The sequence below is a fragment of the Tachysurus vachellii genome, chromosome 20, assembly GCF_030014155.1.
Source record: "Tachysurus vachellii isolate PV-2020 chromosome 20, HZAU_Pvac_v1, whole genome shotgun sequence".
Lineage (NCBI taxonomy): Eukaryota > Metazoa > Chordata > Actinopteri > Siluriformes > Bagridae > Tachysurus > Tachysurus vachellii.
Window position 1 is genome coordinate 7064148 of NC_083479.1, and position 107159 is coordinate 7171306.

Below are 107159 nucleotides of genomic sequence, written 5' to 3' on the forward strand. Positions count from 1 at the left end.
CATTTCCTGTTTGTATCATATCAGAATGAATGCATGCTACCCTGGCTTAGATTTTTTGTGTAATTATTATTAAGACATTATTTAGAAATTGAATATGTTTCATTTAAAAGGATTTGTCACTTTAATATGATGATTATGCCTGAATAAATGCAATGTAGCAGTAAGGTCATAGCCTAAAATATTATTATTACTACACAATAAAGCAATATTGGTGTATACTGACTGACATCTGTGATGTTCAAATCAAATAGATGTAGAGTAAAAAGCTAGAAATAGGAGCCATAACCAGACTTCAGTAGCCATGACTGTAGACTGTTACTGTGCTGTTAGACTCTATAAGCAGTAAGCAGTCTAGAGCCAAGGTCATGATGTGCTGGCTCACACTGCACAGACTCGCAGCTGGAAAAGATAAACACCAGCTTGAGTGGAGGAAGACTGTGTTAGGTTCACCTGACATTGATCAAACACTAAAAAAAGTTTTGTTTTTTCTTTCTAATAAGTTCGAGACATTTTAAATAACTCCTTACTTGAATGTAGTATAAATAATTCAAGATGTACTATCATTGTATTATAATTATTATAATTATTATTATAATTATTATTATTATTATTATTATTATTATTATTATTATTATTATTATTATTGCTTAACTACTGCATTACCTGGTACAATGTGATCTCAATTCTTCCAAGATGGCATTGAGCTTAAAGCGTTTCAAAGCAGAATGATTGTCATAAAAAAAATGTATTCCTTATATAAAGTCGACATGCACTGTGTCCATATATACTGTGCTCATTAGTTCATTAGTTCTGGTGCAACGATTCAGAACAGAAAACACTTCACAAGGGCTAGTTTTCATTATCCTAATCCATTTTAAGTTTCGTAAAGTTATCATCTTGACTGGTAGACAAAGTTCAAGAGAGATGATTGTTCTACTACTGCTCTGTGATGGTACAGAATATCGTGCAGTTCCACTGTCCATGGTTCTGAAACGCAACCTTTTTTTCTGTTAAACTTGGAAAAGTATTTGCAAACACACCACAGACGTACAATATAGTCTGTGTGGATGATGTATCGAAGTTCCACAAATTTTAACGAGGTCGTTTAAAACTAAGATTTATTCTGACATTAAAAGAATTAATGGTTGATAGATTTACCATTTCCTTTTGTCTGTAATGCTTTTTTCTATTATCTGACATTATCTATGTCAGTTTTAGACTGTTACTATATATTTTAAGCATTTTACGATTCACTTATTAATTATAAACGTCCGACTTTCGTAAAGACTCAATGGCTATACCGCAGTCAGTTTTTTGTGTGTGTTTGGGCGCTGTCTCTTTAAAACCTTACAGTAGGTGACTGCGAATTATCTGCTAAGTGCGCAAGAGTGACGCAGAATTGACTTCAACGCAAAGACGACGTCACCGAGTTTTAATAAGGAAAACGGAAGTGATGGGCAGGAAACTCAAGAGTCAAGTCAAGAAGATTTTAACAGAATGTAAGGGAAGAGGGGTTTCATGAGCTCTTGCGTGTATCTGCAGTAGTCAAAAACACTTTGATCACCGGAAATATGTGTCAGGGATGACAGAAACACACTGACATATGTGGTTATTTATATAAAATTAATTAACTTTTCTGTGCAGTTTAATTAACCATTTGAAAGAGATTTGGTAGGCAGCCTATAAAAATCACATCATTTTCTGATATTTATATCTGGCGCAAAAAACATAATCATAACAGTTTAACTGACATTTATATTTAAACATTCATAGAAAAAAGCTAGTCGAACTAGCTGATGAAAATTGCACAGGGTTCTATCTGCCTACTCTCTGTGCTTTTTACAGACTACATGCTGCCCACGTGCGAGAAAAGTGACTCACACTGCAGTATCTTTCAAGTCGTCCTCAATAAGCCGTAAAGCTCCTAAGACATGCTCATCAAAAAAAATCTGGTTTATATTAAATTATAGTCTACGAGTTTATTAATTAATTAATTCATTTATTTATGAAAAGCCACATAAATATCGTGCAAACAAGCTGTTTTATTTTTAACAGTTTACATGTTTAAGCACCCACTTCATATAAACTCGGAAGGTAAAATTATATTTACTTCGAATACTTAAGCAGCTTGTCATAATGTATTCGAAATTATGAGAGATGCCGGCTCCGGTGCCCTCCAGGACCATTTTGCGCGATTACTTGCTCGGTAATGAGAATGTGCATATAAAATGCAGTACGACGGTTGTCTCTTACCTAAATGTCTCCATATGGGCCGCTGTCCACCCTCGTCTTCTTTTCCTCGTGGAAACTAGAGGCTCTTTTCCGATCTTGCCATCTACTTTGCGCTTTTTATAGAGACCTCATAGTACTAGTAACCGGAGGGGAGGAGGACTCATTCACTAAAAAGCAGCACCTACACAAGTGCGTGTTCGCACCACGTCATTGACGGAGCTTTGCTGTCTTAAAGCGGGCCGGACTCGGACCGGTAAACGGATACCGGTTTTGGCATGTGTGCTTTATGGTCTGTTGTAATGTCAAAAAATCATGGATGGGTACCAAGTACGCGTTTTTTGTATATCATGTAAAACTAAAATCAATGACTTTCACTTCAACTATGCACACTTAAAATGAAAATGTAATGCAGATTTTTTTGTTAGGTAAAAATATGATGCATATATAATCTACATTTAATCTTAAAGTGATTACTCCAAACCAGTACAATTTGTTCGGCACATGCAAACGGCAGTTATTGCGATTGCAATTAGTATTTCAGCTAACCATGAGTTGTTTACACACATCATTTGGAAGAGGTCAGCTCTCAACAAGAACCTGCAGCGAACATGTATTCTTTAGTTATTTAGTGGCCATGAAGGAAGGGGGCGGCACGCACCATTTTTGCGTAATACCAGTAAACCGGTAGTGAGTATCTCAATGCCCATTTCTGGCTGATGACTGAGGGGAACCCAATAACGTAGGAGGGCAAATAGGCGGTCCCTTGTCCTCCGAAACGTGGGATGATTAAAGGAGCAGAAACAGTGTTTTTCCCGAAACAGGCTACTTCTCAGCACTATATTTAATATTCAGGTTGATTATTTGATTTATGTTCTACCAACTAGCAGTGCAGAATATTTCACTAGATAGCCTGGCACTTATGTATACAAAAAGTTCACACCAATCATATTAAAACTGCCTAATATTGTGTTGGTCTCCTTTGTTCCACCACAACACCTCTGACATCTGAAGGTGTACTGTGAGATTTGATACCGAGACATTTGCAGCAGTCTTGTAACTTGCATCAGATCCCACAGAGGCTCAATTGGATTGAGATCTAGGGAATCATCCTCAACACTATGAACAATCTCATCATGTTTAGCAAACCATATCTATGGTTCTATATGGTTTTCACATATAGTAAGTTATACAGTGTTTTAGTGTTTCTTGAGTTGGTTCTTTGAGTAATTAAGTTATTAAGTAAATTCTTAGCTCTTTAAATGCATTCTAGTTTAAAATCCTTTCTAATAGGGAAAAAGATCCTAGTAGTGTTCTAGAACTATAAACTCTATAAACCTTTAAGACAGGAGTTTAAGGAGTCTAAACCATTTTTCTCTTAGAAAGACAATTGAAGAATCCTTAAGGTTAGAGTCTAGATTATACCGTATTTAAAAATAAAGGGAAAACGTGTATTTTGAAACTAACATATATCCATTGTAATGTATGCCTCGACCAGCAAGAGTAATGCTGTAACAATTGTATCTGTCATTAAAAGAAATAAGTGTTAAGCCCGGAAATTTTGTGAGTTGTGAAGACTCTGACTACCTGTTTGTTGGTAGAGGCATATATTCCTCACTATTCTACTTCTCATAGTTCCTTTTCTTAGCAACAGAATAATTCATATTTGTTACTTAAGCCAGCAGTTTAAAAGTCTATAGTTGCCAGGTAGGTATAAATTACAATTCATTCACTAAAATGGTTGTTTCAAGTACGGCACATCATATTCATAATATATATTTTTTAAAATTGTATTTTACAAGACTGCATATTGATAACCTCTCTGTTTATAATTAATATTAAATTTTGCAGTTAAAATTTTGCTTTCAACTTCCAAATGAAATTAAATTTACACATTTTAAATAATAATAATAATAATAATAATAATAATAATAATAATAATAATAATAATAATAATAATAATAATCCTACCAAAGATTGCAACAGAAACTTGTGCCCTGTAAGTTTGAATCCCAAATAGGTTACAATGATCTAAGAGCAAATCTGGCTCTGGATGGGAGAGATGACACACTGTCTGCCCTATGACACCATAACTTGTTGGTAAGATTGGTATAGTTATAGGGTTGTATATTGATATGGGGGTGGGGAGGAGTAGGTCCCTGGTGCACTGAAACTTTATTTAAGCATTATAATTTTATTTAAGAAAGTATGAAAAATCAAAATAACAATTAATAATTAAGAAAAGGCCTTTTAATTAAACTTGAGTCTAAGTATCGTCTATACAAAATACTGTCAATAGACAGTATACTGTCAGTTCTACATGCTTTCCTACTTTTATTGTCCCTCACTAATACACCCACCACCACAGTCACTGACTTCTCCTCCTTCATTTCCTCCCTCCCTTTATCATGCCTCTCCAAATTTTTAATAACTGCATTTCTTCCCTTTACCTGCAATGCTTTCAACTGTATACATTTTGTGCCTGAAATTTTTAAACACATTAAAAATATTATTTTTTAATATGTATTAATATAAAAATATTATCTAATAATATTCTTCTGTACCTCATGATAACTAAAGCCTTCTATCTATTTTATTTGTTTATTTTTTTACATTCTGCATACCATGTGACACTTTTGGTTTATAACAGTAACTACAAAACATATCTTGTTGCGCGTTTTCAAGCCCACCCCACTTGCCTGAATCTTTCTTACATTTTTCTCACTCCACTCTGACTCATGCAGAAATCCCTACATGCCAGAGCCTCATTTGTGATTTCTCACTCTGACGGCCAGGCTGTTTTGGTGGTGGTTGTGGGTTAGATGGGAAGTAAGTGGGTGTTAACTGGAAAAATCCACTCCACCTCTGAATCCCCTGCACGCCACCATTTGCATACATATTTCTCTTCAAATCTGGTACACTAAAAAAAATTATTTGTTGGATTTACATAAAAAAGCAATGTCAAGTGGTTCCATGCAAAGAGGGTGAGTACTTTCTACAATTAATTTAGTTGCGTAAACAAAAGAAATTCAGCTAATGTTGACAAGTTTTTTGCGCAAATCCAAACAATTCAGATTTGCCACTATTACACGTCTTGCAATAGACAACCAGGTCCTTGGAAACAATTAGACCACAACATAATCATTTCAATAGTAAACATTCTTTGCAAGGTCTTTTAAAGTGCAACGGTCTTCAAGAAATTTCAGTGTATTAATATAATTAATATTTCAGATCTTTTAAGCCAACAATTAAGGTAACATTAAAATTGACCTCTATTTTTGAAAACAAACACAAACAGCTTAAATGTCAGTTTGTTTTTAAAAAAAAAAAATCATTCTGTTCAACAGCAAACATTGTCCCCAATGTCTTACAATGTGCAACTGCATTCAAACATTGTAATAAATAATTTTACTTAGAAAAATAAAACAAAAGGAAGTTTGCCACATTTTTGATATTTAAAATGTTTAAAGCCATCAGTAAAAGAAACATTAAACTGGCATCTAATTTTGTGTAAACAACTGCAAACACATTTTAACTTCACAGTGTAAAAATGGTAACATTAAAACTGGCCCCTAATTTTTAAAAGCATAGACAATTTAAATGGCACAGGTCTTGGGAAAGAAACTGCAAGAGAAATGAAGATGTATTGATCAAATCAACAAATTTGTTTTTGAGCACCTGTATTTTGTGTGAAAGTTGCTGTGCATCAAGTCCCAGTAACACTTTCTGAAAGAAATCAAAAGTGTACAACAGATCTGGTGGATAGCTGAGATTCAAGCTGTATATGACTCCCAAATGATGAGCACAAGCCTTGGTGACATTGTCAAGATTCTGAAGAACTTTCACTCCCTCAACAATGAGTCCAACATCTGATGGTGGGTCATAGACTTCAGCATATTCAGGTCTGATGATGTAAAGTCCAATGACTGTATTGGCCATGTTTCTTTCTGCATTCTCAGTGTCTGTGTCCTACAAAAACAGTAACACTTTTCTGTCATTTTAATTGCATCAAAAATGCAGGTTGCAAATTTAACATCACTTAGCAGTACATCCAGAAAAAGCAAATAATCTGAGACTTCTGTATCAATTGTCCATTCCTTAATGTTTCACATTAATGAGTTGCCCAGGAAAAAATAAAAATAAAAATCCCACTAGATTTCAAGGCAATGAATCAATGAAAAAGCACATCTGATGCTCCTGAAACTGCTCCCTACCAAACTATTCAGCTTAGGTTTTTCATTAATAGAGTACTCTAGACTACTCTATTGGTGTTTGTCTTTGTTCTCTCACTGAGTTAAATATACTTTGTGTATTTATATTTCTTGACTTTCTTATGTGAATTTTGCCCATATATGAGCACTTTATTGTCTAGTGATTTTAGGGAGTATTTTTTTTACTTTAAATATGCACAAAAAAGTAAGAAGAGTAGAGACATTAAGAGGCAATGACAAATCACCATGCTAAAGTGGAAATTATTTACAAGCCTCATAAATACTCTCATTCTGATACTATATTGCTATATCACATGACAACTGAATGTGGCTAAGCTAGTTGGTAATTCAGTGTTCACCTTAGCATGGTAACGATTAAGATGGCTGTATATTTTATGAATTTAAATCTACAGGGACAATTGGAATAAGTGCACAGGAAAAGATTACCACGTCCATAACGTTGATGCATTAATCTATAGTGCTTCAACAACTGAGATCTAGTTAAAACTATTCTTTTGCAGTCCTTACTCAGCCACATGCATTCCTTGAGAAATGTGAGTTAGCACAAGTGCCTAAAATAAATTAAAAAAAGAACGCTAAAACGAAATATTACTACAAAATAGACTAATAATGTAAATTAATTAAACTCTGTGGAGACCTAGATCACTTTTTCCTGGCAGTAAAAAGGATGGTAAAGAATTAAAAAATTAAATATTCATACCTGTCAGAATCACCATCTTCTTTTCCTCAAGGTGTTTCGCACTCTACCCCCCCATGAGCTGCTTTGGTACCCAAATTTTCAAACGTCCAATTTTATGGGGTTTTGTGTTTAACTCAACAATGTTAAGTTGACCAAATAAACACTTGTTAAGTGAAACCGACTTTAGTCTAAATAACTTACATTAATGTAGTTACTTGCATTTTTATGTACTGTGAACAAGGATGGTTTTAGTACAACTAACAATACCGGGCCAGAGGATTGTGCATTTATATTAACAAAGCCTGGTGTACAAACTCTGTCATTATTGGGAGACACTGCTCAGTTTACCTTGAATTTCTTATGGTTAAATGTAGACCTTTTTTATCTGCCAAGGGAGTTCACCTCCACTATTGTTACCATAGTATATATCCCCCAGATGCTAATACCAAGCTTGCTATGAACAAACTTTATGCAGCCAATAGCAAACAACAGACTGCTCACCCAGAGGCTGCCTATATATTTGCAGGTGATTTTAATCACTCAAACTTGAAGACAGCGCTCCATTCACCAGCATGTTTCCTGCAATACAAAAGAAAACAAAATGGACCATGTTTACACAAACATCACTGGAGCTTACACTGCTACCCCCTTCCCCACCTTGTACAGTCAGACCACTGTTTTTTTCACCCTAGGTACTCACCACTCATCCAACGTGTAAAGCCAACAATAACAACCATTAAAGTTGGGCAGCGGGGGCAGAATCTGTACTGTACTTCAGGATAGGTTTCAACATACTGACTAGAATTTCTTTGCTTCTCAGTGTACTTGTGGCTCTCACATGAACATTAATATTTATACCTCCTCTGTGCTGGATTATATCAACACCACCGTTGACAGTGTTACAGAAACAGATGACCACATACCCAAATCAGAAGCCATGGATGAACAAGGAGGTACGGCTCCTGCTGCAGGCCAGTAACACTGCCTTCAGATCAAGTAATTCACAGCACATACAGAGCAAAACATAAAGTGGTCTCATGCCTGAACAAGCTACATTACTTTTATGCTCGCATCAACAGTAACAACAGAGAAATGGCCACTAAAACCAGACCCTCTGAAACCCACCAGCCCCTCACACTCACCTCCTCTGACTTCTATGCTGCACTGGATAGGACCGATTAATGAATAGTTAGAGAAACCCTTAGTGTTTAGAATTTACCTGGAAAATGCTTCCTGCCAATTCCACCTCTGTAGAGGTCATCTGTATTCCAAGCCCTTGTTTCGTTATCCTTCTTCTCTGCTGTCAACTGGCATTAGTTTGCCTGCTCCATTGTGAATTAATAGCATATAATTTATTTGCATGACCACTAAATCAGCCCTTATCATAATTTATGTGCACTAATTACTAAGTACTATTTAAAAACATATAGTGCACTAATGTTCACCGTACCAAAGTGTAATGTTCAAAAAATAATTGTGTATGGTCATTTAAGTCAATTCAGGATACTAAAGAGACCTAATTACAAATATGCAAGGACTTCAGGGACTGGGGCCTTTATCTTTATATCTGAGTTACACCAGTTTAAGTTGCTGGTCTCTTGTGTCCTTTAATTCTCATTTCTTCTTTGTTATCTTCCTTTATTCTTCACTATGTCTTTCATGTTGGTCTCTTTTGCTCTCATGGAGCATATAATAACATTCTATAATGTTTATTCAATTTATCTGATTATGTCACCAAAAATAACCGTACAACTCACAGGTGAAAGTGGATAAATAATGATAAATGACCTGTAAACATGATATAAATGAATCACCCTTTAAATACATTACTTGCTACTCTTACTTTAAACAAACCTCTATGGGTGTCAGAGAAGTGCAAAACAAAATAAGGAATCCAGAAACAAAACAACAAATTCAAATAGCACTGAAAGTGGAAAGCGAGCATCCACAATCTCCTTTACCACTACAAAAATGTTGTATACAATTAATAAGTAACAAAATAAATCACACAATTTAAAGTCTAAACATTTTTAGAACCCTTCTCATTTTTATTATTAGGGAAAAGGTTTAAGAGACAAAACCGTATTAAGCCAGAAAAAATATTTTCTTTTTTACTGTAGAATTACGATATTTCTCTTCAAAGTCACCATGTCTGTAATATAATTTATCCAGAAAGTGTTTTATCCAGTGTTTTACTGTGGAATTTTTAAAAAATTTCTCTTAAGTCACAATATCTGGCAATATAATGGTGCCAGGAGGCACTATTTAATCCATTATTAAATGAATATTTCAAAATGTTAATCACACCTTATCAGATCATTTCATACACTGTAAAAAATCCAACTTGCAAATTGTTAACTCAATTTAAAATTATAAGTTAGGTGGACAAATTTTCGAGCACAGTGTTGAGTTTACTCATAAAAAAGATTTAACTGCATGTTTAGTACTATTTTGTCCAATGAAAATAAACAATTGAGTTGGGAAAACGTAATATTTTGATTTCTTAATTCAAGCGTTTAACTTCCTGTCATTGCGCATGCGCAGTCTGTTTCCGTAGCATTTTGCACAGGGTTTCCCCTAATCAACTACATTTTAGAAGGGGCTGGATGTGCTCTGGGTCAGGTAAGCTTTATTTTAGTTTTATTACAGAAATAACCTAAATAAATTAGACAAATGCTTAACGTATAATGTAAAGTTGTGTTTAATGATATTTCCCAACGAGCTCAGACAGCTAACATGCTTCATTTGAAGGTCATGTTCAGGTCACTTTGTAAAATTTGAATGAAATGTATCAAATGACACGATTTTATTGTGTAAGTTATAGTTATTACAATAAACTGTATTTAAATGGATTGTGTGTCGTGGATGGAGTTAATTGAATTTCTAGTATTTAAGTCAGAGAAGCATACGAAAGCCATATGAAACAGTCATACGACTAATGCCAATTACAAATGCTAAATTGAGAATGAATCTTTCTTTTTGGATACATCTTTGCTTGATTTGCGTTAGAGGAAGGTTTTAGGACCCGGCAGAATCCTCTGCCAGCTGGTCAGTTTCATTTCACCGTCCGCGTTTTGCTTTGTTTAAATCAGTTTTGGCTAACGTTAATGCTAAACACGTGATTATTGATCATCCAGCTACGCCACGAAACAGAGCACTACTTACGGGAAAAATGCGATCTACTTGAGTGAATACCGTTACACAATCAACAAGGAAAGGAACTATCTTTAATACACTTATTCATCCTAAACCAGGTTTTTTTTCCCCATAAACTTAAAAAGATGAGTTTTGTGAACAACGCTTTGCAAGTTCATCCAAAAAACAGTTTGCCAACTTATTAATTTGAGTTAAGTCAATCTCATTTAGGAACTTCCCTCCCAGAAAAAAATGCTAATTTTGAAATAAAATGCAACCATTTGTTTATGGGACAGTGAAGAGAAATGGTTGTTTAGTGATTTTTAATGTAACTTAAATGTGCCTAATGTATAACTGTAAAACATTATTGTAAATTGTTATTATTATCATTATCATATAACAAAACATGTATACTTCATATATTGTACAATAGTAATACAATTATTATTATTAGTAGAAGTAGTGTCACTAGTAGTACTAGTGTGCACAACATATATTATGAAACAATTAATTTAGTGGAGGAAAACTTTTACTGTGTAATTTCGTTAACAACGAGTGGGCGCCAATGATCTCATCTCACTAATTTGCAAAATATCCTACAAACAAAACAGAACACGATTAGCGTGTGTGGATTATTAATTTTTATTAACTGAATTGTTTGATTTAAATAAACTATACATTTAAAATAATATATCAGCATTTTCTCTCATGCTAAACCATGCCCTCAGTACGTGACCATTGAGCAATCTTGCTGTGCATCAACGTCTGTTTTGTTTTCAGGAGAAACAACTAGAAGTGTTCAGCAAAGAAGAAGAATCTTTATGAAAGACGATACAGCACATGGGCGATACTAATCCAGAGGAATCTTTATGGTGAGTCTGCTTATTTGGTTTTTGATGATTGTTGTTCGTTACTATTCCTACATTTTTCGTATTAGGAAAAATGAGGGTGTTAACACCATTTCTTATAGTTAATTACTTATTATAGCGGTATTACTTGTATTTCTCATCATTACTGAATGTTTACATCTAGCTGTATTTTTAATCCTGTTACGTTACATGAAATAAGTTTTTGTCTTATGTTGCGATCGATTTTGCTGCACAGTTAAATTGCGTCTGTTACTGTATGTTAATATAGCTGAGAATTCCGACTAATTGCCCTAATATTAGTAGACTGATTTATGGAAATATCTGAGGAGGAAATTATTATTGAAAGGCGTGTGTCATAGCTGTGCAGCTGTTGACGTTCACTAAAAAAAAAGTATACGAATAAAATTTATTCTGTTCCATTGTTCGTTTACCAATTTGCCTTTTATGACCCTAATCATTCACTTTGTTTTTTCTTAAACAGATCTACCTTGAGCACATTTCACTGTAAATACACCTGTGCCAGTCAAAATCTGCTGCTGAGACACTACAGGCTCAAGCACTGGCACCCAGGCCAACGTGTATCACTGTTGTGTCACCCTGAGTGTGTCTGCACTTTCAATACACCAGGTGCGTTGAAAAGTCATCTATATAGGGTCCACACAAATTCTGATAAAAGGACAGTGCAAGCTACATTTAACTGTGACCTATGTGATTATAACAATGTTTGTACTGAAAAAATATTTATCAGACATCTGGGTACACATCTGAAAAGGCATAAGACATTTTTTATTTTAGCACTGTGATTTTAAAACTAATGTCTATTTAACATTTCATGGCCACAAGTCCAAACAAACAAATACTGTGGTAGTCAATGGGGGGTGAGATCTGCTTTGTTACAAACCATCTTCCAAATATCTTTCTACAGCAGAACAAAAAACCTCAACAGAACAAATAAATTTATACAGGTTTAGAACAACTAGAGGGTGAGTAAATGACAGAATTTTCATTTTTGGGTGAACTAACCCTTAAAGGAATCATGCAGAAGTGAATCATAATTAAAATGATACTTCCCTTATACAGACAACAGACATCCTATCACACAGATACACTACGGCTCTACAGGGACTCCCCTTGTACCTAAGGGAACGTGACGTAATATCAAAGACTTGTCTGGTAGGTTTTCAGCTTTTATTCATCTCATATTTTCATTTGATCATAGTTATTTTATTAAATGCAATATTTACTAAAGGTGCTGACATGGTGTAATGAGTCTGTGTTTCTGTGCTGTTTCTGTCTGCTGTCTTTCCCGGTTGTTAATTGTTTGCTCCGCCCACTCTTTGGTTTCCATGGACATTAATTGTACTCCTTCTCTCCTTCAGGTGTGTTGTCTTTGTCTCTAATTAGTTCCGCTTTGTCATTGGTTCCTGTCAGCTATATATACTCTGTTTGTTCACTTCCCTGGTGTTGGTTGTTATTGTATGTTGGTGTTAATGTTCCTGTCTCCTGTGTGCTCTGTATTCTGCTCTGTTTTGCCTGCCTGTTTGTTTGTCTTGGTTTAGTAAAAGTCTAAAACTGCACTTGGATCCTCATTCGCCTTTGTCCAACATCGTGACACATGGTTTCCATGTGGCTTGTTTTCATCAAGTGTTTGTCAAGTTAGCACATAATGTGCCATGTTTTGTTTGCAATAGTTTAAAATTTTATTTTCATATTTATACTTAAGCACCACCACTGAACCATTCATGAAATTTAGGTAATTCTTAGGACACGGATTTAGAGGAGACTTACACAAGAGAAGTGAAACTGGCAATTCTCACAGTCATGGAGGATGATCTCTCACAGGCAACAAAAGGATGTCTAAACTTCGGCATCATCCTGGAGGAAACTGTGGTCATGGAGGACCTACCTGACTTTCCCACTGCTTTCATGGTACTCTTTGGACTTCTCTATGTGCTGAATATTGAATATCCAAAAGGACTAAAATACACATTTGAGGCAGTGCAGAACATCTTTGTGGGATTGGGAGAAAAGTGCACCAACAGAGTTCAGTCCCTGAAGAATAAGCTTTTTACTGTATAGGGAGTTTAAGATGCATTGAGTTTTTTCAGATGCTCTTATTGTTGGTGGGTACCTTTGGTATAGTAATGGTGAATTTTGATTTTTAAGTTTTAAGACTTACAGAGTTAAATTATCTTAAAAATGAAATGTTTATTCATTTAACTGATATTCGTTGATGTAGGCCTACTGTTCATTATTCTAAATGTTTCATTTTAGGTGAGTCAGTGCTTTGTAGATGGATGGACTATTTTTTAGATCCTTAAAATTTTGACCGTTTGTCTTCCTCATACAGTATATGCTGCTGTTTAGTCACATGTTTCATATGTGGCAGTGTTTTGTACAACTCTTTCAACTGCAGTGTTTAATTTTAGTTGTAGAGTTGCAGTATTTTAATTTGAGAAATTGTAATTATCATGATAGCTAATTGAAAATACATTTATTTGCATGCAACGGGCTTGTGAGAAGCGTTTTAAAACAAACTGCTGTTCAGAATAAATGTTTTGTTGTACTGACACACAGTTTTCAGTTTTTGACTTGGGTGATGTTATTCTAGTTTCCAGTCATAACGTATTATTACTTAGTACTAATTTCCAATAGCATTTTTTGGTTCACTCAACTTCACTAGACATTGAGTTCTATAGACTAAAAATGTTGAATTGGTGCAACTTAAAAAGGTGTGTTATAGAACAGTTTTACCTCTCCAGAAAACAATCACAAGTTAACTCAACTAAACATTTTTTGTATAACTGACAACTATATTTGAGTCAGTGTAACTGTTATTTATAAAAGTTGAGTAAACAAGAAAAAGCTAGGGGAAATTAGTACTAAGATTTTTTTAGTTGTACTGGCTTAAAATTTTTTAGTGTAGTTACCTACTCAATGCTCAAAATAAAGGTCATCCAATTTTACTGTGGATTTTTGAAGTACTTGTTTATTAAATAGATGTATTAATTTTTTTATTTTTATTCTTATTTCTTCTTCTTATTATATTTTTTCTTTTCTGTTTCTATACTTCTCTAAAGCTGATTTGAGACAATGTGAATTGTTAAAAGACCTATACAAATAAATTTAATTAGAATTTGAAATGTTTTCTGATTTGTTGTTTTGTTTTTGGATTTGTTATGGCCACCATACAAAACAGATTATAAAACTGTCCTTTTTGGAAATAAATTGTAAAATAAAATGTAAGTCGCTCTGGATAAGGCCGTCTGCCAAATGACGTGAGTGTAAATGTTTACATTACAAATGTTTAAAGTCAGTGATGATAAAGCCAAAAAGGCATATTAAATTCCACTTTCAACTAACAATGCTGCCATCTGGAGGCAATTGAAAGGGGTTGAATTTAATACTTTAACAAACATGCAATGAAACCCTTATGTATTTTAATGTTGTTTCGTATATATTTTATAACTAATTGGATCACATTCAACTAAATTTTTCTAGATTGGGAATTATGGAAATCTACTATCTTGCGTAATAGCAGCAGAAAATCTGAAATCCTGGAAAATAACATGGTGTGCGTTGGCAGAATTGCATTTCTACATTATTCTATTGCAGAGTTTTTATTGTGTGCTAAATTGTTTTTATTGTTTTTAAATGTGTGCTGATGCTTGAGAAGTCCTAAAAGACCATGCATTGTTACTCATATACTCATATCATCTATATCATTATCTATATCCTTATCTGTATAAATGTTCTGCAATTTCTGGAGTCTGCTCCTATATATTTTAAATGTAAATCAAGTTATCCTGATAAGACCTTATGTAGGTAAATATGCTGATAAATCTAGCTTACACCTGACTGGCAGCTGGCAGTGAAAATGCCTAGTTCAGTTAAACAGCATTTATATTTTGGGCATTTGGCAGATACCATTACAAAAATTGATTAGTTGAGTGTTAAGGACCATGCTCAAGAAACTCCTTCTAATCACCTGTTCTAACACAACTCATAAATCTAGGGTCAGGACTATAATACAATACCTTCACAAGTGTGGAAAATCTGAAACAAGGTAAATGTTTTTCATTTATTATTGACAGTTTAAATCTTTTTAATTATTCTTGACAGTTCAGCTTACTACCTTTTTTTGGTTTTTGTTTCATGTTCTGGTTTACATTTCTTTTATTTTGTAACCTGTCTTGTTTCGTTTGTGTATTGCTTCCCTTTCCCCTCATGTTCTCTGGCCTAGAGTGAGTTCCTGTTCTCACTGGTCATTGGTTTCCTGTACATATTTAAGCCTATATGTCAACCATGTTGTTTGTCAGTTGCTGTTCTTTAATGGCTGTTTTGTCACTGCCCTTGCCTGTGTAGCAGAGCGGTGTGTGTGTGTGTGTGTGTGTGTGTGTTTTGGGCGGGGGGGGGTAACAATTCTAAGTTATATAAAGATTTATACAACACTACAAAAAGGCCCGTAGGGGCACCACATTCGACTACGCCACCCCTTATAAGGGGAACAGTCCCACAAGGACACAGGTTCGTTACCCAATGGTGATGAGCAAGAGCCAAGGGCAAGAGAATAACACAATAAGCCGTTATTGTTACAGTTTGTGCAGGATTAAGATTTTCAAAAAAAAAAAAAGAAGAATATAAAATCTTCAGTCACTTATAACAAAATCCAACACTCAAAACATACTTTAAATAACTAGGCCTCTCAAGGAGAAAGAGGAGAACACCGGACCCAGCTGCAGTGCAGTGTCAAACCACGCCACTCACTCGTGTGGAAGGTACACATCAAGCACAGCCCCCAGTGTAAAAGTCACCCTCAATAGGTACAGTAATTAATTACTTCGTCCCTCTCAAAGATGACCCGCCCAACACACGTATATCAAAAATAAACTTAACGCAACAAAAGAATTAAATGCAAAAACAAAACATTACAAGACCAAAACAAAACAGAAATACCTCTCAACTGAAATTAAATATACTCACAATATAAAACAAACAAAATATACAGAGGAGTACTAAGACAAGTAACATCAAGATAAAAAAAAAACTAAGACATCGACTAAGTGACTCGCCGTTGAATGCCTCAGCAGAGGGAAGAGTAAACATAAAACAAACACAGAGCTGCCGACTAAAATACCGGTACACGGCGTGAAGCCCCGTTGTGCCGAGTTGGAGTCAGAGCGACCCGCAACGGTATTCTCAGAGGCAAAACAGCAGCGCAGTTATACCCATGGACTTAACCCTCTCATCCCTCAGGAAGTGGTCGGACGACCAGATCAACCTGCTGAGCATGTAACAGTATGTTATTACAAATAAATAAATAAACCGCCGCAAACAGGGACCAAAATAATACGTACCAGCGATTAGCAGCTATAACTCACAATAAACGTGATCATCTTCACTAGATTGACTTTTCTGGTTCACAAACTGGATGCCAACGCACACTGAGATAGCAGAGTGCCCACGCCAACAACAGCGGGACAATATTGTCCTATAGTGTTAAACAGAGCACCTGAGTAAGCACGCATATAAAGCTTGCCGGACAGGTTACCACGCGGTTACACACGCACATACCTGGGGAAACCATGAATGGGGTCCCACGAGAGGGCGGTGCCAGCAATGACGCATAGGCAGGTAACCCGAAACCTGACTTTATATAATTTGGTCACGTATCACGTGACCGGACAAGCAATTTATCTCGCTCACTCTGCTACACCTGGATTACATTGTGTTTTTGTGTTGGATCCTTGGATCCTTTGCCTCATCTTTCCATACATGTTACAGCACAACTGACCATGCTATGGATCCAGCAGTGATTATTTTACACCACATTTACATTACGTTTTCATCAGGGAAATCGGCCTATAGAGGACTTTTCACTGTTAATACCATCATGTACCCCACACTGGACCCTAGAACAGTACATAGACTTTGCTTTAAGGTTGAGTGGATCTGCTTTCACTGTGGGCCAATGCCCACAGTAAAAGCTGATCCAGAGAAGGAACATGCCCCAATAAAAAAACAATGTCACGTCATGCCTGCTACACCAAAGCCTGCTCACGTCATGCCTGCCATGCCAAAGCCTACTCATGTCATGCCTGCCAGGTCAGTGCCTATTCATAATATGGCCACCAGGTCAGTGCCTATTCATAACATGGCCACCAGGTCAGTGCCTATTCATAATATGGCCACCAGGTCAGTGCCTATTCATAACATGGCCGCCAGATCAGTGCCTATTCATAATATGGCCACCAGGTCAGTGCCTATTCATAACATTGCCGCCAGGTTATTGCCTAATCATAACATTGCCGCCACTCAAGAGCCAGGCCAGAGCTCTCAGCCAAAATGGCTGCCAGGCCAGAGCCCTCAGCCAAGATGGCTGCCCTTCAGTTGTCATAGACATTGTTCTAGAGTCTCCAGCCTTTGAGGGTGTTATCCCAGAGTCTTCAGTCACTATGGACCCCATATCAGTGTCTCCAATTATGAGTGTTGCATATGAAGAATTCAAGGTTTCCCATAGGTGCAAGATGCAACACAGACATTTTATGTTGCTGCTATGGCCATTTGATCTGTTTGGGCTCAAAAGTCTGATTCAAATGTCACTTTCACACAAGGATCTGATTCGGCGGTCATTCCTGAGTTTCAAGTATGCCATGATATGATCTAGCGACCATGGAGGTAGTTCCTGAGTTTCCTGTCTGCCATGATACGAACACGGAGGTCATTCCTGAACTTTTTGCTCTGCCTTGGTCACCTGTTCAGCTAGTGCTCCATAATCTAAGACCACCACTGCACCAGGACCTTCTGCTCCACTGCCCAGGTCTGCAAATGCTTCATGGACCAGGTCATCCAGTACTCCACAGTCTAGGCCTATGATTGCACAAGGACCATTTGCCCAACTGAACGGGTCTGCCAATGCTCCATGGCCCAGGTCCTCCATTGCACCATGATCCATGGCTCCATAGTCCACGCCCGCCATGGTTCCATATCCTAGTTTTACCATTGCCATGGGGTCCAGGACATGGACCATGGGGTCCAGCTCCTTTATCCAAGACTACTATTATTGCAAAGCCCAGGCCCACCATTGCACAGGGTTCCAGCTCCAGTCCCGCTTCATGGGCCTGGCCCTCCATGCCACCCCAAGACTGCCGCCACCTTTCCACCACCCTCCCAGACTTTTTGTTGTTTTGGGTGGAGGATTTTTTATTTGCGTCAGAAGCCACCCTTAGAGGGGGGGAGGACTGACACGTTGATTTTGGCTTTTGTTTCATGTTCTGGTTTTCATGTATTTTATTTTGTAACCTGTCTCGTATAGTTTGTGTCTTGCTTCCCTTGCTGTCATGTTCTCTGGCCTAGTGTATGTCATGTGATTGTTCATGTGGTAGTCATGTGTTCCTGTTCTCATTTGTGATTGGTTCCCTATATGAATTTAACCCAAATGTTGTTTGTCAGTTGTTGTCCTTAATGGCTGTTTGTGTGCTCGTTATTCTCGTCCTGTTTTGTCAGTCATTGCCCTTGCTCTTCCCTTGATTACTCTGTGTTTTTGTGTTAATTAAAATCTTCTACCAGGGGGCACGGTGGCTTAGTGGTTAGCACGTTCGCCTCACACCTCCAGGGTCGGGGTTCGATTCCCGCCTCCACCTTGTGTGTGTGGAGTTTGCATGTTCTCCCCGTGCCTCGGGGGTTTCCTCCGGGTACTCCGGTTTCCTCCCCTGGTCCAAAGACATGCATGGTAGGTTGATTTGGCATCTCTGGAAAATTGTCCGTAGTGTGTGAGTGAATGAGAGTGTGTGTGTGTGCCCTGCGATGGGTTGGCACTCCATCCAGGGTGTATCCTGCCTTGATGCCCAATGACGCCTGAGATAGGCACAGGCTCCCCGTGACCCGATGTAGTTCGGATAAGCGGTAGAAAATGAATGAATGAAAATCTTCTACCTGCACTTGGATCCTCTACCTCATCTTTTGACGCATGTTACACTTGAACGAGGAGAAAAAAGTTAAAGCACCCCCTTGTGTAACTTGATGAAAATGCTAATTTTTTCGTTGATAAAAGACCTCCAAATGGTGGGAAGGCTTGCTTACGTATAAATCACAACTAAAAGGTTCTTTTTCTGTGATCTATAAATGTATTCTGGATTTTTTTGACCAAACTACCTCCAAAACAAAGGCTGCTTGGGAGGGAGAACTGGGACTTCAGCTTGGGGACAGGTGGTGGGATATGGCTTTGGTAATGTCTCGTGCTCGTCTCGCACTTAACCAGTTTAAGGTCATTTATAGGGTGCATTTTTCTAAATATAGATTGTTTCAAATTTACTCAGATGTTGAGGACAAATGTGACAGATGCTCTAACTCACAATGTCACCTGAGTCACATGTTTTTCTGTCCACGACTATATAATTATTGGTCGGGTTATTTCAGTACGATGTCCACTATACTGGGAGTACATTTGCAACCCTGCCCAATGATTGCTATATTTGGACTTCCAGATGGAGCATCTCAGTTAAACGCTATACAAAAAGAAGTTATTAGCCTTTTTCTTCAGTGGAGGTCCTCTGTACCACCATCTCACTCACAATGCTAAAGGATAAAAGCTTAATTTTTTATTAAGCTTGAGAAAATGAAATATACGATGAGGTAATACCTCCAGGTTATTCATATTAGCTTTACATAATAAATGGCAACCGTTTATTTCATATTTCATAGGTCTTCAGGTTTTGCTGGATTAGGTTTTCTTTTCTTTTGTAAAAAGAAAGGGCCAGTTATTATTGTTATTGTTGTCAACATTTCTTTCACTTTTGGCTTTTCCCGTAGGCGGTCGCCACAGCAAACCATCTGTTTCTACTTAGAACTATCCTCGGCATTCTCTACTCTCCAGTGGTGGACAGTAATGAATTAAATGTAATTTGTTACTCTTCTTAGTTAGCTTTTTCATGTATTTGGAAGCATTTCCATTTGGGGAGATTTTTACTTTAAATTCACTACATATAAAAGTCAAATACATTACTTTTTTCAACTATATTTTGCAAAATCATCTTATTTGAGTGGATAAAAACTTAACTGGTCGAGCACACAGCAAGCCACCTATATCAGGCTATACAGCACGCACTCTGATTTGATCTTGTTTTGCTTGTGGTGATATCTACTTAGTGCATACAGATATCCTACTTAGTGAATACAGTTCAGAGTTAGTGCAACAGCATAACATTTTGACAGTGCCAGTGCCTTCATAAATTATGGAAGAAACTCCTGTCTCTAACTTGCCACAACACCTGTGGCCTTAGATGCGCATTTGTTTTAGCCGTTAAAAAAAAGAAAGAGTCCTTCATTTTCAATTGTCTTCTCTGCCTGCCTTAACCATGTAAAATATCTTCTTACAAGAATTCTCATTTTCATTCTGGTGGTCATTTATAACTGATGGTCATTCTGGTGGTCATCTAACAGTAGCTTGCAGAAAACAGTTCTATTGTGTATGTCAAGTTACTTGTTTTACCAAAGTTTGGAGTTTTTGAAGTTGAGTGGTCCGGTATTGTGAAATGACAATCAATCAATGTTAATACTTTATGTTGGAATATAAATTCTATTTTGACCTAGTTTTGCATGCATCATATGATGCTTAAACAGTTGAGTGGAGTACTCCTTATTAACAGATTGATTTTTTTTTTTCAAATGTTCAGCTTCTATAGACTGTGATCTAAGCCTGTGCTAATGTAATGTAATGTAAAACAGAAATACAATGGGGCAATGCTGTTCTTTTGATATTTTAATCTAAAAAAAAATTATGATTAAAGTGAAGTTTGATTCTTAGCATCTGTCATAATGTTTGTTTCAGGCCTGGATTACATCAAGGGCCATCTGGAGGAAGATATTTCAAATCAAACACCAGTTGCTGGTTCAAGTGCCTCTGAGGAAGAGGATTTCTTTGCAAGCATGAAGCCTACTCATGGTCAGGAAGGGATCATGCACTTAGATGTCTACCTTGCCTGCAATGCTGATGACAAAGAAATTCTCAAGTCCTTCCCAGCAGTCTGTAAGTTGTCTATTAAGGTCAACACTACTTTACCCGCTGCATCAGCTTGAGAACATCTTTTAAGCACAGCAGATCTTATTTTCAGTCCAAGGGGGGGCAAGAATAGACTCAAAAAACTTTGAGAATCAGCTCCTTCTCAAGCCGAATAAAAAATATTGCCACTTAAGTTATATTTACATTTACAGCATTTGGCAGATGCCCTTATCCAGAGCAATGTACGAAAGTGCTTTTAAGTCTCTGTCATTGAATACATTAACTCTGGTTCAACTAGGTTACAGACATAAGATACCATGAGCCTAAAACACTGTTCGAACAGGGGACAAAGTGATAGTTCAAGTATGTCATGAAGAGGTAGGTCTTCAATGTTAGATCATCAATGCCATTCTGTACTACCACACAAGAAGCAGAATTAATGGCATGATTATTGATATTTACTGCCACAAACTGTTCATTGCCATTGGAGGGGCTTGTTATTTTAGTACGTCATTTGTGATGAATTGTGTAATTTGTTTTGAGATGTTGAGGTCACCTTAATTTTATATATATAAATATACAACTTATATATATAAGTATCATGATAATTTCAATAAACATAAGTGTCAGACGAATTAATATCATTCAATTAATAGATTGGTGTGCTAAGAGTAACATTAGAGTCTTTTCACATATTGTTGATAAAGCATATTGTGACAAAAATGATAACAGGATATTGCCATAATACATCATAGAACTTTGGATACATTTGATGGCAAATACTTTTGTACTTTTACTCAAGTGAAAGTGTAAAATGAGCAGGTTCACTGGAGTAATATTTTACCAACTCTACTTTAACTCTGCTCTCTCTACTGACTTGTTCACCTTTTCTTTGATTCTTGCTGACACTTTTCTCCACACACTCCAACCGCCTGTACTCTTTTACACACACCCGTCACATTCGTATGTTAACGTTTATTTTATATAATTATTTTTGTACGTTAATTAATTTACTCAGCTGAAGATTCCGTTTTGTATAACTTTCCATGATGTAGTTTTTTATTTTGCTGCCACCATACTGTTCGTTTGTTTTCCTGTTTTTTTTTTCTTCTAATTCGTCAGCCATGCGCGTGAAGGTTTGAACCTGGCAGGACGCCGTAATGTTTGTGTTTGGTAGTGACGAAAATGGCGGACGAACTGGACAGAGTACGAATTTCTGAGGCTGAACTACGAGCTGAGGCGTCGAGTATTGTAACATCTAGATACAACTCCAAAGGTTAGTTTGATTAGGTGTATTGGCGCAATACGGTAAAACAGAGTTAGTTGCAAACTTAGTTAAACAAAACAGACTGGATCAGTTTCGAGTAGCTAAAGCTAATGGTAACGCCATTAAGCTAGCTGTTTGCTAGTTCAATAACTTGTCTTGTTATAAGGATTTTGGCAGCTTGTTGCTTAACAGTGCAACGGGAGTGGATGTGTTCGGGTAAATGTGATTTTTTTTATCATAATAAAAAAAAACATTGGCAGACAAACTTGTTTCAATTGGTTAGCACTCAGCAACCGAGCAGAAACTGGTGTAGCAGAAACATCATGCTGGTGTTTGCCTGAATTACAAAGTAAGGCTTGGCTACTTATGGTCACCTTTGGAAAAAATAGACCGTACTTGATATAGTGTAAAGTTTCATTCAACAACGCTTGGAAGTTATATAGCTAGCTTTCAGCTGATAGGAGCAACAGGTTTTTTTTTTTTCGTATTTAATTTGATATACGACAACAAATTAACGCTTTAACAGTTAACTGAATGAGTTATTGTATCAACAACTTTTTCACTGTCTCTTGTTTCTTTCTTAGATGTGCAAAAGACAAGTAAAAAACAAAGTCAGCGAGATGGGAAAAGGCCAGACATCCAGAGATACAATCCAGGCGCAGCACAGATACGCAAATCTAAGGATAGATGTGAAGAGGATAGATCATATTCAGCGGATTCTGCATACACTTTAGAGGAGTCTGTGTCTGATCCAGCTATTAAATTGCCTGACAGCTCTCTACCAAATCCAAGTGAAATAAAATTCACTAGCAGTGACTGTCAGCTTGAACTGAGCACTGTTAATTTTGACTGCAATGATGCTAGTGCATCTTTCAGTCATCAACATGACAGGAGGAGCACTGTTATAAATAGTGAATTGTCCAGCACTGGAAAACCTAATTCTCCAAAACCTCGGAAAATGCGCAAACCTGATCGTAAAATATACCAGCCTGGCGGGAGAAGGAGTCAAGGTTATAGAGACTATAGCACAAACAGTGAGTTAGAACAGACATCACAAGATGTGGCAAAGGCAGAGGACACTACAAGTAATGGGTTGATAAACATAGTCGATCAAAGGAAGGATATACATCTGGAAGAGGAAAAAAGAAATGTTGGAGAAATCAAGGAAGGCCTGAAAAAACAGGTGCAGGGTAAACAAAAGAAATTAGACTTGTCTTCTGTAGACTATGATCAGCCCTCTGTTAACAATATGACTGATAAAGTAGAGAAACTCAACATTAACAGCCTCACAGCCATAGATACAGAAAAGAAGAGTGAAAATGTTGATAGAAGAAGAAGGTTAAGTGGTGAGGCCTCTAAGAACAGGACAGGAAGAGGAGTGGGAGAAACAGGTAAAGTGAAGGAGAAGAAAAAGGAGCAGGAAAAACGAAGGTCCAGAGGGGGTAAGGACAGAGGGTCCAGTCAAGCGTCACTGAAGAGGGAGGAAGGAGAAGGAGGCGAAAAATGTTTGCTGACACATCATCTAGAGAAAACCAGTGAGCCAAAAGTAGAAAGAATATTTCAGTGGGATGTGAAAGGAAAAGAGGCTCTTCAAGATCAGAATTTAACAAAAGAAAAACACAGAAGCTATCAGCCAATAGAAAGTGATGGCAAGAGGCACAGAATAGCTCATGAAACACAACCGTGCAAAGTCAACTCTTCTTCAAAGCGATATTCCAAATCAGACATCAGACGGACTAGAAACCGTACCTATAGTACGAGTTCTGCCAGCAGTGGCACCAGCATGGATGGACCAACAGAGTCTGAAACATACAGATCTAATGAACAATGTGGGGCAGGATTAAAAGGGCCAATGCCTAAGTCTCATGAAAGGTTGATAAAGGTGATGGACCAGAGCATAGCAGGCATGCCCAGGCAAAGTAGAAGGACAACTAATGATATGTCACCCATAAATTACCATAGAAATCCCATAGAGGAAAATAAGGGAATGGAGAGAAATGGAAGAGGAGTCCTTAAAGCCAAAGCAGATAAGAACGACAGTAGAATATCTAAAGAGAATAATGGAGGATTGAGAGGAGCCTTGATTGGTGGCCAAGGAGGAGTCTTGAGAGTTTCCTTGGACAGACAGACTGGATTGTCCTCAGGAACTAGGGAGGAGAAAAAAAAAAATAGCCACAGGGGCATTTTGGTACTCCCAACACACACTGAACTAACCACATCCTCAGAACCCGGTCCTCAGCTTATATGTGGGACAAGAAGCAGCTTAGGCCTGGATAGAGGAAGAGGAAGTCGTGGTGGAAGTACTAGGCGCTTGTGGGATCCTAATAACCCTGATAAGAAACCAGCTCTTTCAGGCAGCCAGCAATCTCTGCAGTCATCTGTCCGACAGCCACTGTACTTACAGCATCAAGGAGGATACGGACCACTGCATTTTCTGGACACTGATGATGAAGCCACTGGTAGCCCTCCTGTGCACCATGGGGAAGACTTTCAAATGAAACATGCTTCCACCATGGCTTACTACAAATATCAGAATTCTGACAACCCTTACGGTTACCCGTTACCAACAGAGTCTTCAAACACACCTCCATGCTACACCTATTCCTATCATCTCCCATATCAGTTACATGGTTCTAATGGGGTGTTCTCGAATCCAGGCATGGCACCCTTTTATGGAATGTATGGGCACAGTGGCCAAGTTTACCCATCTACAGGCATCACCTTTAGCCCAGAGGACACAGAGTTGCAGACAAGAGGGGAACTCGTTAAACTTCTGCGAATGGCTGACAGCCATGAACTCCAGCTCAGTAACCTGCTGTCCAGGGAGCGACTTAGTCGAGAAGGACTAGACAGGATGACCCAGCTGAGGTAAACAAGGACTGATCACACATGGGAAAATATTAAAAAACTGGTTGTGAAGAGACTATAGTAAAGTGTTGCTAATATATTGACCTAAATTTTGTTCTTTTTTCTCCCAGAGCTGAGCTCCTGGCATTGTATGAGAGTATAATTTTAACAGACATCGAGTTCTCTGACACACAAAATGTGGACCAGTTACTATGGAAGAATGTGTTTTATCAGGTCATTGAGAGATTCAGACACCTACTAAAGAACCAGGATATAGATACAGCTTCCCAGATTAAGACTATGCTTCTCACTATATTGGAGGAGGTACATGGCTTATATTTATTTTTAGGATTATTCCTTGTTAAAATCTTTTTGTTTTGCTTTTTTTTGCTGAGAGCTATAATTTTCTCATATTTAATAGGGGTTCTGATGTTTCTGCTTGTTATTTGTGGCTCATTCGTCCCTACTATTTGTGTTCTAGGGGGCAGTGTTTTTTGATTCACTCCTGTTGAAGTTACAAACTGTATTCCAGTTTAAACTAGAAGACTACATGGATGGAATGGCAATACGTTCAAAACCTCTACGAAAGACTGTAAATATTTCTAACTCCAAATCTAACTCAAAGCTTATACTTCCTCCCTGTTTCTTCAAATTTAACATATATCTGGTTATCAATCTGGTAATATATTTAGCAATATTCATATTTTTTGGTGGTAATATTACTGACTGGGCAGTGATATTTTGAAAAAAAAGCTTATTCAGTCAACAAATGAGAAACGTAACAAATGAGAGATTGTTACAACAGGAATTGCTGTAGTTTCTTGAAAATTGCAATTTGTAATTGAGCATTAAAATTTATAACTCAATTCCAGGACCAAATGTGCATAATCAATTTATATTATGTCATTTATAAAGGGTTATGTTGGATCACAAATTGTAGGAACTTTACTGTTCATTTTAGGTGAAATATGCTTTGATTAGTGCCCAGCGGTGTATGATTTGTCTAGGAGATGTCGCAAGATACAGAGAACAAGCAAATTATTCTGCTAATTATGGCAAAGCACGCAGGTCAGTCATTTTGCATTGTAATCCTAGCTAGTATTTCTTAATAAAAGTACTTTTTCAATTTCTCTAAAATTTTGGTTGTTTTTAACAGTTGGTACCTGAAAGCGCAGCAGATTGCACCAAAAAATGGCCGACCATACAACCAGCTTGCTGTGTTAGCAGTGTACACAGTGAGAACGCATTCACTTCATTTAACCTTTTTTTAATCTGAAATCTTGTATTTTTTGATTATTGTTATATACTAAATTAATACCTATTTTTAAGTCTTTGTGCATGAATGCTTAAATTTAATTGGTAAAAAGGTGTGCATTATATAATTTTTAATATGAATTATGAATCAACGCATAATATTAAAGCACTCTTGTAAATGTTAATGATTCTGTAGGGACAAAAGGGACCAAGATAGAGACCCCACACCTTAGTCTAATAAGGTTGTTTAACAAAGTAATTCTCATAATTGTTGATGAAGTCAGATTTTGTTAGAAGATGTTTATGTAACAAAGCAGCCTTAGTTTTAAACACTCTCAGTCTGTCATGCTTTTTTTTTTCTTCACTGTTTTTTGGTAAAATGAAAACCTCTATACTGTAGTATAGGTGAGAACAAACTAACTTCTCCCTTGAACGTTGGAGAAATTTACATTTTGATATAAACTGTGTATAAATGTGTGGTGTCCACTAATAAATTAAACAATGTAATCTTTGGCAAATTGCTATGGTATAAATGAATGAATTCTCAGATATTTTCCTTCCTATAGCAGAATGCTAGAGCATGATTTATTCATAAAATATTTTGCTTTTCTCTTTCACTCTCTCTCTCTCTCTCTCTCTCTCACACACACACACACACACACACACACACACACACACACACACACACACACTCTGCCTTTCCCAATGGTAGAAGCGGAAGTTGGATGCTGTATATTACTACATGCGCAGCCTAGCTGCCAGCAACCCAATCCTCACAGCCAAGGAGAGCCTGATGAGTTTGTTTGAAGAATCCAAGCGCAAGGTTAATTTTTTACACAATTTATTAAATGTTATATTAAAAATACCTAAAAGCTATTAAATAATTGCCAGCAGTCCTTCAAGCTCTATTTAGTACCCAAACCAGTTCACACATTGTTATTAGGTGCTTAGGGATGCATGATAAATATTTATTTATTACAATGTGGGGTTCTACACTGTTGCAGTAACAATGCTTTAAATAATAGAACTATTCAAATTGCTTTACTCAGGAACAGCACTAGGGCTCTTGTGCTTTTGTTGATACTAGTAATGCAGAATGCACACAGCCAGAAACACTAGCCATTAAGCCAATATTTCATTAGTGCTATACGGCCTAAAGTGCTGTGAGGTGTAATGTGCAATTATTTGTGCAATATGTTATTTTGAATGACTCAATAAATTTTATCTCACTAGGTTGAGCACAGACTGAAGGAGGATATTGAAAGTTGCACACAGGTGCAGGGAACAGTAAGAGGTCAGGATTCCACTCGTGTGGAAATCTGGATACGTCCTGCTAAGCAGCCTGGAGTGGCATCTCGCATTGAAGGCACTGGCAATGACTCTGAACAAGTTGGTGGGCTGAGGGCACTGAGTGCAAGTGATGTGAGCTCTGCATCCCATCAACACACCTTTATTTATATTGTAGCCCATGTGTGCAAATACAGTGTCTGCACACAAACCATTAAATTAAATAAGCCTTGTTTCATTTTTATTTCAAATGTTTTAGTTTGTTTACATTCTGCCCAAACAGATAAGATTTCAAAGCTGTAATTTACCTGACAATAACTTGTATCCACACTATCAAGCAGTGCCAGATGCCAACACAGCACTCAAGGCAGCACATACACAAATGCAGCACAACCAATAACATAACACCACAATCACTACACATATCACAAATATTATAAATCTTCATAAAATATATATTAAAACTTGTATGCGTATAAAATTTCCATTAATTTAATTCTGCTACATATATAGATATGTGCATATGTCATGTGCATATGCATAGTGTAGAATTTAGCCAGAGTTGTCCTGAGCCATGCACTGTAAGAAGTTAAACATTTCTTGCATATGACACATTTTGCACACTGTTACTCAGAACTTAGTCTGACAGTTTGTAACCACAAGATTTCAGGCTGAAACATTTTTGGAGACTGTAAATACACTTGAAATTGTAGAAAAAGGTACACTTGAAATTTTAGAAAGAGAGGTTGGAGAGCATTAAATGACATTGTAAATCAGTTAATTATTTTAATAATTTTTGCATAGGCCATAGTCTTTTGCTAGGAGCACCACTTACTAGTAGGGTTGCAAAAGGGGCGGAAGGTTTCCGGTAAATTTCCGGAAACTTCCAACGGGAACTTAATCTGGGGAATTTTGGAAAATTCCAAATTGGAAACTTTATGGGAATTTATGGAAATTTACGGGAATTTATGGGAATTATTTGGAAATATAGGGAGATTTATATAAACTATATCATATACAAACATAAATAAACATTTTGGTTGGGTAATAAGCAGACATGCATGCAAGGTAATACAAATTTTAAAAATGACGTCTTGACTGATTTAATTGTAAGTAGAACTTTGATTATTTCATTGAGTAACACAAAAGTGTAATAAACATTATGCTTGTAATTAACATAATAAACTTAATAATTGTAATAAACATATTTCCCTATGATTGCTGTAAAATGAAAGCATCCCCCACCCTTTCTAAAAAAAAGTCCCAATCAAAATGTAAAATGAAGCATTTTTTCTCAAGTGAGTGTGTGAGGGAGGGTCATCAAATTATCTGTGCATGTGGTAACACTCCTAATTTACTGCTTATTAAGAGTTAGTACAGTAGTTATTAAGTGTAGGTATTGGTTACAATTAAGAATGTAGAATAAGGCATTAATATGTGCTTAATAAGTACTAATACATAGCCAATATTCTATTAATATTCATGCTAATAAGCAACTAGTTAAATGACCCTAAAATAAAGTGTTACTGTGCATGTTATGGAAGAATGCAAGTACATGCAGGGGGTTTGGCCTCAATGGCTCTCCAGTAAGCAGTATTCTATGTGCAAGTGACCGAGGAATGCAGGGTACAAATTCAACTTAAATAGCATTAAATCTTGTTGTTTTAAACAAAATTATGCTGCAATTTTTAACTACATTTAAGTTCCTTGTTATATTCAACTCTGCATTTTTTTTAAAATTCCCAGTTAATTCCCATATATTCCCGTTAATTCCCATATATTCCCGTTAATTCCCATGGAAAGTTTCTAGCCTTGAAAATTCCCGGAATTTTGCAACCCTACTTACTAGTAATTAAGACTCCTTGTAAAGATTATCCATTTTCACAATTCATTAATTCTACTACTCAAAATAGCATAATGAAAGCATGGAAAATTGTATTAATTGGACTAGTTACATAAGCTTTTTTTATTCTTGCATAAATATTTGGCTACTTCCCAGTGTAAATATTGACAGAACTATTGAACCTTTATTGGCAGCCATGAATAAGTGTGGTTGCCTGTGGGTCTTCAGGGCCTGGCTTAGACAACACTGGACTGTGCAGCAGTTTAAATTTGCACCACTGTCATTGTTTCTATGCATTAGCAAGAATCATTTCATCTTTGAAGTTGCCATTTTTTATGTTTGTACTTTTGAGGGTCAAGGGAAATTCCTTGTGTGTGCAAAACATACTTGGCCTATAAACGTCATTCTGATCCAAGCAATTGCCTTGCAACAGTGCCATGATGGTGACAGTGCCCCCATTTTAATGAACATTATTTTTTCTTCTAGATTAATAAGAGATTTGTCTTCAGTTTTCTTCACACTCATGGAAAGATCTTCACTAAAGTAGGGTAAGTTGCTATCTTTGTCTATATTGGCCATGTTCATTGTATTTCTTTTTTTCCCCTTTTTAATTTCTTTCCCCACCTTTTGCTTTTTGCTGGATTGGGAATGTATTAAAGAATTAAATTTTTACAGTTATGAATTCTTTGTCTGGTAGGATGGAGAGCTTTACAGCTGTGGCAGCTCGTATGTTGGAGGAGTTCCAGGCCCTTCTCCAGCATAGCCCCTCTCCTTTGGGAAGTACACGCATGCTTCAGATCATCACAATCAACATGTTCACCATTCACTATGCCCAGACTAGAGGTATTCCCACTCTAATAACACTCTCCTCACATCAACTTGCTGAAGTGTATATATCTATTTAGATGATTATAAATATGTCCCTTCCCATTATTTTCTCAGAAAAAGGGCACGGAGAGGCTCGTTCAGTATTGGAAGAACAGTCTACTTCTCTAGGTTTGGCCATGTTTGGGGTACTCGTCCAGCGTTGCACTGAACTTCTTAAAGAAACATCTGCAGGTGACCAGTAATCATACATTCTTTAAATTCCACTTAATTTCCAAATCAAAATTTAAACAGTATCCCCTCGAAATTTTAATCAAAATAACTTGTCAAAATGATTACTTATAAGCAGTTTAAATTAAGAGCCATTCTGACCAAAAATTATGAGCAGTCCGAATGAAGTACCCAAGCATAAAAAATGTCTTTTCAGAAAACTTCTGAAAACACAAAGTGTATATGTCCAGTTTTGAATTGGTAAGGCAAAGGAAGAATAATTTGTCTGTGTGTCTCAGAGCCTGTACCTTTGGGGGAGGTTACTGAGGAACTGGATCCAATGGTTCGTGTGTCCACTTTACCGACTGACCTGCGAGAGCTCCTGCCCAGTGTTAAAGTCTGGTCTGACTGGATGCTGGGACACCCAGAGCAGTGGAACCCGCCACCGTGTATTTTTGAGTGTGTTGAACACCCAAACATATTTTAGGCACACAAAATGTTTTCACAGAGACCATGTCAGTTGCTATAAAACAAGGACAGACAGTATTTACTTTTTTTTGCTATATGTGATATAAAACTCTAGTTTTGGCTAAACATGATCATCTTTGCAAAAAAGAACCTGAAATTAACATGTTCATGTATGCCCTCTTCCTGAAGAGATGCTGAACATCCTGAACCATTCTTAATCATACCAGTTAAAAAGTTGACCCTTTATCTCCCATATTTTATAACACTTTTTTTTTAAATTGAAAGCAATACTTTACTAGTACTCAAAGATGGATCCTAATGATAAAGGTGATGGAGGCTGTTGATCCTGACCCTAAACTGTGGCCTTGTGCTTGCTAAAATGGTCATGGAAAAATAGAAATATTACATGAAAAGTAATGGTTTGCAACAGTGCATTATTGTGGCTGTTTAAATTGTGTTGGCAGTCCTAACTTATAATAAGCACTTATAATTCCTTCTATGCATACAGAGGTTTCAGAATACAATACACATTGATGTGTATTGTGTGAAACTGTATAATTTGATACATCTGTCATGTATGAAAATTAATACAATTTGTGACAAATCAGTAGAGGGTGAATTCTCCTGTATTGTGTATGTTTCTGTCTGTGTGTCCGTTCAGTGGCAGTCCAGACGTTTGGCAGTGCCTGGCAGAACTATGTAATTCTTTTGCAACTGTCTATCATGGTGAGATTCCACTCTACAAGGCAGATGCTGATGGAGAGAGTGATGAGTTGCGACTGCTTGTGCTAGAGGAGGACAGGATGCTGGCTGGATTTGTCCCATTGCTGGCTGCTCCACAAGAGCCATGCTATATTGACCCAAAGTCAGATATTGTGAGTCTGAACTGCTTGTAGCATCATGTATATTAATAGCATTTGTCCATCCTTACCATCAGGAATAGTGATACACCTTGAGTGCAAAGGTTGATCTCATATCTCTTAAAAATAAATAAAAAACAAATTTAAAGTAAAATCCACCTTCTTTTAGGGCAAAATCCAAATGATTTGATGATTCCATATAACATAATTGAGCTGAACCAACTACCTAGTGCTCTCTTGCATGTAAACATTTGAGAATGTCAGCCATAGATGCACAGCTCTTTTCTATTTTTTCCATTTTGTTTTTATTCGAAGCATGGATACACTAGCTTTGGATTTGTTGCCGAGCTGGTGTAGTGAGTTGCAATGTTTGCTAAAGAAGTACTTTGAGGTAAACAATCATATGCATTGTATTGAGCATGATCACAAGAGGTAATTTTAATCCCTTGAAGTAACTGTAGCAACTTGGACTTGAATCACAAAAATAATTGTTTACCCCATAGTTGAAGACACACTTTGTCAAAGAACATGTTAAATCTTTTGTCAGAGCTTCTAAGTGTGTGTCAAAAGTAATGTGACATTAACACATTACATTTACACGGCGCTGTTTATATATTTTTTTTTCAGGCCATAGCAGCTGACTGCAAGAGAGTGACTGTACTGAAATACTTCCTTGAGGCTCTTTGTGGTCAAGAGGAACCTCTGCTCGCCTTTAAAGGGGGGAAGTATGTTTCCATAGCTTCACTGGACACTCCCAGCCAATCAACTGAGAACAAGACACAATCGCACATCAGTGAGCAGTGTCAGGTCAGAAAACACTCAACAGCACATATCAGCCATAAGTGTTGACCTATATCTTTTGGTCTGTATATTCACTGAGCACTTTATTGGAAACACCAATTTGTTCACACAGTTATCCAATAAGCTATTCATGTGGCAGCAGTGCAGAAAAACATGCCGATTCAGGCTAGCAGCCTTGGGTAATGTTCACATTTGCAATCAAAAGATGAAATAATGTGATCAGTGATTTTGACTGTCACCGTTTGTGCCAGATGGGCTGGCTTGTGCATTTCTATAACTGATGATCCTGAATTTTCAAGCACACAAGAGAAAGAAAAAACATCCAGTGAGTGGCAGTTCTTAGGACAGAAAAGCCTTGTGGATGAGGGAGGGCAACAGAGAATGGCCAAATTGGTTTGAATTGAATGAAGGCTACAGTAACCTCAGAAAACCTGACTGTACAATTGTGGTGAGCAGAAAAGTATCTCAATGCACAACTTGAACATGGGCAAGTTAGGTTCACATTTGTCTGCCACGAACAAAAAGCGAAGGCTGCAGAGGGCACAAAGTTCACTAAAACTGGAAAGTTCAAGGGAAAAAATAGCCTGGTCTGATGAATCAAGGCACATACAAAAAACAGGTCCAGAAGTCTCACTGAGACCTACAGAAATAGCTTGATTGCAGTGACTGTGGCAAAGGTTTGTGCAAAATATTAAGTTAAGGGTACCAGCATTTTTGTCCAGGCCAGTTTCATTAGTTTGTTTTTTAATGTTTCTGTTGAACCACAATTCAAAAACAATGTCTGATTTTCCTTAGTCAATTTATTATTGAAAGTCATTTTTTTAATTATTATTACTTTTGGCAGTTTGAAGTTATTTCAGTGTTTGAGCAGTCCAGATGTAGATAGAATGGGGAATGTCTATCTGGTAAATATTAGCCCACTAAAGCTAGTCATTGCTTGATGCAGTCAACATCACAGCTTACTTGAGTATTGTTGCTGACCATCTGCATCCCTTCATGGCCATAATTTACCCACCTTCTAATGGCTATGCTTTGTCGAGACTGATACTGCTCCATGTCACAAAATAAGTCATCTCAGTCTAGTTTTGCTACAAGAGTTTTGTCCATTCCATTTATCTCAGCATGGTCAGTCAGAATCATACTGATCAGGCATAACATTATGACCCATTTGGCCCATTCCTTTCTAGTATTTGATTTTCCTTTCTCTTTTGCTGCCAAAAGAGCTTTGACCCATAGAGAGACATGGACTCCCCTAGAACTGAAGGTGAGCTGTGGTATCTGGCACCAAGATGTTAGCAGATCCTTTAAATCCTGTACGTTGTGAGGTGGAGGCTTCGTGGATCGGACTTGTTTGTTTTGTACATCCCACAGGTGCTTGATTGAATTGAGATCTGGGGTATTTAGAGGCTAAGCCAACATCTCAAAAATTGTTTTGCTCTTCAAACCATTCCTAAACTATGTTTGCTTTGTGGAAGGGTGCGTTATTATGCTGAAAGAGGCCACAGTCGTCTGGGAATACCGTTTCCATGAAAGTGTGTACATGGTCTGCAACAATGCTTAGGTTAGGTCAGGGGTCGGCAACCCGCGGCTCCGGAGCCGCAAGTGGCTCTTTCATCCCTCTGCTGCGGCTCCCTGTAGATTTGGAAAATAAATATTTAATTTAAATTTATTTTAGTTAGTTGGTTTTTTAAAAAATGTAATTCTAAATTCTAAGATTATGATGCTCTTGTAACATTAAAATAAACCATGTTTAATTTATTTGTTGCTCAAAATATGCGTCATAACTGCCGACTTGCGAAATCCGACACACAGAAGCAGACACATTTTTGGTTTGCTGCAGCCGGCAAGTTAAAATCTTGATGTCATGCAGGGCTGTCAAGTGTCACGCATTGAGAGTGAAGGTCATGCATTTGGGTCTTTTGTCACGCTCTCCCGCCACACATCGTATTTCTCATGCAGAAAAACTTTTTGACTATTTATCATATATTTAATATGCCGCAGCACCCAAAATGTATCTCTATGGAACCGGGCAGGAATCAAGCGTCTCCCCTGGAGTTCTTAGTTGAGCCTGACACAAAAAAAGAGGCTACACAATAGCCAATCAGAAAATAGCACTATCTGCGAAAGATTTAACGCAACAACCAATGAAAAAAATTGGGGTTGCGGGGGGGTTGGAGATGTCACGCTTGCCTGTCTTCAAAACTTGAGAGCCCTGGCCATGAATACGAAGAGGACTCAATTAGACATTGAACATTTTATTTGAAAGTAACCTTCAACCCAGCGTCTTTTTTAGGTTAAAAGGTTAAAAAACGATATATGCAGTGTTATCTTCATTTTAGTTGTCAAAAGGGTTTTGTGGCTCTCGGTGTTTTTTTTCTGTGGGAAATGGGTCCAAATGGCTCTTTGAGTGTTTACGGTTGCCGACCCCTGGGTTAGGTGGTACATGTGAAAGTAATATGTACATTTATGGGAGGACCTATGGTTTCCCAGCAGAACATTGCTCAAAGCATCACATGGCCTTCGGTTTCCGCCTTCTTATAGTGAATGCTAGTGCCATGTGTTCCCCAGGTGAGTGATGCACATGCATTCGACCATCAACGCGAAGTAAAAGAAAACATGATTCATCAGACTAGGCTACCTTCCTTCATTGCTTTGTGGTCCAGTTCTCCATCCATCCACACATATATACACATACACAATTGCACTCAAAACTCAAAAGTTTGCATACCTTGGGAGAATTTGCAAGATGTTTACTTTTTTATTTATTTATTTATTTTTTTTTTTTGAGTGAGAACATGAGTGAGAAGGCAAAAAAATGTGATTGGCATGCAGTCTTTTCTAATAATTGTGCATGAGGTCTTTAAACTCTTTCTCCAAAGGGGTTAACAAGTAAATTATTTTCAAAAACAAACAGATCTTGAACGTATACACGCATCCATCATAGCAGAAGAATGTGAAGAATCTCTGCTATATGACTACAAACACCATTTCAACCTAAACAAAACACAATTCCAACAAAAGCAGCTAAATTAACAGACCAGAAAAATATGTAAACATTGCATATGTAAGAAAAATGACCCAAGGAATCGGCCATTACACTATACAAACACAAGCTGAGATTCTACAGATTATAATGGTATAAGGATCACTACTCAGTGACCAAAACTCACAGAACTATGTAGAAACAAATGCCACTAGACTTTCATACGGCCATAACACTAAGTTTGCTCTTACCGTTGGTGTTTTGTGATTATAATTCACATTCCAATATAAAACTCCACTCGTTTCTTGTAATCCCATGTGTGTTGCTAATAAAACTAGAGAGGCTTACAAAAAAAAAAAAGAAGAGGCTCACTTTAACCCGGATACACATTCAGCTGTGGCATGACGCATATTACTGTAACTGTATTTACTTAGTGGCGAGATTCCAAAACAAATCATAAATATTTATATACCTCTGAATTTAATGAACAGAATACCTCTGATACACAATAGGTAAATTAAACACTTAATGGGGAGATGTTATAAAATAGATTTCTTGAGTTTTTAGGCTTTCACTACCTGAGTTTAAAGTGATGTACTCTCTAAAATTGAACAATTTTGTCAGACAGAATTTGTTCCATTTTCTCTTACTCTGACCTGATAATATATATTCTTATATTTTATATATATATATATATATATATATATATATATATATATATAGATATATATAGATATATATATATAGATATATATAGATATATAGATATATATAGATATATATATATAGATATAGATATATAGATATAGATATAGATAGATAGATAGATAGATAGATAGATAGATAGATATAAACACAAACACTTCTTGAAGCAATCTCACGTGTTACCTTATGTTAGATGTTATAATGTTATATTATAGGTTTGCTGAGGTTTTAGGCTTTTTTCAGAGAGTTATAATCAAGACTTGGCCCTTGCTCACAGTGCCAAAACTACTCAGAACTGGTTTGCTGACCATGGTATTACTATGCTTGACTGGCCAACCAACTCACCTGACCTGAACCGTATAGAGAATCTATGGGGTATTGTCAAGAGGAAGATGAGAGAGCCCAGACCCCAAAATACAGATGAGCTGAAGGCTGCTATCAAAGCTACCTGTGCTTCCATTACACCTCAGCAGTGCCACAGGCCTTTATATCACGCCACAATTTGTGCAAAATGAGCCCTAACCAAATATTAAGTGCACAAATAAACGTACTTTAATTAGAAGTTTGACTTTTCTGTATTATAAATCATTTCTTTGATTATCTTATGAAATATTCAAATATTTTAGCATACTGGATGTTATCTAAATTTAAAATTCCTCTCAGAAACATGGTCCAATATTTTTGATTGCTTTAAAAAAGGATGGGTTTAAACAAAAGTTGCCATGTTCAGTGGAGTGGATATATCTCATATAATATATGTGCATGTTTATGTTTTCCAGGACAACAGTATGACCATGGAGGAGGCATCACTGTCCACATCAGAAGGAGAGATGGATGAAGGGATGGATGAATATGAAAATCAGAGTGATATCCGAGAGTTGAGAGCACGGCGCTGTGCTTTAGTTCACAAACTAGCAGAACAACAGAAAAGGAGAGACAAAATTAAGGTAATTTGCAATTACACACATACACACAAAATATTTTTTACCCCCTCACTTTAACCCTTGGTAACTGTCTGTATGTCCATTTATATCAGGCTGTTCTACAAACCGGAATCCAGCTAGAGCTGGAGATTAGACCTTTCTACCTTGTCCCTGATACCAACTGCTTTATTGACCACCTGGAGGGATTGAAAAAGCTGTTGGCATGTGGCACATACATACTGGTGGTACCATTAATAGGTCAGCACTTTTTCTTTTCTTTTCTTTCTTTCTTTCTTTCTTTCTTTGTCATATTTTTCCATATACTTTTTTTTTTTCCCATAATTAATAATTATAAAAATTTCCATGGATTTTGTGTTCAATGTATATCTTTTCCCTTTGGCTCAGTGATTACAGAGCTGGATGGCTTGGCTAAAGGGCAAGAATGCCGGGATATGGACTCCATAGGTGAGACAGCACATGCCAGGCAGGTGCAGGAATGTGCTAAAGCAGCCATGACTTTTTTGGAAAAGGGGTTTGAAGCCAGAGAGCCTGGACTGAGAGCACTCACCAGCAGGGGAAACCAGTTAGAGTCAATTGCTTTCCGCAGTGAGGACACTTCCGGACATAAGGTATGTACATATTTTCTGTATTCTTTGAAAACAACCATTATGGTGTATTTGATCGTATTAATTGTTTGTGTTTTGCTGTTTTCCCAGGGTTCCAATTAGAATCACATAGCAGTATGCAATATTAAAAAAAAAAGATAATGACAATCAGACGATATTTTACATAATTCCAAAATGTGTTTAACTAAAACTGTGTAATTTCCTTACATTGTACTAGCTCCCTTTTAAAATAGCAGGAGGATACTGATTAATTTAAACAATATATTGAAGCACAATATTTATTATTATTTATTATTTAAAACCGTCTTATTTTCTCTTGTATATTTAATATTGCTCTTTAATTAAGCAAAAATACATTTGATCAGATTACTCGATTAATCGAAGACATTTTTTTGTAGAATACTTGAATATTGTAGAATACTTGAATACTTTACTAAAATATTCGATAGCTACAGCCCTAATTATAGGTCTACGAAAATATACTTGAATAGTTCAACTTCAAGTATGATTAGAGTAAGAATAAATTGAGTTACTTTTTCATATTTCTGCAGGTTTTATATTTCAAACTATGTTACTGTACTGTATCAGGTTTGTTTTTTATATTACAGATGTATCTCAGTCTACCTCAGTTTTATTTATGTTTAAAAAACACTGCACATATTTTAAAACACCAGAAGGTGAACAGCTAGTGAACATCCTAGCACTAAACTTGCACTAAATTCTCAGGTTTCTATTTATATTCTATTCAGAATTCTATTTCTTTTCAGGTTTATATTTAATACTTTGCACTATTTTATTACACTTTATTAAGCATTTCTTACATTTTCTTTCATTTTGCACCTTAAATGTTGAGATAATTGTTAAGTGTTCATTGTGACTTTAGACTTATGTTTACATTTTAATTATTTGAGTTTTCCTGGTTGTTGACATTTCTGTCTTAATAACTGAAGGGATTACGATAAGAGGAAGGTTTAGCTTAAAATAAAAATGTTTAAATGTAATATAATTTTATCCTGGTCCTTATTTTAAATGGGCCATAAAAAAGTTCAATAATTATCGATATCGACCGATATGAAACACTGATATCGTGATACAGTTTTCGGCCATATCGCCCAGCCCTACTAACCAGTCAATCTGCTAAATTTAAAAACTTTTTCCCCAGACAGTTATATGGGCTGTTATATAAATACTAGCCAAAAACGAAGAAGGGTGCTTGGCTGTCTAATAATATTTACATCATCCTGTAACAAATAACAGCAATAGCTAACAGTAATTTTGTTACATTACTACATGACAAAATTTGGCACAAAAAGGACCTGCATGCCGCTACTTATGCGGAGCAAACTAAGTTTGAAGATATCAGTGTGTCACATTGCTTTGCAATGTTAAGTGCATTGTTTTCTGTGTTCCCTGAGTACAGAACCTCAGTTCACTTTATTAAAGAGCTTTGACTGGAGATCTGGCTGATTGCTTAGTAAACCCTACCTCACTTATTGCCATTACAGAGTTCTGAGTAGACTCACTACAGCAATTCAACCTAGTGTTTTGCCAACTTTAACTCACACACTGATAAATACAGTTGTACTCATGAATCTGTTTTTAGGAGTTATATATTTAAAGTGTTTAGAAATTATATACACAATATGCTTAAATACAATAAAGTGATTACAGCTTAGATTCAAATAAATGTTTCTCAGTGAGTAGTATAAATGAAATTAGCATTGTGCTAATCTGTAAGTGGATTTGAACATTTGACTAGGTTATTAAAAATGTTGATGCCAAAACATTACAGCACTGACAGTTTTAGCATTAAGCTAAATAATTTTAATAGTATGTTAATTTATGTTTGCTTTAATAAATCTTGAGTCTCTAAGGAGGACATTTATCAGGAACTGTAAATCTCCTATATCTGAAATTTGGTACAAGTGCTAATCTGTCAGGGGATTATTTACCTTTACAGCATTTGGCACACACCCTTATCCAGAGCGACTTACATTTATCTCAATTATACATGTGCAGTAAAGATTTAAGGGTCTTGCTTGATGGCCCAGCAGTGGAAGCTTGATGGTCCTGAAATTTGAATTTGCAGCCTTCCAATCAGTAGTCCAACACCTTAACAACCAAGCTACCACTTCTCCTGCATACCACATATGAACACTCAAATACATGCACACACTCAGTCAAATTTTAGGTACATCTGTAGTTCAGATCAGTGAAGTCTTGCGGTTTTGTAATCATGTGGCATTAATCACTCTTTACAACCCATGTTCCCTTTCCTGCTGTTTAGCATTGTAATTATACAGTGTAGCATAAACATTCAATTAATTATGTTCACATTTTTTGATCCATTTTCCTCACCTTGGTTGGGTGTTTCCATGAATCAAACTTAACTTCTGGTATATAAAATGCTGAATAATATCTTAACATCTATTTGTTGTCAAGTCTTCATATCAATTATCATCAAGTCTTATTGTCCATTTTTATCTCCAGGGCAACAATGATGATGTGATTCTGTCCTGCTGCCTGCATTACTGTCAAGACAAGGCTAAGGAATTTATGCCTGCTCAGAGAGGTGAGAAATATGTTTTCCTTTAACTAAGCCAGCAAACATCTATGCTAATTTGTGTTGACTTTTGGAAAATATGCTGTTTTTTGCTTCTTGCCCTTTGTTTGTGTGTGTTTTGAACTGATCTTCCTGTGTTTACAGCTCTAAATCTAATCATTGTATTTTCCATCAGATGGACCAGTTCGACTACAGAGGGAAGTGGTTTTACTCACAGATGACCGTAATTTACGCGTGAAAGCTCTAACACGTAATGTCCCAGTTCGAGACATCCCTGCCTTTCTGAGCTGGGCTAAAGTAGGCTGAACTAAGGAAAAAGACCTCCTGATGTAAAAACAAAGCTCATTCTCCAGTGCAACAGAGTGGAGAGCAAGAATGTGGCACAGAGTAAGCTTAAGAGGGAGTATGTTTGTGAGAGAGGAACTAAGCAAAGCTTTTTTGTAACTAACTTCATCTTTTCATGAAGATGAATTTGTTTATCCTCTTCATAACAATCATGAAGTGACGCAGGAGAGTTTTAGAGATCATGAGTCAGGCTGAGCTGACCAGAGTCCTGTGCTTACGTGTGTGTGGGGGGTGGGGGGGGGTGTGAAAGAGTGTGGGTGTGAAGGAATTAGTGGATGGGTGTGTGTGAGAGAGCGCGCATCTGCACAGAAGCATAGGGCAGAAAAAAAAGTTGCTACAGTATACCTGTAAGCTATAAATATTGAACATTATGTAGCTTTAAGTATGAGAGCTGGGAATCAGATATGAAAAACCAGATCACTCTGATCTAAATATTCTTGGATGTGATCACATTGGTCCTCCACTGACTACCATTGGTTCACAGCAGAGAGAGACATTTTTTGTCATCTTTTGTTCCTTTCCTGTGGCCTACAAGGCCTTAAAGACATCCATGCCATTATCTTCAATTAAACATTATTTTTTGTTTGCCAGTAAATCACAATAACTAAATGCTCAGCTAATTATGCTACTTTTGAGTACGTTTTAACTAGACAGACACAAGCTTACGATAATTTTGAGATGTACATATTTGTCAAAAAAACTTATGGTTGGCCTTAGAATATGGTGTTTTGCAGCTCCAACCATAGCCATACATATGTTTCATGTAAAATATTCATCTGATATTTTAGTTTTATGGGCTCATTGTTCTTAAACTGAATTTAAAGTATTTCATCTATGGGCAGTCCACACATCACAGTTTTTTTCCTCATTTTGGTCTAATAAATCTTTGCAATCTTGCTATTGTGTCCCTGATTTTGGAGAATACTTGAATTTAAACTTGGGTGACCACTGAAAGGTATATTCACTATATTTAGTTATATTTACTTACACTGTACTCAAATCATTGGCAATCACTGTCTAAAAGGTAAGATTAAAGAAGGATTAGTCACTTGAAGAATAATTAGGTTTATCAGTTACTTCAGTAAAACAGAGCACAGGTTAATTATTAAAATAAATTTTAGTGTTTACTAGAATTATGTAATTTACAAAATACACACATTAGATACATTTAGATATGAAAATGTCTGCGCAAACTGTCTGACTTAAATATTACAATAAAAAACCTTAACTGACCTGCAGATAAGTATAAGAAAATACTAAAAATAAATAAATAAATAAAATTTTAATCCTTAATACAAAACACAAAAAATATAAATTAGCAAACAGGCCAATGGTAATACTACATATTTTCAAATGTAATTGGATTTATGTTAATATGTCTTGATAATTATTAAGATACAGAAATCTGACCGAGCATTACTGTGTGAATATTGAAATGAAGAATTAGCGTCAAGATAAGTTAAAAAAAAAAACTGCATATATGTTTTCTTGTCTGGAACTGTGTTTTGTACATTAGCAGTTTAAGCTTCATGCCACATTGTACTATACATTGCAGCTACCAATAAAAGAAATAAATCACTGCAAAGTTGGCACAATCACTAGAAAAATCAGGAATTAAGTAAATTAAATAATGCTTTTTGTAAGTAACATATCAACCTCACATATTTTAGGCTACATCAGAGTAAACAAGACTGTTGAGTACAGTATTACTCAATTACTAAATACTCAATGTATTTTACAGCAGTTTGCTATCATGATATGTAGTATGTTATAGGAGCACATTTTCTTACAATAATGTAGCTTTATTGATTTTTAAATGTTATGTACCTAAGACAGCAATGGTTTAATGTTAGTAACAATTAATATTTTAATTCTTTACTAATGATTAAAGTTCTTTTAGGAATTAACCCAAGATGGATGGATTTTACCCCATATACGTGTGAGGATAAATATGCTAATGTTATCTTATTGTGTCTCTAATTTTTTTTCTATGCATAAGCTTTGGAGAAAATTATATAAATTTTTTAATAGCATAGTACAGATGAAATCATAGATACACTGAAAGAAAAAACACAACAAGTGTGTGGTCATCTTAGAGGTGTGTATGGGGTTTTTATCATGTTAGAATACTGCCCTGTGGCTGAGTCTCCGAAGGGAGGGGATTACGCTCTGCTTCAGTATGTCACAGTAAGTACATGTTGTCATTCGTGGTTCCCTCAATGAACTGTAGCTCCCCAGTGCCAGCAGCACTCATGCAGCCCCAGACCATGACACTCCCACCACTCCTCAACTTGTTGCCAGTAAAATTAACAATAAGCATTAAATTGTAAACTATGACTTTTAAATTAATTTTACTGATTGCTAAACAAAGGGTGTTATAATTTAACTGTAGGACATTGACAATATTTTTCAATATATCCTAATTTAAATGCCTTTTTATTTACCTTGAGTAAATTGGCAAGCACCAATATTTTTTCTGGTCTCCAAAAACCTGGCCAAAGTTTTTCAGCAGCCTAGAGCCGTTTTTCAAGACATTATGGATGCTTTTTAAAATATTTCATAACGAGTATTGTTCTAAATTACTGATAAATACTACATATTTATTCAATCTGCTAAAATGCAGATTGAATAAACATACTGATTAATGTAAGCATACCATCCACTTATGGACATCCGTAAGACTGCACATTCATCAGCCAAATATGTGTGCAGCAGCAAAAACCATGCAGATACGGGTGGAGAATGTAGAAAAGTAGTCAGAGAATAACCAGAAAGGATTGAGCTACCAAGAACTTGGGACTTCTGTGCTACTGTAGTCCCAAGCCCGGATAAATAGAGAGGATTGCGTCAGGAAGGGCATCTGTCATAAATGCAAACATAGAAAATAACCAAAAGATTTCCCAGGTTTCTGTTTAGGATTAACCCTAACCCTAGCCCTGGCAAGTTTTTAAAAAAATCTGATATCTGAAAACACTATTCCATCACAGTTCAGTAGTGAGGACTTTATGAGATCCTTCACTTATAAAATATGAAGTATCAGGAACAAAATAATTGATGTTCAAGCCCTGACAGCATCTAATGACCCAGTCTCACCTAAAGCTCTACACTCACAACTACAGTGCTTTACAAGTATAGGACAGGAAAAGCTAGATAAACTTATTACCACAGCTAAATCAGCAACATATGTGTTAGATCCCATTCCAACTAAATTAATGAAATAAGTGTTACATACAGTACAGCTGGTGAGCCTCTTCTTAATATTATTAACTCCTCATTGAGGTCACGTTCCTAAATCCTTCAAGATGGCAGTTATTAGGCCGCTCATTAAGAAACCTAATTTAGATCCTAATAAACTATCAAATTACAGACTCATTTCAAACCTTTTGTTTATGTCTAAAATACTAGAAAAGGTTGTGTCTGTTCAACTGTGCTCCTTCTTACAGGAGAACAATATCTTTGAAGAGTTTCAGTCAGGTTTCAGGCCACATCATAGCACAGAAACTACACTTGTTAAAGTTAGAAATGACTTGTTCTTAGCTTTGGACTGAGACTGCATGTTACTATAAGTTCTTCTTGATCTTAGTGCTGCATTCAACACTATAGATCACAACATTCTCCTAGATCGCTTATAAAATTTAAGTTGGATTTAAGTTGGTTTATATCCTACCTGTCTGAGCTATACCATTTTGTAGATTTAAATGGTGAAATCTCCAGTTTATTGCCAGTACCTCTGCTTTTCTCAATATACTGTACATGCTTCCCTTAGGAAACATCATTAGAAGACATGGGATTAGTTTACACTGTTTTTGCTGACGATACCCAGTTATATATCTCATCAAAACCAGATGAAATATCTAAACTGTCTAAAATAACTGAGTGCGTTTAAGAGATAAAAGATTGGATATCCAGTAATTTTCTGTTCTTAAATACTGATAAGATAGAAATACTACTTATTGGTACAAAAGCCAGTACACAGAAGCTCTCACAATTCAACGTCAATTTAGAGGTATGTACTGTTACTACTAGCTCAACAGTGAAAGACCTGGGTGTTTTATTACACAGCAACTTGTTTTTTGAAACTCACATCGCCCATATTAGAGAAACAGCCTTCTTCCACCTTAGAAATATTGCCAAGCGAAGAAACATTTTAACTTTATCTGATGCTGAGAAGCTAGCTCATGCATTCATGACCTTCAGACTGGACCATTGTAATGCATTACTAGGTGGTTGTCCTGCATCTTAAATAAGTAGGCTACAGTTAGTCCAAAATGCAGCTGCCAGAGTTCTTACCAGGACAAGAAAATATGATCATATAACCCCCAATTTTATAATCTTATATAGACAGGGAGTGTGGGAAAGAGGTGAAGAGATGAGTACAGGTGGGTTGGAGTGGGTGGAGAAAAGTGTCAGGAGTGTTGTGTGACAGAATAGTGTCAGCAAGCATATGCTCTACTGTATGGCAGCAGTCAGAGGGACAGCGCAGGTTGGCTGTTTTGGAGCCAAGGTCAGAGAGGCTAGATTGAGATGGTTTTGACATGCACAGAGGAGGGAGAGTAGTTATACTGTTAGAAGGAAGTTGGAGATAAAGCTGCCAGGTAAGAGGTCAAGAGGAAGGCAAAAGGGGAGATATATGGATGTGTTAAATGAGGACATGAAGGTAATTCGTGTGAGAGTAGAGGATGCCGAGGACAGAGTTAGGTAGAAACAGATGGTTCACTGTGGAGACCCCTAATGGGAAAAGCCGAAAGTAGAAGAAGAAGAAGAAGAAGAAGAAGAAGAAGAAGAAGAAGAAGAAGAAGAAGTTAGTAAGCATCCTAGTGTCTTTTACACATTCTTCAAACTGCTAGCTACAATGTTTATGTAATAATTGCACCAAGGGGTAACATATGCAGTTAGGAAGCAGTTGGCCTAAAAAAGGACCTTGAGGAATACCAAACATAACCTTTTCATGCATACAGAAGTCACAATTTACATCTACATACTCATAATTATTAGTCAAATAATTGTAAAAGAGTTTTGTCTGTTTATGTAATTTTAATATCACTGTCGGGTCGCTCTTCCTTTATTTGCTTTGTATGTTCCACCTTTCACTATACCGTTTTCAAACTTGCTTTCATGATGGGTGAGAGGACACACAGAAACAATCTTTCTGACATTTCTTTCAGAGTTCATATCCCCTTGTTCCCCAAATCATAAAAACTGAGAAGTGTTGAGATTATACCGAGCCTCCCTTTCCTCTCTTATATAAACTAATCATTCTAATGTCTGGAGACTAACAAAACTAATGAATTTCCTCAACATCATGTCATCCTACAATCACAATGTGGCTTGTATTTAACCTTTTTTTCTCCCATAGACTTTCTCATAAAACAATAAGTATGAGTTCTGTCTTTCCCTAGTAAAGTAAATAGGTAAATATTAATGTGAGTGACTGCGCAGTGTGTTTATGACACATGAAATGTGATTGTGTGTGTGTGTGTGTGTGTGTGTGTGTGTGTGTGTGTGTGTGTGTGTGTGTGTGTGTGTGTTTAGCCAAGTATGTAGCTGAGGTCTGGAAGTAGTCAGAGTGGCCGGGCAGAGCTCCAGCACCCCTTCACCATTATGCAACTTGAGTTCCTAGAGTGTAGGAGAACAGGATGCATGCAGGATGGGGGAAGGGTTTCTCTGTCATTCTTTTCTATTAGATACTGTTAAAGAATAGTTTCCAATTGGAGAATTGCAAATGCATAAGCATAAGTTACTTTCTGGGTTAAAAGTCTGGCCATTAAAAATATACACAAAGATAAATTTAGTGTAAGTGCTGTGTTTTTGGGGTTTGTAAGTTTAATGTATATTTGTTGGATGTTGCACCCCTGACCCAATAACCCAGTGGAGAAGAACAAATTACAGGCCGCCAGTAAACATGACATGATTTTCTTTCTTTTTGCAGCCATATCAGTATGTAGTTTTCAAAGTGACGTAATAATTCGTGCTTATAGTAAGGAGGTGATTTGGGAAACAGATTATTTGAATCTTTTTTATGCACTGTATTGTACAGAACACAGCAACAAAACTAACAAAAAGTCAAACCTACTGCCGCTTACTTTGAGTCTGACGTTTATCTGAGACCAAACCGTCTCGTCTGGTTCAACTTTTGCGCTTCGGCGACCACCCAGACGTAGCGTTGGGCGGGAGGATAGTCGGGATAGTCAGGGAGACTGTCCAAGTCCCCGTCTTTGTTATGAACAAATGAGCGCTCATCATCCTTAGTAGATACACTAAATGGACGAGAAAGCAAAGGTGAGCGTCTGTTTTTCTTTTTCGAATTTCTCTAAAAGTTATCGTGCATCGTTGAAGGGAGTAAACTAGACGTGGTTTCGTCATTTGGAAGAGAGTTTAATCTTATTCTGGTATTAACAGAGATATTCTGATATCCGAGATGTGTTGTAGTTTACTTTTTCAATGACATTTGAACTCGATTAGTATAGCTATTGTGCTAGCATTATCTAGGGCGGTTTCATAACTTGTTTGTGCCGATTTTCTATCCTAAACTACAACTAACTAATATAACGAATTTGTGCTTGCAATACTGACTTTTAAAGGTCGATGTATATGCGGAAACTGAAATGTGATGTTTCTTAACTAAAGCTATGACTGGTTTGTATATTGATTGGATTAAAAAAAGATGGCCTGCGTATCTTAATATATGTTTCTTTCACAATATTGAACAGTATATTCGTGATATGTCGGTACCTCACCCCAAATCGCCAGTCGGTACTAATCGTTATTTCAGATAATGTTTAAGTTGGTACTGACATAGCCCCCACACCTATGGAAGCCGTAGGGTTTGTGATATAAAAAAAATTACAACGAAGATAAATCATGTCAGAAGTTTTTCTGATATTTTTAATTCACAACATATAGAAATTTAAATGTTAAAACACATATAATAATTCCGTAATTCCAAAAAGTCTGTTTTGTTAAAAAAAAAAAAAGTACGGTATACCCACGGTGCAGCATGGTGGTGGTAGAACAATACTTTTCTTTAGCTAGAATCTGGGATTTTACATGTACAGGTAATCATGAATAGCTACAAAGACTAGATTTTAGGGTTAAGGTCCTTGGTGGTCCGGTGGCAGAAGCTTGTGCACTCACTGCTGCAGCCTGGGTTTCCTAGACAGAGAATCAACCCAGCCATTGATCACTAGTGGTCCTAATCCTAGATAAGATGGGAGGGTTGCGTCAGGAAATGCCTCCAGCATAATACCTGTACCAAAAATCAAAATATGCAGATTGGATGATCCACTGTGTTGACCTGAACAGGGAGCAGCTAAAAGACGACAATGACAACAATAAAACAGTTGATTTTAGTAAAAATAAAAAAATGTTCAGGTGCCTTTAGGTTTACAAAAATCTGTGATGTGGCCTAAAGCAGGCTGTGCACAGGAGAAGCCATTACAGAATGTTTTTGCAAGAAAGATTGGTCATTACTAAGTTAAGATCTGCCACATTGAAAGAATTTTACTCTTTCCATTGTTAAAAGTGCTATGAAACTACATCAAATGCTAAGCTGCTTGGGGTGTGCACATTTAGATTATTGTTATAGGTTTATAATTTTTGCCTATTTTTGCCTATTATTTCAGAATTTGTATTAAATTAATTCCTTTCTGGTGACCAGTACATTACTACTATAAAAAGTAATAATATAAAAGTATAAATTAAAAACTCTGATAGTGTCATTCAAAAATAAATAGTGTAAACATGTCTGCATGTATTTTACTACCTGTAGTGAGTGATTTTATTATTATTGTATGTCAGTCTAAAGGTCAAAATATTTATTTAGCCTGCATTTAGTGCTGTTGTATTTATTGTGGTAGTAGTTTATTGTGATAGGATCCAATAGGATAGAGCCTATGGGCAATGATTTAATTTAAATTCTTTTTAAATATAATAAAGGTTTTGCCATGATACCTTTTGATTAGTTTTAACTAGGTAACTATGGTTGATATGTTTATTACTAATATGTCAATAATAAGGGGTTAATTTGCTTGAGTGAACAGACAGCACTGGTACCTTTATCTACTTGAAAGGATGAATAAAAACATTTAATTATAACACTGTTGTGTAGTATTTTACACACACATATCAAACATAAGCATCTCATAAAATATTATTAGTAAGGGGTGAGTCTGTATATTAATCATTCACTGATTCATACAATTTTAATAACTGCATAATATTGTTTAGAGAACACTAGCATGAGGTAGAAATACACATTTGAGGGTACACCAGGTTACCAAAGACCACTATGAACATATATGCATACACACTCTCAGGCAATTTAACATAGCCAGTCCTCTTACCAGCATGATTTTGCATTCCAGCATCAGTAAAATGTGAACCTTATATGACTCTTGTCCACATAAAAATTTGAACATGAAAAGGCAACCTAATTAAACAATGAAAAATCTTCACCATGCTCAAAAAAAGGACAGCATCTTTGATGATCGGATGTTTATTTTTGAATGGTGGCTCTGTAGTTGGTCGGTTATTATATCTTCTGTAAAGGGAATTCTCACAACACTTTTAGGTGTCCAGAATGGTGAACTCATAATGAAGGATTGTGGTGCTAATGGTGTAAAATGATCCATTACTTCCTGTGGATTCCATTTACCCATACTGCAGGACCCATACCCAGACTGAGGCTGAAGTGCTGATGTATTTGTGGTACTATAGAAACCAGTATTATAGAAGTACAGATGCAGTTCAGGTTTCTGCTGCCCTGTGTTTGTTGTATATTTAAATGCTGATACAATATATTTCATAATTATTTGTTGATTAGTTTAAAAGTGGATTTCTGAAAAAAGTTTTTTAATGGCTGTACTAAAGATTTAAATGGATTCTTACTCCATGAGGGAATCAAGACACAGCCTGAAATATAAGCTTTCATTTGTTATTTAACTCTGTATATATACTTTCTTTTTATGTATGTCTCTCTTTTTTCTTGCAAGGGGAGCATAGAAGCAAAATAGGTTGCTAAGTAGGAGTTCACTGGGTAAATCATTGAAGTAATCACTATTTACAGAATCCAGAGACCAGAGATTATTTCATTTTTGATCTGAGTTTGTATCCTATATGCTATGGCCTAAGTATCAGTTAGAAGTGGATTAATCTTTTTTCCCACTAAGATCTTAAAAATGTTTCTATACTGAAAATGTGCTGGACTAGTTAAATGCATAAGTGGTATATGTATGTGTATCTTGAATTTTTGCAGGATGCATGCTGTATCTTTTCAAGAGACCACTTGAAAAAAAATGCTGCCCCAGAAAATTGTTGGTCATTCACTGGCCAGTAGCAAAAAAGGTATGTAGATTTTTTGTTCCTGTCAGTCTTTTGCTAATTAGATGGCCCTTGTTTTATAACACAGCAATAGATAATATTAGCAGCAGTGTTGCAGCAGGATAATTGCTGTGGCAATTACAGCGGAATTAATTTGTACCAGGAAGTACGAAGGAAATGTTCCCTCTGCCGGTTTTGAAGGGGCATCGCAGACATCCTAGTTCACCAAACACTTTATGCCCATGAATTTTCCAGATCTACTCCTTTACCTAAGAAAAGCTATTCATAAGCAAGACTAAACAAATGTGTTTTTAGCCTGGACTTAAACACTGAGACTGTGTCTGAGTCTCGAAAACTAATTGGAAGTCTGTTCCATAACTTTGGGGCTCTGTGAGAGAAAGCTCTTCACTCTGCTGTGGCCTTTTTTTACTTGAGGTACTACCGAATAGCCTGGACCTTTTGATAGAAGTAGGCATGACTGATCATAAAAAAACAAAAGATCTCTCAGGTACTGTGGAGCGAGACCAATAAGTGCTTTATAGGTTAGTAATAGTATTTTATAATCAATGTGAAACTTGACTGGGAGTCAATGCAATGAGGATAAGATAGGTGTGATATGTTTATATCTTCTGGTTCTAGTTAGTACTCTAGCTGCTACGTTCTGAACTAACTGGAGCTTGTTTATTCTCCTACTGGAACATCCATACAGTAAAGCATTACAATAAGGTAATGCTTTTTTTTGTTACCTAGAGGTAACAAATGCATGAGCTAGTTTTTCTGCATCATGTAACGACATCATATTTCTTATTTTAGCCATTTCTGAGATGAAAGAAGGCTACTCTTGTGATATTATTTATGTGAACTTCAAATGAGAGACCGGTATCAATAATCACACCAAGGTCTTTTACTGCTGCACATGATGTAATAGAAAGACCATCCAGAGTAACTCTGTAGAAAGTTAGTAAGCATCCACTGTCTAATGCCCTTTCCACAATCTTCAATCTTATTAAGCTGGTGACTCACATCTGATTTAGCTGAAACATACGTGCGTCATCAGTATAACAGTGGAAGCCAATACCATGTTTATGAATAATTGCACCAAGGGGTAGCGTATATAGAGATCGTATATAAAAGCAATGGCCCTATAACAGAACCTTGCGGAACAATAAACATTACCTTAGTTTTTGTTTAGAGTGGTCACCATTTAGATCTACGAACTGATATTAAACAACCCTGATCAAAAGCAAGTAACAGGTCATTTACAACTTTAACCAGTGCTGGCTATGATGATGTGGGGATGTGGTAGCCTAGTGGTTAAGGTGTTGGGCTACCATTCGGAAGGTTGTGAGTTCAATTCCACCAAGCTGAGCAAGGCCCTTAACCCTCAATTGCACAGTTGTATGAAAATGAGATAAAATGTAAGTCGCTCTGGATAAGGGCGTCTGCTAAATGCTGTAAATATAATGTATGTAAATATATGATGAGGCCTAAATCCTGACTAATACATTTCATGAATATTATTCCTATGTAGGTATGAGCATAACTGCTGAGGTTTGATATTGGCCTATAGTTGGACAGCTTGGGTCAAGGTCAGTAAGTTAAACATGTGTCTAGATTCTTGCCTGACATCGAGCTTATTATAATGAATAACTGCGACACCGGTTGGAGAAGCTTTGTTTAATACGACAAACTCATTTGGTTTGACCCATGTTTCTTTTAAACACAGAACACTAATTTTCTGATCGGTAATTATTTCATTAGCCGTAAGAGCTTTAGATGCAAGAGATCTTATATTTAACAATCCTAGCTTCAGATCAAAGGTGCTGGCTGTGCATTCACTATGATCTAATTTTATGCTAATAAGGTTACTGAAACAAATTTTCTGAGTATTTACATTTTTTTGTTTAGCTTGGGAAACAGACACAGTCTCTATATTGTGAACCCTATGCTGCAAGAAATGAGAGCAGCACCTTCCAGAGTGGGATAGACACCATCATGTCCTAACAGGCCAGCCTTGCCCTCAAAAGTGCTTCAATTAACTATGAAGCCCACATAGTTTTCGAAGCACCACCTGGACATTCAGCAGTTTAGCGACCATAACCTGCTGTAAGCTACATTGCCACGCCACAATGGGATGGGGCCAGAGCATACTACAGCATCGGACATTGCCTTCGCTAATTTACACACCTCTACAATATTACACTTAGTAATCTCTGACTGACGAATGCATATATTGTTAGCTCCTACAGTATGTGGGAAACTACCTTTGAGTACCTATGCTTGCCTAAGACCCTAAGATTACCTGCTATGTCCGGCGCCCTGGCTCCCAGAATACACCTAACCAGTGCTGCTGGGAGGGGGGCACGGTGGCTTAGTGGTTAGCACTTTCGCCTCACACCTCCAGGGTTGGGGGTTCGATTCCCGCCTCCACCTTGTGTGTGTGGAGTTTGCATGTTCTTCCCGTGCCTCGGGGGTTTCCTCCGGGTACTCCGGTTTCCTCCTCCGGTCCAAAGACATGCATGGTAGGTTGATTGGCATCTCTGGAAAATTGTCCGTAGTGAGTGAATGAGAGTGTGTATGTGTACCCTGCAATGGGTTGGCACTCCGTCCAGGGTGTATCCTGCCTTGATGCCCGATGACGCCTGAGATAGGCACAGGCACCCCGTGACCCGAGTAGTTTGGATAAGCGGTAGAAAATGAGTCTCCTATAACCAGAGATCAGTGGGCAAGCCTTGGCATTAGCTTTGGCTTTGCGACTTTGCCGCAGAGCTGTCACCCATTCGGCCCACTGTGAGTGCTCTAATGCTGGAGTTGGAGGGTTTCTAACTCCATCTAAGGCATCCAGATTTTCCCCTACAGAAACTACACTACTATCGCTATCCCTCTCTAGTGTCTGGATGCATACCTCTAAAGCTAAAATCTTCTCTGTCAGAGAGTTAACGAAAATACACTTATCACAAGTAAAATTAACACTAATGATGAAGGAAGAATTACTAAACATGCTGCAGCTCACACACTAGACAAGGTGAAAGTTTGCCATACTTAATGAAAAGATCCGAAGAGTGTTTTTTCCACTAGCTGTTTGAAAACTGGAAACAAACAAGTGTCTCCTGAAGAAGAGGAATAAAATTAACGGTGATAGAAAAGTAAAGAATTAAAAAAACGAAAGCAACTACATAAAATATTAACCAAAAAGTGAAAATAAAAAACAATATAATTTAAACAATTCACGCACAGGATGTGACATCGCACAGGTAGATGATGATGCTCTGTTTCATAAGTCTGGTATTTGTTGGACCTAACTGTATTTTTTAAAGTAATTTTGCCAAAATGCATGTAATAGACTTGAAGGTAGTCTCTTTGTATATTATTGCTAACAGGATAGACGTTTTTTGAATTTACACTGTTTTCAGATTTTGGAAAAATATGCAACAATGGTGGCTTTGTGGGCAGCTCTAGTGTCCGAGGTACCCGTTCAAAAGCAGAGCTCCAAGAGCTGATGGACAGTTTGCAGCGAAGGAAGGCAGCTGTTGAAGCCAGCATACGTGCTAATGCAGAGCGCCACCCCTACCTCAGCCTGTCCTCTCCACCTAGTCCTCATTCCACCATATCACTCCTTCAAGAGCAGCCGTCCCACTCAGTTCATATGCCTTCCTCCTACATTCTCAATATGGCTCCTTCCCCTCGTCATTCAGACTGCACATCAAGCCCAGTCCACACCCATACTCGCAATCGCCACCAGTCTCATGAGAACCTTCCACTCTTTCAATTGTGTGACATCCGTCGACCCAACACATCCAGCTCCATGTGGAATGGTAGCTCTTACATGTCAGATGCTTTTAATATATACCATCGTGGCCCTAGTGGAGCTGCAAGCATGCCCTCCAGTCCTAGGCTAGGCAGAAAACATTTAGCACAAGATGGAGATCCAGTTAATTATCCTCCTCCTCGCCAAAGGAAATATTCCACTGGCTCTCTGGATGGCTTAGGAGTACAAAGTCGTTCCCTTCCCAGGCTATATCGAAGTGATGCCCCTTCCTTCTCTCTGCCCCCTCGGCACTCATCCAGGGCAAGATGCAGCCTCCCATCTCTTGAGTGCCCTCCAGACATGACTGTAACGTCCTTGAGCAATGATCTCAGCTTTAAGAAGATGCTCTTGTTTGGGAAAGGAAGAGTAGGTCCAGGGATAGGCCAGTGGAGAGGCAGCATCAGTTCACTAAGCAGCAAGAATGAGCTTCAAGATTACCATCAGAGACAGAAAGACGAGCGGTTACGAGAACAGGAAGTGGAGAGACTGGTGAGAAGGAGTGCAGTATATAAATATATCATGATACATCATATATATTAAAATACCTATCTAAATTTTGTCTGAGACCTGGTACTTTAATACTCTGTATTATATTTATTCTCACATGTATCACACGTATATTTATTCTCACATGGTTGATTTGTTATTTAATTGTGTATGTTATGCATAAATGAGTACTCAGATTCTTATTTACCCTTTTATAAATTAATGTCTATCAACTTTGGACCTTTATTCCTGCAGGAGCGTCAGCGTCTGGAAACGATACTGAGCCTATGCTCTGAATTGGGAAACTCAGCATCAAGTTGCCCAGAACGCAGTGCTGGTGTTTGTGCCATATCCGACCTGCAGAGGATCAATAATGAGCTGGAGAAGCTGCAGATTTTGGATGATGAAAGTGAATTTTCTGACTTGCTTGCTGTAGCTGCTCTACAGGATGACTTGGTAGAGAAGAGTAGACAAGAGAGACAGCTACAGACAACTAACATCCTGCAAACGTCTGTGAGTTCAATCAAATAACTCAAATATTATTTTAGGTCTGTATTAACACAAACAGTAAATGGATTAGATAAGGTTATTTTATTTTATGCTTAGTTTTTTAGCACCTTTTCTTAACATCTAGAAAAAAATAGTGATAGAAATAATGATGATTTTCTTTTAGGATTGATGGCTGTTGTTGATTATGTTTTGCTGTCCATTAGTTTTACATCATGTAAAATTACATCATGTAATTTAAGGCAAGTATTTTTGTGTTTTACAGTCAACAAATATTATGGAATTGTAGTAAACAAAAAGGTCACTAGTGTATGTTTAACATTAGTAATCCTTGAAGTGACATTCCTACTGTATGGTAGGCCTTACTTTGAATGGGAAACATCTGTAAAAATTAAGATATGAGAGAGCAGGCTTCTCACTGGTCTACTGCCTGAATCCACTGACTTCTACTGGCACGGGAGGTGGAGCTTTTCAGTTTTCAGGTGACAGCAGCAGTTCCAAATTTCAGTCAGGCACACAAAAGGAAGAGAATTGCTGGTCAGTCATCAAGTAATTTGTGGCTGTAAGGTTATGATGTCTGAAAAGAGTAAAAAAATAACCAGAGGGATACTGCTTAATATATACATATACAGCAGGTAAAAATGTACTGAACACGTCATCATTTTTCCCAGTTCATATGTTTCTAAAGGTGTCGGTAACAATCCAAGTAATCCAGATATACAAAGAAAACAAAACAAATAAGTTCAGAAATTAAGTTATGTGTATTAAAATGACACATGGAAAATGTAATGAACTCACAAAGAGAGGTGCAAAACGTTATGGAAACCAAGACACCAGCTGAAATCTATCAGTAAATAGAAAGCAATCCTGATCTTTGTTAGTGGAAATTAGTACCAACTGATGGCCTATAAAATGACACCTGGGACTTAACTACCTTTTCTGTAACTGGGTGATGGACTTCTTATCAGAGGTGATGGACTGGGTGATGGACTTCTTATCACGAAATGTGCGGGTCAGTGGAAAAACAATTTAACATCATTACGCTAATCACAGGGGCGCCAAAAGGGTGCGTGCTCAGCCCGCTTCTCTTCACCCTGTTTACCTATGATTGTGTACCCAGCTATAATACCAATCACATCATCAAATTTGCAGACGACATGGCTGTAGGGGGCCTCATCACCAACAACAACGAGCCCAACTACAGTAACGAGGTGAGCCGACTGGTCCAGTGGTGTAATGACAGCAATCACTTCCTCAACGTGAGTAAGACCAAAGAAATTGTCATCGACTTCAGAATAGAGGATCACAGCACCCCCACTAACCATCAATGCTGCCGCAGTGGACAGGGTGAGCGGCACCAAGTTCCTAGGGGTGCATATCACTGAGGACCTCTCCTGGATGTCAAACACCACATCACTGGCCAAGACAGCTCAGTCACGCCTCTACTTCCTCCGCAAACTGAGGAAAGCACGAGTCCCACCTCCCATCACAGCTCCTTCTAATGGGACATTGAGAGCATCCTCACTAGCTACACTGCCTCCTGTCAAAAGACTCTGCAATGCATAGTGAATGCAAGATCATCAGTGTCTTTCTGCCCTCCCTTATGGCCATCTTCCACACACACCTCACTTGCAGAGCCATCAGCATCCCTGCTTACACCCATCAAACCTCTACTTTAACCTGCTGCCTTCAGGGAAAAGGTACCAGAGTCTCCAGACTCACTCCACAAGAATTTCAAACAACTTTATCCATCAAGCTGTCAGGATGTTTAACTTGGTCCATTAGCTTTCTTCCTCTCCCAAATAATCCTGAACTTTAAAAATCTACAGCTCACCCCACACTTCTTCATTGAACATAAGACACTTTATACACTCTGCAGAACTCTGCACACATGGACCTGTTTACAAACAAACAAACAAAAAAAAAGGTTGCATGTACAAATTGTTTAAATCTGACACTGTTGCACATTTACACATTACAGTCTTTTTGCAATTCAGTCATACAGGTGCTATCTGTCTTGCACCTTACAAATGAATTTATACACAGAATGTTTACATATATTTGGATGTTTACATTTACTCAATGTATATTCATTCAGATGTATTAGATATATTCACTTGGTTTAAATATATCTATTTATTAAAAATACACTGCTGTTATCTCAATAAAAATCTGTTTCTATATTCTATAACTGCTGATATTCTGTACAAACATTCTATAATGCATTGACAATGTAAATACTTAAAAAAAAAAGGGAAAAGAAATGGAATTTAAATTCCTCTGTATGTCTGCACAAATGGTGGAATTGACAATAAAAACCTTGAACCTTGAAAGTTTTGAGGTGGGAACATCATGGTGTGGGGCTGTTTTTCGACATATGGCATTGGCAAACTTCATACAATTGAAGGAAGGATGAATGAAAAAATGTACCAAGACATTCTTCATAATAATCTGCTGCCATCTGCCAGGACAATGTAGATGAAATGAGGGTGGACATTTCAGCAAGACAATAATCCCAAATACACAGCCATGGAAAATTTCAAGTGAGTTTTAGAGAAAGAAAATAAAGCTGCTCGAATGGCCCAGCCAATCACCTGACTTGAATCCAGTAGAACATCTACTGTATGGAAATAACCAAAGATCAGAGTTACTTTAAGTGGCCCATGGAACCTTCAAGATTTGAATACTGTTTGAAGAATGGGCCAAAATTACACCAGACCAAGATACCAGATGCAACTAGTTTCTCCATATAGAATGCATTTTGAAGGTGCCATTACCAACAAAGTATTAAATAAATTTTAGTAACCTTGTTCGATAATTTTTCCTGTGTCATTACATATGGTTACACATAACTTAAGTTCTGAACTTATTTTTGTTTTCTCTGATTATTTGGATTAATACTGTTGTTACTGACATCTGGTGATGATAAAAAAACATTTTATATATATATATATATATATATATATATATATATATATATATATATATATATATATATTGTTTTATATTGTACTGAAAAGGATATATATATATATATATATATATATAGTTTTATATTGTACTGAAAAGGAGATATATTAGTGCAAACATTGCTTGTAGCTAAAGGAAAACAGGATGTAAAACACAGTTTATGTAGGTCCTAAATCAGAATCCAGATGTCTGGCCACCTTTTGTAAACAACATCTATGGATGAAGTTGGATAATAGTCCATTCACGAACCCCGACCTCTGCCATGTTTGTGTGGAGTTTACGTGCTCTTCCTATGCCTCTTGGGATTCCTCTGGGTTCTCCTGTTTCCTCCCCAGTACAAAGTCATACAATGTAAACTGATTGGCATCTCCAAACTGTCCATAGTGTGTGAATGGGTTTGTGAGTGTGGGTGATTGTACCCTGAGAAACATGGTCATCCTATCCATATTGCACCTTGCCTTGTGCCCCCGAGTCTCCTAGGATAGACTCCAGGTTCCACATGACCCAGTAGGTTAAGCGGTGTAGAGAATCTATAGTCATACTGAGAATGAACAATATACCTATACTTTATTAAATAATCTTTCTTCTAGGTGTTTAGCCTGGTAATTATGAAATTTTTCCAATAAAAGGTTCAGTAATGTTTTGTTGTATGGGCCTTTGTGTGTGGGCCTTTCACACAATTGTCTAGAATGCCTTAGTATTCTTTGACATTGAGATTTCCCCTAAAAAAGCTATGTGTGGAAGAACTCATTTAGCCTGCACAGACCCTTGTCCTCAAAGGGAACTTTTGGACATAAGATCAGGAAATTACTTTATTTTATATTATAGCAATACATACCAATATATTGAAGTATAAAGTATATTGAAGTATACATCTTTCTACTAAGTGTGAAGTCTATCAATTACGAAATGTTTCCAATACCTACAAACAAATTTAAAGGTTTAATTACTGTTGAAAAAGCTCATATTTTACCATGAACAGACATCCCAACTGTACAGTACGGTTTTTTTTTATCTTATTTATCTTATAATTTATACATTTTGAGATTTAAAATAAAATTTAATATTTTTTTCATTGCTTGTTTAGAGTTGAAAGTTTAAAGGTTTAATAGTAAAGAAAAATACACAAAGAGGCAGTTTGTGTCTGTCAGAAATTTGCAAGTGAATGAATGTAAGAAGGGGGCTCGGTTTATTGTAAAGTTTATTGAGGGCTCAGTTTATCAATTTAACTGAAGATAATACATTATTACACAGTTATCAATAATTATTCCTTATCTGTATACACATTTATTGAAGGTCTATTGTGCTACCATGCATGTACTATTGAGGTGACAAAGATTTATAATGAACTAATGAATACATTCTAATATCAATGTCAGAGACAGAATGAGTAAAATACAGACTCTATTATAATCTTCTGTTAAACTAATCTCACGATTCTAATTTACAGGAAGCCATGTGACCACACACTGTTAGACTCTGAAAAGAAAACTGCTGTTATAAAACTTGAAACTTGAGCTTAAATGTGCCCAGAAATTTAATGGATGCATGATTTAAAAGTTTTCTGCCTGTGTGAGTGAGTGTCAGATTAAAAATGCTGAGATGGATGCAAATGCAGGGCAAGCAATCTTAAATTCTTGGCAACTCACAGGTCAGGTGATTGGCAAACAGGATATACTATGTGAGGCAAATAGACAAAAACAGTGGGAAAACAGGGTCAAACCAGATAAGCAAACACATAAAAAAGGCTTGGTAATGTCAGGGCACAACATAAACTGAACAGAGTTCGAAAATTGTTAGATCCGTCTGCCAGTGATGGCGGTTGCCATGGCATGGATAAAAACGAGTCAGTGCGGGATAACAAAACAAACACAATTTATTAACAAAATAACTTAAAACCTCAACATGGAAAAATCACAGGAAACCTGGTACACAACACAGGAAAAGCTAGAATCCACGTGCAACATGGAGGGAATAAATAGGTAGGGTAATTATGGTCAGGTGAGAACGAGCGGGAAACAGACAAATGATAACACAAAGACACATGACCCCTAAACACGGTGCTTCAGAGGGTGAGCAAGGCCCAATGGGGGAGTGACTACCACGGCAGAGCATAAGGGGGAGCAAGGAGCATACTGAGGCATAAGTGGGGAGCAAGGAGCAAGGTGAGGAAAGGTGTTGTTGGTGAGCCAAGTGATGTCCACTGTTGAGCACAAGAGCTGAGCAATGTCCTTAGCCCAGTTGGGCAGTGGAATGCCCTGAAGAGAGGGAGGGAAGCATCTTCTGTCGAGAGCTCAAACCGGGACATGTCCCCACAGGAGCAGAAAAAATATCCATGAAAGGAAAAACGAGGCGGTGTCCCACACAGGAACAGGAGTGAGGCGAGGTCACGGCATACAACAAACTAACCCGGAAACCAAAACAAATGTCCTCAACCAAAGAAAAAAGTACAGAGAAAAAATGTTTACGTATATGTTAAAATGTTAGTTTTCCATTTCCCTACTGCATCTGAAAGTGGTGGAGGCTTTCTGTCAGTAATATTGGTTGCCACGGCGTGGATAAATACAGTACCAGACCCAAAATAACAAAAAATAACAAAAAACATCAACAAGGAAAAATAACATAATAACATAAAAATAACATAACATCAACAGGGAAAATCAAGGGAAACTTGGTACATGACATGGCAAAAACAAGAATACAAAAACTGAAGACACAAAAATGAAACAAAGAAATTAACCAATAACAAGGACTCCGTTAGGCCACATGAGACACACGGGATAAATAGGCAGGGTAATTAGGGTCAGATGAGAGTGAGCAGGAAACAGACACATGAAAACACAAAGACACCTAGCACCAAAACATGCTGCTGGAACGCCAGCAGGGAATTTCCAAGCATGATCCTGACAGTGACAGTGTGAGAGTCAATGCAGTAAGAAATTAAAAAATATTGCATAAATGAAAGATGCAGGCTGTTGTGATATCTGGTTTCATTGCATGGAAGGAGAGGTTTTACCTCTTCTTCAGCAAAAAGATGACAGATAGATCAACTTATATGTCTTGTATTTAAATAAACACATTTTATAAGATAAATTTGATTTTCTGATATTGTGATCCTTAAATGTTTTTGGTTTATCTGTTCAGGCATCAGACACCATGAAGATTAAACAGGATATAACCCGGGTAGAAGAGGAGAGGATTCAAGTCCTCAACAGCATTGAAGAGTTGGAGCAGAAGATAAAGGACTTAGACACACAAGTGGATGAGTCTATCAGAGAGGTTTGTGTCAGAAGCTTTAATTAATCTAAACACAGTAAACTCCAGGATTATCAAATGAGCAAAAATGATTATGAACACATACAATGACATTTGAGCTTAAATATATACAGTGAAAATAAAGTCTACACACCCCTGTTAACATTGAGGGCATTTGTGATGTAGAAATTAAACAACAAAATAATGACTTTTTTTCACCTTTAAAGTTATAAAACATCCAACAAAATTCAAGTAAAAACAAATAGAAATGGTTAAAGGGAGAAAATACAAACTAAAGCTTGCTGTAACTTTGTTAGATACAGTTGTGCTCAAAAGTTTGCATAACCCTGAAAGAAATTGTTAAACATTTAGTTATTTGTAAAATATGACTTATGACGCAAAATATTTGATTTAAGGACAGTGGTCACATAAAGTCATTAATTATCATATAGTTATTTGACTCCTTTTTGAAACCTAATGATAACTGAAATCACATAAACAACCCTGGGGGCCGTTTCAGAAAGGAGGTTCAACCAATTCTGAGTTTAAACTTGAACTCTGAGTTGACAAACCCCGAGATGGGAAACTCTGAGTTTTCGGTTACAGAACAGCTGAAAAGAGTTAGTTTTATCAACTCTGTGTGACTCTGAGTTAAGCGCGTGCACCACAACTATAAAAAGCCATTATCAATGGAGCGCAGATATAACAATTCACCGTGGCAACAGCGTCAGACAAAAGAAAAGTCTACATATTTCTTACCTGCAGAACCAGAAGTGCTTATGCAAGCATATGGAGAACTTTAACATTTATTTAAAAAAAAAAAAATAGCAACACTGCTATATAAAACAATAGTGGATTTAACATCAAATTTTAAAAGGTGTATTTTAAAAATGTATTTTATATTATATATATATATATATATATATATATATATATATATATAACCTTTAAAAGTTATATTTTTAATGTAAACTTCTCCCTCCAGTTATCCAGTTACACACTTTGTTCAATTCAAGATGTAAGCGCATGGTACCGCTCGGTACCGCTCAAATAAAAATGCATAGGGATGTGACAAAAATCCACTCTGGGCTCAAATGAATTAATACAGACTCTTCATCAACAGGATCGTCCATATAAGGACACGCCATTTCATTCATTTTACATTTACGGCATTTAGCAGACCCCCTTACCCAGAGTGACATATTTTGTTTGAATTTATACAACTGACCAATTGTGTCCACAAAAGCTTGGTGGACCTGGGATTTGAACCCATGACCTTCTGATCAGTAGTCCAACACCTTAACCACTGAGCTACCACATCCTACAGTCACTTTGCTGCTCTCTGCGTAACTGAAATGTGGGCAATGAATGAGGTGTTTAAACGTCGCTTCCTCTTTAAAAAAGGGGAGGAGACCGACAGAAACTCTGGGTTTACCGAAGAAAACCTGCTCCCGACCAGGTTAGGTTCACAGAGTAAGTTACTATGGTAACTGACTCTGAGTATAAGTTACCTCTCTTTCAGAAACGGGCTTGACTTAACCTGCTTTCTCTGGTTTAACTTACCTCCCTTTCTGAAACGGAAAACCCAGAGTTTCCCTCATTTCAGGGTTAACATACTCAGAGTTTTCACTTAACCTGCTTTCTGAAACAGGCCCCTGATCAACAGTTTACATATGCTTGAATGGTTGGCCACATTATAAACACACAGGTTGACACACAGAGGTTTAAATGACTATTAAATGGTAGTTTCCACACCTGTCACTCATTGTAATTCTAATTAGTCTCTGTTCATAAATACACAGTGAGTTTCTCAGCTCATGATGTGATGAGGATTCTGTTAATACTAAGCCACTGTCAGGTACACCAAGAAAGATTTTACTTACTATTCACAGAAGAATTGTGTGGGATGCAAAAAACCCACAACAAACTTTGAGAGAAATACAGGCTGCTCTGGAAAAAAGTGGTGTTGTTTAAAGGAACACAATAAGGAGGTACTTGAACACAAATTACCTGCATGGTTGAGTTGCCAGGAGAAAGCCGATACTGTGCAAATGCCACAAAAATGCCCACCTTCATTATGCTAACAGCACCTAACAAGCCTCACAGCTTCTGGAGTCCATTTCATGAAGAAGTAGGTCTTCAACCGTTGTTCAGACCCTTAGGGGAAGTTCCACCACCTTGGTGCCAGAACAGAAAAGAGTCTATTTACCTCTTACCCTGAAAGATGGTGGGACCAGTTGAGCAGTGCTGGTAGCTCTGAAAGTGCGAGGTGCAGTGTGAGGATTGATGAAGGCTTTGGGGTAAAAGGGAGCTGGTCCATTTTTGGCTTTGTAGGCCAGCATCAGTGTTTTGAATCTGATGCGTGCAGCTATCGGAAGCCGGTGGAGGGATCTCAGCAGCGGGGTTTTACGCAAGAACTTAGGCAACTTAGGCATTCATAGATAGACCTGCCAGCAGTGCGTTGAAGTAGTCCAGTCTTGAAATGACAAGAGATTGAACAAGAACCTGAGCAGCCTGTGTGGACAAAAATGACAGAATCGTTCTGATGTTGTAGAGAAGGAACCGACATGAGAGTGTCACATTAGCAACATGAAAGGAATCTGTGCTGGATATACAGTAAAACATTTTTTTTCAAGAAAAAGTGTTTTTGTCAGGAACAGCTTGAACTTTTTCCCTGGCTGGTCACTAGAGGGACATTCTGGCAAGTTCTGTCTTGTTCCACGTCCTTTATTTTTGTTTTTGTGTATCTTGTGTGTTTCCCACCCTATCCTTAATGCCTTCCCACCTCTGCACACCTGTTCCTTGATTGGAACACCTGTGTTTCCATGATTTCCTCCCCTATTTAATCCTGTTGTTTTGTGCCTGTTGTTTGTTGAGTCCTTGCCTTTTTTTTTTTGTCCTTGTCTGTGTTGCCCTGTCTCTGGTTCCCTGTGTTTTTGGTTTTCAGTGTTTTCTGAGTGTTGTATTTCCTTCTTCCTAATGTTTCCAGCTTTTTATTATTTTTCCCATAATAAATTCCCCTTTTTTGTTTATCCCTGCAATTTCAAACCTCCTGCTAGAGGTAATTAGTGTGTGTGTGTGAGAGAGAGATATAATAAATAACTTGATAAGAAACTTGGATAAAGTTCTCCAGTGCAATGCTGAATTCTCTAGTTCCTCACTATTTTCTCTGTCTGTCTGTCTGTCTGTCTGTCTATCTGTCTGTGTTTAGATGGAGGTGGAGAGGGCCCTATTGGAAGGTGAGCAGAATGAAGAGCTTGCTCTCCTGCAAGCAGATAAGGTTTTGCTAGAGAAGTTAAATGAAAAGATGAGCAAAATGGGGAAAACCACAAATCCTAATACAACTGAAAAGGTACAGTCTCTTTATCACATTGAAATGACAAAGCCAATACTTTTGTTGTTGCTATAGATTGAAATTTTGTAATAATTTGCATTTGCTTTCATTGGCCGAGTTCAATATCTAGTTGTTTTTACACCATTAGTTTACAAGACAATAAATTTTGGCTATTCCAAAGGCTTCCAGTTGCATTGGATTTTATTGTCTTTTCTGAGCTTAAAAATGGCTTGCTTTTTCCCCATATACTGCTCTCTGTCTTTGTCATGTTGATTGATCATTTTTAACAAATGTAGGCTTTCAGAACTATTCAGACATTCAGAACTGTTTAGACAGCCAACAGGACATACCTGGGCAAAACAAGTCCTAAAAGCAGACAAGTGAACCCTATCAAACAAATCAGACAAGTATATTATACTTGGTAATTTTTTTTATATTCAGGAAAGATCCAATATTATTTATCTGTGAGTGGCAAAAGTATGTGAAACTCTAGGATTAGTGTTTAATTTCAAGGTCAAATTAGGGTTGATCTGTTCTCAATCAGGGGGGAACAGTGTCTTAGTGGTTAGCACGTTCGCCTCACACCTCCAGGGTTGGGGGTTCGATTCCCGCCTCCGCCTTGTGTGTGTGGACTTTGCATGTTCTCTCCGTGCCTCTGGGGTTTCTTCCCCCGGTCCAAAGACATGCATGGTAGGTTGATTGGCATCTCTGGAAAATTGTCTGTAGTGTGTGATTGTGTAATTGAATGAGTGTGTGTGCCCTGCAATGGGTTGGCACTCCGTCCAGGGTGTATCCTGCCTCGATGCCCGATGACACCTGAGATATGCACAGGCTCCCCGTGACCCGAGTAGTTCAGATAAACGGTAGAAAATGAATAAATGAATGAATGTTCCCAATCAATAGGAAGACAATCAGGTGTACATGTACATCACAGTTCTCATGCAATATGGGGAGAAAGAAAGATCTTTCTGAAGATGAAGTGTGAAATAGTGCAATAGTCTTGCAAAAGGCATGAAAACAATCGATATATTACGAAAACTGAAAAGAGATCATTGAACTGTCAAAATATTTGTCCGTGATTCACAGCCGAGAAGAATTTGATCAGATATGGGTTTATTAAGAGAGGTTACTGTCAGACAAATTAATGTTATTAAAAGGGCAGCTATAAAAAAGCCACTGTTGGCATCCTTAAAATGAAGATCTAAGAGGGTGGACGGGAGTGTAACTTGAACAGTAAATAGGTTTTTTGTATTAAAATGTATTTATATATAAACTGCATTCTGCATAATTATGTGCAACAAAAAAGATATTTTATTTATTTATTTTTCAAATAATAAAACTGTTGACATTATCAGTTCTTTCACATCATGTAATAACATTTTCATTGTAAAATTATAGTTGACGATAAAATGAATCCTTAATCATACTGACTGATTTGGAAAAACACAACCAACAAAATCACTCCAAAAACAAGACCAGTAATAGTCTGTTGAGTCAGAAAGGAGCCCAGGATAATGTCTAAGCAACTAAAGGCCTCTCTTACTTTGGATAATGTTATTGTTTGTCAGTCTATCTTCAGGTGAACACTGAACAACCGTAGTGTGTATGGCAGAGTTGCCACTACTCTCCAAAAAGAACGTTGCTACCCATAAAGTTTGCTAAAGTTCATGTGGACAAACCAGGGGAATATTGGGAAAAGTAAATTTTGGAGGAATGAGAACAAAATAGACCTTTTTGGTTTAAATGAGAGCATTATTTTGGGAAAAGGGATATGCATTCCAGCGTAACATTTATACCATCTGTGAAACTTGATGGGCCAGGACAGCATGCCATCATTAAAGGAACACTGAATTCAGAATCATACCAGTGAATTCTAAATAACAGGACATCTGTCCATGAACTGAAACTCAAGAGAAAATGGGCCATACACCAAGACAATGACCACAAGCACTCAAGTCTATCTACAAAAGAATGATTAAAGAAGAACTAAGATAATTTTTTGTAATGGTCAAGTCAAAGTCTTGACCTTAAGCCAAAGAAATGTTATGGAAGGAATTTTTTTGGCTCATTTGTTTGGTTGCGTTGACCTTGTTTACTTTTAGGAGAGTGTCTAATGATGTTTTGGTCATATTTATGCAGAAATATAGAAATTTCTAAAGGGTTCACAAACTTTCAAGTGACACTGTATATGTAGGCATAAGCAAAAGGTACCATGTTTAAGTTAAATGCATCCAGATGTAAATATCAGCAAATGAAAGCAGAGATTCTGATATTCATCTTTTTATCTCTAACCCAATTAGACCTCCCCTTTACAAATATTATTGACTCTACTGTACATTCTCTGGAGAGCAGAAATTTATCAGGATCACTAGAATATCTCATGAGTGCATGTGTAGCTCGACAAGATCAATCTGGTCCAAAATTTTGGACCTTTACTTTCACATACTTACATTTTCCTTTTCTATTTCACTAACTCAGTCTTTGTCTCTATCCCTTCCATTTTTGTCTTTTATGTGTTTTTCCTGTATGTCTGCACCTGGGCCATTTTTGGACTAACAGGGCAAGGCACTGTTGGAGGCTGAGAGAGATAAAAGTAGAGAAGTTAGCAGAGTTGGTCTTGGAACAGAAGAGCCAGTTGGACTCACGTTCAGAAGCACTGAAGGAACTGCTGCAGAGTCAGCTCGCCAGAGTCAGTTGGTCATCTGTTGGCCACTCTCAGTCTCTTCCACTGTTCCAGAGAAGAGAGACTTGTCTCCTGGGCTTTTCTGCTCTCCTTTCTGCAGTCTGCTTTCTTCACTTTTGGAGCAGGCTCTCCAAGAATCATTTCCCATATGTTGTGTTTAAGGCCTTATTGATGCGTTTTCTGCCATAGTAGTTGAGCAAGTTTGAGAACTTAATAAACAATAAAAAATAAACAATATTATATGTGAGTGAACAGGATCTGAGTTGTGTTCAGGTTAGTGTGTACATGTATATGTCTGTTATCTCAGGACACAGAGATTTTGGGGACAGAGATGAAGCACTTTGAGGATCTTGAGTTTCAGCAACTAGAGAAAAAGAGCAATCAGGCTGAAGAAAAAGAGTCACAGAACCAGCAACTCCTCCAAGAGATTGCTGAGTACCAGCACAATTTACTCACACGCGAGGTGTGTTTATGGGAGTGGGAATTTGTTTATTTATTTTTGTACTTTCTGTGGTTTGTGTCCATCATGGAATTAGCTGGAAACCAAAACATTGGTAATGTAATGGTGTGGAAGAGTTAAAGCTTCATAATATTTTTTAATTTACAAACAAAATGTATACTTATTAAAGGAGAGGCTTATGGGTTTGAAGAAACAATCCACTCGGATTACCCAGCAGGCTCATCAAGAAAAGGAGAACTTCCTGAAAGAGAAGAACAGTCTTCATCTGATATTACAAAGGGTAAATGTGTGTCTCTGTTTGTGTGTTTGGGTGGGTTAGTTGAGGGCATGTAGGATTTTAGCATCACACATTTTGATTACTTTCTTTATCAGGAGCAAGAAAATCTTGCCACACTGGAAAGGAAATATGCAGAGCTGACCAGTGGCCAGACCTTCTCTCTGAACCCTGTGTCTTTGAAAGAGGTGGGACTATTCATTTTACTCAATTTTTGGTTTTATACACACATGTTTATATACTTTATATATTCAGTTTTGTTCATATTTGGACTTAGTTAATTTTGTTGGAATTTATAGTAATGAGCTCAAAGTGTAGGCTTTCACCTTTTGGAGGTATTTACATCAATATCAGGTGAACGGTGTAAAAATTATAACTGTTCAATGGTCAGGCATGTGATATTTACATATAATTTCACTTTGCAGATAAAGGTCCAGTGTTATTTTAAGTGTGATATTTGTATTTGGCTCCGTTCCTTTTAATGTTCATTAAGTCCAAAAAACTTAATGCTAGTAAAACAACTATGAGACAAACTATGAGACAAACAAACCCATGAGAGTGATATCAAAACCATTAGGTATGGCCAAATCAACTTTTTTGGTACATACTTAAAAGAAAAAACCCACAGTCAACAATTCATGATGTCAGGAGGTAAGTGTACCTGAGTTATCAATCAATAGAGGATCATAGAAAATACAGACATTCACCAAAAGACTCTCATTGAGACAATATGAGGGAGGAACCAGACCAAACCCATCAAATATTCAAATTTGGAGACCCAAGCATAAGACTGGAACAGTCTTCTGCAACAGCAGATCAACACCACCACCATGGTCTACAAGTGGTACAATACACAGCAAATGGATAGAAAACACTGCATGGTGTTTCTGCATACTTCAAAAGCAACTAAAGTTTTTTTAACGACTTTAATCCTTTAATCCAGCTGAGCATGCATTTTACCTGCTAAAAGTAAATGTTACTTTTTGGGGAAAAAATACTGAATAACTGTTCATAAAAGGACTTGACTAAAAATGTTTTCAGGCTAGACTTAAACACTGAGACTGTCTGAACCTCAAGTAGGGCTGCAACAACTAACGATTATTAGAACGATGAATCAATGAATCATTGATTATTTCACTGACTATTCAGTAGGTTTTGAACAATTATTCAGCATTTGCAACTAGTTAAAATATTGAATTATACATATTCTAACTAATAAATAAAACATACTATCAATTCAGCTTTTGAAATAGAGGCAACTAAACAGGTCATTCTGCAAGTTTTCCGATTCTGTCAAACTAAAATCACACACATGCTCTCAAAGCATTGTTTAATTTTTTGTTCCCTTGCTGTAAGAGTAGTGGCTTCTTAGGAGTACAAGAATTCATTGTCAAAAGAAGGTCATAAAGCAAAGGAAGCAAGTTCCGCCTTGCATGTATTACACACAATATTATTCTTTGTTTTAAGTTTTGTTAACTTTTCCACAACTTGCTAGTCTGCGTAACTGGCGGTGTGATTTCTTCTACTGCAATAGTATTTAAGAGGGCTGCGTTATGCTTTATGGCGGTACCACACCATAGCAGTCAAATCGTGATATTGCAGGCCCTTACATTAGGTCACATTTAGATGAAACGACTACTGAACAACAAAAAGATTTGTCGACAATGTTGACTAATCTTCTAGGCCATAGTCTCAAATAGTAATTGGAAGCCAGTTCCATAAATGCAGGACTTTGTAAGAGAAAGCCCTGTCCTGTGCTGTAGTCTTCACAATTTGAGGTACCAACAAATAGCCTGTACCAGTCAGATTGGATGGTGTCAAAATGTGGAAAAGTTCAGTGGGTATGAATGCTTTTGTAAGACACAGAGGTAGTAGAAGTATTATATATTCAATGTCACATTTGGGAGACAATGTAGTGTCAAAGATACAGGTTATGTGTTCATATCTTCTGATTCTAGCATATCTGCTGATTCATTCAAATTGGAGCTCATTTATGCAGACAGTAAGACCTCGAAATAACGAAAGAAACAATCCAACCTCAAAATAACGAAAGCTTATTACATGGTTCTCATGGGAACCATGGGAACAAGGGCGGCTGGTACTCTAGGATGCATTGGAATGGGGTGAGGCCCAAAGCCATATGGGTGAGGGAGTTTTGAGCATATTCTGCCAATGGGAGATACTCGCTCCAGTGTCATTGTTGGCTACAATATGTTCGTAAGTACCTTCCAAGCTCCTGGTTAAGATGTTCTGCCTGCCCATTAGATTGGTGGTGATAGCTAGATCTTAAGCTGACAATGATCCCCAACATTTTGCAGAAGGCCCTCCAGACCCAAGAAGAGAACTGTGTGCCCCTGGATGGTTGTGAATCCCTGTGAGTTGGGGAGATCTATGACAAAATCTACTGCGATGTGCGTCCAAGGGCACTGAGGTATAAGGAGCAGTTCTGGCTGACATGTTGAGCGGAACTGCTCAGTATACCTCAGTGCCCTTGGTCCCACACGAATGACAGCTAACTCGCAAGGCATTATGGAATGCCTTGCTAGTTAGCTGTGTCGGTCATCGAATGCCTGGATGTCCTGAGATCAAGGAAGTATGGACCCATTCCAGAGTGCATTGCCTGAGGTCTGTGGGTACATATTGCAACTTAGGCAGGCATTCGGGTGGGGGCTCTTCACTCTGTTGTGCCTGTCATATGTCCTCTATAAGGTCCTATTGTATAGGTGCAATGATCAGGGGGTGGGGATGGGTTTCTTGGACTTGATGTTGAGGGTCATGTCGGTGGGACAGCGCATCAGCTTTGCTGTTCTTGGATCCATGGTTGTAAGTAACCGTGAATTGAAAGCATGTAAAAACATCTCCAAGCCTTTCAACCACAAGACTTTCTTGTCCACCCTCAGGAGTCTTGAGAGTTGTGGGTCAGCATGGGAATGGTTTGCATCCTACCTTTAAGGACACTCATATCAGGTAACATGGAGTGGAGTGACCTCTGCTCAGACTCTCCACTGGTGTCCCACCGGGCTCAATACTTGGTCCTCTTTTTTTCTCCCTGTATACTCACTCTCTTGGTGAAGTTATTTCCTCCCATGGGTTCTCTTACCACTGCTATGCTGATGATACACAACTTATCTTCTCTTTCCCACTCTCAGATACCACAGCTTCTGATCGGATCTCAGCATGTCTGGCAAAAATATCATGGATGACGGCTCATCAGTTAAAGATCAATTCTAGATAAATTGAACTGCTGAACATCCCAGGTGATTCATCCCCAGGTCATGATCTTGCAATATCCCTGCATAACGATCTGATCTCCTCTTCAGTCACAGCTCGCAACCTTGGGGTAACCATGGACAATCAACTGTACTATTCCACTCATGTTGCTAATGTGACACGCCCATGTCGGTTCCTTCTCTACAACATTAGAAGGATTCGGCCATTTTTGTCCACACAGGCTGCTCAGGCACTTGTTCAAACACTTGTCATTTCACGACTGGACTACTGCAATGCACTGCTGGCAGGTCTACCTATGAATGCAATTTGTCCTCTGCAAATGATCCAAAATGCAGCTGCACAGCTTATATTCAACTTGCCTAAGTTCTCACATACCACCCTGTGATCTCGCATACCACGCTGCGATCCCTCCACTGGCTTCTGGTAGCTGCATGCATCAGATTCAAATACTGATGCTTGCCTACAAAGCCAAAAATGGACCAGCTCCCTCTTATCTCAAAACCCTCTTCACTCCTCGCATTGCACCTCGCACTTTCAGATCTACCAGCACTGCTAAACTGGTTCCACCATCTCTCAGGGTAAGAGGTAAGCTGAGTCACTGGCCATTTTCAAACGACAGTTGAAGACCTACTTATTCATGAGACACTTCAACTTTCACTTCCTCCCTGTTTGTTGTATGTATTGTAGGGCACTTAGAGAGATGGGGCATGGAAGAACAGGCACAGAAACAGGATTAGAGCAAGCAGTGTCGTGGTTTTATTTTTCTTTAAGTTTCTAGTGCAATTTTAGTGCAGCAGAAAGTCAGTGATAAAGAGAAAACAAAATAGGTCCTTCCTTTAAGGGGTTGTAGGGGTGTTTGGGCAGAAATTCAGGCTCCAAGCCTAGGCAGTAGCAAGGTGAAGCAGTCCTCTCCAGGAGCGTAGCATAGGCTCAGCAAGCAATCTGAAGTTTTGGATCATCTGGAGGTTTCTGAAACCAGATGAAACTCTGAACCAGAGTTAATGTATCCAATGATAGAGATTTAAGCACTTTTGTACGTCACTCTGGATAAGGGCGTCTGCCAAATAATGAATGTTAGATAGGATAGAACCGCCCCTATTGCAGTACATGAACGGTCTACTTCCATGACAAATGGGGGGTCTGAATGTTGAATCTGAGAAATTTCTGCGGTTCTTTGATACTGGTTGGGGTCCATTTCCACCTCCAGCCATTAATAATGTAAACCTGAAATGAGACTATCTTGGTGAAATTCACACTTCTTCTCCTTCACAATGATGCTGCAAGAGCTGCTGTAGAACTTGGCATACCTGAGTAATGTGGGATTCCAGGGTGGGTGAGTAGATGAGAATGTCTTCAATATAAACAATTACGCACTGATTCAGGAAGTCTCTTAGTATTTCTATGACAAATGGCTGAAAGATGAAAATCTTTGCACATTTGAGTTGTCCTTTGGTGGGTAAGACTAGTGCTATGGGAAACGAGTATTTTACTGTAATGGAATCTAGTCCCTGGAAGTCAATACAGGGCCTTAGGCCGCCCCCTTTTTTCCAACAAAGAAGAAGGCCATTACCGCCGAGGAGGTTGAAGGGCTGATGAAGTTTGCTGTGAGCACCTCCTCTATGTTGTTCTCCATAGCTTTGGTCTCTGGTCTGGACAGGGGGTATATTTGACCATTGGGTGGCGCTGTGTTTGGGAGCAAGTCAATGACACAATCCCAAGGTTGATGCATTGGTAACTGGGCAGAGCTTGTTTTGTTGAATACCTCCCTCAGGTCGTCATACACTGATGGTATGTTACCCTGGAGGTTAGTGTGTGGGCTCTCAATGAATGTGCTATGGCATGGAAGATTCTGGGGTGCTTAAGGCAATAAGTGACTCAGTGAGGTGACTAGTCGACGAGTTCATTGTTGGGCCAATATATCTGTGGATCATGTAACTGGAGCCAAGGAAATCCTAAAATGAATGGGTTAGTAGGAGATGAGGTGATGTACAACACAATGTCTTCAGTTGTAACATGAGGGGAGGTGTGTGATAAGTGATGAGGCATTTTCCAATTTGTGGACTGTCCACAGCCGTAATCCTTAGTGGAAAGGGACATTGAGTGAGTGGGAGCTGTAGTTTCTCTGCGAGCTGGAGGTGGATCTAATTAAACACGGAGCCAGAATCTATCAAGGCTGAGACAAGACAGGCAGAATTAGCATTGCGAATTAAAGCAGGAATTAAAAGACAACACTGGCTAGGATTTCTGCTCTGCTTAGTTCCACGTACAGTGACTAGCTCTGGACAGGTTGCACAGTGATAACCTGCATAGCCACGATAGAAGATGGCCGATCTGCATGGGCTCAAACACGCACACATATTGGGCATTGCATTTCATTAGGCCTCCAGGAAAAAAAAAAGTTACACATTTGTAAATATTTCTCACTTTTGATATACCTTTGCCTAGCAGAGGGCAAAATATGATCTACCGAAATGATGCTACACACACACACACACAAGCACTGGGCATAGCAATTCATTAGGCCTCAAGAAAAAACAAAAGCTACTCATTTGTAAATATTTCACATTTGTTAGATGCATTTGTCCAGCTGGGGGCAAAATCTGATCTACCAACAAGTTTTACACACACACACACACACACACACACACACAGACAGGCGCACACACAAGCATTGGGCATTGCAATTCATTGGGCCTCCAAAAAAACAAATTAGGCAGAATTAGCATTGCGAATTAAAGCAGGAATTAAAAGACAACACTGGCTAGGATTTCTGCTCTGCTTAGTTCCACGTACAGTGACTAGCTCTGGACAGGTTGCACAGTGATAACCTGCATAGCCACGATAGAAGATGGCCGATCTGCATGGGCTCTGGCGTTTCTTCAGGGAAGAAGTGCAGTACATGCAGTAGAGACTGGGGCTGTTGCGGCCTGTTCCGGATTAGATTGTCTAGGCTAAGGCGTAGGTGGATTGTGCAGGGCCCGAAGGAGGTTTGCATTGGTATTCTATAACGCTTTAAGCTGCTCCTGGTAGGCGGCTAGCTGCTTGCCTTGGTGGGCTAATAATACCTGTAGCTGTGTTAGCTCCGCTGGATTTGCTGGAGAGGAAGTATTCTTTAATGAAGAGTTGTCGGAATCCATGTACAGTCGGTAACACAGCTTTATTAAATCCAGAGGCAGAAATAAATCTAAATCGACAGGCAATAGGAGAGCAACAGTAAATAGGCAGAAAGTAAACCAGTGATAGCAATTAGCAATGGGTAAACAATATGACAGGGACAAGTCAAAAAGTGTTATAAATCCAGAAATACACAGAGCAATGGTCAAACACAAAAAGACATAGACAGGGAAAAACAAACATACGGCTAGGTATGCAACAGAGTTGACAATACATTGCATTGTTAGAAGTTTGTGACTAGCTTTTATGCTAACACACCTGAAAGTCGAAACCGAAAGTGAACCTCTGCAAACCCAGAAGTTAGTATTCCGACGATGGCTTCCTCTGGGGAGCTGGCGAGGGTGTTTTAACAACCTGTTGGACAGCTGAACACAATAGAAAGTGTAGGTGCCATATATGCCTTGATTTAATATTCAGTTTTAGGATGCTTTGTCTAATATTGCTAGTTTTGCATGCAATGCTATAGTTAATTTCCAAACAAGACGAGTAGAAACTGAAGGATTGCATATCATACATTGCAAAGATACACTCTTTCTAAAGTAGCTTGCTTATATATAAAATTTGTGTAGCCTGGGGACAAATATACCCATATTAAAAGGTTAAGGGTTATATTCTAACCTTATAATTGTTATATTAAGCAGAGTGGATTAAAAAATTTGACACAAGCAGGTAACTTTATTATCTTTTAGTTAAACCCTGTATTGTTATGGTTAGTGTCAGGAGTCAGCCGGGACTTTGGCTATGTGCATCTGTTTGTTTTATGTCACGTGACTGCCCCGCCCTTGTCTCTTCCTGCCCACCTCTGCACACCTGTTCCTTATGTGTTGATTGTTGCGTGTATTTAACCGTGCATCAGAGGACATCAGAGGAATCCTCTGATGTTGTCCTGTTGTTATTTGTCGTGTGTCCTAGTCTGTGTCCTTGTTTCATGTTTTTATTTAACCCTGTTTATTTTTACGCTATCCTGCATTTGGGTCTATTTTATCCCCATGCTGCTGACAGATTCTTTTTGGTTCACTGATATCATTTTACACTTTAATAGTTATTTAATAAAATTAAATAATGACAGACAGAGGAAATAGTTTTATTTAACTGTTGTTTAACTGTATTTTTTTTTTTCTCTGATATAATCTTTCCTGTACTGTATAATATATTATAATATATATTTATATATATATAAATTCTTGCAATGATATTCATTTGTTATTCACTTGTTTCCTTTCCTTTGTAATAGTTTACAAAGGAAAGGAAACAAGTGAATAACAAATGAATATCATTGCAAGAATTTATAGCAAAAACAGCTACTTTGAAAGCTCCATAAACTGGTTATGTAACTTTTAGCAAAATTGTGGAAAAATCAATAGAACACTCAAATCTGTCATTGTTATTTGTTATAACACAGTTTTAATTCAAACTGAATAATGCTAGAAATGCTAGAAGTATAATACATTTAAAGGTTTTTGTTCAGTTGATATCATTTATTGAAAACAGTTTATCATGGTTTTACACACAGCATTTTCACTCCATGTAGGTAAGAAGGAGGAGTAACAGCAATAAGGAAGGTGGGCCTATGCTGAATTACAGCAATATGTCCCATAAAAGGGAGAGATGCAGTTCTGGAAGCTTTGGTAGTTTCACATTGGACCACAGCCAATACACTAAGGTTGGCCATTCATGTGTATAGTTTTGTGCATCATAACTTTGTTTTATTATTTTACATAATTGTTCTCCATTGTTTTTGTAAAAGCCTATATCTTAGTATTTGAGTGTGGCCACAAAAATCCAGATCCACACTGACCAGAAAAAGCTTTTACTGAAGGTGAATGAATTACTTGATTTAAAGTTCACATACAGGAAAAATAATTGTATGTGAATGCTTTAAATTATTTTACACACACACACGCGCGCGCGCGCACACACACTCATACACACACTCATACACTCACATGCACACACACACAAACACGCACACATATTGGGCATTGCATTTCATTAGGCCTCCAGGAAAAAAAAAAGTTACACATTTGTAAATATTTCTCACTTTTGATATACCTTTGCCTAGCAGAGGGCAAAATATGATCTACCGAAATGATGCTACACACACACACACAAGCACTGGGCATAGCAATTCATTAGGCCTCAAGAAAAAACAAAAGCTACTCATTTGTAAATATTTCACATTTGTTAGATGCATTTGTCCAGCTGGGGGCAAAATCTGATCTACCAACAAGTTTTACACACACACACAGACAGGCGCACACACAAGCATTGGGCATTGCAATTCATTGGGCCTCCAAAAAAACAAAAACAATCATTTTGTAAATATTTCAGACTTGTTATATGCATTTGTCCAGCTATAGAAGATATTGGGACAATATATAGAAGATATTAGGACAATATATTCTCTTCTCTTCTTCTTCTACCAACAGTCTTTACACACACGCACACACACACACACGTTGTGTTTTCATATTCAAATCATATTTGTTTCCTCTCTCTTATTTATGAATTTAGTTGCATCAGTCAGCTTTGGCCTGGAGATATGAGTAATGTTTGACATTTATCAGTCAGTGGTTATCCAAAATAATATTTAATAATTTCTGCTTAATGTACTCAAAACATGGCAAAATTTCATAAGGTTTATCATTCATAAATTAAGTATAATAAAACAAAACATAAGGAGGTAAACAAAGTTTTATTCACATGAAATTATGGCATGTTTTTGAGTGTGTGTGTAGCCTGTTGTTGGTTGATCAGATGACATCAGGTGGGCAAAATACATATTACAAGTGTAAAATAGATATTACACACAGAATGGTGCTAATTGTAGAATTTTTGATTTATAAGCATTCAAGTCAATTTGGCCTGGAAAAAAACAGGTTTTATTATTTGCTGACATTAAAAATGGTCAAAATGGTTTCAAAACAATTGAAATATACCAGCCTGTAATCGTGCATCAACTTTTGTGCCTCTATAGTGAAAATAATTCAAAATTTCTGTTTTCTTTTTTTTTTTTCTAAAAAAAGCAGTATAAGCAGTCAAAACAGTTGAGTCAAGTTGACTCAGCGCTCCTAATTTGTATAGGAGGACAACACAAGGGTTAAACAATTAAATTCCATTTTATTGCATGAAATAAGTATTTGATACAATAGAAAAAATAGAACTTGTATGCAAAAAAAAAAATTAGTACTTAGTATCTGGTACAGAAACCTTTGTTTACAATTACAGAGGTCAGTCATTTCCTGTAGTTCTTGACCAGGTTTTCACACACTGTAGCAGGGATTTTGGCCCACTCCTCCATATAGGTCTTCTCCAGATATTTCAGCTGGGCAACACGGAGTTTCAGCTCCCTCCGTAAATTTGGCAGTGTGATTGGGGTCATTGTCATGCTGGAAGACACAGCCATGACCCATCTTCAATGCTCTTACTGAGGGAAGGAGGTTGTTGCCCAAAATCTCACGATACAGTACATGGCCCCATCCATTCTCCCCTCAATACTTTGCAGTAGTCGTGTCCCCTTTGCAGAAAAGCACCACCAAAGCATGATGTTTTCACCCCCATGCTTTACAGTCGGGGTGGTGTTCATCCTTCTTCTTCCTCCAAACATGGCGAGTCGAGTTTATACCAAAAAGTTCTATTTTGGTCTCATCTGACCACATGACCTTGTCCCATGCCTCCTCTGGATCATCTAGATGGTCTTTTGCAAACTTCAGATGGGCCTGCACATGTGCTGGCTTGAGCAGGGATTTTAATCCATGATGGTGTAGTGTGTTACTAATGGTAACCGCTTGAGACTGTTGTCCCAGCTCTCTTCAGGTCATTGACCAGGTCCTCTCGTATAGTTCTAGGCTGATCCCTCACCTTTCTCAGGATCATTGATACTCCACGAGGCGAGATCTTGCATGGAGCCCCAGTCCGAGGGAGATTAACAGTCATCTTGAATTTCTTCCATTTTCTAATCATTGCACCAACAGTTGTTGCCTTCTCACCAAGCAGTTTGCCTATTGTCCGGTAGCCCAACCCAGCCTTGTGCAGGTCTACAATTTTCCTTGTGTCCTTAGACAGCTCTTTGGTATTGCCCATATTGGGGAGGCTGGAGTCTGATTGATCGAGTGTGTGGACAAGTGTCTTTTATAAAGGTAACGAGTTCATTCATTCATTCATTCATTCATCTTCTACCGCTTATCCGAACTACCTCGGGTCACGGGGAGCCTGTGCCTATCTCAGGCGTCATTGGGCATCAAGGCAGGATACACCCTGGACGGAGTGCCAACCCATCGCAGGGCACACACACACACTCTCATTCACTCACGCAATCACACACTAGGGACAATTTTCCAGAGATGCCAATCAACCTACCATGCATGTCTTTGGACTGGGGGAGGAAACCGGAGTACCCCGGAGGAAACCCCCGAGGCACGAGGAGAACATGCAAACTCCACACACACAAGGTGGAGGTGGGAATTGAACCCCAACCCTGGAGGTGTGAGGCGAACGTGCTAACCACTAAGCCACCGTGCCCCCCGTAACGAGTTCAAACAGATGCAATTAATAAAGGTAATGAGTGGAGGATAGAAGGGCTTCTTAAAGACAAACAGGTCTGTGAGAGCCAGAATTCTTGCTGGTTGTTAGGTGATCAAATTATTTCATGCAATAAAATTTAAATTAATTATTTAACAATCATACAATGTGATTTTCTAGATTTTTTTTTTATTCTGTCTCTCACAGTTTAGATGTACCTACGATGAAAATAACAGATCTCTCCATACTTTGTAAGTGGGAAAACTTGAAAAAGCGGCAGTGTATCAAATACTTATTTGCCCCACTGTACATATATATGTATATATAGTAATGCATATATTGTGCTATACATGAATAATCTGTTTTGCTACACTCTTTTCTACTGTTTCTATCCTGTAGTCCCATCTGCCCCTGTCTCAGAGTTCTAGCTGTGGTAGTATGCCCCCTCATGCTCCCTCTCACACACCAAGAGATCTAGACACTCGCTGTCTACTCAAGGGTGAGGCACTTCACTTTTCACTTCACTATTCCCATCTGTTTCTTTCATTCTCAAGCCATATCTTTCCTTGTTTGTCTCTTTGTCTCTCAGCTGGTCACCTGCATTTGAATGACAGCAGGCAGAGGTTGAGTGAAATAAACAGCAGGACCGTGTCTGAGTCAAACTTCTATTTGAACCCTTTTCACCATGTGGACAATGTTACCAACTTTGATACCGTCAGTGTGGAAAGTTCAGACAGCCTGGAGACGAGCATCTCAGCCTGCTCTCCTGACAACATCTCCAGGTAGAATTGACTCAGTACAAAATCTACCCCTTTGAATACAAAAAAATTGGCTGTACAGATATCAAAATTATCTTGTTACAATGGCACCTTTTAAGGGGTGGGATATATTAGGCAGAAAGTGAACAGTTCTCAAAGTTGATGGTAGAAGCAGGAAAAATGGCAAGCATATGGATCTGAGCCACAAAGGTCAAACTGTTAGCTAGATGGCTTGGTCAGATTATCTATCAAAAGTGGTCCAAGGAAAGACAACTATTGAACCAGGTAAAGGGTCATGGGTACACAGAGCCAAACCCTTCTGGGTGGAGCCTAACCCTTATGGTCTGATCCCAGAGATGAGCTATTGTAGCACAAAAATAGGCTGGAAAAGTTAATGCCGGCTATAATAGAAAGGTGTCAGAAGACACTGCATCACAGCTTGCTATGTATGTGGCTGCGTACCTGCAGAATGATCAGAGTATTAGTGTAAACATTGTTGAAGGTGAAGTAAACCCCCTTTATGGCAACAGTATTCCCAGTGGCAGTGGCTCCTGGTATAATGTGCTCAGCCACACTGCAAAAATTGTTCAGGAATAGTTTAAGGAACATGAATTTTTCAGACCTCAATCTGATTTAGCATCTGTGGGATTTACTGGACAAACAAGTTTTAAAGGACTTAAAGGTGTTAGTTTTTGGGCCAGAAACCAGAGGACACTTTCACCAGTTTTGAAGAGTCCACACCTAATGGTCAGAGCAAGGTGAAATTGTTATTTCGGATACTCATTAACTTAATTTTCTATAATTACTTTCATTTCTGGAATTCTTGATACAGCAAGAGTTGTGTGTTTTTTTTTTTTTTTTTTTTTTTTTTTTTTTTTTTTTTTACCTTTTTTTTTCTGTCTACTTTTCTGGAATTTAAACTGCATTCCACTCAAATTAGCCGATATGGTGTGGCTAAATAGAGCTTTGGAGACTGAGCAAGTACTGCCTTTAACAACCAGATTGTAAACAGATTCTTAATGTTATGGTCACATTGTATTAATCCCATCAACTCCCAGGACCTGTCTCTATGTCCAGAGTTACTGTTAGTTTATGTTTATTACTGTAATGTCTGTTTTTTCATTGTAGAAATTAAATGTTTATCTTCAACTTTAGTGAAGTTGTTTTGGATTGCATTGGATCTGAACCTTTCATTGAAAATGCTGGGAGAAATGTCCAAAGAACTTGAAATATCTGAAACTGATATTTGGACATTAAGGTTTTGTCTTCCTGACCCTTAAGAAAACTTTCTTATAAAAAAAAAACCTAAAAGGGTAATGGTTAGATTTTGCATATCATTAATTAGCTACATTAATTGATATGTTGATGAAAGATCATCACAGGGATAATAAAAACAATTTGTCTGTGTGTTTGGTGTCAGCAGTGCCAGCATATCTAATGTGGTTAGGATAGAGGAGATGGAGTGTCTGCTCAGAGAGTTGCAGGCAGAGAAGTCCAGACTCTTGAAGCACAGGGTAACATTTGTCTTCATTCTCTAAACTTTTTGTCTCCTACCAAAGGAGTAATATTTTTTCTGTCTCTCAATTCAGGTACATTCCTGTGTAATAATGTGATGTAATATGGTCAACTTGATTACTGGCATTTTTCATGGAAATGAATAATAGCTGCAGTGTGTGATATTTTAATTTCTATTTATTTATTTATATTTTTATTTTTTCCCCAATGACATCCCAGGTTGATTGCTGTCACATCCCTTAATAAAAAAAGCAAAGATGTATATTATTAGCCCAATAGAAAAACAATAGGATTTCACAGTTTCAAAGGTGTTTATTTTAAACCTCACTGTCCTCACATCAAGACTTATGCATGTCTTTGTTTGTATTTCTCTCATTGTAGGAGAGAGAAATGGAGCAGCGTCAACAGGCTCTAGAGGAGGAGAAGATGAGGCGAGAAGAACTGGAAAGGCGACTTAGAGAGGAGACAAACATAAGGCAGAAACTTATAGAAAGGGAGGTCAAGCTCCGGGAGAAGCAAAGAACACAGGTGAGACAATGGGAATTTGATTGGGTATATAAAATCGGATGCGAATGATGCAAACAGAACGAGAATCCTTATACTTTAGTATAAGGATTCTCTAGTAGTACGAAATAAGTAAAGTAAGAATACTTTAGTAGTTCTAGTTTAGTTTTAAAAAACATGAAAAACTAGTTTAGATTTAAAAACTATTCCACTGCAGAATTTAATTCTCTGTTTGTACCCCTACACAACTTAAACACACACAACTTCAGATTACCTCGGCAGGATGGGGAATAATTTTCAGATTAATTGGAAGTCATGAACTGTTCTATAAATATAACTACATATAGTTATTTAGCACTCAGTTTACCATATTTACAAGACATGACATACTATTTTACTACTTTAGGATTTCAAACTTAAACACTTAAATTTTTTTTTTTTTTTTTAATTATTCAAATAACAGTGAAAATGCATTTTATGTTGTTGAAATGTATGCATGGAAACAAACACAGGTGCTAAAAAAAGGAAGCAAATAACCCACACCTAATGTCAGCATTTATTTGACATTTGTCTTCTCAGTCTCGTCCATTGACACGTTACTTGCCAGTCAGGAGGGATGACTTTGACCTGCGGAGACATATTGAGGCAGCAGGTCATCATCCCAACAGCTGTTTTCACCTTGCTATTACTGACAAGACATGCAGAGGCTTTCTAGTCAAGATGGGGGGGGAAATCAAAACCTGGAAAAAACGCTGGTTTTTATTTGACCGAAATCGCAGGACCCTGGCATACTATGCAGGTACAGCTGCATTAAAAGAAACAACCCTTGAATTGTGAGGTCATCATATCTATGACATCATGCATGTAGTGTCTTGTCTGATGCACTAGGGGGCAGTATTAACCTAAATATAGTTGGAAGTGGTGCAGCAATGCACTCAAAGCCAGCTTATATGTATTTCATATGAATATGATAAATTATTTGTACATTTTCTTTTTACATTATTTTTAATGAGCTTCATCTTGGATAATCTGAATGTTAATTCTATTCAAATATTGTTTCTGGTATTTCTTCTCTTTAGATAAACATGAAGTAAAAACAAAGGGTGTCATCTACTTTCAAGCTATTAAGGAAGTGTATTATGATCACCTTAAGAATGCACATAAGGTGAGCTTCAGAAATTTACACCTTCCTGAAAGTGTGATAACTTTACATAATTACAGTGTTATTAAATTAAAGTGTTACATAATTAAAATGTTAAAGTACATGATTTTTCAATTAATTTAACTTTTATTTTATTATGTAACTTACTAATGAGATTTTTCCCTTCATATTTCTCACACACATGCACACAGAGCCCAAACCCTTTACTGACATTCAGCATAAAGACACATGATCGCGTTTACTTCATGGTAGCGCCTTCTCCAGAGGCTATGAGGATCTGGATGGATGTGATAGTAACAGGAGCAGAAGGTTACTCTCACTTTCTGGTTTGAGTAGCAGCTTTCTGCAGTGACCCATCGTGCTTTGGCTCAGACTTTAAAATGGATTCTAGTACTTTCTGCTTTTTGAGGAATCTTTTTTGTAGCTCAGATTTATACATGGTATTATATACATTATAATATTTTGGTGTGGGAATCACAGTATAGTATAAAATATTGTTTTCTGTTCAGCAGTTGTAGTTATCTGTTCAGTTAGTTGAAGTTATCATTGCCTAATCTGATTTTTCCCCTAAACCCATGTATGCTGTCCCATTTTTGAATTTTTGTTCCAGATAGCAGCTCTAGAAACCCCCTTTGCATGGTTTTTTGCTCTCATTTATTCAATTTGTATGAGTGTACTAACCAGAGAAAATGCTATGTTATTCTGTTTTAACTACTTTTTTATAACCTTCAAACATATTTTTTTGTCATTTTAAAGTGCCTTTTTTTTTTAATATATGTAGGCAGTTTTTCACATATTTTGTAACTTTAAAAGCGTTTTAAGAGTTACAATTTTAAAGCTTTTTCTAATACTTTTTATTTTCATTTTCATTTCATTTTCAGCAAGGTCTGTCAATACATAAGTTAAATTTGGTTCTTTTTTATTGCTCATAGAAAACCAGAAGCACGATATAGGTCAAAAAATGGAAGGATATATATAACCAAAGACATGCTTTCTTTGAGTATCTGTATTTTGTAAATGCATTCAAGGCTCTCAGTAGATCTTAATATCTCATTATTTTTTGTAATTCCTTTAGTTAATAATCTTTCCAACTTAATCATTACAAGGACAAGATAGAAATGATAACTCTTATAGCAGAATATATTATGATCCTGTTGTCATTGTTGAAGCTCTTTTAGCAGCAGCAGCAGCCAAAGTAAAGGCCCACACTAGAAATGTTTCTTTTGTTAAAAAATAGTCACCATTGTAACTAATTATATTGCTATAAGGATTAAGGTAATGTGCCAAGCAAAACTATAGTAACATATCAAATAGTTTATGGCATTTACGGCATTTAGCAGATGACCTTATCGAGAGTGACTTACTTTTTTTTTTTTTTTTTTTTTTATTTCATAGTCATTTGATGGCAAGAATATAGTTGGAGGTTTGTTTTTAACAGGTACAAAATGTTAGTGTATGTACAATCAACTTTATCCAAACATTGTGGTACTTGGATAAAATTTCCAGGGGTTAAAAGCAAGGAGGCTGAACAAACAGTATGTGCATTAGACATATATATACTGAAAATTTATAATAGCATGTTTTTAATTATTGAATATGTGTTATAATACTTTTGTAATGAATTTTATACACAATTAAAACTCTTTAGAATAATTAAATGTAGTTTTTCATCAGGTAATGTAATCTATAATAAACTCCAAACAAAGTTTACATGAACAGTTTTTCATACTGTACTTGAATTTAAAGATCTTATTTTTGGAAAATTGTCCATTTACATGCATTGCATTATATTGCTTAATAAATGATCAGCAAACATGACTAAAGTTTGTTTGGTGTGTGTGTGTGCATGCCTCCAGACAGAAATTTGTCACATGAAACTGTGTTCCAATTAATTCATTAGAAACCCCATCCTATTTGTCACATGCTGTAACATGCCTGAGGTCTACTGCTCAGCCTTAAAAATCTCTGCAAAAGTCTAGGCAATGTAAACATTTTTTGTACAATTGTAATTTAATTGGGGAGATCCTGAAATTCCTCAGCAATCAGTAAAGAGCAAACAGATGTTTCATCAATAAGTGTGACTACTTTTATAAAAGCATAACGTTTGGTGTTCTGGAAAACTCTGGTGTGTGTCTACATCAAGCTAGGAAGAAATCAGCCATGATCTAAGGGGAATCAATTATTACTCCATCTATGAAAAGCTTTATCTTATCTGCAAAAATAGCATAAAATTCACCATTCTACAGTAAGAATGATTATTTGAAAAATGGAGAGCCTTTAAGGGAGTTTCCATTCTCCCCAGAAGTACAGAAAATTCAGTACAAGATCAGACTGTTTAATGCTCAGAAATAAAAAGAAAAATCTGCTCTGTAAATAATAAAATGATAAATACAAAGAATTCGAGTAGGGGGAAATGAGCACATACCTCTGGCCTTAAATGGTCTTCCTCCTAAATGAGCACACACCACTGATGTGAAGGTTAGTGCTCCTGCTTTCTGAAATGGGCTGCCCAATTAATACCCATGATTCCTTGGCACAAAGCTTAATATCATTACTTCCTTAGAAGGAACTACCATACCTTGACTTCCCAGTTAGGATAACCACTAGCAAAGTTTCCTTTTTTTTTAATAGTTAAAAATAAATAAATAAATCTGGGTTTAATTCAGATGTGCCAGTGATTCAGTAATAAATCAGTGATTGGTTTTCAGCTCCATTATCAGTCATTTAGACAACCATTCAAATGGACAGACACTACTACATTTTTAACATTGCCAAAATAGAATGTTGGGCTGTTTTTATAGATATGATGAAAGAACTTAAATGTCTGATTAAATCTCCAAAGAAAAAAATTCCAAAGATTAACTGAAAAGTAATGCTGATTTCTAAGCACTTTCTTTTTTTTTTTTTTTTTTTTTTGCATATTTTGTTCTCATTTCATCACACCCTGTTAGTGTTTTTGTGAGTAAGCAACCCTGTAAATTATTTGTATTATTTTAGCTATTAACAGTTATTCATTTAACTTCTATTATAGAACTTTATGAGACTTGACTTCAAGAGAGCCCTCTTGACTGAATGGGCACAAATTTCGATGGACACACTCAAAAATCTTGCAGAAAGCCCTATCAGAATTGAGGAAGCTGTTATAACCACAAAGCAGGGACCAAACCCATTTTACTTCACACAGATTTGGAGTGGGATGTCAAAGAAACTCACAAAGTCCACATACTTTTGTTACACTGTGTAAATACATACACTCACACTCATGTACACCTAAAAACTATAAAGACTGTGATGGCGGCACCTACACTAACGCTCTGCAAACACTCCTCACTATGTTTAAAATAAAGTGCATTTTGTGTCTGTTCAGCCTGTCATAACTGCAATTTTGGTATGAAAATTAGTTTGAAATTACAATGTATCATTAAAACAATCATCTGTGCTTAGCATTTTGTGTGTTCTAATATGCTTTCCTGCTCACCACAGTTCTAAAGAGTGGTTTCATGACTTAGTAGTGTTAGTATGACATAGTAGCCTCACTCATCAACAAGGTGCTTCCACTTGCAGAAATAGTGCTGACTGGATGTTTTTTGGTTTAAAACTTTTAGATTTTACAAACTATATAGACCATAGAAATTTGTAGATTGCTAATGAAGAATGATGTTACATTATCACATTTTGTGGTCAGATTATGCACTTTTTTCAGTCATATCTGTCATTTTAATTATGGCAGCCATTACTACAAGTCCATGTGTACTACCAGTACACAGTTTGAAGAGGAAGTATGATTCCAATAAACCATTCTACTCTGAATTTTGAATGTGTCTTACTTTTTAATCAATGATATTCCATCGCAAACAATGTTGTGAAAGATTGTGAATTGAGATTAGGCTTAAGCTAAAACTAAGGATACTTTAACCTTCCAAAGAATTGATTTAAAACAATATCAGATGTTCTCTTAATTAAGTAAAGACAGAAAAGCTGTCCGGGTATACTATAAAAAAGCCCTTTCAATTTGAAAGACCTCAGGCACTTGCGCATGCTTTTTCCAGCTTCACAAATCTGATCTTCATTTCATGAAAGAACATTAGTTGTTTGATTTTGCAGAGTACTGTATATATCAAATCTTTGTTCATTTGGCTGTTGGAAAAACAACAATTTGGCTTTTTTTTTTTTTGGCTTGCCCTGTGACTACAATCAGACCTTTGATGCAAGGACATTCATCAGACTCACTCAGTTGTTATATTTTGTATAGTATTTCACTACTGCTTGGTGTACAGCAATTGTGATAATACTAGAGTTATAGGTGCATTTTTTAGTATGCATTGACATTTAGGCCTTGACAGGCTGCCTCAGAGATCCTGCCTCCGGAATATATCTATGCTTCAGTGAAGATGCTCCTCCTTTCATCAATTGGTAATTGTAAAACAAGTCATGTGTCAAGACGTTTGTGTGTATTTTGAGAATCTTAACATCGTTCTTCTTTTTGCCCACCCCTTACACCATCCAATCCTTATTTACTTTGTACTTGTAATGTGTAATAACATAAGTATAGTTCCATTTTATTGATCATGGAGGAAACAGAAAAACAGAACAACATTTATTATATATATATATATATATATATATATATATATATATATATATATATATATATATATATATATATATACACACACACACAAATGTTCTACTACTCATGCACAAAGCATTTGACACTGTTGAATCGATCTATTAATCCTGACTTGACTGAAGGCTTCATTAAAGATATTACCTGGTTTGCCTCCAGTCAAATGGATAATCAATCCAGTAAGTCCCAAGAATTAGATCCATAAGGCAAAGTGTCCTTCACTGACTTGTACTTAAAATGTTGCTTACAGGCAGTGTATTTTTCAGAACATGTAAGAAGAAGTGTGTAGAGGAAAAAAAATGAACACAACAGCTCCTGTGGTGCAAAAGTAGGACATGCATTCTGCTACATACTATGTGACATCCTGTCCTTCTGATACAGTATTAAGGAGAGAGAGATTTTGCCACTTTTTGTGTGAGCTGGAGAGTTCCAAGAGAGAAAAACACAATGTGTGGATCAACAATATTCACTTAAAGGTTAAGAACCAAAAGATCTGCAAAATACATGTAACAAAGGCTACCAAAAACTCCATTAGAAAATTCTGTGTAACAGGAAAAAAGCACCAATAATTCATGCCACTTAAGCCCCTCTGATGGTTCAGACCAGGTTAAACACCACATAATCTTGACACTCCTTTTTACATTTTTTGGATTATGAAATGATACCTTGAGTGAATATCAAGCAGGTCTACATAGCTACAGTCCTCAGGCAAGAGCTGTTGTGCTTCAGTGTCTGCCTTGCTGTTTACATATCTCTCTCCTTGGTGGCACACAGCTTTCTAAATTCATAAATGTTACATTTATAATGTCTCTGCCTTTTATAGTGGTACAATGTGAAATGAAATAGCCAGTACATACAGAGTTTTAAACACAGAGATGCAGGCCAGATCAATATAACAGTAAAATCCTGTATTATTCCAAGCAGGACATCTAATCCAAGAGTCTGTGAAAAAAGCATAGTGATCCAAGTCCAAATATGAGAGGATTCTGAACAGTTGTAAATTAAATAGTGTATTAAATAGAGCAATATCGCATACAACAGTCCATTATTTTTGTGGGGCAGTAGCTGTGGAAGTGGGCCCAGTCTTATTGCTAATCCGGCGGACAGGAACCTTAGAGATAGGGATCTTGGAGCGTGATACCTCTGTTTTCCCTTGCAATGAGTGGTACGTTGCAGTAGAACCATGTTTGATGGGAATTTTGGACTCCCTGTGTATGCTGACTGTCTCCATTGTGAGGCTGGTTGCTGAATCTAGTATATCTTCCTTGCTGTAGGATAGGACAGAAGTGATGGACCCTGATTCAGTAGAGATGTCACTCAGGGCATCCTTGCTGCTGCTCTCCCGGGAGAGAGAAGTAAGTGTTTCCTCATCATGCACTGGTGTTTGGGGGTTCCACTGTCTCTCATCACTATTGGATTTGGCATTTTTGTGGTGCTGCTTTGACTTCCCCCCACCACTCACAGGGATCTTACTGAGAGTTGTGGGCTTCATAATTAGGTTCCTCTTTTCTGGCTTGAAAGAAGTAGCATTTTGGGTATCTTGTATAACTCTTGTGCTTGCCATATCTTCCTCTCCTTTTTCTCCTCTTGGCACATAACATGGTGCAATGTTTGGAGCAGGCCTGTTTGACATGTTTGGCAGCAGGGAATACCCAGAAGGTAGAGAAGTATGAGCAAGTTCTGCCTTATGTGGGGGGGGTTCAGAGGTAGCAGATGAAGTTGCCAGAGTTGGCTGATTGCTAACTACAAACAAAGGTTTAGCAGCATGAGGAGGTCCATCATCTGAAAGTAAACCCTTCTTGATGACTGACCCTGACCCATTTTTTTCAGTCTGTAAAGGACCTGATTTATTTTGATGAGCAGACTGCTTAGGCTCAGGTTTGATGATAGGTGCAGTGTTGCGGCTAGTTGATAATCCAAATGTAGTTACGATTTTGGGTCTGATCACTGGAGCAGTTGGAACAGGCTTGGTTGATGTGATGAATGGAGGATATTTGTTTACTGGAGCACTACTGTGCTTAATATCCAGAGCTATGGAATGAATGGGCCTTGTTATGGATGTGGGAGCAGCATTAGGGGTGGTTGCTGGATTTGGGGCATGAGTGGGCTCAGTTATGATGGTAAAAGCAGCAGCAGGCTCTGGAGTTTTTTCTGTGAGTGAGATAGGAGATTTAGAAATAGTAGCAGGGGTATGGGCAGGGAAAAGTATCGGAGAAGGTTTAGGTGAAGGCTCAGGAGTAAGTGGAGAACTAGGTGTGACATGTTTAGGTGGAATAGTTAAGGTTGGTGTTGTTGGACCTGACATAGGTACAGTAATATGGACAGGTATGGTGTTGGGTGATGGAATAGTGGAAGAGTCATGGCTAAATATAGTAGTTAGGAGATTTTCTGTTGTAGGAATAAATGGAGGGGGAGATATATTGGATATGATAGGATTAGTTGAAGTAGCAGTGTTTGGAGTAGATGGAGGTGAAAGTGTTTGTTTTGTTGTAGAGCTCGGCGTGGGTTCGGCTGGTGTAGAAAATGAAATGAGGTTTGCTGTGGAAGAGGGTATAGTGGAAATAGAGTTAAGGGTAGCTGCATCAGAAAGTGTTTGTTTAGGAGCTTGTAAAGCCTTCTCCTTTTTCACAGCTTCACCTGTGCTATCTTTTACCTCCACACGACTACTGACTTTGACCCATTCTGCTTCTACATCAGCAACAATATCATCACCACCTGCTAATGAGTCCAAGCTCAATATAGATGATATATCTCCAAGTAGCATGCTCAGTCTGTCATTAGTTGATGTTTTAGCAGCTCCACTCACCTTAGTGTCCCTAGGGCTGACATGATCATCCTTTGATGAAGGGGGTTGATGTTCAAGCTCTGATTCATCTGTAGAGTGCCGTTCAGGTCTTGGAGTCAGGGTCAGGGTTTCTTTCATTATTTCCACACTATTAGAACGAGAGGCAAGGAGAGGAGGACCAGTTAAATCTTCATCTTCCTCCGCTTTGTCTTTTCTGTGCCAACGTACACTTCCAAACAGACTTTTAAGGCCTTTTCTTTGCTGCACAGGTCTGTGAGACTCAGTTTGGGCCTCTCTTTCTCCCCCTCCTCCCTTCCGATTCCACCGAAGCATGCTAAGGAAGCTCAGTGATTTAGCAGAAGTAAGAGAAGAGATGGATTGTCTAGTTGAGGCTGACTCAAGATTATTCTTCAAGCTTGTCGGCTTGTCCAATGTAGCATCATCTTTGTGTCTGTCCTCCTGGTCTAGGTCCACTGATTCTGCCTCTGCTTCTGGAGCCACTATCTCTGTTAATCCATCCAGGGTTTTGCTTCTTGATGGGGGTGATTTGAGTTCACCTTCACCTTTTATACGCACAGAGAAGATACTGGCTACACCACTGCCTGGCTTGCGTTTGCTGAACAGCTTCAAAGCCTTACGTATTTTACCTGAAGGCTGAGGATCGCATGGTGGGGGCTCACAGTTGTCCGACTGGGCATCCATGTTAATATTTCTCAGCAACGTATCAGCGTGCCTATTGTTCTCTCTCAGCATTCACCCAAATTCCCCCAATTCAATTGCATATGTTTCATCTGAAAATGAAAAAAAAAAAGAAATATATATTTGTATATATATATAAATATCTTTCTGCTTGCCTGTAATTATGTAGATTGGCTTATAATGTGTATATCCATTTCTGTTCTTGCTCTTCTTCTATCACAGCTCTCTTTCTGTCTCCCTCTGTCCCTCCTTCCCTCTGCCCTGCTGCTCTCTCTTTCTCACTGGCTGCTCTGGCTGGTTTCCATGGCAACTGTGGGTCTAAGCAGCTTTCATCAGCACTGGAACAGAGCCAAGGGCTTTCATCATACTACTCCAGAAACAGCTATCTCTTCTCTTTTACTGCTCTCTTTTCTCTCATAGTATTCTATAATATTTAAATAGATCACTTTCTTTAATACTGAAGTCTTTGTATGGCCTATTTACAGTGTTAATATATTTTATCTATTTATTTATCAGAAATGATTTATGCATCTGTATTCATGTCTTAAGATGGTCAAAGAAAGAACATGGTGTATCATATATCCCAAAAATGCTGAATGAACCATGATGCACTGACAGGACCATAATAGATCATGAACAAAATAGATGCATTTTTTTTTATCCTTTATCAAATTGGTTACAAAGTATTATTATTATTATTATTATTATTATTATTATTATTATTATTATTATTATTATTATAAAGCTTTAAAACAGCAATAATATTAGCTGCAAATGGTAATTATCAGACTCAAAGGACTTCCAGCAAATATTGCCCCAGTGGCCATAAATATGACATATCTGAAATTGTACGAAATTTTGCTGAAAGCCATTTTGCAATAGCTAGCCAAAACGCCCCTCATAACACATGTTTGCATATTTCATACAACAGGCTGAGGCTGGCCAAAACACTATCTCATAACCCATGTATGGGTATTTCATACAACAATCCTCAGTTATAGATGTTCTTGAACATGAGACTAATAGTTTGACACCAAATTTGGGAACCTTGGCCAAAATCTAAGAATTATTTTTTTTTGTGTGGCTAAATGTTCCAAAAAGCAAATTTGTGTTCAGCCAAAGGATTAAAAGGAAATATATTTTACCTTTTCCAGAGATTTTTTTTGTGTGTGAAAAACCATGAACATGACTCCCAAACTGAGTGAGTTGCATGGCTTACTAGTCCTCTATACAGTATGCTTTTCCAGGTTTGAAACCATAGAAGCAGTAATGAGTTAGAGCTGTATATGTACATTTGTCACCACCTCCTTAGAATATTTTGTATTATATTATTGTATTATATTAATCTTGATATTATTCTTTATAATAACCTTTTGTTCTATGTTTATGTTCTGTAAAGCTGCTTTGAGACAATGTCAATTGTAAAATTACAATGAGGTGACTGTGGCAAGGATAAACTTCCTTGGATGGTAAAGGAAGAAACCTTGGGCGGAACCAGACTCAAAAGGGAACCCATCCTCATTTGGGTGACACTGGAGGGTGTGATTATAAGTATACAGTCCAACAAATGCTGTATTAATGAGGAGGTTGTTGTCCTCAAAGACCACATGTAGTTGGCATCTCCTCTGTGTATGTCTGAATATTTCATGAAGCAGGGTCCAACTGGAGCTGGTAAATCTCTAGATGTCTCAGTATCCTCATATGGTTTGCGTCATCTCAATGAAGGTCCACAATCTCGGACATGGAAGAAAATCAGAGCTGGTACAATTTCTGGATGCCTCGGGATAGGTAGAAAGAGAGAAGCAGTGGAGAGGAATTAGCATAGCTGCTGTACATAATATTCGCAAGCACTAGATGATAATGTGCATGTACTGGAGCACAAGATTATGGGAAGTCTGACTAAAGAGTCACACCTGACTAAAGAGTTTTTAATCTACACTTAAACTGGGAGAGTGTGTCTGAGCTCTGAACACTATCAGGAAGGAGATTTCAAAGTTTGGGAGCTAAATACGAAAACACTCTTCAACCTTTAGTAGATTTTGATATTCTGGGAACTACCAGAAGTCCTGAGTTTTGTGATCTCAGAGAGCATGATTGTATTGTGTTAGAAGACTAGTTAGATACATGGAATCTAAACCATCAAGAGCCTTGTACATAAGTAGCAGCAGTACCTATCTGGTACCTATCAGGTAGTCAGTGTAAAGATGATAAAATTGGGGTTATATGATCATATTTTCTCGAACTGGTAATTTATGACTAACTGTAGCCTATTTATTGAAGATGCAGGACAATCACCTATTAATGCATTACAATAGTCCAGCCTCAAGGTCATGAATGCATGAACTAGCTTCTCAGCATCAGATAAAGATAGGCTGTTTTTTAGCTTGGCAATATTTCTTAGGTGGTATTTTCATGTTTATAACCTAATTTTAATTCACCAAATGCCTAATTAAACCTGTTTTCAGATTTTTTTGTACATGTTTTATGCTACATTTAAAATGTGAATTTTGCAAAGGTACATTTCCATGCATTCATTTTCTACCGCTTATCCGAACTTCTCGGGTCACGGGGAGCCTGTGCCTATCTCGGTCGTCATCGGGCATCAAGGCAGGATACACCCTGGCCAACCCATCACAGGGCAGGTACATTTCCAAAGTAGTTTAATTGATCTACAACTGGATTCATACTCAAATAATTGAAGAAGAAGAAGAAGAAGAAGAAGAAGAAGAAGAAGAAGAAGAAGAAGAAGAAGAAGAATCCCCACAAATTAAATTAGGGGTTCAATATCAATTTCATTGTTTCATTGTCAAGTCAGGAGGCTTTTATTGTCATTTTTACCAAACAGCATTCCTCCAGGCCCTGGTGCTACATAACATAGACACCCAGAGCTACGTACAAAAACACAGAACTGCCATCCACAATGCTGTTGGCTTTGCAGATGTGTTGTGAATGTCCATGATGGAAGGAAGAGAGACCTCCTTGAATGCTTGGACAATAAATGATCCAAACCAAAAACTAGGGTTCCAGCAACTTTATTTCTTGGACCCCTATTAAGAAAAAAGGGTTGGGGTTAATCCAAACAACAACAACAATTAAAATAATAATAATTATTATTATTATGCAATATTACTATCATTGGGAAACAACGTTTATATGCATTATTAAGTTTCAATGTAGCAAACCAGCACAGGTTTTGGGCCAGCGCAAAACCTTTTTTACCCCAAAAACACAAAACTGGAGGCACACAGCGCTGCCACACCCTAGTCACTGGGATTGTGGTCATTAGTTTTAAAGGCAGTTTATAAACCCATGGAGTGACTTCCACCTGGGGGAAGGAAATGGCACTGCAACCTGTTCTTAATTTTCCAGAAGCTCTCTCTCTCTCTCTCTCTCTCTCTCTCTCTCTCTCTCTCTCTCTCTCTCTCTCTCTCTCTCTCTCTCTCTCTCTCTCTCACACACACACACACACACACCAGAAGGCGGCGAGATTTGTTTGAAGGAAACCACAATAACGATTAAAAGATTTTTTAAACAGCTCATTTGAAATACGTTTATTATTAATTAAGTATGCGGATTAGTGATCCACTCTAACAATCCCTAACGGGAGCAGTGGCAGAAGAAAATCATTTTTGGGAGTTTATTGTGTAGAAACGATACAAGAGTACACATACATCTGCGAGACGGATCCGTTCTCACCTGGAAATCCCGAATACATTTGAAGTGAATCTCACAAAGATGTCTAGTCCTGTTCCAGTATTGTAGCTGTCTACAGCTGTCTACAATTTTTGAGATCCAGGACTGTTTTATCTTGAATGTTATCTTTTAGAAATAAAGCAGTGTTGTTTGCTACTGCTAAATATTAATTATTTTTTAATTATAATTATTTTCTGGGAGGCACGGTGGCTTAGTGGTTAGCAAACTAAGCCTCACAGGGTTCGATTCCCGCCTCCACCTTGTGTGTGTGTGTGGAGTTTGCATTTTCTCCCCGTGCCTCGGGGGTTTCTCCGGGTACTCCGGTTTCCTCCCCCGGTCCAAAGACATGTATGGTAGGTTGATTGGCATCACTGGAAAATTGTCCAGAGTGTGTGTGTGTGCCCTGCGATGGGTTGGCACTCCGTCCAGGGTGTATCCTGCCTTGATGCCCGATGACGCCTAAGGTAGGCACAGGTTCCCCGTGAGCCGAGGTAGTTCGGATAAGCGGTAGAAAATGAATGAATGAATTATTTTCTTAGAATTCTGTTTAGTAGACTAACAATCCTTCCCCTTACGTATTATCTCTCTACATGCATGTTATCAGTAATTTATTTTAATATGTTGTGATAAACCGTCTATAACTGAAGTAAAGTGCAGTTTATATTAATTTTTCATCTTTTCTTAATGATTTTTGCTTATTACTTCTTTCATAATAACAAGAGAGGATGTTTTAACAACAGCAACCACACAGTGACACCTAGTGGTTACTCCAACAAAGTGTTCTCCATACAACAACAACATTTGCCTCAGGATACTACAGGCACATATAACTCTAAGGCAGTCTGTCAATAAAAAGCCAGGTCAAAGGAACTTTAATGCTTGTGAATTAGCTGGGAGGGGGCTACACCATCCACACTAAAGACAGGGAAAAAAGTTTGTGTCTTATCCTTCTTATTAACCTACAATGATGGCCTTTTATCTGTCTACTGTTTGCACTACACAGAAAAGACAGTAAATGAAGATATGTGGATAAACAAATCAAAATTTTATAAACTACACCATTAGTTAAAATAAGCCCCTTGAAGAGCTTTTCCTCAGATATGCATCAGCTTTTTTACAGTTTGAATTTAAAATCAACACAGTGCTACATATAACAGCTAAGAACTAAAAAGTATGTTAACCTAACCACATAAAATGCATTGTGTGAAACCCAGTGCAAACATTACCAGACAAGAGACAGTGCAGACAGACAATACAATATGCTACAGAGCAATGCCGACTAGTGCAAGACAAGAGACAGTGTAAGACAAGGGACAGTGTAAGACAAGGGACAGTGCAGACAGACAATACAATATGCTACAGAGCAATGCCGACTAGTGCAAGACAAGAGACAGTGTAAGACAAGGGACAGTGCAGACAGACAATACAATATGCTACAGGACAATTCTGACCAGTATACAGAGTGTATGGACTATTGTAAAAAGAAAAGTATTTTTGTAAAAATTTGAACACATATAATATCAGCAGTTGATCACAGCATTAAAGTGTAATGTGCAAAAACAGCATTAAAGAACAAAAACATTTTGGTAGCACAGAAAAAAGTGGTGCTGTAAACCTCTAAACATAAATGTACAGTGGATTTGGAAAGTATTCAGACCGCCTTCACTTTTCTCAATTTTGTTATGTTGCAGCCTGATTCTCCTATTGATCAAATTCTTTGTTTTTCTCTTTAATCTACACTCAGTACCCCATAATGACAAAGTGAAAACAAAATTCTAGAAATTGATTAAATTATTATTATTCATTTATTATTTATTATATTTATTTAAAAGAAAAATAAAACTGAAATAGCACATGTACATAAGTAATCAGACCCTTTACTCAGAACTTAGATGAAGCACCTTTGGCAGCAATTACTGCCTGACAACCTGCGAGTTGTCAGTTTCATCTCCTCAGTGCCCAGTTCGACCAATCATCTTCTTGTTCAGGAGGAATTAGCAGAAAATGCTTCCGAGTCCAAAACAGGGGATTCAGAATTGGGGAAGAAAGCAAGAGTACAACCTAGTTTCATGCTCCACTTCCACCAAATCCACCTGTGAACCCTTATGACTGAAGCCAGCATGACACTTCTACGGACATGGGGCCCAAGCCACAGGGAGCAGGCACCTTGCTTGAAAACAAAGCAAGGCAGGAATGGACCTTTCTATGCAAGCCGCTCTGCATGCCAGTGGCTCCCTTGAGAGGTGACCGTGCATACTCTACTTTTATTTTGCTAACAATGACGACAATTCAAACAATCGGCTGATCTTTTTCCTGATTTGTCATTATGTTTTCAGATTTGTTGTTTTGCTTTTGGATTTGTTATTTTGTTTTCTGAATTTTCGTTGTGTTTTCTGATTTGTTATTTTGTTTTCTTATTTGTTATATTGTTTTGCACTTCTGTAGTTGTCCTCCATTTCAAAGTTGGGGCACAGCAGCTCATATCTCCTGAACTGCTTGTTGTTGGGTTTTCACCATTCAGTGTGTTTGTTTTCTCTTTTTTACTTTGTGTTGCCTTCTTGGCTACAGTAGGTCTCATTTGTAAAAGAGATTGTATCTTAATGAGTTTTATTCTTTTTAAATTAAGGTAACCAACTAACTATGTTTCCAGCAAATTTCTATATAGTCCCATGTGGCTGGACAGTTGTTACTAAAGGGATGGTATGCTATTCCAGCTGGATGCTCTGGCATATCACACAGGTTGCTGTGACAATTTAATCTATGTACTAATGATTTAATAATGATTGGATTTCATGTCTGTGAACTCTGCTTTTTGGTTTCCATGGCTAATGGCTGTACTGTGGGGTGCTGTATTAAAAGCACACACAACCAATTCCCATATGGGCTCTGTCAGTGCCAAATAGTGTGGCTTTATGTCAAAAACTATAACCCATGGAAAGGTAAAATTAGGATATAATATTTATAATAATAATAATAATAATAATAATAATAATAATAATAATAATAATAATAATAATATTTGATTTATTAAGCCAGTTGATTGCTAGAATGTTGGCAATTGATTGCTATGCAAAAACAGTTGGCTACTAGAGTGTTGCTACAGTAGTTGGTTGCCAGGCTAACCCAGTTGGTTGGTTGAGTGATGTTAGTTGATATTTTGGTTGGTTGCTAAGGTTTTTCTAGATTTCCTACATACAACATAATGATGCAAATAAAGAGAAAAGTTAAATCTCATATGCTCCTCTACACTCTCAGTTCTAACAAAACTAATTAGTTCTTTTTTTAATCCGTTGTTTTCCTAGAAACGGAGTAAAAAGAAATGGAGTAAAAAGTTTAAAGTTTAAAATTAAGTTACTATATATCTCCAACAATTATGACTAGTCGGAGGTCACAGTGGCAAGGAAAAACTCATATGATATGAGGGAAGGAAACCTATCCTCATTTGGGTGATATTAGACAGTAAATAATGTCAATGTAATTTTTAAGAACGGACTATTGCAACTGCCTGCTGGCAATTTTAACTATGAACGCAACTTGTACTACCAAAATGCAGTGCCGTAACTTGTTTTTGATCTGCCTTAGTTCTCACACATCACCCTACTGCTACACTCCTTCCACTGGCTTCCGGTAGCTGACTGATGTTTGCCTACAAAGCCAAAAATGGACCAACACTCTCTTACCTCAAAGCTTTTGTCACTCCTCTCACTGCACTTTGCACCCTCTGATCTGGTGGCACTGCATGACAGGTCCCCCCATCTCTCAGGGCAAGAGAGAGGTATACATCAAGACTCTTTTATGTTTTGGCACTGAGGCTGGAATGAACTTCCCATAGATTTCAGAACAGCTAAGTCACTGATTGTCTTTAAATGATGGTTGAAATCCTACCTCTTCCCAAAACACTTAAAGTAGCTCTTATTTTCCCTATTTGTTTTATGTATTTATAAAAAAAAAGTGCTATAATGACGAGTGTTGATCCATTCATTGATAAAGGAAAAGTTCAAAGCACTTTTGTACATCCACCTAGATGAGTGTAAATGTAAATGTAACTCAGTGTAACAAATGATCAGGACCCCTTTTCTTTGAGGATGCGCAGCAGTACAACAAATAGTGAATCTTTTACTCTTTCCTGTGCCTACTAGTGTGCTGTTTTCTCCAAACTTCACAACAATATGAAGCTTGCAATGAATAATAATGAATGAATAATAATTAATTTTTTTTTGCAATAAAACATTATTAATTACAACTGTTGTAGTAAAAGGGGGAATTTTTGTAAAACTGTACAAAATATTTGCACTTAGGGCAGCTGAAGCTTATTATAGTCATACAATTCCTAAGCCAGCATGGCGAAAGCTTGTTTGCAATGGTTCCCCCTAATCCATGCATCACTGAAACAAAAATAAACCACTGAAAATAAAGATATTAATCCAAAACAGTTTAACAAATGAAAAAAAAAATAGAATTTGTTAACAGGAGTAGCCTGCAGTCCTGCAGTTTTGCTGTAATGAACATAAACATTAAAAACACAATGGTTATTTACTGTTAAATTAAAACATAAAATTGTTTTAAATTAAAACAATTGCAGGAGGATGAACACACTCATTTTGGATGCACACAAAACACTTTTGTTTTGTTGTTGTAAGGTGACAAAATGTGGAAAAGTTTAGTGGGTACAAATACTTTGGCGTTGTATATAGGTGTAAAAAGAATGATAAATCATGTCAGAACCTTTTTCACCTTTATTGTGAAATTGCAACCCATACATTAAGAGATAATATTTCATAAGTCTGATTTTATGGAAAAAAATAAAAAATAAATAAAAATGTACATTAACTTGATTGCATAAGTGTGCACAACCATGAACTAATACTTAGATGAAACACCTTTAATTTTATCAAAGCTTTCAATCTTTGTTGGTAAGATTCAGTCAGTTTGGCACATCTTGACTTAGTAGTATTTCTTCTTAACAAAAGCACTCCGACTCATCTCCTGTCTCCTAACTTTTCAGGGCACCTCACAGATTTTTGGATTTAGATCTGGACTCCTATTGGTTTGGAGGTGTGCTTTGGGTTGTTTTCATGCTGAAAGGAAAAAACTGTTAATCTTCAGAGTTTAGTAGAAGCTTTTGTTATTAAGTTATTAGATATGGTATGTTATTAAGAAAATGTCAGAAAAATCAGCTGTAATGTATTTGCGGTTAATCAGTCACTTTTATTGATGGCAGGTATATTCTGTATAATTACTATATAGTGTATTTATCTTAAATTTGAATGTGACTGGTTCATTCTGAAGACTGACACATTCACAAATATAAGGGTGTGCAACTTTTTTTTTTTTTTTTAAATGATTCTCAATGTTTTTCACTTTAATACAAAGGTCGCAATTTCAAAATAAAGGTGAAAAGGTTCTGACAATTTATATTGGCTTAAATTTATTTACACCACAAAACCTGCAATTTTAACATTGGTTGATAAAGAACAATGTATAAATAAAATTTATACTCATTTAAAAAGGAGAAACCACAATAGTGATGAGTAAAATAAAAGTTTGAACTTGTCTTCATATTTTATTCTATCTATAATTTTTTAGGATTTTATTTTTAGTAAGAAGCCAAAATGAAAACAGGTTATAAAAGAACGTCCTGTTTTATTAACCTCTGTGTCTGAAGCATCGTGACAGTGTCACTGATATGATTAACAAAAATATGACGCCTGAAGCAGCAGTTCCCCACCATGACTGTTGACAAACAATTTCATCTTCACCTGTAAAAGGAAAATGCTTTTAAATTGCAGAATTATATTTTTAGATGTTATATGTTATGTTATATTGCAAAATAATCCAAACAAGATGTCCACACACAGCATTATACTATACCTGTCACCTTTACTGTAACATTGACCCAAGTATGGACCTGGTGCTTCATCTGGAAGCTTGACATTGTGCAGGTGTAGATCCCAGTGTGTGTAGAACTTTCAAGGTTGGATAGTGTAAGAGAACCATTTCCCTTGTGTGCCTGTTGTATGTTCACGTCAGCCATCTTTTCCCAAGAGTTTGTGATTTTCTGGCTCTGACTATCATAAGTGAAAATCATAATAGGCTCAACAGTTCTGGTCAAGATCCAGGTGAGAGTGAAGTTATTGTATGGTTGCGGTAACATGCAAGGGATGAACAATGTGTTGCCCTCCACACCAAATAAATAGTCTGAGAAAAAAAGAAACATTTAGGCTTTGCAGCTATCTAAGATTGTAAATAAAATACTATCATATTTTTTTTAAGTAACAAGATTCCTTTTTCTCACAAATTGCTATGGCTAATACCTTGCTGTTTCACTGATGCTGTCCAAACTTGGCTCTTATCCCCAGAGACCACTGAACAGAAGTAGGCATGCTCGGAAATGTTACCCCGAATGTTGATGCTGCTTTCAATGGTGAACAAGCCCTTTGAATCAGCTGTATTGCAGGTGTGGTTATGGAGACTGCCCAGGTCTGTTGGAGGTTCAGTGGACCAGAAAAGTTGAGGTACAGGGTAGATGTTCTGGGCCAGACAGTTTACCGTCTTTTCAATGATATCTACCTTTACCATCTGTATAAGAGCTGTAATGAGGAATAACTGTGTTACATATATACATTATATATATATATATATATATATATATATATATATATATATATATATATATATATATATATATATATATATATATATAAACGAATACAATTTTATATTGCTTAATTTTTGTCTGAATTTGCTACATAGAAAATGCTGTTTATGGATCAAGGGGTCTAGCTCAAGCTGTGTTACCTTAGTTGCAAACATACTGAATTTATTTAAAGTAAATGTATATGCTTGGATATGCAAAAAACTAACCTTTTACGTCTAGGTTTACAAAAGTCTCCTGGTTGCCTTTTCTTGTGCTGGTATAGCATTTATACCGCCCCCTGTCCAGCACCTTTACTTTGCGTAAAACTAGAGATGCATTGCCCTGAGCGATCTGGAGATTAAACAGGCAAGTGCGACCACTGAAGTGCTTGTTCTGAAGGCCAAACTGGTCTTTGTTGTAGTAGTAACTGTGCACTGGGATCTGCTGTTTGTACCAGTGGATCACAACAGCACCAGTTGGTGTGAAACTGCAGGGCAGGATGCAGTCGTCATGAAACAAGCAGGTAATCGGTGTATCTACAAAGTGCAGAATAACATTAAATGATTATAACATGCCCTAACCAAAGCATTTTGCAATTTAGTACCTCTCCTTTTATTCAGTGACACTGCTGACATTATTGCATACACAAATTGTGTTTCATTTTATTATGAAAGTGTTCAAATTCCTAGCAATTTCTAAATTATATCAAGTTTCTTATGTTTTTAACACAGTGTTCGCATACTGTATAAATATCTAAATTTCAAGATAGTAGCATGCACTAAGGTTGCTAGCACCACTGGGCTGAACTTCATTTTCTTAATTCTCAATTTTAACTGTGATGCCTAAGCAGCATTAAAATTTCCATCTAATCTAGACAAGGACAAATAAGTAACAGGGTTTTATTGTCTCTTTACACCCTGGGCATTAATCTGGGACTAATGGCATTTCCTGAAATATCTGTTCCACTGAGCCATGCCTTCACATTTTTTTCTGACAGATTAGATTGAACCTGAAAAATCAACTTAAAAGAATGCATTATATATTTTGTAAAATATTGCAAATGAGCATTCAATATTTACTATTTATTTATAATAAGTTATTATTAGATCATGAAGATGATCTGAAGAGATCAGTTTGTTCATATGCATTCCAAGATAACATATACCATTCTTGCAGATTTGCCTTTCACTTGCACTGCAGACTTATAATGCTCTTACAGGATGTTTAGATTATTGAAGACAAAATAGTTTATTTCAGCAGTATTTATTTACGTGTGAGTTTGTATGGCTTACCTTTTGGAGGACTTTTTATTGATACAGATATCCTGAGAAATATCAGAAGAGCTGTGGATGTCTTTAGAAGCATTGTTGCAGTTGAAACTCATGCACTCTGCACTCAACTCAAATCACTCTTCTCTGTGTATGTGGTGTGTGTGTGTGAAAGAGAGAGAGAGAGAGAGAGAGAGAGAGAGAGACACACATGAATTAAATCTGTAAAACTTTAACCTGCATGAGCATGAGTGGCCATAAGTAGTCCACTGAGTAGACCACTGAGATTGGCCTTGTGTCCAGGCCATATAACAGACACCATAAAGAGAAGCAATTACAGATTCAACATATGTGTGTTAATATTAAGGTTTCTCATGGTTGTATCTGTGCTGTTCAACACTCACTGAACGTTAACGAAAAGGTCACTGTAAATGAAAAGGTTTCCTGTTTGTGAAATTTCATTTGTTTATATGAAATAGTATAAAGATCAGGTTATCCTGCTAAACAAACTAGCTTGCTAGAATTATAAGCTTAATCTGGACAAACCTAGATTTTTTTGATGATGTAACATTGTTTCCTTAATGTAGATGTCTATAAAAACTAAAGAATGATCGAGGCCCTTCCTCTGTGAGATTTTTCTGAATGCACAAGGTCCTGTTGTGCAGCAGTACAAAAAATTTTAAACATTTTATGCTTGTCTGTGCCTACCAGTGTTCTATTTTCTCCAACCTTCCAATAAAGAGGCAAATTGTGACACCTGGCACTCACAGCATCTACTTATGCTGTTCACTTTGATCTTCATTATTATAATATTTAGCCATATACTGTATAGTTTTTTAAAGTTTTGTAAAAAAAAAACAAAAAAAAAAACAACGTTGTATTGTGTTTGGTTGATACTGGTGGAAAAGAATTGTTTTTCATTAAAATTAAAAGTAATTCCCAAAATAGTAACCCCAAACATAATATATTATTTCTTGTTGATTTTCATGAAGCACAAATTAAGATTACAAAGCATTTGAAGATCTACTTCCAGTTTTCCAGACCTTAAGCATGTGATAAATTGGTCTAAGCTCGAAATAATACTAAATGACATTATATGCATATTCATTCATTCATTCATCTTCTACCGCTTATCCGAACTACCTCGGGTCACGGGGAGCCTGTGCCTATCTCAGGCGTCATTGGGCATCAAGGCAGGATACACCCTGGACGGAGTGCCAACCCATCACAGGGCAATTATATGCATATCAAACCCCAAAATTATCACAAATCACAATCACTAATTTACCACAACATAAACGTGATGTATAAAACTCTCAGCACAACGAGGAGAACTACAGGATGTGATTTCTGATGATGACACGTAAACCCTAAAAGTATGTTGGAATCACAAAATTTCCACAACATACAAATGTGCCATATCAAAATGCTCAGCACAATGTAGCGAACTGTGTGACGTGAATTTCAATGATGTCACATGATGTCATGTGCAGGTCAACCCCCCAAATATTCAAAAGCACCACAACACAATACAAAAATTACCACAACAGGGATATGTGATATCAAAATTTTGGATAAAAGTAATCTGATGACATCATGTTAACTAAGTGTCATGTGCACAGGGCTGTGACTCCTCTTCTTTCCAGATTTATTAGTTACTGTAGCTGTAAAGGAGATTCTGAATTTATCCACTCCTACCCACCTATCCAATCTCTAAAATTATTGACAAAATAAATCTATCTATCTATATTAAATGGAATCACAAAATTACCACAACATATCAAAATGTTTGGCACAATGAGAAGTGTGTTTCAAAAAACAAAGTGGACCAACACCAGCAGATGACATTACACTCCAAATCCTCACAGACTGTGGAAACTTAACACTGGACTTCAGGCAACTTGGGCTATGAGCTTCTCCACCCTTCCTCCAGACTTGATACAAAACTTGCTTTCATCTGAAAAGAGGACTTTGGACCACTGGGCAACAGTCCAGTTCTTCTTCTCCTTAGCTCAGCTAAGACACTTCTGACATTGTCTGTGGTTCAGGAGTTGATTAAGAAGAGGAATATGTCAACTGTAGACAAATTCCTTGATATGTCTTTGTGTGGTGGCTCTTAATGCCTTGAACCCAGCCTCAGTCCATTCCTTGTGAAATTCACCCAAATGCTTGAATTGATTTTGTTTGATAAGCCTCTCAAAACTGTGGTTCTCTCGGTTGGTTGTGCATCTTTTTCTTTCACATTTTTTTTCTTCCACTGAACTTTCTGTGAACATGCTTGGATACAGCACTCTGTGAACAGCCAGCTTCTTTGGCAATGAATGTTTGTGGCTTACCCTCCTTGTGAAGAGTGTCAGTGATTGTCTTCTGGACAGCTGTCAGATCAGTTGTCTTCCCCATGATGAGCCTAGTGAACCAAATTGAGAGACCATGTAATGGCTCAGGAAACCTTTGCAGGTGTTTCTAGTTGATTTGCTGATTGGCATGTCACAATATTCTATTTTTTTTTTTTTTGAGATAGTGAATTGGTGGGTTTTTGTTAAATGTGTGCCAAAATCATCACAATTACGGTTATTACAGCTTTTTTTTTGGAGCATTTCTAAAATCATCCTTAAGATTTGCAAATCAGTAAGTGCATTCTCAAAACAATGTGTACAAACAGCAATACATTGGATTTCTTGCAAAAGCCTGTTTTTTGCTCAAAATCCTTAGTACTTCTCTTAAAAGTAAGTATTTGTGTCAATGAACATATCATTGCCATCAAAATAACAAGTCCTTTTATCATTGTTTACGAACAAGATAGTCAAAATGTCATTTTTTCAATATGACAATGCTTTCTTTTAGTATTGAAAATGCACAAGGCTGAATTTCTTCTAAGTGGCAACTATGAATTTAAACAGCACAAATTTACACATTACTGTATGTGGGATATTGATTGTAAGAGACTGGACAGGATTCACACTTTTTTATTTTTCTTTACTAGTGGACTGACAAAAAAAATTACAATATAATTTCATTGTGATTGAAAATAAAAAGACACAAATTAAAATTCCAAAAGGTAAACATAGGAAACACTTCTTAGGCAGAACTGCACATGCTGCACTATACAGCTGTTTCATGCTCATGTGGTGTCTCTTCAACACCCTATCGATAGTTGAGATGCTAAAAGACTGGATGTTTTCAAATACATTATTATTTCCACAACAGCCTTTTGTATTGCCCTTAACCTAATGGCATTGTTTGCTCGGACCATGGACCATAGCCTCCTTTTGTTGGGGTGTGAAAAGGGGTCCTCTGCCAGCCCTATTTTTCCTGTGTGGAAAAAATGCACTAATGCAATACTTAGATGTGTTAGAGAATGTATACACACACTATAACAGCACAGTCCACACTGGTGGGTTACATAGCTGTTCTCTCTACGAAATGTTTGAATTATTGAAGACACAGTTGATCTCCCAATATTCGGCTGTACCCTCCGACCCGCCTCAGCCATTGTGAGGCCATGACTGACAACATGGTCCACAACAGTGGCTCTAATTTCATCTGAAATGTGTCTATGTCTCTGGCCTCTTCTTCCTCTTCCTCTATTTTGCCTCCTTACCCTTCCAGCATGCATCCTTATTGTTGGCTCTTGACCATGTTCGTTTCCTAGGTTCATCTGGTTCATCTGCACGATTCATCAATTCAAGACACATTTACAAGAAAAGTTTAATAGAACTGTGAAGAAGAAGATCTTGACAAATTTTGACAACTGGTTTACCCATTTTGCACTCAATGACTTGTGCAATGAACTGATGCCTAAATGGTTTGGGGGTTCAGACCATTTAGGTGAAACCAGTATAATACATTTTGATCAACATGACATAAACAACTGATAATGTAGGAAACAGCAGACACTTGTACACAATCCATTAAATGGATCAAAGCAACGAGAAATGTTCTTATGATGAGCACAAATGACTAAATGATGTGGAGGTTGAACAAGTAGTTTTGAGAATTTCATTTCTGATCTGAGAAACGTTCCAAAGAGACTGAGAAAAACTGTAAGTGACAAGGTCCACATTATACCACAGGTCCAGTTGTCTTGACTAGCACTAGAACTAGATATTTCACATAAGATTAGGGGAAGAGGATTAAATACCTTCACAGGGGGTTATTTCTACCTAAGCATTCATGAGAATGTCTCTTGAGGCATTTTCATTATAGCTATAAAAGTTTCATCTTTCTTGTATTGCCAGCACTGACACTTACTCGAGATCCACCTTTACATCTGCATTCAAATAAACACTTTACTACTTTCTCTCCTTTCTCTCATAGCTGCAACATACAAAGATTATCACATGGTCCAAACCCTGATTCAAATCCTGATCCCTACCCTGTTTCTGTCGCTGGTCCTAGAGCCTTGTACAAACCCTGGTCCTAAATGTGATCCTTGTACAAACCCTGATATAAATATATCAATATTTATATCAAAATATAACAAATATAAATATATAAATATATAACAAAATATATCAAGCAGCGATACCGGGGTCAAGC

The 107159-nt window shown here is 37.3% G+C and overlaps 3 protein-coding genes across 6 annotated transcripts; 2 read left to right on the top strand and 1 right to left on the bottom strand.

The window, feature by feature from the left end:
- Window positions 1–22261: 22261 nt before the first annotated feature.
- On the top strand, window positions 22262–41848 carry smg6 (SMG6 nonsense mediated mRNA decay factor). The gene is made up of 19 exons (XM_060895379.1): window positions 22262–22420; window positions 22996–25279; window positions 25390–25582; window positions 25740–25850; window positions 26220–26326; window positions 26415–26493; window positions 27225–27335; window positions 27746–27934; window positions 30129–30190; window positions 30340–30485; window positions 30585–30701; window positions 30977–31136; window positions 31807–32020; window positions 32633–32812; window positions 37274–37441; window positions 37531–37675; window positions 37823–38046; window positions 40534–40615; window positions 40782–41848. Exons 1-19 carry the CDS (start codon window positions 22330–22332, stop codon window positions 40910–40912), a joined length of 4794 nt encoding a protein of 1597 aa, XP_060751362.1. The 5' UTR covers window positions 22262–22329; the 3' UTR covers window positions 40913–41848.
- Window positions 41849–47043: 5195 nt separating this feature from the next.
- phldb2a (pleckstrin homology-like domain, family B, member 2a) lies at window positions 47044–84667 on the top strand. 3 transcript variants are annotated; one of them, XM_060895783.1, is made up of 17 exons: window positions 47044–47230; window positions 50205–50293; window positions 53683–54566; window positions 54819–55076; window positions 61185–61319; window positions 64507–64647; window positions 67620–67775; window positions 67942–68052; window positions 68145–68234; window positions 75983–76114; window positions 79372–79471; window positions 79562–79754; window positions 81151–81244; window positions 81627–81773; window positions 82329–82548; window positions 82829–82914; window positions 83103–84667. In XM_060895783.1, exons 2-17 carry the CDS (start codon window positions 50245–50247, stop codon window positions 83241–83243), a joined length of 2937 nt encoding a protein of 978 aa, XP_060751766.1. In that variant the 5' UTR covers window positions 47044–47230; window positions 50205–50244; the 3' UTR covers window positions 83244–84667. The 3 variants fall into 3 exon arrangements, with proteins under 3 accessions (XP_060751766.1, XP_060751767.1, XP_060751768.1); XM_060895784.1 differs by having other exon boundaries at window positions 81154–81244; XM_060895785.1 differs by lacking the exon at window positions 75983–76114.
- A 3083-nt stretch (window positions 84668–87750) lies between these two features.
- On the bottom strand, window positions 87751–91245 carry si:ch211-244c8.4 (APC membrane recruitment protein 2). 2 transcript variants are annotated; one of them, XM_060896072.1, is made up of 2 exons: window positions 90971–91245; window positions 87751–90886 (listed from the first exon to the last, which is right to left on the bottom strand). In XM_060896072.1, the coding sequence occupies exons 1-2, from the start codon at window positions 91074–91076 to the stop codon at window positions 88584–88586; spliced, it is 2409 nt and encodes an 802-aa protein (XP_060752055.1). In that variant the 5' UTR covers window positions 91077–91245; the 3' UTR covers window positions 87751–88583. The 2 variants fall into 2 exon arrangements, with proteins under 2 accessions (XP_060752055.1, XP_060752054.1); XM_060896071.1 differs by having other exon boundaries at window positions 87751–91245.
- Between the last annotated feature and the right edge of the window lie 15914 nt (window positions 91246–107159).

Coding starts and splice junctions, on each gene's coding strand:
- smg6 (XM_060895379.1), top strand. CDS start 22,330: ATGGCGGACGAACTGGACAGAGTACGAATTTCTGAGGCTGAACTACGA. Junction 30,191..30,339: donor AAGATCTTCACTAAAGTAGG/GTAAGTTGCTAT, acceptor TTTGTCTGGTAG/GATGGAGAGCTTTACAGCTG. Junction 38,047..40,533: donor AGGACACTTCCGGACATAAG/GTATGTACATAT, acceptor TTTTATCTCCAG/GGCAACAATGATGATGTGAT.
- phldb2a (XM_060895783.1), top strand. CDS start 50,245: ATGCTGCCCCAGAAAATTGTTGGTCATTCACTGGCCAGTAGCAAAAAA. Junction 81,245..81,626: donor CCAGACTCTTGAAGCACAGG/GTAACATTTGTC, acceptor CTCTCATTGTAG/GAGAGAGAAATGGAGCAGCG. Junction 81,774..82,328: donor GGGAGAAGCAAAGAACACAG/GTGAGACAATGG, acceptor TTGTCTTCTCAG/TCTCGTCCATTGACACGTTA.
- si:ch211-244c8.4 (XM_060896071.1), bottom strand. CDS start 91,076: ATGCTGAGAGAGAACAATAGGCACGCTGATACGTTGCTGAGAAATATT.